At 33.0% G+C, this 144,179-nt stretch overlaps 11 protein-coding genes and 1 non-coding gene across 16 annotated transcripts in view; 6 read left to right on the top strand and 6 right to left on the bottom strand.

The window, feature by feature from the left end:
• The window catches only part of LOC145575112 (uncharacterized), a 17,016-nt gene extending 14,080 nt beyond the window's left edge, over positions 1 to 2,936 (top strand). The window contains exon 16 of the mRNA XM_081633028.1: positions 1,242 to 2,936. Coding sequence (XP_081489154.1) covers positions 1,242 to 2,731 — 1,490 coding nt within the window. The 3' untranslated portion in view covers positions 2,732 to 2,936. The remainder of the gene's footprint in view (positions 1 to 1,241) is intronic.
• An 18,139-nt stretch (positions 2,937 to 21,075) lies between these two features.
• LOC145576143 (ammonium transporter 1 member 2-like) lies at positions 21,076 to 22,985 on the top strand. Its single transcript, XM_081633931.1, has one exon. It carries the CDS (start codon positions 21,218 to 21,220, stop codon positions 22,715 to 22,717), a length of 1,500 nt encoding a protein of 499 aa, XP_081490057.1. The 5' UTR covers positions 21,076 to 21,217; the 3' UTR covers positions 22,718 to 22,985.
• Positions 22,986 to 27,099: 4,114 nt separating this feature from the next.
• Positions 27,100 to 32,641, bottom strand: LOC145574426 (uncharacterized). The gene is made up of 2 exons (XM_081632212.1): positions 32,291 to 32,641; positions 27,100 to 27,755 (listed from the first exon to the last, which is right to left on the bottom strand). The coding sequence occupies exons 1-2, from the start codon at positions 32,588 to 32,590 to the stop codon at positions 27,231 to 27,233; spliced, it is 825 nt and encodes a 274-aa protein (XP_081488338.1). The 5' UTR covers positions 32,591 to 32,641; the 3' UTR covers positions 27,100 to 27,230.
• Positions 32,642 to 38,963: 6,322 nt separating this feature from the next.
• Positions 38,964 to 45,869, top strand: LOC145574425 (bifunctional TH2 protein, mitochondrial-like). Its single transcript, XM_081632211.1, has 6 exons — positions 38,964 to 39,502; positions 39,628 to 39,736; positions 42,804 to 43,097; positions 43,212 to 43,626; positions 43,758 to 44,024; positions 44,909 to 45,869. Exons 1-6 carry the CDS (start codon positions 39,081 to 39,083, stop codon positions 45,319 to 45,321), a joined length of 1,920 nt encoding a protein of 639 aa, XP_081488337.1. The 5' UTR covers positions 38,964 to 39,080; the 3' UTR covers positions 45,322 to 45,869.
• An 8,989-nt stretch (positions 45,870 to 54,858) lies between these two features.
• LOC145576142 (uncharacterized) lies at positions 54,859 to 57,407 on the bottom strand. Of its 3 annotated transcripts, none has more exons than XM_081633929.1 (2): positions 55,647 to 56,363; positions 54,859 to 55,366 (listed from the first exon to the last, which is right to left on the bottom strand). In XM_081633929.1, exons 1-2 carry the CDS (start codon positions 56,041 to 56,043, stop codon positions 55,332 to 55,334), a joined length of 432 nt encoding a protein of 143 aa, XP_081490055.1. In that variant the 5' UTR covers positions 56,044 to 56,363; the 3' UTR covers positions 54,859 to 55,331. The 3 variants fall into 3 exon arrangements, with proteins under 3 accessions (XP_081490055.1, XP_081490054.1, XP_081490056.1); XM_081633928.1 differs by lacking the exon at positions 55,647 to 56,363 and adding an exon at positions 56,378 to 57,407 and having other exon boundaries at positions 54,860 to 55,366; XM_081633930.1 differs by lacking the exon at positions 55,647 to 56,363 and adding an exon at positions 56,474 to 57,405 and having other exon boundaries at positions 54,865 to 55,366.
• Positions 57,408 to 81,734: 24,327 nt separating this feature from the next.
• Positions 81,735 to 85,448, top strand: LOC145576141 (uncharacterized). Its single transcript, XM_081633927.1, has 2 exons — positions 81,735 to 84,429; positions 84,950 to 85,448. The coding sequence occupies exons 1-2, from the start codon at positions 81,786 to 81,788 to the stop codon at positions 85,366 to 85,368; spliced, it is 3,063 nt and encodes a 1,020-aa protein (XP_081490053.1). The 5' UTR covers positions 81,735 to 81,785; the 3' UTR covers positions 85,369 to 85,448.
• Positions 85,449 to 86,250: 802 nt separating this feature from the next.
• LOC145574424 (putative inactive ATP-dependent zinc metalloprotease FTSHI 5, chloroplastic) lies at positions 86,251 to 102,563 on the bottom strand. 2 transcript variants are annotated; one of them, XM_081632210.1, is made up of 20 exons: positions 101,362 to 102,563; positions 99,253 to 99,727; positions 98,835 to 99,038; positions 98,465 to 98,758; positions 98,102 to 98,371; positions 97,264 to 97,353; positions 97,054 to 97,185; positions 92,538 to 92,711; positions 90,883 to 91,004; positions 90,589 to 90,790; positions 89,990 to 90,118; positions 89,664 to 89,846; positions 89,323 to 89,442; positions 88,244 to 88,429; positions 88,017 to 88,091; positions 87,392 to 87,451; positions 87,170 to 87,277; positions 86,773 to 86,853; positions 86,627 to 86,684; positions 86,251 to 86,549 (listed from the first exon to the last, which is right to left on the bottom strand). In XM_081632210.1, exons 1-20 carry the CDS (start codon positions 102,336 to 102,338, stop codon positions 86,542 to 86,544), a joined length of 3,948 nt encoding a protein of 1,315 aa, XP_081488336.1. In that variant the 5' UTR covers positions 102,339 to 102,563; the 3' UTR covers positions 86,251 to 86,541. The 2 variants fall into 2 exon arrangements, with proteins under 2 accessions (XP_081488336.1, XP_081488335.1); XM_081632209.1 differs by having other exon boundaries at positions 86,251 to 86,684; positions 101,362 to 102,562.
• Positions 102,564 to 108,456: 5,893 nt separating this feature from the next.
• LOC145574423 (protein CHROMATIN REMODELING 20-like) lies at positions 108,457 to 127,302 on the top strand. 2 transcript variants are annotated; one of them, XM_081632207.1, is made up of 26 exons: positions 108,457 to 108,743; positions 109,394 to 109,617; positions 109,702 to 109,764; positions 109,864 to 109,959; positions 110,047 to 110,139; positions 110,810 to 111,000; positions 111,090 to 111,336; positions 111,897 to 112,010; positions 112,468 to 112,548; positions 113,000 to 113,437; positions 114,233 to 114,513; positions 115,771 to 115,861; positions 115,993 to 116,205; positions 117,214 to 117,333; positions 117,531 to 117,697; positions 120,674 to 120,818; positions 121,784 to 121,933; positions 122,012 to 122,067; positions 122,143 to 122,443; positions 122,888 to 123,005; positions 124,402 to 124,442; positions 124,798 to 125,024; positions 125,450 to 125,653; positions 125,742 to 125,820; positions 125,903 to 126,159; positions 126,594 to 127,302. In XM_081632207.1, exons 2-26 carry the CDS (start codon positions 109,417 to 109,419, stop codon positions 127,012 to 127,014), a joined length of 4,395 nt encoding a protein of 1,464 aa, XP_081488333.1. In that variant the 5' UTR covers positions 108,457 to 108,743; positions 109,394 to 109,416; the 3' UTR covers positions 127,015 to 127,302. The 2 variants fall into 2 exon arrangements, with proteins under 2 accessions (XP_081488333.1, XP_081488334.1); XM_081632208.1 differs by lacking the exons at positions 108,457 to 108,743; positions 109,394 to 109,617; positions 109,702 to 109,764 and having other exon boundaries at positions 109,862 to 109,959; positions 110,051 to 110,139.
• Positions 127,303 to 129,862: 2,560 nt separating this feature from the next.
• LOC145574422 (hypothetical protein At1g04090-like) lies at positions 129,863 to 133,377 on the bottom strand. The gene is made up of 2 exons (XM_081632206.1): positions 133,030 to 133,377; positions 129,863 to 131,817 (listed from the first exon to the last, which is right to left on the bottom strand). The coding sequence occupies exons 1-2, from the start codon at positions 133,136 to 133,138 to the stop codon at positions 130,280 to 130,282; spliced, it is 1,647 nt and encodes a 548-aa protein (XP_081488332.1). The 5' UTR covers positions 133,139 to 133,377; the 3' UTR covers positions 129,863 to 130,279.
• A 3,449-nt stretch (positions 133,378 to 136,826) lies between these two features.
• On the bottom strand, positions 136,827 to 136,898 carry TRNAE-UUC (transfer RNA glutamic acid (anticodon UUC)). The gene has a single exon. It is a non-coding gene; the product is annotated as a tRNA-Glu (tRNA).
• Positions 136,899 to 139,605: 2,707 nt separating this feature from the next.
• Positions 139,606 to 140,742, bottom strand: LOC145576140 (uncharacterized). The gene is made up of 2 exons (XM_081633925.1): positions 140,335 to 140,742; positions 139,606 to 140,217 (listed from the first exon to the last, which is right to left on the bottom strand). Exons 1-2 carry the CDS (start codon positions 140,740 to 140,742, stop codon positions 139,606 to 139,608), a joined length of 1,020 nt encoding a protein of 339 aa, XP_081490051.1.
• A 1,161-nt stretch (positions 140,743 to 141,903) lies between these two features.
• LOC145576139 (plasmodesmata-located protein 2-like) lies at positions 141,904 to 143,562 on the top strand. The gene is made up of 3 exons (XM_081633924.1): positions 141,904 to 142,253; positions 142,574 to 142,993; positions 143,141 to 143,562. The coding sequence occupies exons 1-3, from the start codon at positions 141,908 to 141,910 to the stop codon at positions 143,293 to 143,295; spliced, it is 921 nt and encodes a 306-aa protein (XP_081490050.1). The 5' UTR covers positions 141,904 to 141,907; the 3' UTR covers positions 143,296 to 143,562.
• Positions 143,563 to 144,179: the final 617 nt, after the last annotated feature.

Here is a 144,179-nt window from a genome sequence, read left to right as displayed (position 1 = left end):
TGGGTTTATTACAATTTCGCATGAGAAGAGAGTTTGATCACGTACACATAAATTGGGTATTAAAAATCCTTTTGTATCAGCCGAGTTTTCACAATTAGTCCATCAAACTCATACATCTTTTGGTTCTCCTTTCATATCGATTTAAGATTTTTAGTCTCAATTCACATGTGAATTCTGAAATAACAAATTTAGTTTATAAAAATTGAAAATTTAATCATGTGTTATTGCCCAAAAGAGAAAAGAAAAAAAAATTTAAAATATGATGCAAGCTATAATTATAACACCTGAAATATTGAATTTTTAATACCAAAAATAATGTATTTTTTTAAGTTGGCGTATCTTTTATTAACATAAATAATTATTGCGGTTAAAAAGTTGACCATTAGATGTTTGACTTCAAAATAAGGTGAGGTGTGAAATATTGATAGTCTACAGCTTCTAGAGCAAGACTCCTAGAAATGTACAAGCAACTTCGTTGAAAAGTAAAACAATTTACAGCCAATATTTTCTATTTACAAGTTGCATGCAAAAAGATAATGTTGTGTAATTTTAATTAACGTACATATTTACATACTCGATCCCATTATTTAATTACCTTACCATGCATTGAATAACCTCTTAAATAATTTACCATACCATTCATAATTTCATAATATTTACTTTTTTATTTTATCCTTTAAATCTGTGTTTTATTCAACTAATTTTTACTTATTTAAACTGAACTGAACTGAACTTATCCTTAACTTATTCCATATTACGGAGTACATATTTAAGTTGTAATTTGCACTTGAATAGCTCTAATCTAATCAAAATTTATTTTTCCTAAACTTAACTTATATGAATTTATCATACCTGAAATAAATGAAAATAAAAAGTAAAGAACTTCCCTTAAAAATTAAAGTAGTATACTGTTAAAAGTTAAGGGTTTACGTTCAAAAATAGAAATAAAACAACCCACTCACAAAAATATCTAAGAAGACCATCTCTTCCCTTACTAATTACAGTTGTACTCATCGTTGACACTGTACTAGTAGTACTATACTACTATATACTTAAATTTAAACTCCACAAATTAAAAATAAATGCAACTCATAAATTAGACTCTTACCTTGCTTATTATAATCCTCAAATATAAATATATATGAATACATTTACATGACCTATAACACAATATCATCTTCCTTTCCTACTATTACATATGCTTATCCATAATTTCTAACCTCTATTTTTTTCATTACTTCCTACAATGTCTTGTAACGCCACGGAGCTACTCCCCCTCCTAGGCGGCTCGGCTAATGCCACCGCGGCAGCCACCTACTTATGTAACCGTTTTACAACGGTGGCATATGCGGTGGACACCACGTACCTCCTTTTCTCAACCTACTTGGTTTTCGCCATGCAACTTGGTTTCGCGATGTTATGTGCCGGGTCAGTCCGGGCCAAGAGTACGATGAACATCATGCTTATCAATGTTCTTGATGCTGCTGCAGGGTCACTTTCTTACTACTTGTTTGGGTTTGCATTTGCTTTTGGTTCGCCTTCGAATCCCTTCATTGGACGACGTTTCTTTGCCCTTAATGATGTGCCTGAAGCTGGTGTTGACTATAGTTTGTTCTTGTACCAATGGGCTTTTGCTATCGCGGCCGCTGGGATCACCAGCGGCTCGATAGCAGAACGTACAAAGTTTGTAGCCTATTTAATATACTCTTCGTTTTTGACCGGGTTTGTATACCCGGTCGTGTCTCATTGGTTCTGGTCCGCGGATGGATGGGCTAGCCCATTTAATGCGGATAACTTATTGTTCGGGACGGGAGCCATTGACTTTGCTGGGTCAGGGGTTGTTCATATGGTTGGTGGGGTGGCGGGGTTGTGGGGTGCTTTTATTGAAGGCCCGAGGATCGGCCGTTTTGATCGTAACGGCCGGTCCGCGGTCCTAAGAGGGCATAGTGGCTCATTGGTTGTGTTAGGGACTTTTTTGCTTTGGTTTGGATGGTATGGGTTTAATGCTGGTTCTTTTTTGACTATTCTTAAGCCTTATGGTGAGCCTGGGGGATTTTATGGTCAATGGAGTGCGGTCGCGAGGACAGCTGTCACAACGACATTGGCTGGGTCGACCGCAGCATTGACTACTTTGTTTGGTAAGAGGATGTTGGTGGGTCATTGGAATGTAATTGATGTGTGTAATGGGTTATTGGGTGGGTTTGCGGCTATTACTTCCGGGTGCTCCGTTGTTGAGCCATGGGCGGCCATAATCTGTGGATTTGTGGCCGCTTGGGTTTTAATTGGGTTTAATAAGTTAGCCGAAAAAGTCAAATATGATGACCCACTCGAGGCTGCCCAATTGCACGCCGGGTGTGGCATGTGGGGTCTAATTTTTACCGGTCTATTCGCTACAAAGAAGTTCGTACAAGAAGTCTACGGGTCGGATAGGACCCATTATGGACTATTCATGGGTGGAGGGGGAAGGTTACTAGGTGCTCAAATTATTCAAATCCTCGTTATTTTCGGGTGGGTCAGCGCCTTAATGGGTCCGCTTTTCTTTACCCTAAAACAACTTGGGCTCTTAAGAATTTCGAGCAAAGATGAGATGGCGGGTATGGATCTAACCAAACATGGTGGATTTGCTTACATGTACTATGATGAAGATGACCCGTCACAAAAACCCGCCTTTGCAATGACAAGGGTGGAGCCTGGTAGCATGACTCCTGACGGTAGACAAGCGAATGTATGATCATATTATGCAAAATCATGTAAGAATTTCTAATATTAATTGTGCAATTAAGTTGAATATGAGTAGTTTAAATTAGGTTGGACAATTTTAAGTTGTTCTGCTTGCTAAATCCTTGCTTGTATATTTTGAAACTCTTTTGTTCAGTGTTAATGAATGTATTGATGATCTTGTGTGGATGAAAAAAAGTGGTATTTTGATTTCTAAACATTATGTTTTAAATGTGAGCTACTCTGTTAAATTTTGATCTTAAACTTCTTTTATACGAAATGTGCAATTATTATCATTGTAACATGCAATACAAAGTAAACTAGTACTAAGCTAATGTATGGACGTATGGCCTGGTATGATGAAGATAACATGTTAATATGTTATACAACACTATTCAAAGTGTCTATTATACACCCGAATACGAAAAACATGTTTTGAAGCATTTGCCCATGCTTGGGTGTATACGTAACACCCTAGATTATTTTCGATCTGCTGCTTGAACTATTTGGAACTCTATTTTATTCATTAGGTTCGTTTAGCAATGAAACGTTTTTTCTCATCCAAAGAAAAGTGGACTTTTATGTTTTATTCCGTAGCTTCCTAATAATCTTCCTTCCCCAAGGAAAAAAAATGGTCAAACTATAAATAATTAAATATTGATGAAAGCAACAATAATACTTTTGTATAAGAAAACTACTTTATTCTTATTGACAAAGAAACCTTAGATTTAGGGAAGAAAAATAATTATCTAAGGAAATTAAATAATGACACAATCTCCTATAGGATGTAACATCTATCACCCATTAAAAATACAATTAATCAATTATTGTACTTACTTAATTGAGTCCTTAATACTTGGATCATAAAATTGTAGAAAGTGGGAACTAATTAATCTTGGGTTGATTAGTTGATATCCGGCAGGCGATGATCACTGACCAAATACATGCATTACTCCCTAGCATAACACTTCCTATGTTCGGCATTAATAGTCATGTATCTTAATTTTATTTAACATGTTTAGACAAAGTTGTCGGACCTATCACCTATTCAGCTATTCACCTTTTTTAAAATATTTTGGTTTATAATAAAAGTATTAAATATAATGTCCTTACTAAAACAAATGCTCCGTGACAAAGTAGAATATTGATGAAACAAATAAAATTGAATGTAAATTATTTTTACTGAATTTTTTTTTTTATTATTGAAATTGTGTTTAAACAAATCAAACCAAATTTGAGCTGAATTTTTAAAATTGACATGATTTTAACTTAAAAGACAATAAGATAAGTTTTATAAGGGCAATATAATAGTTACTTCACTCTCTGAACATCTGAGAATAAGTTTATGTCAACAAAAAAATTGAGAAATTTATCGATAAAACATAGATTGCTTTTATTTATACCTTAGTAACTATTATTTTGTCACGGTAATTATTAATTCATCCGTTTTATTTACTTACAACACACTACTTTGACACACACTTCAATGAAAATATTAATTTAGGTAAACGAACAAATTAATTGACAAAATTTTACCACATATAACACTACAAGAAATAGGCCAATTTCCGAGGGAAGTGTTCCGACGGACACGAAAATCTGTCGCAAATCGCATAATTTCCAACAGAATAAAATTCGGTCGAAAATTTCCGACCAAATTTTATTCCGTTGGAACTTTACGACGGAATTCATACAACACCGACGGAAATTTCGTAGGAAAGTCTATTCCGACGGAAAATTCCGTCAGAAAATATTTAATTTCCGTCGAAAAGGCATCTGACTATTTTTTTTTTAAAAAAAAAGAAAACGGCATATAAATACCTAATCCTAAAGCAGCCCCCTCATGCCTAACGTTCCCCTTTTTCTTTTCTCTTTCACTTACACGTCGCACTCCCTCTTTCTCTCTTCATCTATCTTCTCTCTTTATCTCTCCTCTCTCGTTACTCCCTCTCTTCTCTTTATCTCTCCTCTCTTGTTACTCCTTCTCTTCTCTCGCTATACTCCCTATCTTCTGTTGATTTCCGGCCTAGCTAGCCCATGAAGCATCCCTGGCGTGTTTTTTTTTATATCTAATTTATGGTTTTAAGGTCAATTTAGACCATGGAAACGCTAGATCTAGCGTTTTCATGGTCGAATTTGGCCTTATATAACCAAATTCAAGACTAAATTTGGTTGATTGTGGTTGAATTGTTGTGGTAAGTGCAGTAGATTTACAATTTTTTTTATAATTTGTTTTCAAATTTTTTTGTTCTGAATTTTTTTATTCAATTTTCAGTTTTTTTTTTAATTTATTTTTGGGTTTTTGGTTTCTGGTTATTGAATTTATTTGTTCTGAATATAATTTTTTTTATTTGTTTTCGGGTTTGGGTTTTGGGTTGGGATTTTATTTTATTTTTTCTTTTCTTTTTGTTAATTTCTGGGTTGTAATGGTTAGTTTCGGCGGTGGAGGTGGTGGTTTTAGGTGGGTGGTGGGGTGGTTCGCTTAGGTGGGGTGGTAGATCTGGGCTCCTTTGTGTTGGTTAGGGACTTAATTAGGGTTAGGTGGGTAGGGGTTCTAGTGGGTGTGGGTGGTGGATCGGGTTAGGGGGGCTGGTGATACGGGTTAAGGGTGGGCTGGTGATATGGGCTGGTAGCTGGTGGTGTAGGCTGGTGATACGGGTTAGGGGGGCTGGTGGTGGGGGGTGGTAGCTGGTGGTCTGGGCTGGTGGTGGGGGTGGTGGGATGCTTTTTTTTTTTAATAATTTTTCGACAGATTTTCTGTAACACCCCCAAATCTCCCTCTACGGAAATACTAGTATAATACGTATAATTATACTGTAGAGATAGACTTTGGAGTGTTACCGCCGCGTGATTACGCAAGGCTACTCAAAATACTTAACTCAATAACAAAACTTGCAGCGGAAACTCAACTTTCTTTTATTAATACTTATAAAAATAGTAACATTGTTATGAGTACTCAAATAAAGACGTAACCAACATTCCTAAACTAGGCAAAGCAAATCCCAGGACTCCCATATGCTCATTCATGACTCCACCTGAAAATAGTCAACACTGCTTACCATTACGGTAAACAAGGCGAACCAAAACAAATAGGAAATACGGATTAGCAAAATATGCTAAGTACGATAAGTGCAAGATAATGTAAACTCAATTTATTTGCAAACATGCTTTAAAAAATCAATTCCAATAATTAATCCAATAAATTCCAAACTCATTATTCCAAAACCGATTCCAATGATTCAATATTCAAAATAATAGTTAATAAAACCAATTCCTTTATTAAGAACCAATTTCTTTTAATCCAATTCCTCACCCAAGTGTGCACACCCCCCAAGCTAGTCTCCTTATATTACAAGGCTATTCTTGAGGAAATACCCGGTCATACAAAGTCCAAGGCCTTATAAATATACCAAATCCGCATAGTGGGATTACCAACATGCTTATAAAGCATTAATAATAATAATTCAATGGTTCAATAAATCCTTTTACTATCCAATAGTTCCAATATAATTCAAAATCCTTTTTATTAATTCCACATGCTTTCAAAATCAAACCTTGTAAATAAATACTTGAAAATAAAATCTCATATTAATAACTTTTCCAAAATCAATAACTCTTCCTTGAAAAACCTTTTAAAATCAAATCCTTTATTTAAACATGATAAGTAATCCAAACCATTCAAAACATGATTTAAAAATCAATCATTCAAAATACTTTTATTAAAATCAATACCTTCATACATAATTTATTTCAAAATCATAATTCAAATCAATTTAATTCAATCACCAATCAAATCATGTAAAACATGTTATTCAAACTAATCACTTTGAAAGGTATCTAGCCACCTAAACGTACCTTGATCCTTGCTAGAAAAACCACACAAAAAGAACCTCAAGAACCTTGATTCCGAATATTAATCAATAATTCGCACTTTCAAAGTTCAACCACGAATACACCTTGCAAATAACATAACCATAAGGTTATCACAACATAAACTCAAATCTAATGCGCATGGACTATAAAACTCTTTTAAAATAATACTTTATATAAAATTATAGCTTTGAAATAGGTATTTGTATTTTAGAAAACTAACCATGAAGAAGATAAAGAATAGGATTAAAGATAATTGAATTTTCGTTGGAAAGAATAGGCAGAACTTGCAGAGGTCATAACTCCTTCAATATAACTCTGAATTGGGTGATTCTTCAGCCTAACCTCAAGGATTTTTTGAGAGGAACAATCTTCAGTGAAACATCAATACCCCAAAAACTGACCAGAAGTGCCCGAAAACTGGCTTCAAAGGTATACGGGATAATATTTGTATGAAAAGAGGAGAAGAAAAGTATGAAAAGGTTTAGGGAAAAGAAGAATAAGAGAGAAGAAGAGAATTGAGTTTTAGTATGAAGAATATGAGAGGATATGAAGGGGTATTTATAGGCTAGCTCATGCAAGAATTATGGCAAGAGAATGTGGGAAGAATTATGGTAAAAAGAATTAAGGAAATTACTTGGAGAAGTGAATGAAAGAATTAAGGAAAGTTTGGATATTAAGGTGATTGTGTATACTTGAATATGGAAGGTATGTATGTCATGAAAAATAATAAGGAAATTAGAATTACTTAGGGAATAATTAAGAAGAATGAATGACAAGAAAATATGATGATTAGATATTAAAAAGATGGAGAATTAGAATTAAGGGAAATAAAAGATTTTGAGAAGATAATTAAAAATATAATTTACCAAAATAAGTCACCCAAAAATCCATCATGGTGGCTTTAGATATTTAGGGAATTAATTTGCTAGTTTTAAGGAATTAAAAATAATTGTGTAAATAATATTTATTGTATCAAATAATTAATTAATAAAATTCCAATTATTCACTAAATAAAATAACTAAGAAAATCAGATTTTCTATACATAGAAAATCCGAAAATCATAGTCATTAAATTAGGAATTTTCGGCCATTTTAAATAAATAATAAAATATAATTTTATTTAATTAAAATATCCGGAATATATATAAATAATCCGGTTTTTAAATAAAATAAATGGATAATAAATCTTATCCAAAATCCAAAAATAATAATTGAGTTTTAAAATACTTTTGGCGCCAAAATTCAATTACCATTTTGGCTTCAAAATCCAAATAGTAAAATAAATTACTAAAATACCCTTTTTAAGAGAATACTAATTAATTAATTAATTAGAAATACGTTTCAAAAATACGGGGTACTACATTTTCCCTCGCAACTTTTCGAGGGAATTGTGTCCGTCGAAGATTTACGAGGGATTTATCCAATGCCGGAAAATCTCTTCCGACGAATGAATTCCGTCGGAATTTCCGTTGGAACAGTGTTTCCGATGGAATTTTCCTTCGAAAGGGTCCGTTTTCCTACAAACCCTTTTCCGACAACCCGTTCCGACGGAAATTCCGTCGGAAACGGGTTTTTCGACAGAATTTTTCGTCGGAAACAAGCTGTTTTTTAGTAGTGTAAGAAGAAAGTGATATATAAGTTGCTATGGTTTAAATGTTATATTTATTTAGTCTAATCACTTTCTCAAATAACAGGTGTATTGCAAGTATTAAAAAAAAAGTATTTATTCTAGGAGATATTTTCTTTTTATCATTTTAGAACAACTTATAACGGATGTATAATATATTTGTTGTACACCTAATCTTTTAAATGTTTGTGATATGTAAATCAAAGTAAAACAACCACAAGAACATCTAATTCAACACTACGTTTTGTGTGCGGTTGGCCTCAAATAACAAAATAAACCCTATAACACTAACCGAGTAATTCATGTAAGACTGACCAAGTACTATCTATAAGACTATAACCCTAATTGAGTAACCCCTACAACACTGACAAAGTAACCCCTATAACACTAATCGAGTAATCTTTATAACAATAACGAAGTAACTCCTATAATGATTGACCGTACTATGTGGCCAACCACACATGTATAAACGTTGGTGCTAGTTCAAATTGTCTACCACCCCTCCCCTCAAAAAAAAAAAAAAAAAATCTAGTTCAATATAGCCGAGATTAGAGCCATAACAAATGGGGCCAATAATTTTGAAGTTGGGCCTTCATTCTGGCCAAATCTCTAACCAAAGATTTTTAAAAGTAGTACTTACCTCGCAAATGGAATACAAATACTATTTTCGATTTTTTTTTAGTTGCAATTTTGAAATATTTATATTTCAAAAATAATACCCCAAAGTTGCAACTAAAAAAAATCGGAGGTAGTATTTCAAATCAGACAAATATATATTATGTGCTTTCTCTATTTTTTAATATTTATAAATTCAACGTTTCTTTAAAGGGTAATGATATTTGTAGCCCTTAGGGCTATATTTAAGCATTAAATATACTTCCTAAAATGGAATTAAGTTGGACTTCATGACAAAATCACGCACATACGGTGAAATTAATGTTACTTTATCCTCATTTCCTTTTTTGGCTTTTTATTCATAGCCCTTAGGACTATGTTTATCATTTTCCTTCTTTAAATTGAAAATGTCACGCTATTTGCAGCACATTATGATTGATTTTTTTTTTTTTTTTGCAATATTACTCTTATTTACAACTTATGACCTACTTAGGGAGTTAGGACCTATTCTGACTGACTGAATTGAGCTGAACTGAACTGAAAATAATATGAAAAGAACAAACCCTTTACACTCCAAACAATCTCTCAACCCCGTTTTTTAAAAAATCATGAAAAAAATGTGTGTTGTAAATATTAAAAATTGAAGGAAGTATAAAAGATCAAAGAGATCATATTCCTAAATATGGGTTTTTGCTGCCTGCAAAACATCTTGGAGTTCATTTTCAACAAAAAATTTCAATGGAATTATTGACTTTATTTTTAAACAAAAGAGACAAAAACTAGTAGCAAAAATTATTTTTTTACTCAAATCTTGCCATTTTAAAATAATATTGAATCTTATGACGTTTGTATTTCTTATTGGCTAATTGCAGCTAATAAATATACCATCTCATTATCACCAAATCATTTACAAGTAAAATATATTTGACTACAAAATTTGAAAAATTAGTGAAATTAAGTAGTGTTACATCCTGAAGCCGCATGGGTTGATGACGTAAAACATTACCAATCATATATTTTAAAATGATTAATTAAAAATTAAATTTATTTTAACAAATAAAAATTGGTTAATGAAGTTTCTAATCGTCTAATAAAACCTATAATTATATTGATTAATTATTATTAGTATGGTATAATGATCAAGACAGAATCTCATGTTAGGAGACGCAAGCATGTTCTGTTATTGATTATGAATGCAGAAAGTTAATTAATTTTTTTTAATGGAAATAACAATCTAAAATCCAAGAGCCATAATTTGTCAACTAATTTGACCTCTCGAATAAGCTAAGCTAAGTATTTGATGATGATTATGTTAAATTATTATGGATTACAAGTGAAAGGGAAATTTGGATACTCTATTCCCTTTTTATTACAACGTATAAAGTTAAATCAATAAAATGACGTTCCAACAAAAAGATGCAGTTGAGGGGAAAAAGTCCGATTCTAGAATTGTGATTTGATCAAGTATAGGACTTGCACAAAGTTTTTGTATTAACTCATTAGAGCAAGACAACAAATGATATGTAAAGAGAAAATTGGAATAACCATTTAGAGATGAAGATGCATCATGCATGTTAACGTTGTAATTGACATTATAATTCACCTATATACATCATTTTTTTCCTAATTAATTAGAATTAATAAATTTGACTAGAATACAAATTTAATAGGGAAATTGAAAGATAGAAACACTTGAAATAACTAGCATGAATATTCTTGGATTTGGAAGTTTTGACGAGGAATCTTGATACAAACGCAATAAATTATTATATATTGCCCATATATATACTTTTAATTATATATTTTTATGTAGCAAAGAACAAACCAAAGTGATTAATGACTGAGCATGACAGTGCACGATCATGAAATTAAGGAAAATGATACATGGATTTTTATTTTTTTTTATTTTTATTTTTTATTTTTTTGAAGGAAACCTGCTACTAGTAAAAATATCAATTGATGAATGATTTTGTCACGAATATCGTATTTTGTCGTATGTAGGCCATGTTCTGTTTACCTTATATAGTTATATACACTAAGGGTCTGTTCTCTTCAGCTTAATTTCATTTCAGTTTAGTTTAGTTTAGTTCAGTTCCGTTCCTAATTTCATTCTCTCATAAACAATTCAGTTCAGCTTAGTTCAGCAAATCAGAAAAATCCCTTATTAATTATTATAGGTCTCATAAGTTTTGATAGACCTATCTAATTAGTTCATGTTACAACCAAACTGTTACGTTGTTGTTGTTGTTTTAAAAAAAAATGAAAAAATGAAGGCTTGAAGCTGTAAACATTTTTTTTTTTTTTTTTTTTTTGAAAAAGCTGTAAACATTTGACTATATGCTGCTATGCACTCACATTGCTACATATAGCGCGCCTTACCAAGAATGGGTATACTGTTCCCACCAAAAAAAATATTAGAAAAAAGAATGGTTGTTTATGATAAATTAGATAATGACCCTCTATTGCAATTAAGATTCTGTTTGGTATTGTTTGGCTAGAAATAATTCCTTATGGTATTTTAACACTGGAAAATTGGAAATTATAATTTTCTTATTTCATACTAGTATGGTTTTTCTGAGTTTGAGTTTAAAACACTAGTATAAACGCTGATTACCAAGTATTGAAATGCAAATTCTTGTTTATGTAAATTATGTTGTGATATTGAAGTGATCACTCTTTTATTTTTTAAATTTTTTTTTTAATGATTCAAGTGGTCTTGGCCTAATGGTTATAATTAAGGGTCTTTACATATAAATTAGGAGTTTAAGACGTAGATTCATGGCTTTCATGCCCACTTCTATTTATGATCTGTATTGTCATTATTGTAGACCCTGCGACTCAGTCCACCACCACCAACAACAACAACAACTCCACTTCTGATAAGTTTTCGCGTATCTTGGTCTTCATAAATTTTTAAAAAATTACTGAAATGTATACAAAAAATTAAAGTAGATCTACATTGCTATAAATAATAATTTTTTTTAAAAAAAAATACACCTACTCGTACTGCTTTTCATCCACAAAAAACAAAATGTTAGAAATAATTGAAGGTTGATAATCAAAGGCAGTGATATATATGCAAGAGAGGCTATATATCTTGGATACTGCTTCAATGTTGGAAATATATGCACAACACGTACTGTTACACAACTTTTTCATCATCTCTCTCATACTTTTGGTCCATTATTAACTTTGTTTTATTATTTACGTATTTTAAAGTTTAGGCTGTGAAATTTGACTTCAGTTATATATTTTTAAAAAAATGATTAGTTTTACGGCAAAGTGGCAATGATTATTGACTATACCTCCCCCACCATTTATATTCCATCAGCTCAATTTTGATATAAAAAAATGAAAAGAAAAAAAAAAAAAAAAAAAAAAAAAAAAAAAAAAAGGTAAGAAATATAAATCAATCACCTTGTTATTTATATTCTACTATATTAATGTTTTTGTACAAGATTCAACGTATGGTATCCTCCATATAAATAGGTTATTTTATTTCTTTATCATATCTATCTATCTAGATAGGCAAGATAGCATGTGTTATGATTCAATGGAATTATGGAAGTATAATTTCATTTAATTTTACACATAGTTTTTTCACGTGATGTCCGTATTAGGATTTTACCAAGATTACACAATAATGTATATCCACTACGTACAATTAGCTTGTCAATATATACCACAGATCCTACAATTATTGATAATTATGTATTTATATGTAGTCGCAGATAATTCAAATATGTACGTAGAGATATGTATGTTACTATTTAGGGTTGGTTTACTAAATTTATTGAATAAATCAAATTATTCGATAAAAAACCAAGTTATACTGAAAGAACACCAATCTCAATACAAAGAGAGTATGTGTGTGTGTGTGTGTGTATATATATATATATATATATATATATATATATATATAGAGGGAGAGAGAGAGAGAGAGAGAGATACTTGCAATTTTGTAAATCAATCAAATATATATAAATAAAGTAGGCATTTTTGCATGTCTAATATATATATAAATAAAGTAGGCATTTTTCGGGAGCATATGGCGCGCCACATAAGAAAATGTATTATTTTGTCCAATGAAAAATTAGATTAATAATTTGTTTTAGAATTAAAAAATTTACTCGCCACCTAAGCAAAAGTGACGAATAAGATTTAAGAATTTTTACACATAGGTAAAAACAACGAACAGAGAATAATTAAAATTTAAATTACTTTTAAAAACCAATAATTATCTTCTCTAAAAAATAAACAAAAAAAAAAACTAAGTAATAATTATCTTTTTTACATATATGGATGCAAATTTTTAATCGCTAATATCTTTAATCTCTCCCTAGAAAATATTGTAAAAGTTTGATTTTAATAATGTACTCATCGAGACGAATAAAACTAAATCTCATTTGACTAATTTTCCATAATATTTTATAGTGAAACAATTATAAATGAGACTAACATTTTAAACCGAACGACTATATTAAATAAAAGCATAGGCAAAAGACTTATTTTGATCAATAAAAAAACGAGATTTATCATTTCTTTTTTGAATTAAAAATTTAAATTATCACATAAGCAAAATTAGTTAATAAGGTTAGGGATTTTAAATTCAAGCGTCACATAAAATAAATAAAACAACAAAAGATAACTTTAGTTTTAAAATTAAAAAATTATCTTATGGTATTAGGAATTTTATCCATTTATTTAATGAATGATCTTCCTAAATATATACAAATTTAAATTAAATAAAATGATTACTAGAATCGTGCATCGCACGGGCTTACATCTAGTATATATAAATAAAGTAGGCATTTTTGCATAGCATTTGGAGTGCCACGTAAGAAATACAATTATTTAGACCAATAAGAAAAAAGAATTATATTTTATTTTTGAATTAAAAAATTATATCACCACCCAGATAAAAGTAATGAATTAGATTTGATAAATCTAAAATTTTAATGCCACGTAGATTAAAACCCACGAATAAAATTATTTTATAAATTAATGGTAAAAAAAATAAAAAAAATATATATATATAGAAAAATAGAAATTTATTAGATCAATAATACTAATATGACAAGTCCAAACAAAATATATGAAAAAGATAAATCTCAAGAAAGATTAATTAATTAATAAAAATCATATCTGAAATAATATTATATTTAAATGATAAACGTTTATAATAAAATTTGATACCTGCTATTATAAGATAAATTTTGATAGTAATTATGATAAGAAATAAAAATTATTTCTTAATCATAATTAAATTAAAATTTATGATACCTACCCTCATAAATTGACGCATTATACGATACCAAAAAAAATTCGTCTCAATACAAAACTAATTAAAGCGAATTTTGTGTTAGTAATTTTGGGTAAATGGCTGGGTATTTTAAAAATTATGTTAATATCTTAGCTTAATTTTGAAATTCATGTAATTCGTGTTCAAAAGTATAGTTGTAATTATTGCTTACATTGGGTTTATTTGGGATATATGTTTATGTTTTGTTTACTTATTGCTTACATTGTATTTATTTGGGATATATGTTTATGTTTTGTTTACTCAATTTTGTTTTGTTTTTATATGCAAATCTAATTTAATCAGAGTTAAATATGAGCAAAATGATTAGATAATCAAAGTACGAGTTATAGTTTATGAATTAGTACGAGTCATAATCTCACTTTCTCTTAAAAATAATATGTATGTTGTCTTTATTTTTCCAAAAGTTTTAGCCTTTGACAATTATTATTTTAAAATATTAACTTGACTAAAATTAATCGTATAAAATTCAAATTTTAAAAACTCTACCAATCTTAGAAAACTCATATGTTATGAGATAATAACATATGAAAAGGGTTATAATGAAATATATATATTAAAAATAAAATAAAATAAATATTAAAATTACAAAATAAAAATTACGTTCAATTAAACCATGTTTTAAAAAAACATGTTCAAGATTAAAAAAATAATAATAATGAAATATGAAATTACAAAACCTGATAAAAAAAACAATGTACAATAATTGATAATAAAAAATAATTCAATTTAGGATTAAATAAAAATATAATATAAAAATATTTATAATAAAAGAAATATCCTTCTTATTATCTCCTACAAAAAATATCCGCTCATTTATTATTTATTCTACTAAAAAGATTAAGTATCATATTACAAAGTTTATCATATTCATTGACAAAAATTTATCACCACTCTAATTTCATAATTTTTATTAAAATTATATGTATATGAAAAGACTTATTGTATTTTATTTTAAAATTTTAATGCCACATAAATTAAACAACACAAATTAAATTATTTTATAAATTAATGGAAAAAAAATAAAGAAAAAAATATAAGAAAAGATAAATTTATTAAATCATTACTACCAGTATAAAAAAAATCAAAAAAAATATTGGAAAAGATAAATCTCAAAAAAAATATTTTTTATTAATTAATTTGTAATGAGATATTAAATGTTTTTATTTATAGTCTAACTAAGAATATACAGAATATTTTTTTTATTTATGTATTGAACCGCCACGTAAACAAAGGTATTATTTAGACCAATTAAAAATTAAATTTATATTTTATTTTAAAATTAAAAAATCCACTCGCCACATAAGCAAAAGTGACGAATGAGATTTAAAATTTTTAAGATTTAAATTACTTCAAAAAAATTTTTTTTTTTTTTTTTGAAAGATGATCTTTTGATATTAGGATTTAAATATTAAAAAAAAACTATAAATTATACAAGTATTATATGCAAACAGTTTAAAAAAATATTTGAAAAAAGAAAAAATATGTTCAATTTATTTATTTTTGTAAGTAAACGTTCAATCAAAATTCCTTTGTTTTAAAAAAAACATTTTAAAAGAAAAATAAAATTATTAATAATTAACCAATATTCTTCAAAATAAATAAATAAATAATAATAACATTCAATATTTTTTTTTTGAAGACAACAATAACGTTCAATTCATATCAATATTCTTCAAAAAAAAAATAAAAAACCCAATAATGTTCAATTTTTATCTTATCTATCAACCCATATCATGATTAGATTAAAAAATTTATAAGAGATTTATTTGCTACTCCACATATATATATATATATATATATATATAAAAGATAGGATGATATTAAAGAATTGTATACATCCTCTCAAAAATATAGTTTTTTTTTCTATTGTAAATACTACACACGCACAACTATTCCACTACACTATATTGGAGCTTCAATTCATTAAAACTATATGATACCAAAATACAAACATGTGAATAATATTCATCTACTCTTTTTTCATGATGTGATTTATTATTTATTTATTTATTTTTTAGGTCTAATTCGTTGATTAACAAAAAATATTGGAAAAAAATGTAAGTATATCAATGAATTGTTATTCATTATTTTCTAAGATGTATGTTTTGTTTTATTTTATCTGATCTAATTATGTTACTTATCGTATTAAATTTTGTTAAACAACAACTTAATTATAATTTTATACGTAGTATTATTTATTCTGAATTTGAAGGGATTATCTCCCTGCGCCAATTGAAGGAAATTTCGTCAAGCGCTTATAAATCCAAAAGAGGAATGTGTGGATTGGAAAAGTAAGTCTGCAACTATAATGTTACAATAGAAGGAAAAAAAATAAAGATTGTAAGAGATGTATCTAATTGTTTTGATTTGTATATTATAGTTTTTGGTAGAATATATGTATTATTATTTTAAAAATCATTTTAGTAGTGTATACCTCTATTATTCAAGACTTATGAAAATGAAATTTCATTATAAGGATTTAATTTTATTCAATTCTATTAATTTCACTAATGCAATATATTTTTCATTTAACTTTAAAAATTTATAAAGTCATATCAGACAAAAAAACTAAAAAACTACGAATAGTTATTAGAATTTAAATTTTATTATAAAAATATATTTTAACATTATATTAAATATTATATTCTAATATCTATCATATTATAATTTTTCTTTATTATACATTCAATTTTCAAGATTATCTAAATCAACAAACAAAAAGAGAATCATAAAAAAAATAAAAATAAAGATATAAAAATTACTACTACAAACAAATACCACGTATTAAAAAAATCAAAAAGTTTTGTTTTTTAATCGTATATATGATATTGATAATCATTTTTTTACGGGGGTCATCTGGTTTATATTGTGATTGGATGTTGCTAAATCTTAACCCAAATTAAAACACTCAATATAGTCGTATTACATATGGAGTGCTTATTTTAACAAAATTTTCATATCCTTCTGTCCTATTCTCCTAAATGTGTATACATTGGATTTAGAATTTGTATATTTAATGATTAACAACTTAGTTTGAAAATAAAATTATATTATATTTAGATTAGGTAAATAAAACAAAACATACATGTTAGAAATTAATGAATAATAATCAATTTTTTTTCTTACCATAAGAAAGCTTTGATATTTTAAGGTACCAAGAAAGATAAATTATGAGTTTATATGAATAACTCTTGCAAAATAATACGCGTATATTAATAAGGTTTTAACCATATGCTTTGAATGATATATCAACAATAATATCTTTCAAAAAAAAAAATATATATATATATATATATATATCAACAATAATTTATAAAATAACATAGCAAATTTTGATGAATAGCTCCTGCAAAATAATACAAGTATATTAATAAGGTTTTAACCATATGCTTTGAATGATATATCAACAATATTATCTTTTAAAAAAAATATATCAACAATAATTTATAAAATAACATAGCAAATTTTGAGTGATCTATCTGCATTAATTTATAAGATATATTTTGAGTGATATATTAACATTATGTTATTATAAGATAACTATTCTTGAAAAAAAAAAGTATAAGATAATATATAGAGTATTATGACAATTAATTATTACAAATAATAATTATAACACAAATTTTTGTATGTGGCTGGTCACACGATGTGGCCAGCCACAATTTTTTTTTTTTTTTTTAAAAGATACCACAACTCTTCTCTCTCCTTTTTATTTAGCTTCTTCTCCAAATCAAACCACACATCACCAACAACCATATCTCTATTCCACCCATTTTCTCTCTCCTCTTTTTTTTAGCTTCCTCTTCAAGCCAAACCACACATCGCCAACAACCATATCTCTACTCCACCTATTTTCTCTCTCCTCTTTGCCAAATTGATGCAATTAAAACCCTAAATTGTAGAAATTGGGTGTCAAATTGCTGTGAAAAATTGTGATTAACTATCCTTAAGATCATCAACAACATTTGAAGCAGTGAATCGATGAGAACCAAAGAAATTTGAGCTCGTTTTCTTCGTGGAGTCTTAGATCGAACATTCTACGTCAAAAATTGTAAGGTGTTACTGATTTGGTCAGGGGTTACTTGTAGGGTGTTACTAGTTTGGTCAGGGGGTTACATGTAGGGTATTACTGGTTTGGTCAAGGGTTACTTGTAAGGTGTTACTGGTTTTGGTCAGGGGTTACTTATAGGGTGTTACTGGTTTGGTCAGGGGGTTACATGTAGGTTGTTACTGGTTTGGTCAGGGGTTACATATAGGGTATTACTAGTTTGGTCAGGGGTTACTTGTAGGGTGTTACTGGTTTGGTCAGGGGTTACTTGGTCAAAGGTTACTTGTAGGGTGTTACTGGTTTTGGTCAGGGGTTACTTGTAGGGTGTTACTGGTCAGGGGTTACTTGTAGGGTGTTATTGGTTTTGGTCAAGGGTTACTTGTAGGGTGTTACTGATTTGGTCATGGGTTACTTGTAGGGTGTTACTGGTTTTGGTCAAGGGTTACTTGTGGGTGTTACTGGTTTGGTATGGGGCCTACAAGCAACCCTTGAATAAGTAACAAGTAACCATTGAATAAGTAATTCATACAAGTAACCTTTGAATTAACTTATATAAGTAACCCCTGAATAAGTAACTTATACAAGTAACCCTTAAATAAGTAACTCATACAAGTAACCCTTGAAATAACCCTTGAATTAACCCATACAAGTAACCCCTGAAAAAAAAATTACAAGTAACCCCTGAAAAAAATACAAGTAACCCTTGAAAAAAAAAAATACAAATAACTCCTAAAAAAAAAATACAACCCCTGAAAATACAAGTAACCCCTAAATAAGTAATCCATACAAGTAACCCCTAAAAAAAATACAAATAACCCCTGAAAAAAAAATACAAGTAATCTCTGAAAAATACAAGTAACCATGACAAAACCAGTAATCTCGTTATGCGTGTGAATAGTAACCCTATTATACGCGCGTCTGAATCCCTTATTTTTACTGACTTGGCAGCAGGCCACACGGTGTGGCCTGCTACACCAAAAAGACTCTGTAATTATAAAACATTCAATATTAATTTGATTATTAATAAGACCCGTGCGATATGGGCTTCTACCTAGTATTCTATATATCATACCCAATTTGGAAAAGTTATTCTGTTAATTTGATTTTGAAAGTCACCTCTTTCATCAAAACAAGCATATTAAAAGCTCAAATGGTCCAGGATTGTCCTATTGTACAAAAGAGACATATGATAGATAGTTGATTAGTTGTGTTTAAATTTTCAACAAAGCGAAAGTAATACAATCATTTTTGCACAATCAAAGACTTGACTGAGTACAATACAAGTACACAATTACAGAAATCAGCTGTGTATGGAAAATCTAATTTACGATAGGTCCGTCCTACTATTGTAGTATTGTTGTAATTAAAATTTATGTCATAGGATATAAATTTTAAACTAATATTTGATCAATCTATATGTATATGAATTGGAAATATTTTCAAATATGTTTGTTTCGATATATTTGATTGGTGTATAAATAGTTACAGAGAATAATAATGTATATGTAAACTAAATTTAATCTCACATTTTTCAGTTTCGCCCCACATTTTAAAGTCTTTTACTAAATTAAACTACTCCCTTTGTTTGTATATAAATATCATGACTTTGATACTTAATTGCTCTTATATAAGTTAGATATAGGTACAATTAAATTACACACTATTAGCATTGCTAAGCGATATATTTTCCTAATATCTCAAATTTTTAACACGGTGATTTCTACGAATAAAAAAATTATGAAAAAAATAATACTTTTATTTAGAGACGATAGATGACTACCATCCATATATTATTCCTTTAAGACAATTAGCAATGATGATTTAAAAATTTCATGTCCTACTTTTTGCTTACAATATCATCCTTTGTGACATCCACTTTTAATATCAGCCAATATAATTTTGATGTATTTCTAAAAAAATGTGATAGAAAAGGCTATATAGTTTAATAGTAGTGCTAATTCATAAATTTTATTTGCGGCATACATATTCTGCAAATACTCAAGAAGTGGGACAAACAATGTCCATTCAACGATGACAAGCAATGAGGACTAAAGAGAATTATTTTAAGTTCACACAAAATCCAATAAATGATTCTTTCATTAAATCTATAGCCTCAAAAATTAAAGAATGATACATGTTCCCTCTTTCCTTTTTTTATTAATTATTTTTATGAACCCATTTTGATTTTATCTTTAAAAATGTTTTATTTGAGTATCCACTTCTAGTTTACTTAATAGTTACATCATTCATAGTTTTCAATGTACTAGTTTTAATTTGACCATGCATATAATTATGATTCGAGGTAGATTAGTAAGACTTATAAGTAGTTAATACTGTGATAATACAAATTTAACTAACAAGATTTCACTTTACTATATTTTCTCATACAGAAGTTTTCGTAATATTTTATTTTTTCACGAACACGTTTTTATTTTCATCTTATGCTATTTAATACAATAGTATATTTAAAGTTTTAAACTTTTTCTGGTTACTCTTTCTAACTTTATGGACATTTTTTTCATACACCCATCCGTCCTTTTACTAAGGAATTCATGTGATCTCTAACTTTATTTATTTGAACGAATTAATACGTGCAACTTTGCGAGTTGTTACAAAAGTAGATTCATCATATCATTGATGATATATGCAAGAAAGATGTAGCCAACTTTGAAAAATTCCTTCTTATTAGCTAGCTAGAAATTAGCTACTAAGATCCAAAAAAAATATAAAGAAAATTAAAATAAAGAAAAGAAAATAAATAGGCAAAGTAGAATTATTGACATCCAAGATTCTAAGTGTAGAATAATATAAGTATACACTTGACTTAGTTACAACTACAACGACAACTTCCTTTATATTGGGGAAAAAAAAAAAAAAAAAAAAAAAAAAAGACAACTTCCTTTATATATACATACACTTCTCCCAATCTCCCATCCCATGCCATTATAACACTGCTTACAACATCATCTCTTATCTCTACTTCTCTTTGATTGTTTTTTATCTACCTACAATAATGTCGTGCAACGCTGCGGAACTACTTCCTCTCCTCGGCGGCACGGCTAATGCTAGCGCCGCTGCTTCGTACCTATGTGACCGTTTTACAACGGTGACATACGCCGTGGACAACACGTACTTGTTGTTCTCGGCGTACTTGGTTTTTGCCATGCAACTTGGGTTCGCCATGTTGTGTGCGGGTTCGGTTCGGGCTAAGAATACGATGAATATCATGCTTACGAATGTTCTTGATGCGGCTGCTGGCTCGCTTTCGTATTACCTCTTTGGATTTGCTCTTGCTTTTGGTGCCCCTTCTAATGGTTTTGTTGGGCGTCATTTCTTTGGTCTTAAGAACATTCCCGAGTCTACTGACTCAGGAACGTTTGACTATAGTTTTTTCTTATACCAATGGGCCTTTGCGATCGCGGCCGCTGGGATTACCAGCGGCTCGATTGCAGAGAGGACCCAATTTGTAGCGTATCTTATTTATTCCACTTTTTTAACTGGGTTTGTATACCCGATTGTTTCTCATTGGTTTTGGTCAGTAGATGGTTGGGCTAGCCCAACCAATACTGACAATTTATTATTTGGGTCGGGTGTGATTGATTTTGCTGGGTCTGGTGTTGTCCACATGGTTGGTGGGGTGGCAGGACTATGGGGAGCCTTTATTGAGGGTCCAAGGATCGGTCGTTTTGATCGGTCGGGCCGCTCCGTTGTTCTAAGGGGCCATAGTGCTTCTTTGGTAGTACTAGGGACATTCTTGCTTTGGTTTGGATGGTATGGGTTTAACCCGGGTTCATTTTTGACTATTCTAAAGGCATATGGGTCCCCCGGAGGGTATTATGGTCAATGGAGTGGGGTTGGGAGGACAGCTGTCACCACAACATTGGCGGGATCGACTGCGGCCTTGACTACCTTATTTGGTAAGAGGTCGTTGGCTGGGCATTGGAATGTGATAGATGTGTGCAATGGGCTATTGGGTGGGTTTGCAGCAATTACTGCTGGATGTTCTGTTGTTGAGCCTTGGGCTGCTATTGTTTGTGGGTTTGTGGCTGCTTGGGTTTTAATTGGGCTAAACAAGTTAGCTGAAAAGGTCAAGTATGATGACCCACTTGAGGCTGCCCAATTGCATGCTGGTTGTGGCGCGTGGGGCCTACTCTTTACCGGTCTATTCGCTAGCAAGCACTATGTCGGGGAGGTCTACGGGTTGGATCGGCCTTACGGACTATTTATGGGTGGTGGGGGAAGACTACTCGCGGCCCAAGTGATCCAAATCCTTGTTGTGTTCGGGTGGGTTACCGCCACAATGGCTCCACTTTTCCTAATCCTTAAGAAGCTCAAATTGTTACGGATCTCAAGTGAAGATGAAACCGCGGGTATGGATATGACCCGACATGGCGGGTTTGCCTACGCGTACCATGACGAAGATGACCCGTCGCAAAGACCCTCCTTCATGATGAGGAAAATAGAGCCAACTAGCACTACTCCTAGTCCTCAAAACGGTGGAAGAAATGTATGATCTTGTGCAAAATAAGCATGACTAAAGAAATTCATCATTTATAGGTTGAATTCAACTTTTAAGGGTAGTTTTTTATACTTGAAATGTTTTTACCATATTTTTGCTTTCGTATGATTTCTAACGTTATTGCTCGTGTATAAGTGTGTACATTAATTATTTAGTTGGTAAAATTGCATATTTTTCCACCATTTAAGCATGATTTGAGTCTGGTCATCATATTGTAAATCCCATCTGGCATAATTATTTTTCTTGTGACTTCCATTGTAAATCAAAGGCTATTACCATTTTATTCTGGATCCACGAGTCAAGTATCATTAGCTCCTAAAGATTTCTACAATTATACGTGAAAGAATTATTAGCTAGAAGTTGAACTTAAAATCTAGATAATCTAAGCAAACACACACATTTAAATTTTACCAAATTGAATAACGATTAACAATAATAGACTTAAATGACCAAATTATATGCGTATAATCCAACACGAACCAAACTACTCCAGTCAGATGTGACCAAAACTCAGTACTAACAACTTATTGACACTTTTACACATAATTAATTGCAATAAGCCTTTCTATAGTCATCCTAAATACTTCCCTTTTTTTTTTTTTTTTTTTTTTTTTTTTAAAGGAAGTCATCCTACCTTTTTCTAATCCCTCTTTAATTATCCATGTCAAGACATTTAAACTACCAGAGTACGAGTTTCAAATTTTCAATAAGCTTATCTAAGCATGTGACTTTGGAAGTCATTTTTCTTAGCCTCACAATTCATTTTGAAATTACTACATTAATATGTAGTATGTAATACGTTCTTTTATATAATAATAATACAAAATAGGGTAGGAATTTTTTTTTGTCCACCCAAGTTAAAGATGTCATAGTAGAGGACAAATACACACAACACAAGGTTTCAAACGTGTAAGAATAGTTTGCAAAGAATCTGGTTTATAATTTATCCATGTCCAGATTCCAGAATTATTATTTACTTCTTTTTTTTCGTACAAAAAATGTCACTTCATCAAATTATAGTTGTGATTCTTGTGGTACTTTCTTTTCTTTTCAAATTCTTTTGGCAACCACAATTAATCAGAAAATTGCGTAAATTATTCTAAAATATGCTTGTTTTAGTTTATGCATTGTGTTTGAAAAGTATTTATTAATGATGTGGTTAACCAATAATTAATAATGCATGGATTGATGGATATTCTAGATGATGAAATGATAATTTGAAATAAATAGATTAATTAAGTAGTCATCAGATAAATATGTTTCGAGTGGAAAATGATTTTGGCCACACCAAAAAATTGACTTTGATGCACCTGGCTTGGATGGAGAAGCACGTTGAAAACTGGGATCTTAGCTTACAATGGGTGTGCCAAAATCCATGTTGATGAGCTTAAATCAGTTTCTAATTAAATCGAGTATACTACTTACAGATGTTGCATGCAGTTGTAAGCTAGTAACTTATAATCATTCATAACAAATAATGACTAGCAACAAGATACTCTACTGATATTATGGAGCTTCTATCATCAATTTCATCAATTAATATTCCTCCGTTTTTTTAGTTGACACCGTTTGACTTTTACACTATTCACACAACACGCTTTGACTCGCTTTTGTGGTTTATAGATACGATAAAACATATTCATGTGAGGTCTTGTTTGAATCATTTCAATGCACTTCCTCTATTTTTTTTACTTGCAACACACCTTTTATCACGCTTATCGATAAAGTAATTAAATTAGGTAAACGAATGAATTAAGGTATGAAATCTAAACCGTAGAAACTTATCTCTTTCTTCTTATAGGTGTTAAAATTTTGTAAATTAATTTATCCGTTTACTTAGTCTAATATCTTCCTTAACATGCGTGCCAAAGGGGTGTGTTGCAACTAAATAAAAACGGAGGAAGTATATTTTATTAATATCCACTTTTTACAATTTTATAATATTGATAATTAGAGATACTAATCGTTAAAAACATATGTTGGCAATCATGATAATAGAAAGGTGTCAACTAAAAAAACAGAGGAAATATAATAAAAATGAAACGAACTATTGGCAATCATTAACTATATATATATATATATATATATATATATATATATATATATATATATATATATATATATATATATATATATATATATATTTCAGATGTTGTTCGGTGTACATTGAGATTAGTTGTTCTACAACGTAGAAGAAGAAGACGAGGAAGAGTGGTCGATTACTCCATTTATTTTTACCAAATTGTATGATGAAAATCTCTACTACGTTATTATGTGATCAATCTTTCCTCCTCATGAGCTTGTACTTAACCAATCAAGATTTATCATTACCAAACCTTCACTTCATTTGTGAATTTAACTACGAAAAGCTAAAATAATGCAGTCATTAGTCATGCAAAGAGTAAATTTCTTCACTTTTCTTTGATTGAAAAAATAGGTATGAAGTAATCCTTGATTATTGATTGACCTTTGGCTATCTCTTCCTTCAAAGTGTATTTTCTTTCTTTAGGTAGCAATTAATTTTGAATAGAAAGAACTATTGTCAAATTACTTAATTTCGCTATTATGAAATACATGTCACCAACCTTAAAGGTAATTGGATTCAGGGTCTGTTCACTTTAGCTTAATTTCAGTTCAGTTCAGTTCAGTTCAACTCCAATCATTTTATTTCAGCTCCTAATTTTCTTCTCTCATAAAATATTCATTTCAACTCTATTCAATTCAGTTTAGTTCAACTCAATTCTGTAAATATAAACAAACCCTAATATAAGTAACTTTTAAACTAATAATAGTTCATCCATTGTTCTCATGTCTAAGTAACTTTAATAAGTTGTCCAATCACTAAATTTCTTATATTATACGTTGTATTATGTGTCAGAAATTCTGGCTACAAAATAAGGAGATATTGCATTATTTGATGATATTGTAAGCTAAATACCAACCAACCCAACAAATCGGGCATTTAAGTGTTTGGTTCCTCTTTGTCCATGAAAACTTACAAACAAAACGTCTTTTTCAAAACAAAATTGTTGCAAAAAAGACATAAACGCTCCATCTATCAACATATTAATGGTGCTTTCTAATGTTTATTTTTTCTTCCCCTTTAAAGAGAGGAGAGAAAAAAAAAAAAACATATTAATGGTATCAATAATATTAATATATAAGTATATACTCCATCAGGGTTTTTTTAGGTTACATGACACATTTTAATTGATCTTGATATAACAAGATGTCATTTATACAATTTTGCTAATAGACAATTAATATTTTCAAAACAAAGTTATGCGACATTACAATGGCTCGTGTGCCAATTAAACCAATGCACTTATTCCAGGGAGTATTATACAACTCGTATTGTTCTTAATTATTTGCCCCCAAGACCCCAAGTCATTTTTTAGTTTATTAAGTCATATTTCGTAATTGAGTAGAGCTGATAAGAGAGAAAATTGGTCGGATCAAAGCAATATGTGAGAGTAATACTGTAATATTGTGATCCTTCATGAGCAATCTTTTTAAAACGGTTTAAATAGAAAAACGGGGCAAACTCCATGAATGAGGAGTATCAAATAATTGGACCATCTTTGTTTATGAGCAAGTTGATGACTACTTTAAAATGAAGTTGAAACACAAAGTTTATTGACGCAACGGTCTTTGCTGAATATTATGAGTTGCAGACAAAAGTGTAATGTTTGAGCACAAGTCAATACAATTTAGGCGAACCACCCAAAATGCAAATTTGCTGGAAAAGGATAGTTTATACTGCTTATAAATTATATCAATATTGAACGGTGGAGGTAATTATACGTCAATATAAAAGAACTTTCAAACAATTAAACAAAAGTGTAGGACCATTTGTAATGACAATAAGTTTGTGGAGTATCATACGTTCTTAACTTGTGGTTTTACTTTGTGCTTTTTATCTTTGTTTGCCTTTGTTTACAGTTTGTTGTTTAACAGAAAAATATCTGCCCTGAGTTATACAGTGGTTCAATGGTAATTCGAAAAAGCTCGGATCAAGTTCGGTGTAAATTCAATTTTAGTCATGTTCGAATGATGAGTCCTTCTGTTCGAGTTTATTTGGATTTAGATAAACTTGATTCATTTGTATTTGGATATACTTGTACTCTGTAGTTCAGTTCAATGGAGGTAAAGTTCCTGTAATGTACTCTTTGGTTAATGATGAATATTTGTGTTATACTTATACATAGACCAGACAAGTAATTGTACTTGTTAAGTACAATTTCCTGATCAGATTCTCTTTAGAGCTATTTAGCTAGTTTGAACAATAGCGAAAACAGTAACCGAAAACAGATATCACGCCAACTTCTCATGCCATTTCAAGAACATTGTAGTCTGTCACGGACATCTTGAGCTACAGTAACTGAGACAAAAAGAAGCTAATATTCATATCTTACATTAGTTACATAATTCAGATAATAATCACATATCTAAAGCAAAATATGTACTGTATAATCCCTCGTGTCACTGATTGTTATTCACATTCAATTCAGAAAAGGAACCTGGTCCATGAGCCCAAAATTGGAAACACAGCAATCAGCAACCTTATGAACAATGGTTTATCTTTGTTTAGTGTCCTACTCAATTTACCAGTATCAGAGTATTCCCTTGGGGGCGCATCAACCTTTGGCTTTTGCTCGTCAGCAAAGCTTTTGCTTCTCGCTACTTCTTGATCCAGCTCATCCCATCCACCAAATTTCGAATCAGGTCTTCCATCTTTCTTAGCTGCCTCCCATGACTTGTAGTCACCATCTACAGGACGTGGACGGGATCTTGGCTTTCGTACATATCCCTTGGACCTGGACCTTCTTCTGGTCTTAGACTTTGACCTTGGCCTGTCTTGGGGCCTTAAATTTTGGCTAGAGCTTGGGTCTTCCCACAGTTTATCCATTACTAGGGAAAGGGCTGTTTGTCCCAAGGGAAGCACCAATGCCATCATTAGTGAATTTGATCCTGTGTCTAATACTGTTGATAACAGAACTATTGGAACCATCCAACCAAAGGCTTTGGCTATCTGTGTTCATCAAAATAATTGAGTCACAAACTATCATATCTCAAAAATGATTAAAATTTAATAGGGAGGGAAGAAAATTTCAGGCTCTGAGTCAACTAAGTTATCAATAAGGATAGGGAAATAAAAGAAATCTCCTCTTCCACAATCAGACAACAAAAACAAAAAATAGTAAAAAAAACTCAAGACTAAAGATCTTATACAGAGTAGCATGCAGAGTAATAACAAAGAGCAACCCAAACAAGAAGGGTTGCACAATTTATTGTTCACAAAATATTCAACTTAGGATGCAATTTTTAAGGAAGATTCAAGATGTGCTAACTGAAACCACTGACCTCCTAATGAGTATTTGAGAGCTCTTGGTGTCTTGGACTTCTCATCTTTATAGTTTAAGTTGGGTGTTCATGATCTCCACGCTTCTACTTGAGGGGAAAAAAAGAGTATTTGGTTAATTTGGGAGTCAAGGTAGTATTAGGAAACATTTTTTTATTTTTTGTTACCTATATTAGTTTATCGTTTACAAGCCTCTCTAATTAGGATTCTGGTTATTTGCTTAAACTCCGAGTCTCAGAGCATGTAAGTATTGACCCTGAACCTAGGTGTCCTTAGTAGTGTTGATAGATATGGTAATTGCTTGAACCATCCAATCAAAAGCTTTGAATATCTGTTTTGTTCACCTAAATACTGGTTTAATGCAATCATTTCTCCAGAATGTGAAACCAAGTGGAACAGGACAGCTCAACAAGACAAGAAAATGAGCTACCAATCATTAATAGGGAAGAAAAGGAGACCTCACATTCCATAGGAATACTAAAAATACAAAATACAGTACTATACACACTCAAGGACTTTAAATCTAAAATTAGTGACAATTAGCAATCCAAATAGAAAACGGTTGCAGAATTTCTAGCTAGCAATAGTTTCAACTTGAAGGCGACTCTGAAGGGAAGGCATGTTAACTGAGGGCCAAATGAACTCCACACTAATCAGACAAAATATGGACTTAATGAACTAAACACCATAAAGATACTTCTATCATACATTTATACTAGGTGCAATAATGTAGATACAGCAAATTAATCACCAGGCAGTTTAGGTGGAATTGTCTTATACATACTTCTAAGCCTTTCTGACAGCTAGCACATAGCCACTGTCTGACATAGATGATGAAATTTTTTAAACTAGGTCATCCAAAAATATAATTCAACAATCTCACATTGTTAATATTGCATTGGGATTATACATATTAGAGGATATACAAAGGAAACAATCTCCATTTCTCTCCCACTCCAAAAGTACATAGGACATTTAGGGTGGAGCACATAACATTGTAATGGCTTCTACACAAGAGATTCCTATCTGGCTTTAATAGAGAATAATTCATGTAGCCAATACTGACTAATAAGTTAAGATATTTTGTTGGGACTAAATTTATTTTGCAAACTGAGGCACCATGAATAAACAAATCCCATCCTTTGAATTTTCTACAATCTTATACAACCAAATCTAATATTGCCTCAGTCTTCAAAGTTTCCCTCAGCCAAAACTAGTCCAAACAATCCAGGCTAACATCCATATGTGTTTTCCTAAACTGGTATATACACATTACCAAAGATACGCCAGGTACATTTACTTCCAGGTCAATGGAGAAGGATCCATATAACCACTGCTATTCAGTGAGTAAAGACATTTCTGTACTTGTATATACATAGCCAAAGCTTCACACTTTCAGCAGATACATTTCTATACTTGGCTTGACCCACCAACGCTCCCCCCCCCCCCCCCCCCCCCAAAAAAAAAAAAAAAAAAAAAAAAAGAACATCCAGCTGTTTTATTTTCACTTTCATGCTTCCTCCTTATACTGCCTCTTCAAAGCTTCACATCAATACCATCCAAAGATATCCTCACATTACATAATATATAATGAAGTACGATGCATATTTAGAGTTTCAAGATTTTGTTTATGATAATATATAAGCCAAGGAAAGAAATATTTTCATGAGTATAAACCATTCAACTATTCAAGGTGATGGAAGAAGGAAGGAATAGAAGATAGTAACAGTGTAACACTAGTTGTTCTAGATTGCAGCAGTAATGGCAGAGAGAGAAGATGATGGAAAATTCTAGTATTGAGCATCTTTGATGGACAAAGTTTTGTTGAAGGTAAATTGATAGGCATAGTAAAACCTCAACAGAACTGAATTGTAATATTGTGACTGGTAAGTACTGTATAATAATTTTCAATGAGTATATAGGCAATATAGCACTTGCGCATTCTAGTTTTGACTACAACTGACTGAAAAAACAAGTATCAAAGTGATAAAGAGGTACTAATAGTTCATTGAAATTGTCTTATATGAAAGCAGGGTGTTAACTTGAATATGAGGACATAATAAAGAGTTTCTAGGAACACTGGGAAAGCAGCTTTCCACATTTGCATTCCCGTGCCACGAATTATCGTATCATGTACCAAGCAACATTGGTTGAGGTGAGGTTGGTGGTCAAGTTTTCGATGAGATACTGGGCAGGCAAACAATTTCACCAATCTACTAAGCTTGCTTGGTACACAGCATAAGGATACTACTCCAACCGAAACAATCATTATTTGGATTATGAAATGCAAGCCACAAGGATGACAAGAACAAGCCAATTTGATCACCATTTAATTTTTATATAAAGTCAGTAAGTACTCTGTATCTACTCTATCTAGACACAAGAAAAAGATAACATGTTGCATCAAAGAAAGTCACTTGTGAATTGTGATACACCCTTGCCAGCAAATAAAAATCACATAGTTTCATCACCTAAAAATAAGAATTGGATATGAATCACACTAATATCCTTTCTCCTTGCATTTTCCCAATCTAATCAAGCCCTCTCAATTCCAGCTCCCCTTTTTCACTAAACTTCATCTGAGAGTTCAATCAAAAAAAAAAAAAAAAATTCAGGCTCCATGTTTAAAATCAATGAATTTAAATGATGACTAGTTGACTACTAGGCTATTAGCTGTAGCTGATAAAAAGTACTTTTATGGTGCTCATCATCTGCCATATTAGTTATTTTAAACATTTTGTTTCTCTCCCAACTTCACAAGCACCCAACTCTATTCGGAAGATAATAGTTCTACAGTGAGCCTTGAGCAAACACTAAGCTTTAATTATGCTCAGCCTTCAACTATCATCAGCATCAAATGAGTAGAATGGAGGTATACCACACTTGGGTTCTTCAATTGGAGACTTAGGGTTATAATCAGAAGAGCACGGACATTTTGCCAAAAATTAAATAAATAGCTAAAAAATGGTAATTATAAGCTATAAGTCCATCTCTTATAGAGTCGGATTACTCGGATAGTCACTATACTTTGGCTTTGGGTTTTGATGAACTAATTCCAAAGGTTCATTAAACTCTATACTTAATTACTATGAATCAGCAAATGATTGTTTCCCTTAAAATCAAGGGTTGAATACAAAATAATCTTTCGATGTCAGAGGGCTTAAGATTGTATACAATAAACATCCAAACCAAAACCCTACTATAAGTGGAAGCCTCTTACTGTGAACCGGCAAATTATTGTTTCCCTTCAAATCAAGGGTCGATTACAAAGAATCTTTCGATATCAGAGGACTTAAGATTGTACACATCCAAACCACAACCCTACTATAAGTGGAAGCCTCTCTACAGATATGGAAAGTAATAGCAACAATAGAGGCATTACTCATTATGATACTGCTAATGTTGATCTGTAATCCCATGTCATTGCTCCTTCCATCTAAATATGGGCATATGGCAGTCATTTTGACATTATTGTATATCCAGAAGATGACTAGATATTATATTCATTATTATTAATCTTGCCTCATTACGAAAGATAGGCCATTTTTTAATGATCAAAGTGTGCTAGCATTATGACACAATTTAAACTTGCTAAATTCACCTTCAAAAGTACTTTGACTACGTCCACGTTGTTATCTTTTATAGTATTGCCTAATATATTCATGTAATAGCCATGATCAAAGTTAACATGCTTTGATTACATACATCACATGTAGCCAAATTATTTAAAATTAACAGTGTATTAAATAAGATTGATTTCTCAACTTATTCACACTTAGACCAAGTGATGGAGAAAGGATGCCGCTAACACAATTAGTCGACAAAATCATCAATTTGCCTCTAAAGAAAAGACTACCACCTTTTCCTCTTATAATCATAATTAGATCCTTTCTCAACAACTTCAACACAATACACAACCCCAACAGTACTAACAATCATTAAAGATAATCCCTCTGTCTCGAAACAAAAGTCGCATTGATAGTATAATTTAAATTAGTAATACGACAACTAAATCTGAACAGAGGTCGGACTAAGTAAACTAAGTCCAATTTTCAATTGTGAAGAAATTTGAAGTAAAAAATCAACATTCATTAACATAACAGTGCGTAATTGATTAATAATGCAATAAAAATGGAATGAATTTTAGCAGCAAAACAATGCAATTATCAAGAAAATTTTGAACACAATTGAGGCATTAATTATACCTTGAAGAACCAGTCAATAGCAGGAGAAGACTCTTCCCAAAATCCAGACTCTTCTTCGTCGTCGTCGTCATCATCGTCATCGTCTGACCACCAATTCTTCCTCCGTTTCTCTCTCCTCCCAAATTCATCTTCAAATTCGAATTTCCGGCGCTGAGATGTGTCGAAATTGGAACCCCAATTATGTCTAGAGGATGAAGAGCAGCAAAATTTTGATGGAAAATTAGGGTTTTGGAGAGGTTTATTAGGGTTTGAGAAGAGGTGATAGAGAGAGTTTGGGGATAAGAAGTGTGTGCTCCCCATTGATACCAGGTCACCCCTCCCATATCTGGGGACTCCCGATTGTTGGTAACCCAAAAGAGTAATAAAAGAATGCTAAGTATGAGATTATCGACCATCATTTTAAGTATTTCCTAATTTTCCTTCATCCCGATCAATTAGGGTTGAAAAACGTTGCAATTAATTTGAAACAGAGAGGGAGATTAAACTAGTCACGAGTGTTGAATGATGCATGAATGGTTTTGTTTTACTCGCATGAACAATCATAGTGACTTTAGCTCAAGCTTAAAGCTTTAACTTATTGGCCGTTGACATGCATTGATTGGTTGAATTATTTTTATAGATTGCTAAACACCGCCATTAGAAATGATCACCACCGCCAACATTCGGTGTGAATGGACAACCATGCTCTTACTATTTCACCACCCTTTATTCTCCCTGATGACCCACCACCCCTTCCGGTCGACGACCCACCACACCCCCCTCAATTACAACCCACCATCTTCCCTCGTCGGTAGAAAGATGGTGGGTGTTTTTATTTTTGACAACTGCACCAACTGGAGCTAGAAACCAGTTGCCACGGAAACCGAAGCCCAAAATCAGTTACCATGCCCGATAACCAGTTTCCAGCTTCAGTTGGTGTAGTTGTCAGAAATGAGATAAAATAAAATAAACCACCACCTTCCCGCTGGCAAGGGAAGGTGGTGGGTCGTCATTGAGGGAGATTTGGTGGGTTGCCGGTCGGGGTGGTGGTAATGGTGGTCGCCATCGGTTAGGGTGTTGGTGGTGGTGGTTTTCGTAGATCAGGGTGGTGGTGGTTTTCGTCGATTAGGGTGGTGGTGGTCGTCAATCAAGGTGGTGGTGTCAAGGTGTTAGTGATTTGTGGCAAGAAGGAAGGTAATGATGAAGTAATAATAAGGATATGATTGTCCGTTTACACTAAATATTGGCGGTTTTGATCATTTTTTATGACGGCATTTAACACCTTTTTTGTTTCACTTATGATGTGAAAGTAGATCAGATAGCCATAAAAAACAATTATGCTGATAATTTTAGCTAGAGCTCTAACTTATTGGCATTTGATGCTTAATTCAACTTATTTAGGTTGTAAATCAAATTTGAATAGCCCCTTGAGGCTTTAATGTTTAATTTTAAATTTGTTTTTTCTTGTAGGTAACATTTGAACATCAAAACTTGATAGGAGAAAGTAGAAGGTGGCCCAAATCAGCCCACAAAAGTCACAATACCAAAACAAAAATAAAATGCCAAAGAAAGAAAAATCAGTTTTTTTTTTTTTTTTTTTTTTTTTTTTTTTTTTTTTTGACAAAAGAAAGAAAAATCAGTTAAAACATGCCGTTTTTGTTTTCGTCATGATGCATGCTTTAGGATACTATTAGTAGCACAAGAATTGGAATTTGATAATGCAACACCTTTCACCTGTCGCACTTTCAATGCTTTAGTTTTTCGTCACATTCACTTCAGATGTAATGCCAATTTTACATTTCTATAACAAATGAAATCGGTGACTAATTTACACGTATGAATGACATCTATATCTATACTTAGTATTTAAAAATTATAACCAAGAAACTAAGAAAGACACATGTCCTCATCCATTCTATTACACTTCTCTAACCATAGTGCCACATGTCATCTTACACTATTAATTTTTTTTATACCATTTTTTTTAATTCTTTCATTAAACTTATACTTAATCTTTCATACACACTTCATCTCTTCATCTTCATCTCTCCCCTTTAATTCAACCTTTTCCTATTCTCTCTTTAATTTTAGCCCTTCCACCTTCTATTTAAGCCTTTTTTTCGATTAAAGTTCCATAATTCTTATTTCTTTAATCATGTTTCCGATTACATATTATACCCTATAATGACTTACTGATATTTCTTCACTTATCTCTCAATACAATTTTATATGAATAACCCGTGCATTGCACGGGCCAGAAGGCTAGTTAACCGTAATAAAGTTTACAAAGATGAATGTTTTAATCGAGTTTAATTTGTAATATTGCTTTCTTTTAGTGCTGATTTGTGGTGGCTTACCTTAGTCTTCACTCTTCACCTAACAAAAGTTGTTTTGTGGGTGTAACTAAAGGAGGTTGAATTTATAGTATCTACATTCAAAATTGAGTCACCAATTTGGGGTTTGCGTCTTTGTGAAATTGTGACTTCTAAACTTCTAATAATCCTCCTCTAGTTTTTATTTTTTATTTTTTATAATTGTAACATTTTTCTTTTCACTCTTGCTAATACATTATTTCAATCGTGAATATCTTTAATTCAAGACGAATATAACAAAATTTCACATGACTATATATATTTTTGCTTAGCTATTAAGTCATCAAATCTAGTCAAAGTGGAACATATAAATAGTGTAAAAGTCAAACCATTACAAGTATTTAAAAAAAAAAAAACGAAGGTAATATATTGAGGAACAAATATTTATCAATATAGTACGAAATCTACATATCAGTGCACGTATCTAAACAGTAATTTAAGTTTTGGAAACATCTGTTGAAGTAAATAGAATTTTGCATGTGTAATGTGCGTAATACTTTATGTAATGTGATAATTTAACCTTTGTTCTTGGACCTTCTTTCACGAGAAAGTTCACCAAGGGCAGTAATATGAAATGAAAACAATTCTTACATTTGTAAATAAAAAATAAAAAAAATAAAAACAATTATTACACAATAATATCATTGGTGAATTTGTCTGATTTTTATTATAAGCCCAAAATAATCTAAACATAAATTGTTTTCATCAACAACAATGATATTAATAAAGCCTTAAAAGATTGAGCTTGGTCATAGATGGATGACAAAAAATAAATCAACTCTCAATAGTCTTGTCACCAAAATATATGCCAATGACCATAACAATTCAAGACAATCACAAATACTACCTCTGATTTTTTTAGTTGTAACTTTAGGGTATTATTTGAGAGATATAAAATATTCCAAAGTTACAACTAAAAAAAATCAGAGATAGTACATGTAATCACCCAAATAACTTTAATCACATTATTCACATCTGAAATTGTTGTTGAAAAAACTCTCTTTAAATGATAATAGAAGAAAAATAAGCAGAGATTTAATATTCAATACACAATTTTTTCAAGTTTAGACTATTTTACACTTTTTTAGGATAAGAATAAGTGATTTTATCTATTATACTAAAATCTCGCACTATGGTCAACTCAATCTAACATAGGGGCTTAGCACCAATAGAGCGGAGGAGAGGGAAGGTAAGACCACAAGTCCATGGAGAGGTTTTAATGGTTTGATCAATTGATCCTACCACTACATTTTATATTTTGCAATTGCAAGTTATTTAGTGCAATACGGTCTTACTTCATTAATTAGTCGTTATCAAATTTTTATAGTGGGGGTCATACATTGCCTCTTCCCCTTTCCTTCAATGTTTAATCAACTTTATTTTCCTATGGGCCGGCAAGAGAAAGCGAAAAGTGTTATTTATTAAAGAATAAAAACATCATTACCTCATTAAGTAAGCGTCACCAAATATTAAAAAAAATATATATATATATACTTCGTATATAATAACTTTAATCATACTAAGTAAAGTACTCTTCATTCCATTAACTAATTAATTAACTATGATAATACTTGTAATAATACTTATTTCATCTTACAAATAACATTTACTTATGTACTTATATTGACTAATCAGTAAAGATTATGATTTTAAAGACAAGTGTTATTATGAAAAATATTGTTGAATTAGTTTTAAATTTATAATGTATATCTTTAAAATACTAAAATCTAGTCATTTGAGAGAGAAAATCCTCAAATAAGCCTCATAAAATTTGATTTATAGACCACAGAAATTTGAAGCAAGAATGATAACGATCATATAAGGGTCTGTTCTCATTGACTGAACTGAGCTAAACTGAACTGAATTGAACTGAATGTTTTATGAGATAAGGAAATTAGAAACTGAACTAAAAATAAGCTGAAGAGAACAAGCCCTAACTACTCCACCACCCTTTTTTTTTTTTTTTTTTTTTGAACTAACATTACTTCACCACCCAAAATAATACTACAAAGATTAGGACGAAATTAATACGTAATAATACATTAATACGGTTGTTGTTATTAAAAAGAGTAAGCGTTAATTTCGATGATGAATCTTCTAAACCCCAAGCAATCCATAGTGTATGCAATCTCAAATCCTTTTTTAGTTCTTGTATTAGTTGTTCAAGGGGGTCATGTATTCTTCATATAATCTTGAGTTAGTTGAAAGTTGTCCTTCTTTTTAACTGTTATAATAAATAAATAAATAAATATGAAGTAAAAAGAGTAAACTCGCTAGAAAGTCTAAATCACGGAGTTTAAAGGCCGAGTAAGGTCCAAATACGGCAACTAACTTTAAATAGTTAAAGCCCATCAACTACGAGTATTATTATCCCAACATGCTTTTATTTAGTCAAAGCCCAAAATCATACGATTCCACCGTATATCCTTGATTTAATGTACGCCTCTACCTCAACTGTATTTTCAACCTTTTTCTAAGGTATTTTGAGGTGTGTAAAAAGCACTATAATTTCACGTCAATTACGTATTTGATTGGCCAATCTTTTGGACAAGTTGGATGAAATATAGAACAAGTGTCTTTGTTTCGCTAATACTGTAGACGTCTACAAATAGATAATGATGTAGAATAATTGTCAACCTCGATTTATATTTAATACTCCTTCCATTCATAATTGATTGTTTTATTTGAATTTTTTAGGAATTAAATTACATATAAAATCTAAAACTTGACAAGATAATATAATTAAAAACAATTATTTGAATATTGTTAAAATTCGTCTCAATTTAATTTTTAAAATATGTAATTTTTATATAATTTTTTTATGCATAACTAGTATTTGATCACAATAATATTATTCCATTAAAAATTGTAAATTAAAAAAAAAAACAAAAAACAAATATGACAATCAATTAGAAACAAAGGGACTATACAATACATACTTGTTAGAGTATAATTCATTTTTTTTTTTTTGGTTTGGAATTCGCCCAGGTATGATTAGAACTAAATTCAATTTTTGAGTATTAATCTAATCTAAGACTTCGTATGAATTTTCCATTAAGGCAACACATACCAAATTATAATAATTTCACTAACTTTATTTCACATCTCATAGATAAAAATGTTGATACATGTATTTCCCCTTTTTTTAGAGTAATAATTTCATTTGGTTGATTTTTAATTCATGGATCAAAAAGGCTAAAAGTACAGAGTTTGAGCATTAGTGTAACATAGGCATCTTAATGCTTCAGGACAAGGTCTGTTCATATTTCAATGTGTGACGTCGCATCATGTCGTTTTAAGTTGATAGTATCACATGGCAAACGTTTTCTGAAGATTATGCCTTTGAAAGTTTTAAATGAGAGTTTTGATTTGATGCAATTACTTCAATTGAAACGCCTTAACAATTAATTTAATTAACATTAATAGAAAGTGATTTTACTATACTTAGCAATTAAGTCTTTTAATGTAAGCAGACAATAAGTAATATGGAGTACTTTGTATCTTTTCATTGTATCTCTCAACCCTCCTTTTTAAAAAGTTTTTTCATGAGAATGTTTCGAAATCTCCGGTACGCACTTTTAAGCGTTTTACAAGGAATGCGGTAGCAAACTTATTCGTAGTGGTACGAATAGATTCAATGTGTAAAATTTTCTAATACAGCCAACATAAAGAAAAATATTTGTGTTATAAAATTGCACTTACATACCCATGTTGAAACGTAATACAAGCACATGGCAATTGACAAAACTTAATTTACACCAACATATGACACCACACAAGACTAAAATTTAAATCCTCCAAAGCATAAAACAAATCAACACTTGTTGACGAGGGTTGGTACAAAATGAATCGTATTGATTGTGATTCATGGGAGCCAAAAACATGTGATTCATAGTCCAGTTTACCTAAACTCCTAAGGACTTAGCTTGCCCATAACATTAGACTAAAAGGTGATACGAAGTTCCAAAACATCGTATAACCTTTCTAGAAAATCAACAAAAACCAAAGCGAAATACCAATGAGTACTCAATGAAACCGCATCCGTTAAGAGGAAAAAACGTGAAATTCACTTAACAACCCATGTTCCCAATCCTTAAAAACTAAAGATAAGACGACTTCATAAAAAATTCAGAATATTATAGGATAACCAAAACCATTCTTCATATCTCGTATATAAAAATTATATTCCGTAATATACCCATATACCCCGTATGAAAATGGCCAACATATATTGATTCATGAAAAAAGTCCATCGCTCTCACAACCTTTACTTTATATCCAAAAAGTTTTGGGATAGTTTTCTTCTCTTCTTCTTTCCTTCATCCTCCTTAAATTTCCAAACTCCAATTCCACCACCACCATTCTAAATCCCCCAACCTCATTTTTTCTCTCTCTAAAAAATAAAAATAAAAATAAAATAAAAATAAAAAACCTGTTTGATGCGCCCTTTATTCATCTCTCCTATAAAAACCTCCTTCCCTCTTTCACTTTCTCTCTCCTCCTATAAATCCACCACCTTCCTCCGATCTTCTCCTTTGCTTCTTCTCTCTTCTTCTTCACTTCCACCTTCATTCTCTCTCCTCCGATTTCTGCGCTCTTTTTCCGGCGATTCGAGATCTTCCTCAATGGCGACGGCTCCTCCGCCGAGGTCCACCACACCGTCGATCGGAGTTCCTGCTGTCGGAGCCGTCGCTAACGACGTCGGCATCTCTCGAAGGTCCTGGAACAAGTTTAAGCGCGACTCCATTTTCTCTCTCTTCACTCCTTTCGTTCTCTCTCTTGCTGCTGGTAACCTTCGTCTTGAATCTTTCCGCCATTACATCTCTCAGGATGTTCATTTCCTCCAGGCCTTCGCTCACGCGTTAGTAAATTCTTGACCTATTTTTTATTTTTGCATTTTTCTGGAATTGAAGTTGTTTGATTGTTGAATGAGGATGAGAAATTGATTTTTGTTTGTGTTGATTTTTTTTTTTTTTTTTTTTTTAGGTATGAATTATCGGAAGAATGTGCGGATGATGATGACGATAAAATTGCGATTTCGGGGTTGAGGAAGAACATTCTTAAAGAATTGCATATGCACGATTCTTATGTTCAGGTATCGGATCGTATATTCGTATATTTTTTAATTTCAGCGTAGTAGATTAAATGTGCGGAATCTCTGAAGAAATGTGAGGGAATAGAGATTATTTCTTGACGAAAATTCGTATTATGCTATATTTTCGACTGTAGTGTAATTGTAGTTTTGAGTGTGTAGAATCTTTGATATAGTGTAATTGTAGTTTGAGTGTGCGGAATCTTTGATAAATTGCACAATATAAGTTATATGAAATTTTCAATGGATTTCTGCATTTCTTTTATGTTTAGCTTAAACCTAGACTTTTCGGATAGTCAACACTTACGTGTACTCCGGTATAGTGAAATTCGACTTCTCCGGTATAGTGACATTAGACATCGTTAACTTGTGTGTTCAATATATATTTTGTTCACCATGACAACGAACTATTAATTGAACTTTGCTTTGAATAATGAGATGCACACCTTAATTTACTCACTGATAAGTGGCCCGTGTTTAGGGATGAAAGTCACCTATCTGAGATTGTTTTTTCCCTCAAGGGTTGGAGAGATATGGGTGGAGAAGAGATTGTACTACAGGCTTAGTGGTTATTTTTAATATGCCTAGGTGAATTAGCCTGCTGCTTTCTACTTAATATTGTAAGACCTGTATAAGACTATAAACCAGTAGCTCGTTTTCTCTCTCTGTAGTGTTTCAATTTTGTGCGGTTAACTTTTATGTCTGCAACCGAAGTAGTATTTGTTAGAATCACTGGGCATCTTATGAGGTGATATCTCACAAGTGTCAATTTTTTATTATGATTTTGCATGTAAGCATTGATGCATAGGTCTTTAATTTTGTTTGAGGAATGTTGAATTTAGACTTAATTAGAATGGTTCATGCAATGTTAACTAATCTGGTATGCATGAATGATTTGGTTTAGCACAGCAATTGATTATGTGGAATGTGAAATGTTGGGGAAGTATAGAAAATGTGTGAGAGGTTAGCATAGGGTTCCAGTATAGGAGGAAACTAAAATTGAAAGCACCTGTATCATGTTTATTTGACTCCATACAGTGATACAATTACTGATGCTGTTTATGATTTGTACTATGATTCTCTGTATTGCACTATATTTTCACATCTATCTTGAGAAATATTTCTTCCCAAATTGCTAGAGTGAGAACATGGGATGGCTACTAATTGTTTGTCCACAGCCATATTGTACTTTATTAAGTTTTGGTGAGTCGGATTGATATGAGAGAGAAGTGTTAAGTAAATTATTGTGAGAATAAAGTTGTAGTCCCCCATGTATATTTATGGTGTGGAGCAATCTTTTAGTGACAATTTAAAAATGAAAATGGGGCAAACTTTAAGGAACGGAGGAAGTATGAATGTATGATTATGAGGTGGTAACATTGTGAAGTAAATTTAAATAAAACTAGTTGTACTAGCTTATAAAGGCCATTTTTCCTCCAAATTTGAATTATATTCCAGTTATCAGTTAGATGATATATACAGGCTAGTGTAGGTATTACCGGTTACCATTTCAGAAATGACAAGGATGGACTAGTAAGTGGCCAATGTGGTACCTGAGAACACATTGTATTGCTTTGAATGCTTTCTTGTGGATAATTATAGATCATCCTTATGGATGCGATAGGTTAATGATAAGATTGATAAGGTTTATGAAAGATGGAACTGTCAGGAATTGATGATTTGTTTCATTTTAGGATCTGCCTACTTCTTTGTTAGCTTATCTATTAGTTGGATAAGAATCAGAAGATGGAGGATGCTTGCTTCACAAAATAGTTAGGAAGTAAAGGTACTACTTTTCACTTAAAATAAACTTAATTCTAACTTTGTTTATATATTGTTATCAAGAATATATAAACTAAATGTTTTGGGGCAGATGGCAGAGGTTTACAATAGAAAAGATCAATGAGATATGTCATAATATTGAGAAAATAAGGGGTAACTAGGGGCACAGGATAGGGAAAGGGATAAAAGAGAGAAATAGTGGTGATGTGATGGAGAGATAATAAGGGTAATTATATAGAAGCTGTTGACCATTATTCAAATGAAAAACATGAAGTTATGGATTTCTATCTTGGAGCAGAGGTAGTCGCTAATTTGCGCTTAGTATTTTTCTAAGACATGGGGATATATGATTAACAAAGGGGAGTTGCCATTCAAGAGCAATGAATCCACATCTATTATCTTAAATGATTTCCTCATGCTGGCTATTAGTTTGCTACAGTGGGTGGTTAAATTGGTAAAGGTGTTTTAGGACTCAAATTTTGAATGGAAAGAATATCATGGTGCCAATTTTAAGTGTAATTTTTTTTTCTCCCTGGGGAATATTGAGTGTAATTTGTCTGCTACTTAGTTAGTTTCCTCCTAGAGCAAGGGTGAAGTTTCATAAAATATTTGGAGGCTGTATATGAATTATGAGTTTATGACCCCATGAATTAATAGCAGATCAATATATTTTTTTTCGTTTGCCTGTCAATCATACTAAATGCACAACTTAGTTACCGAAGGTATTAATCTTTGTAAACTGATATCCTTGTAGAGGAGTTAAATTGGGAATCTCGGTAGATTAATTGATTATAGAAATTTTTGGCACTTTATATGCAGAGGTAGATTAATTGATTTTAAAAAGTGATGGCTTATGCATTTCCCCTTGAGTTAAGTGTCCTGTTACTTTCGATTTTATCTTCTTTGTGTGTGTGTGTGTGTGTGGCGTGGGTTGGGGGGGGGGGGGGGGAGCACTGGTCTTCTAAAATATTAAACTGTGCTTATTATTGATGTATGTTGTCAAACAAGTGTGTGGTGATATTGCTTTCTGGCGCTGCTTTCGTCTAAACATCAAGTTTTCCATTTAAGATTTAATCTTTCTTTCTTTTAAACAAATTCATAGCTTACTGGTGGCTCCCTATGATATTATATTATTATGTTCATGCTTACAACCATTGAATTTAACCTACTTCCCAAACAATGATAAAATTGCCACTCAAGAGTTCTGTGACATTTTATTTAAAATCTGTGTGTATTTTGTCATGGGAATTTCTGCAGATATTAATGTGAACTTATTACAACTTTGCAGGAATGGGGAATTGACCTTGGTAAAGAAGAAAGCTCTGTTAACTCTGCAACTCAAAAGTACGTAGATTTTCTTTTAGCAACAGCTTCAGGAAAAGTTGAAGGAGTAAAAGGTCTTGGTAAGCTTGCAACGCCATTTGAAAAGACAAAGATAGCAGCTTACACTTTGGGTGCAATGACACCTTGTATGAGGCTGTATGCTTTTCTTGGCAAGGAGCTTAAGGCTTTGGCAGATCCAGATCTCAATACTCACCCCTACAAGAAGTGGATTGACAATTATTCGTCTGAAGGCTTCCAGGTTTGTCATGGTATTGAGCTGTTATCGTAGTTATCTAATTTTTATGGCTACAGGTAGTAGTGGTAAAGTGTAATATAATTTGAGCAGGCAGTAAGATATTTCAAATGAATGTAGGCATGCACTTTGCAAATCGAAGAATTGCTGGATAAATTGAGTGCTTCTCTAACTGGTGAAGAACTTGATGTTATTGAAAAGCTTTATAAACAGGCCATGAAACTTGAGACAGAATTCTTTGGGGCACAAACACTATCACAAAAGACCGTCGCTCCGTTGTGGAAAGAGCTTAATCCTGAAGAATCACGTCTCATGCTGTTTTCAGATTTTGACTTGACTTGTACAGTTGTTGATTCATCTGCAATATTAGCTGAGATCGCAATTGTAACAGTTCCGAAGTCTGATCAATGTCCAACTGACGGTCAAATTACTCGGATGTCATCTGCTGATTTGAGGAACACATGGGGTGTTCTCTCGAGGCAGTACACAGAGGAGTATGAACAATGCATCGAGAATGTTTTATCAACAGATAAAGGTATCTAGATCATATTAAAGTTGGTTTATTTGGAGCAGGGCTGGGTGGTGGAGGGTTGAGCCTTCTGTATTTTGGTTTGTTTAATTTTTGTCATTGTTTTAGAAAAAGTTGCTTATTGGAGTTATTGCTAGGAGGGGAGTTCAACTTTGAAGCTCTGCAAACGGCTCTTGAGTTACTTGCTGATTTTGAGAAAAAGGCCAATGCAAGGGTGATTGATTCTGGAGTCCTTAAAGGTGTGAACCTTGAAGATATTCGGAAGGCTGGTGAACGTATAATCCTTCAAGATGGCTGTACTAGTTTCTTCCAGAATGCTGTACATAAAGAAAATCTGGATGTGACTGTCCATGTACTTTCATATTGTTGGTGCGGTGATTTAATCAGATCAGCTTTTTCATCAGGTAAACTGCATCTTCCATTCTTCTCAACTAATTTTTTATATTGTTATAAAATTTTCATATTGTGATGATAATATGGTTTGTTTTATTGGGAGTTCAAAGAGTGTTTGGTTTGGTGAGCTTAATTCTGATGTTGTGTTGTAATGTTTGATTACTTACCCCCCTCTATGGTATAAGGTAAAATACTAAAGGGAAGTTAATGAAGCTTTCGATATAACCTTTAAATGTTCCTTTTGATTGTCCGAGATAATGCACCTTCACTTCTAAACACGTGTTTTCTTTATTAATATTGATTTTAACTCATTACCACCTAGAGATGCGAGTGTAGATGAACTTAATTTCAAATAAACCTTACATTGAACAAGTCGCTAACACTATTTATTGCAAACATTAGATCAAGTGATTTGCAGGGAGACTAATACTTATCCTTAGTATGATTTACATGTTAATACCATGGAATCCTTCCTCTCTGTCTTTGCTGGATATCTATTGTATTTTATCTGGCCAATTGTTTGTTATTCTAGTGTCCTGAACTGAAAGCAGTTTTACGGAAAATAGAAAGGAAATTAGTATGTTTAAAACTTTTCGTTGCCTCATAATTGTGCCAGTGGTAAGCTAATGGTATGTGTACTGCTGTCTTGTTGTAATGCATAGCTTTGGGCTTGGCCCTGAAACCAGGTTCTAGGTTCAAACAGGAAGGAAAAGTTACAATTTGCCAGAAACATCTTTTTGTCTCCTGTGCTGCTACCCGAAATAGCATATCTAATGTTTCAAATATGTATTTAATTTATCTGTTTTTACTGTTCACCAAGTTTTGGCATTTATGTGGTTTACCTGCAATATTATTTCAAATGAATGAGAAGTTGCTAAATATATTTGTATACCAGGTGGTTTGGATGCATTAAACATACATGCAAATGAGTTCAACTATGAAGAATCCATTTCCACCGGTGAAATCATCCGGAAGGTTGAATCTCCCATTGACAAACTTCAAGCATTCGATGAGATCTTGGTCAGTTGTGGTGACGACAAGAAGAATTTAAGTGTATATATAGGGGATTCTGTTGGTGACTTGCTTTGCTTACTCAAGGCGGACATAGGAATTGTTGTTGGATCGAGTTCAAGTTTGAGGAGACTTGGGAGTCACTTTGGGGTTTCATTTGTCCCATTGTTTGAAGGTTTGGTGAAGAAACAAAGGGAGTGTGTTGAAGGAGATTCTTTTAATTGGAAGGCCAAGCCTGGTGTTCTTTACACAGCCTCTAGCTGGTCCGAGTTACATGCATTCATTTTTGGGTGTTAGGATAGATTTCTTGCCTTTGATGAGCCAATTTTCATTTTAGTTTAGGATTGAAGCAACTGCCATATATCATAGGATATCCATGCAAAATTGGTGGCTAGTTTTATTATGGGCCACAGATGAGCTATTGTTTTTTTTGCCTTTTTTGTCTATAGGCGTAGCGTCATCGTTATTTTGAAGACTTAGTTTGCTACCATTTTCAGCTGGCATGCTATTAAAAAGTGATACCTACAAAAGCTGCTATCTAGACCTCCCCATTCAACTCCTTGACATTGGTAATGCAATTTCTGAACTGTCGTATACTCGTATGGTGTGGTTAAGTATTCTTTCTGCAGGAGCAACAAGATCCTTGGTGGTTTCAGAGTACGAGTTACTGCAGCCACATCATGTTATGATCTCTTTGTTCTGTCATTGCATTCTTGTTCAATATTTGGGGTTATATAGGAACTAGGAACATAATATTGGAACCTGGAAGTTCAAATAGAACATATAATTGTTGTATTCCCATTACTGTTTTGCTGATATTCAAAACTTTGATTCTACTTCTGATATATTCTTGGAACAACTTTTGTGGATAAGAAGCAGGTTTTGGGCATTTAGAATGTGTGTATTTTTTTAATTGTTGCTTTGAGTTGGTGTTGCTTGATTCAGGTCCAAGTTTTTCGTACGTCTTTATTCAGTATTATGCATTGCTACTGCTTGATTTTAGGTCCCGGTTTTTTGAACGTCTTCGTGTAGTATTATGCTTTGCTAATGCTTTGCATATATGTTGCTATTACTATGTGGAGTTGAGGAGCATCCTCGTCATCTCCAATCTAGTTTTCTACAACTGCTATTTTTTGTCAGCAGAACTTGGTAAGTTAACCATCAGTACTTCAGTTTACTTACTATTTTCCTGTTTGGTGAGTTCAAGTACCAATTTCTGCTGTTGTCGGAATTAATCAGCATGTTAATCTATTAGTTGCTAATAGTTGCACATTGGTCATCATCTTTGAACACCTTAGTTTTCAGAGAACAAAATCTTGGTCAATGACTTAGTCACCCCTAGTCCCCTATATGAAGTTGACTTTCATGTGATTTGATTTCTCTTTATATAAAGTTGACTTTTTTGTTTATTCTTTTTCTTTAGTGTATGTACATGATTCAATCCTACATTCTAAGCACCACATTTTAAAACCTTAACTAATTTAAATTCACCTCTTCAAAAAGTTTACATCTCTTTTGTTTATTCTTTTTCTTTTATATGTATGTACATGATTCAATCTTATATTTTGATTACTGCGTTTTAAGACTTAAACCAAATAAATTAGTTGAAATTCACCTCCTCATGAATTGACTTGCATACACTTAGAATAGGTTTACGATGCTAACTTTATTGTGATTTGAAGTGAATTTTATAAAATTTAGAATAATATACGGGTATTAAATTTGATATGTTTAACCTCATTGATTATATATATATACTCATTATATAAAATATTATATATAATTCATATTCAATATCCAATTATCTATCATCCTCAAACGATAATGCAATAAGATTTGCAAACCTTGTAAAGTTTAGTTTAGATGAAACCAAAGATTGTTTATTAAAATAAGGTTGAGAGAGGGGGGATTGTTAAAAGTTGAATGCACTTGGTCCATTCATTAAAAACCATCAACTTTTTGTCTTTTTATATTGCATCCAACAATTAGGTAACGCTATAATAATTGAGCTTACGCATAGCTTTATTTGTTTTTTTTTTTTTTTGTTTTTTTTTTTTTTAAACATTACTTCTACGGAGTATTAAACAAATTAAATTAATTAATTTCACTTTTCTCTTATTTGTTTTTTATTTGAAACAAGAACTAGTGACTAGGTTGGCACGACTCATGAATTGTTATGGGCCACCACAATAAAGTTTTTTCTCAAAGATTCATGTAAAAAATAAAGGAAAAGGAAGTTAGGTTTGTCGAATGAAGATTTATGCTTGGTGGATGTCATGATATTGTGGGGACTCTTGTAGTTAGTAGTTCAATTGTACGGACACAGTGATTTTTTTTTTTTTTTTTTTAAAAAACTAACGTTATTTAATTACGAAAATAATATTCTCACTTACATTTTTCAATCGCTTTTGACTGCAATATTTTCCTTTTGAGCTTTAAAATTTTACAAGAAATTTCTTATATATTTATTATTTTATTATATCATCTTGTTAGATGAATTGGATTCGACTACTATTTACTGCATACGGAGGCTTTATTATCTTAATATTATTAATTGTTTAAAATTTACTCAAGTAGATATTCGTTCGTCTTCCTATGGCCTATAATGGAGTGTCTTTTCACGGTGAAGTCGTTAGTTTTTGTTAATTTAGTTGTTTGTTTATGTTTAGGGTTTGTTTGTATGCTAGGGTTTATCAAAAAGGTAATCATCTTTTGCCTTATTGTCAGTTCGTTGGTAAAAATTTGTTCGGGATTGTAACGATTGTCAAGTTTTCAAATGCGTTCAAGCGAATCAGATGAAAATCATGCTAATAACTACAACAAATCGTTAGGTCGTCTCTTTGAAAAAGGCTGTATATTTCAGCGATAAAATGTGCGAGAGATGTACCATAGTGCAAGATTTTTTCAACGATTGCAGCTGTGATGAAGGAAACCCTAATTTGATTCAATTTTATGTATTGTTAATTTAGATTTCATTTGTAGATGCCGAATGACTATTTATTAATGAATGATTTGTTTCAAAAAAAAAAATTGTTTAAAATCATACAAAAAATCATAACTAAATTAGGTTTTATTTCCGTATGCATATTTTCATATTAAGATAAATTTAATAAAATTTAATTTGATGATATTTTTACTTATGCACTATTGTATTAATGTACAATTAATTAACGTCAAATTTTAATTAAATCAATAATCAAATCAGCCTAGACTTTAATTATCCAAATTAAATCACAATTTAGATAATTCAAATCAGAACATCTTATTTCAGATGAAGTGAACAACGTCAAAGTACTATGTATATAAATAAATATTTTTTCTAAATTGTAGGGATATTTTATGGCAAAAGCTAACGAATGCCCTAGGGGCGTTGGATAAGCTAGCTTAAAGTAGAAACATTAAATTAAAAATTAACATTACCTATCGATGCGTAATTTTGTCATGTTTTTCCAAATTAATACCACTTTAGATGATATTTTAAATGATTATCCAACGTCCCGGGTGCGTTTGTTAGCAAGATCCATATTTTATTTTAGATTTATTAATGGTTAAAAGCTTAAAAATTAGAGGCGAAAGAAAGCATATGTTTCCCCAACAAAAAGGAAGGGATAAAGGATTAAAGATTTTTTTTTTATTTTTAAATAATAATAATAATAATAATAATAATAATAATAATAATAATAATAATAATAATAATAATAATAATTTGAGCAGTAGGCAACTGGCTAGCCGCCGGTAGTCGGTCCATTTGCACTTGGCAACAAATTGTCATTTTCTTCTTGTCTTCACTTATCATTTTCAAGATCATTATATTTCTAATAGTAGTATTATTTTTATATTAAAATTTTTTTGATTATTTGAAGGTGGTGATATTTGATAGCCATTACACAAATGGTAATGTAAATTGGACCACCTTTCTTTAAATAGCTTACTTTCAAATTTTAGGGTTACAAGAAAAATATCAAAATGCTCTTGAAAGTGAAATTTTGTTCACAATTAGATTATTGGTTCCTAAGTACTTCTTCATTCTTGTAAATTTGTGATTGCTATTTGCTAGATCACGATTGTGTTGAAATGAGCTTTTTGTTTGTAGATTATATAGGTATCTATCATTTATGATCTTTGGGTCAAGTCATACGTAGTTCGTATAAATTAAACTTCTACTCGTGTTGTATTGTGTGCGTATTAAATTTAACTTAAACCCCAGATGGTTTATTTGAATTTTATTCTTGGTTCTCTTTTAAAACTTTCTTACGGAGTAATATTTCTTGAATGCTATTCATTTGTTCACTTTACTCACCTTTTTTCAACTCTTCAAATGATTATTTTGTTATGTTCTTTCTTTATATCGTACGATTTTTATAAAGATTCATGCTATCCGACCTCAAATCATTTTGGGATTAAGGCTTTATTTTTGTTTTATAAGAACATTAAAGAGATAATAATAGCAAAAAGAAGTAGTGTCTACTGTGTAGTAATTTCTTGGAGACTTATAGTTGTATTGATTGATTCACTTGATAATGAATTGATACTCGTTTTAAGTCTTTTATCTTCAAAGAATGACAATCACAAGCTTAGTCAACTCTTGGTGGACCAAATTCTGTAGTAATGTTGATTTTGTCATTAATCTATCTTATGTTATTGAGTACTAGTTTGAAAATTTAAGGTTTTAATTTCAACTTTGTATCTTGTATAGTTTTCTTGTAAAGTTGTAAACTTGGCTACTTTGTATTGGTCATGAATTTCTAATATTTAATTTCTCAAAAATTAAAATCAACTTTTGGTTTGAGCTCAATTTACAAATGAAAAACAGTTGTTTAGAGGAAATTTCATGTATTGTTCATAGAACAACAATTAAGGAGATAAAATTGTGAAAATGAAGTTTTTAAATAGTTGTGTCTCATTGACTCATTCTCTTAGGATTTACGTACAAGTATTGAAGAAATAGTATGTATAATGGATTTTTAGTTGTATATTCTAAATATACATGTATATATATATACTAACTACATAATTTAGGAAAGCTTGGAAGGTCAAAATTAATGTAATGTAAGTTAAGGATGAATAGTTGGTTCGTGGAGGCGGATGCACGATCCACATGGTGCATCCGCTCCAAAATACAAAAATGCGGAAAGAACATTCAGATATATACTAATGAACATGGTCATATAAAAGAACATAGTAGTCATTTATAATGTACATGGACATATACATAAAAGAACATAGTGTTCATTTATAATGTACATCAGTTTTTTATGCAACAATTTTGTATATTTTTTTTTAAAATGAAATTTTGTATAATGAAATAGATAAATAGTACTATAATTATTATTTTTTACCATACATTAATTACAAATCATTTTAATTTTTTTTTACCAAAATTTCACTTTCTCTCTCCAAACAAAACTTCAAACCAATTTAAATTCCTCAAACCTCAAACAAAATTCAAGAAATTCGAAATTTTGAGCCCAAAATTTTTCAAGATGACAAATAAAAACCAAAGGTAAGACCAAATTTGACATTTATGCTTGTTTATTTGACATTTATACTTGTTTATTTTGAGTTTGAGTGTTTGTTTTTTATAAATTTGATTGAAAATTGTAATATTTGATTTTATTGAAAATTAATTGCGATTTTGATATAATTTTGTTGTTGCAATGAGAAGTAAAATGAAATTCTTGAAGAAGATCAACCAATTAATATATTTTGGAAGAAGAAAACAAGCAAATAGACAAATTTAGAAAAAGTTGTAGATCCAAATAATACAATGTACATTAAAATACAGTAAAATGTTCTTTTTTCATATACTTATATGATGCAAATAATACAATGTATATAAAACATGTAACCAACATTATAACATATATGTTCATTAGAATATAATACAATGTACATTATACAGTAAAATGTACATTTTTCATATACATACATGATCATTTATACTAAATGTACATTTACTATATGAATAATGTTCTTTAATATTATCATGTTCTTTACTAAAATTACAGATGTTCTTTAGATTTACAAAAAAACATATAAAATTGAATGTTCTTTATAAAATAGCTATATGTTCTTTACAAAACAACTATATGTTCTTTACTGAATAGCTAAATGTTCATTCCGTCTTTTTTTAAAGAACATTGGATGCACCAAGCATGGTGCATCCGCCTCCATAGAAAAAATTTCAGTTAAGGATTTAATTTTAATTTTTTTGGATAAGATAACCGCAATTCAATTTTGAAGATTTCCATTGCATGGGGCCAAAAGGTAATCAAGCATGTGACTATATTTATAATATGAGACATGTGAAGTCCCATTCCCTTTATATCTTCCTTCTCCAAAAGAGTTAGGGTCTGTTCACTTTACATTATTTTCAATTCAATTCAATTCAGTTTTTAATTTCATTCTCTCATAAAATATTCAGTTCATTTCAGTTCAACTCATTTCAGTCAATCAGAATAGGTCCTTAAGGTGATAATGATTTTCTAGGATTTTAATTTTATTTCATTTTATTTTATTTTTTTAATTTCAATGTTGAATTTTCATTGTTTTTATTTTGATATTTAAATGTACAACAAAGACGTTGTACCATTATTATTAGATGATGACCCTTAGATCAGAAGAAACTTATCCCACGTTTTATTGCTGTTCGCTTATAGTTTCTTTTGCGTATACAATATTCTCCGTACATTGATTAATTTTGAGATTGATAGTTGTCCCTTGTACTTGTAAAATGGACGATAATGTAACATTCTAAATAGAATAGAGAGATACCCAAACATATTTCGAAGTATTTAACGGGTAATTAAATAGATCATGCATAGTTTTATGTTATTTCTTTAGAAATCTCTACCCAAGTCTTACATATTTTCACTTTCATGGTCCCCACATACTTTAAACTTCACTCAAATTATTTATCCACATACATTATTATGTTATACAAGTAACAAATTCATTCTCCTAAAACTCTAGGCATTTACAAGTAATGAAAAAAAAAAAATGAGTATTGCGATAAAGAAAAAAATTATAGAAATATACGAGTATATACCAATTACCAAAGAAGATACTTGTTAAATCAGAGGAAAATTATGTAAATATTCTCTGTAACTTCTCATTCATATTTACGGCCAATACAAATATATATATAGCATTAGGGTAACAAACCCCTAAGCCTAGTCAAAATTCTACCATATCTTTTCACAAGATAAGTTTCCTAAATTATATCACAATAATATCTCCAATACCCCCCCTCAAGTTGGAGCATACGGATCATAAATGCCCAACTTGCGGAGTAAAAAGTCAAACTTGACCTTTCCCAAAGCCTTTGTGAAAATGTCAGCCAACTGAAGCGTCATAGGCACATATGACGGTTTTATGAGACCTTCTGTAATAGCATCCCTGACAAAATGACAATCCGCTTCAATATGTTTCGTTCTCTCATGAAACACCGGATTCTTCGCAATATATAATGCCGACTGGCTGTCACAATAGAGGTGCATGCCATTCTCATGGCGCACACCTAGATCTCTCAAGATCCGCTTTAGCCACTTTAACTCTCGAGAGCAAGCAGACATAGACCTGTACTCTGCCTCTGCAGAGCTCATAGCTACTGTGGGTTGTTTCTTGGTCTTCCATGACACAGGAGATAAGCCCAGAAACACGAACCAACCTGTCAACGAACGCCGTGACAATGGACAACTTGCCCAATCCGAATCACACCACCCTTCCAACTTAGAGCGCTATCAGACCGTAGCAAGATACCCTGACCTGGACTCTTCTTCAAATATCTCACAACTCGCAGGGCAGCATCCCAGTGCTCTACCCTCGGACTCTGCATAAATTGAGATAAAATATGCACAGAATAGGCCAAGTCCGGCCTAGTGACTGCTAAATAAATCAAACGCCCTATAAGACTTCTATACCTCTCAACATCATTAAAGAGCTCCCCATCTGCCAGAGCTAACCTGTGGTTTTGCTCCATGGGAAAATCTGCTGGTTTTGCGTCAAGCAACCCTGTTTCAGTAATTATGTCTAAGGCATACTTTTTCTGGCACATGAAAATTCCCTGCTTGTTTCTAGCTATCTCTAGCCCCAAAAAATATTTCAACACACCCAAGTCCTTCATCTTGAAACAGTCACCTAGATATGATTTGAATGATAACAAGGCAGTTTTATCATTCCCTGCAACAATTAAATCGTCAACATAAACTAGCACATTAAGTTGCATTTTCCCTCTTGTCAGAGTAAAAAGAGAATAATCATAGTATGATTGTTTAAAGCCATAATTCTTCAAAGCCGTCGTCAATTTTGCAAACCAACATCGAGGAGCTTGTTTCAAGCCATACAACGACTTCAACATCCTGCACACTTTCCCTGAATTATTTTTGTCAAAACCAGGGGGAATCTTCATGTATACCTCTTCCTCCAAGTCACCGTGTAAGAATGCATTATGAACATCCATCTGATGGACTTCCCAATTCTTCACTGCTGCAACTGCAAGAAAAGTACGAACAGTCACCATTTTTGCAACCGGAGCAAATGTCTCGTTGTAATCTAGACCTTCAACTTGATGATTGCCAAAGATCACTAGGCGAGCCTTCAATCGTTGCAAGTTGCCATGTTCGTCATACTTCTCTTTATACACCCATTTACTCCCGAGTGCCTTTTTGCCAGGTGGAAGAGATTGTAGAACCCACGTGCCCTGTTCTTCTAGTGCCCGTATTTCATCGGCCATTGCTTGTCTCCATCCTTCATGCTTCATGGCTTCCTTGAAATTTTTCGGTTCATTGCTACCTGTAATTGCAGCAATATATGTTCTATGCGTCACAGAAAAACGGTGAGAATCAACAAAATGTGTTATTGGATAAACAGTACCTGAGGAAGATGTTGCAGATGAACGATTTGATGTGAGTGGACTATTATTCCGAATGGTGTGAGTCACAAAATCCTTGAACTTAACCGAAGGAATCTTCACTCGTTTGCCTTTACCCATAGCCGAAGCATCTTCACCTTGCTCAATGTCAGTCATGTGGGGTTGTATTTGATGCTGCTGCTCGGAGTGGGAAGCTGCTCTGCTACTGTCGGGCTGCTCCTCCCCACCAGCAGGCGCTGATGACCCAGCTAGCACATCAGTGCTGCTGGCAGCCCCTGCCACGGGCTGGTCGTGGCTGGGAGGAGTGTGCCACGGGCTGCCCGTGGTGTTTGCTGCCTGGGTACAATTTTCAGCATTTTCTGCACAAATTTCAGCTCTCTCCTCCATATTCTCACGGCCCCCAACTCCCTCATCACCAATACTACAAAATTCATCCTCACTTGCACACATATCATCAAAGTTCACACTTGGGGCTGTTTTAATTTCATTGGCAGAAGACATGAGAAAAGGAAATTCATGCTCCAAAAATTGTACATCCCGGGAAATAAAAATTTCTTTTGTCTCCAAGTCAAACAATTTCCACCCTTTTTTTCCAAAAGGATACCCCAAGAACACACATTTGCGGCTCCTACTAGCAAACTTGTCTCCTTTGCTTCGTTGATTGTGAGCATAACACAAGCACCCAAAGACTTTAATATACTCATATGACGGTGTCTTATCAAATAAAATTTCATACGGAGTCTTAAACTCAAGCAATCTAGATGGAGTACGATTTATCAAATGACAAGCCGCTTGCACACACTCCCCCCAAAATCGAATAGGCAAATTTGCTTGAAATCTCAAAGCCCGAGCCACATTAAGAATATGTTGATGTTTACGCTCAACACGGCCATTTTGTTGAGGCGTCCCCACACAAGAAGTTTCAAATATAATCCCATTAGCATTAAAATAAGGTCGCAAGGAAGTAAATTCCGTTCCATTATCACTACGCACAAATTTAATCTCATGTTCAAATTGACGTCTAACTAACGCAATAAAATTAAGAAACATCAATTCAACCTCAGTTTTATTGCGTAATAAATACGTCCACACACCTCTTGAAAAATCATCCACAATTGTTAAAAAATAATGTGAGCCACAAGATGATGGAGTCTTGTATGGCCCCCATAAATCAACATGAACAAGTTCAAAAGAACGACTCGCTTTATTTGTGCTAACAGGAAAACTACTTCTATGTTGTTTTGCCCTAGGGCATACATCACATGATTTATTCTTAAGGCTCGTACTAGAACTACTCATAAAAGGAAGATGTTGTAGAACCTTTCCCGAAGGATGCCCCAAACGTTGATGCCACAACTCTGTTGATTGACCCTTGTCTAGCTTCAAAGCCTTCACCGTTGGTACACCTCGGAAATAATATAGTCCATCCACTCGTTCACCCGCTCCAATCACCTTCCTCGTCGTTAGGTCCTGTATAACACAAATTTTGTTAGTAAATTGCAGAGTGCAATTAGATTCATCACATAACTGTGTTGCAGAAATTAAATTGCAATTTAATTGAGGCACATAAAGAACATTATGAATCTTCAAACCCCCTTGCAAAGTCACAGAACCAATTTTAGAGGCATTAGCACTTTTCCCATCCGGTAATCCTACCGGACAATGTTGTACATCACAAATATTCGTCAAAAGGGATAAGTCACGTGATTGGATGCGCCGGTGTCAACAATCCAACCTATTTGATCCTTACCATGAAGCTTAGGTTTCATAGAGGAAAGATGATCTAAGAGCTGCTGTAGTTGGGTCGGAGTGACCCTCGAAAGCGCTGCACCATCAGCAGCCGAAACACCACCTTGCTGCGTGGTGTGAGAAGCAGTTTGCGTGGCTGCTTTGTTAGCACGCACAGGGGCAGCAGGAGCGTTGCCACGCCCTCCCCCTCGTCCTCCTCCATTATGCCCACTGGAATCACCACGACCCCGGCCTCGACCTCCACGCCCACGGTTGCCCCACCATGAAGGATAGCCATGAATTTGAAAGCAACCTGTCTCATCATGCCCAACCCGATTACAGTGATTGCAAAATTTCTCTGAATTTTCACCTGATCGCTGCGGTTTGGAGGTAGGTTCATGTTGTAGCTTGAAGGCCATAGGAGTGTCACGAGCCACTGCCGAGTCACCACTGCCGCCACGGAGCCGTTCTGCTTGAACAAGCTGCTGGTACGCCTTATCCACTGAAGGCAGGGGATCTTGGGCTAGAAGTTGGCCCCTAAGAGAGGCATATGCATCATCAAGACCGTACCGATCAAAAAATGGTGAATTAAATCTTCTTGACGCAATCGTTCCACTTGAGCAACAATGTTACAATTACACAAACCACAAGAACAGCGAGGCACGGTAATATAGGTATGCAATTCATCAAAATTTTTTGAAATTCTACCAAAGTATGCTGCAATACTTTCGGAGGCAGATTGTTTGCACTCACCCAATGATAATTTGAGTTGGCATATGCGAGTCCCACTAACAACACATAAACGATTTTTAAGATTCGTCCACAATAATTGAGCATCATCATACTCACCAATTGTAGCTCTCACCGATGAGTCCAAGGTATTTGTAATCCAAGCAACCAACATCGCGTGAACAGCCACCCAATCATCCAATTTATCATCATCCGTCGGTTTCTTGACGGATCCGTCAATGAAGCCATACTTGCGCTTTGCCTTCAACGAGGTTCGAATTGCCCTCGCCCACTCATCATAATTCTCACCCCGTAGTTGAATCGGAGTAATTATGTTCCCGGGTCCATCACTTGAACCTAGGTGATAAGTCATGTCCACCTTGACTTTTCCTCCATCACCACCTGAGTCGTCACCGCCTGAGCCACTTGCACCTCTGGCCATCACTCACAACTCAATGAAAGAAGAAAAAAAAAATTTGGCAAAGAAGCAGACTCACAAATTCTGGAAAATCGTGTACCAATTATGAAAATTGAACACTAAAAAAAAAAATTAGACCTTTACTAGGCTCTTGATACCATGTTAAATCAGAGGAAAATTATGTAAATATTCTCTGTAACTTCTCATTCATATTTACGGCCAATACAAATATATATATATAGCATTAGGGTAACAAACCCCTAAGCCTAGTCAAAATTCTACCATATCTTTTCACAAGATAAGTTTCCTAAATTATATCACAATAATATCTCCAATAATTATATCACAATAATATCTCCAATAATACTCTAATGAAATATGTGGTAAAAAAAAAAATTGTGGTCAAAACTCACAAGTGTATGAATCATTAAATCATTGTTTATCCTCCTTGTCTACTTCCTTCCATGGTTGATTCTCAGTTTATCACAATCAATATAATGATGAAAACCATTTTAAGCCCTAATAATTTCCACCATCTTTTTTCCTCTTTTAATCTTTTCCAACTAACATTTTTCTTTTTGACAGTTTTCATATTTTTTATTTTATTTTTGTTTTATAGGGTAAACTACTAGTCTACCACTGGCTATTCCCTTTATAGTATAGTCGATCGTAGGGCATGCAATTTCGTACGGATAATGGTCCCCTTTTTGGGAAATTCCAGCTGTTCTTCCCTCATTGGTGCCCTATAATAATTTTTTTTTCCTTGATGAAAACTGTTTTCTGTTTATTGTTAAACTGTTTATAAATTAATGTTTTTTTTTCTTTTTTTCTTGCATATGATGTGATTCAGCTTGGAATTAACGTACATGGGTTAGCATTATTGGACCATCTTGGCGTATTACTATATACTTGTACTTGGTATTAATCGTATGTAATGACGTCATGCATATTATTATTTGTAATGATTTTAATTATTATAATTTTCTTTGCAAAATAGTACTCCCAAATTAATGGTCTTTTTTTTTTTTCAATCTTTTTGGTATGGTGGTGGTGGGGAAGAACTGAAGAAGCATCAAGATGACTCTATGTTGAAAGTTGGTGATTATGTGGGATGAGGTGATTTTAGTACCCAAAAAAAAAAAAAAAAAAAAAAAAAAAAAAAAAAAATCCTCACCCGTTAGTTTCTTTGAAGTTAAGTTTTCTACTCTAGCATAAATTTCTATCAGTATGATCATAAAAGAGAAAGCTAATGAATGGTGGTATTTATAATGGTTAATTTGTGATTTTGGTATGAAAGTATCATCACCATACTTTGTGTGTTATTGGAAATCTTAAGTATAAATTAAAGTATATGATAGCCCAAGAGTAGGGATCTCTTAAAACATAATTTTGGCAAAATTGACTCAAACCTATAAAACCTGGTTAACCAACTCAAACTTCAATTTCACCAAACTTACATCACCTACAAGGGCCACAACCCCACTCGAAAATTAATTTGATTTACACACTATCACGAGGTATGCGTTGATTTTCATATGACTTAACAAAATATATTGTCTCAAGATATCATGTTCGACATATTTTTTAGCTAAGTTGTGTGGATTCAATAAAATACAACTACAACTTCTCTTTCAACCACCTCCACTCCCCTCCCCCCACGGCCCCACCAAAAAAAAAAAGAAGGTGATTATTTCACCTTTAATTTACTTCTAATTATACTACTCTTAGTTTTAATTTTATTACCTTAAAATTTCTTCTAATAAGGCGAATAGAATACGCCCCTAATGAATTAAATTTGACCGGCTATTCCTAAATTTGAGCACTATTGTAATGGGTAGTTGATCAAATCATTGAACAAGTTCCCATTGGGCCATTAGTTGAGTCAATTTAAGGAATTCTTTCCCTTTTCTCATCCGCAAGAACCGCCATTTCATTGTAGTGAGCTTTTGGACCAATGCAAAAGCCTCTTTCTATTTATTCACCTTTCACCAATGGTTTTATAGTTTTGTGGATAAGAATAAGAGAGATGCATGTACGTTTGTAGTATTTATGCTTAGTACGAATTTAGGTCACGTGAGTTCTGTTATTGGATGGAGTTACTTCTCTTTTTTCCACAAAAGTCACCTATGAAAGAAGAAAGAAACCAAATTATTATTATTTTGCAAAAAGTTTCACTTAAGGTACCAAAGTTTTAAAATTTTCACTGATATTACTCAACCCATAAGTAACCTACTACAACAGGTAATAAACGTTTGCAAAAAAAAAAAAAAAAAAAATGGCAAAATAAAAATACTGACATAAACTCCTAATCTAACTTATAACATTAATTTTCACCTAATTTAACTCATATCTAAAAAGATAAATTAAAACAATTTAATCCAAAAAATTCATTCAACATTGTTATCGTCGCCGCACCATCAATGTTGCCGCTGCATCTACCACCACCGTCAACGTCGTCACTGCTTATCACTATATTAAATGTCGTCGCCTGAGTGTTCCTTTCTCTCTCGCTCTCTTCTTCTTCTTCTTTTTTAATTGTTTAGATCTGATGGTTTGAGGGGTGAATGGGCTAGTTTGGGGTGGTTTTGGTGTAGTTCAAGGTGAGTACGGGTAGTTTTGGGTTGGTTTAGGGTGAGTGTTAGTGATTTTGGGGGCTGAGTGAGGGGTGGTTGTTTTGGGGTGGTTTATGGTGAGTGTTGGTGGTTTTGGGTGGTTCAGCTGAGAGGGGTTTGGTTACAGTGTGATTCGAGTTGAGAGGAGGTGGTTTCAGTGTCATTGGGGTTGAGAGAGGGTGATTTTGGGGTTGTTCGGGCTAAGAGGGGGTGGTTTTAGGGTTGTTCAAGGTGCGTGTGGGTGGCTTCTGGGTGGTTCAAGCTAAGAAGGGGTGGTTTTAGGCAGCCGTTGGGAGGTTTTGGTGTAGATGATGTTGGGCGACGGTTGTAGGATGGTTGTTGTTGGTAGTGCGAGAGTGGTGATCGAAGATAATCAAACATTAGTACCTTCTCCATTTATGTCAGTATTTTTATTTTCCTTTTTTTTTTTTTGTGCAAATGTTTACCTATTATAGTAGGTCACTTATGGGTTGAGTAGTCTAAGTGAAATTTTTAAAACTTCAATACCTTAAGCGAAACTTTTTACAAACTTTAGTATTCTTTAGTAATATTAACTCCTTTTTCACACAATCGAGAGGATAAATCTTTTCCTTATGGGTTATGAGCAATTCATCAATTATAATCATACTTTTAGGTAGATTATATTTTTGACTATTGTTGTATTTTTTTTTTTAAAATAATAATAATAATAATTTGAGCTTTCCACTCGACTATTGTTGTACATCCACACAATTTATTGGAGTAGTTATCTAGGTTGAGGTACCCTGGATGAAATTAAACGCTTTATCAAATTTATTGGATTCATAACGCGGATACGCCCAAACTAAAGATTACTAAATGAGATTTTGCATGAAAAAGACATTTAATTCACCTTATTTTGTTTTTTTACTTCTTTTATGGTTAACTAGGGCAGCTTAGCGCGAAATGCAAGTGCAATAGTTAGCCATATTCATAATCTCTTTCGATTTAACCTTAAATTACAAATTTAGTTCTTGACAATTTTTTAATAAGAAAAATATATAAACAAATATATTAAGGGGTATAAATTCCATGCACTATTCTTAATAATTTTTTTTTTTTTTTTTTTTTTTTTTTTTTTTTTTTTTTTTTACAAGTGATCATTATTAATGAGAGTGAATAAATAGTCTAAATGGTATAATTGTCCAAACACTATTCATTAAAAAAACTTATACACATTAATGAGGATATCTATGTAATACACATTTTGAAGGGCATAATTGGCATAATATTATTCATAAGAGTAATCTTGTACTTTTTATAAGGTAGGGATAAAATAAATAACAAATTCAGAAGAACTAAGGTTTAAATAAATTTAAATTAATTTAGATAAGTAAAAAAAACATATAATTAGAACAACCGATTGAAGTAGGAGAAGTATTATTTTTTTAAATTATTATTCTAATAGATCAAAGTAGGAAATATAATATGAAATAAATAAAACCCTTAATTTTAGTGAGCTGCTAAACATCGCTCCCATTTTACATACTAACGCTCCCTTTTTGACATGGAAGGACGATATTGCCCTTTGTGTAAGTTGTAGTGTATAATGGTATAATATCATTCCGACCCCTCCACTTACTACCATGTGGTAAAAAAAAATCCCGACACTACCACATCCGATCTCGGTCCACCACATCCGACCCCATCACATTCGATCTACCACCAAAAATCCGAGTTTTTTTATTAAAAAAAATTATTAAGCATTAGCGACGGGTTTAGGACGATGGATGACGACAACGTTCGGACACCGGAAGTTTCGTCGGAGGATTCTGTAAGTCGTCGTACTTTTTTAAAAAAAAATTTGAAATTAAACATCCGCCTAAAAATTAGGATCCATCTAGGTGGATCCAAAATTTTTGGGCGGATGTATGTGGTTTTTTTTTAATTGATTAATTAATCAAATTTATTATTGTAATATTTGTATTATTATTATTATTTTATTATGATTATTATTAATTTTGTGATTAATTGAGTAATTAGTATTAGTACTTTTATTGTTGTTGTGATCAATGTTGTGGCTTTTTTTTTTCTTCCTGATTTTACTTATTTTTTTTTAGAGAGATAAAATGAGAGTATGAGAGTGAAGTATGAGAGTTGTGAGTGCCGTGGAGTGAGTCGTGGGTATTTATTTTATAGGGGTAAAAATAAAAAATCTTAAAAAAAAAGGAGAGCGAATAACCCCTAATTTTAACAAATGAACTCTTTATTTAGGCCTAGTTTAATCATCAGGCCATGAACTTTTGTCTGTTTCAACATAGTAATTAATCTAGTACACAAGAAAAGGCAACCCAATAAGACTTAGCATTGGTAGTAATAATTTACCCTAATTTTAATTTAAAATATTATATTGTTAATACTATTCTAATTATACTTTTCAAGTTGTTCTACCGACAAATTAAGACTAACAGCTAAACTAATGCAAGTATGTGTGGCTTATATCTATGTTCCTTTATCGAAATAGAATGTATGTGGGTCTTGATTTTGATGAAAGCAATTCCTTCAAATGATGTTAGTTTATGGAATTAAGAATATAGGTTGGATTAATTGTGTAATATATGTATTGTTATAGTAGCAATGTAAAATGGTATGGAGTACTCAGTAATATATAACTTTCGCATAAACTTATATTTTAAAACTAAAATTCTCATTAATCTATAAGAAATTTATATATGATTTCAAAAAAAAAAAAATAAATAAATAAAAAATAAAATTATATATAGTTATGTGAAATTTTATGTTGAATCCAATTCAACATCTATGATCATTTGAGTATTGAATTTTTATAACTTGTACGTTTATAAAATTAGAGATAATTATGATTTAAAATGTATTTTGAAAATTATAAAAAGCTAAATAGGACAATATACTGTTTAAGGGACATACAAAGGATTCCGTACTCTTTAGCTAGCTAAATGTTAGCCATTCGAGCTAATCTTGGAGCGATACGACTACCTTTATACATTTGGGTTTATATAATAATAATAATAATAATAATAATAATAATAATTATACAAGAGCTAATAATTGTTTTGTCCATAATATGTTTAGTAATTAGTATTCGTTTAATTAATAACGTTGGACCCTACATACGTGGCATGCATAGATCCAAATACTCCAACTAAAGTGATGTAACAAATGTGTCAATAATGTCAAAAAGTATGATTAAACAACATACTAATAGTGTACTATTACAAACAATAAGAAATAATAATGCAAATGCATATATTTTAGACTATTAAGCTTTCTTTTGTAGCTTTAACTTGTTTACAGTGCAATTAGTAGGTTACAAATTGACCTTTCAACTCATCTTTTGTCACCCAAACATTGTACGCGTGTCTAATATCCACTTTCTCATCTTTTAGTATTTTTGCTCAAGAGTAATTTTCTTATAACCGAGGTTAAGTGACTACAATTAAATCTTGTTGAGTAAAAATGAATACAAATTTATAAATTTTCAATACTCTTTTCATTACTGGTAAATTTAAGATGAGATTGAGGCGGTGAAAAGGTGGAGCGAGTAGAGGGTGTCGCTCTGTGTCTAATGTTCGTAGTTGTAGATTGAGGTATAAAAAGGGCATATTTGAGGACTTTCCTTTTACGAGTATTTTGTTTTCAACCCTTTGGTGGATCTAACATTCTTCCACGATTTAACCTTACCACCTTAATAAATTTAATTAGCTAACAAATTATAAACTTATATTTCAAGTCTTGAACCTTCATTATTTCAACTTTTTTTTTAGTAACAACTTTCTAGATTAATGTCCAAATTTGGTGAACTTTGTTGTACAAAATAATTATTGTATGTACCTTTGAGATTTTAATTTTATTTTTAATTCTTCCAAATTACCGTAAATGATTAAATAAGTCAAGATATAACCCAAATTGCATCATGTTATTGTTGTATGTACTGTAACTATATATGTATGTCTGTATGGTATGACCAATTATTATAACATAAATTTGAATTCACTAATTGGTTCATCTTAGATTCCCACTTTGATCCCATGCCAACCTCAAAATTTAGAGAGATATTCTTCATTTCATCTCCCATCTCTATTCATGTACTGCAAAAACATGTGAAAGTAGGCCCTTTATTAATGTAGTAGTCTCATAACATAATTCTTTCATTTTTTTAAGGCAAGGAGCTTTTATTCTTTCTTGTTTTTAATAACCCCACCTTCTTTGGAGATTTTAAATTATAGGAACATACTATTATTTTATTAATTTATTTAGCATTAACCAATACATGAATGCTACTATATTTATAACCCTCCTACTCGGTTAGTTCTAAACTTCTACATCTCTCATTTTTCTCATCTCTAAGCTACCTTGTAATTACAATTTAATCTCTTCTTTATCATCTTAATCATCCATTGCTACATCTTAATAATCGACCAAGGTAAAGAACAAGAACAAGAAGAAGAAAGATGGTGTACAAGCTAAGTTCAAGTTTAGAAAAAAGGTTACGAGTTCAAATCTCATCCATATATTATAGCAAGATGAAGCGAAAAGCTATGGGTGTTGATGATCATGTGATGTACAATGATGATGATGTGAAGAAGAAATTTCATCAAAGGATAAAGCTTTAAAAGCATGTTATGTATGATGATGATGATGATGACGATGATGGTAAATGCATGATCTTGGAGGGAATGTTGACCTCTAGGCAAGTCTGATGCTTGGCTTTCTCTCTACATCTTTTCTCTCTTTTGATCAATTCCTTCTTGTTTTTAATCTCTTTTTTTGTTTGATTGTTGTGAGAAATTGAGAGAATTGATAAAAATGGGAATTTTTGATCTTATAATTATAGTATGTTAGTTTGTAAGATTTTAGACTCTTTAATTTCTCTCTTCTTCTTTGATTGATTAATTAAGCGTGTTCTGATTACATAAACTTGGCAATTAATTAATTAATTAATTTTTACTTTAATTTTTATATTTTGATTGTTTTTATCTAGTTTGTGGATTTATTATGTAAAGGTAACGAAAAAGTAAACATTGTATCAGAAGACTCTTCTTCTGAAGAAAACTTCTAATGCAATATCGAAAGTTAACTAGATCCTCCCAAAAGATACATCTCTTTGACTCGGTGTTTATGTCTTCAACTTTGATTCTTGTAGCCTTCTTCATACGTACCAAGTAATTTACTTTTTTTTTTTTTTTTTTGAACGGAAGTAATTTACTTATATAAAGTGATTTCTCATTGGTTATTTCTAGGAGCATGATTCCTTAAATTTTGGTTTGATTTTATTGTACCCATCAAATGGGGGAATCCCGTAAACTATGCCCCTAATCAAAAGTCAATGGTTTGATTTTAATTCTAGCTAGCATGTAATTTTAACTTGGAATCTATGCCCCGTTCACTCCACCTTATTTTTGCTGAACTGAAATTATTTTTACTAAATTGAAATTAATTTTATTAAACTGAAATTATTTTTGCTGAACTGAAATTATTTTTTACTGATTTTCTATTATATTTCTTCTTTATAGTTACTTATTTTTATTGAACTGAAATTATTTTTATTGAACTGAACTTATTTTTACTGATCTGAAATTATTTTTATTGAATTGAAATCATTTTTACTTAATATTATTTTTTTAAGGTGAAGTGAACAAGGCCTAAATCCAAAATCGTATGAAATAAAGGGGAAAAAAAACTTTTTAAATATAGAGTATCTTTGTTTGCAAAACAATTTAATTATTTTTTGATCCATTCTATATAGTACATAAATATGTGATAAACAAAATACATACATGTGGGAAAGTTGAAGATTCCATTGAAAATATCTTTTAATTTATGTAGTATAGTAGTGTAATTTTGTGTTGTATATAATTTTTTTTTTTTTTTTTTTTTTTTTTTTTTTTTTTTTTTTTTTTGTTGTAAGTGGCAAGGTGATTAATTGGAGGAGAAGGAGGTTTAACAAGGAAGAAAAGTCTGGTGGATGAGGACTCAAGTTTGCATTCTAGAAGAAAAAATAGTAAAGGAAAAGACACATAATTTATGAGTAAATTAAGGAAATTACCAAAATACCCTTATAATCTTGTTATATGCAAAATTTGAATTTCTCCGATACACCTAGCTTAGCACCTAATTAATTGTGCATTTGTGCACAATCATTGTTACCCCTAGGCCCCTAGTTGTTTCATACAAATAGTAGGGCTTTTAACCTTTTCCGACAACTTGGATCACTTAAAAAAATATATTTGCTTTTTATATGACTATACGTTGTACTACATACACGAATATGGTCAAAGTTACATTTGTTGTTCCGAGAATAAAATTAAATTCCGTATTTCTTGTTACTTCCTCCGTCTCTTATTAATAGTTTCTTATAATTAATTTTAATTCCTAAAATGATAGTCTCATTTGCTTTTTTCAAGTACTATTAATATTAAATTTTTTTACCAAAATTCCCTCTAATTTACAATATTATTTGTGCAAATTAACTTTCCCATATAAATTTTGCTTTTCCAAGTACTTTTATTACTTTCACTCTCTACTTTTTTACTTAGGACCTATTTAGTTCACCTTATTTTTACTTATTTCAGGAAAAAAAAAAGTTCAGATCAGATCATAATAGAAAAAATAAGTTAAAATCAGACCAGATCATCGTTTTATGTGCAGTATTTTATCGTTAAATAAAATCACATATTAATAAAATACACATTATTACGAATCTAACAAGACCCCACTTGATATATTTTTTCCGTATAGATTATCGTATATTTAAGGTCAAAGTTTGGTCAAATCTGACATTCAGATCAGATCAGATCATACCAGAATAGATCAGGTCAGACCAGACCAAATCAGATAAGCAAAAATAAGGTGAACCGAACAAGCCCTTACCAAATGTAAATTTACTTTTTCAATGTACTGTTAATACTTTTTATTTATTATTATTAATTTTCGTAAAAATTGCTCATAAATGATTATTATTAAGGAACGGAGGAAGTAAAATGTACGAAATCCTTTAAAAAATTACTACGTACTTTTTAATCCAACAGTAATGACTATTCTTAGTAAAATCAATCCTTGAAATTGTAGGATGTGGGGAGAGGATGGTCAGAGCACTTTATCTACAAATAATTAGTTTATTTATCGTAATACATTTAGGGTATTGGTTTAAAGTGGGAAATGAATAATAAGTTCCACCTGAAAAACCTAAATTTAATTACTGTTTAATAAGTACTTCGATTTATTTGGCCGACAAGTGATGAATAAAGTTTTGGCAGCACAAAGATTAAGACTTGAATGGGTTGTCTCATGTCACTCGTCATATCTAAAGTAAAAGGGAAAAAAAAAATAAATAAAAAAAAATGAAAATACTACTAGAATTTATCAAAAAAATATAGCAAAAAAAAGAAGAAAAGAATCTAGAAATTCAAATAATTGAAGTATTTGTCACTTCTTACTTGTATTAGTTGCCCTAGTCAATTTAGTCGAAAGAGTATGTTGAAATAATATGCCTGTGTCAAAAAAAAAAATAAATAAATAAAAATGAAAAAGCCTTGAATTGGTATTCTAAAGTAACGAGAGAAGGAGTAGTGCGTAGGCAAGAAATTGAAGTTGCGATGAAGGGTTAGCTATAGCTCTAGATGAGTGAGCTTCATCAACATAGAAGCATCCAGCTACAGCTCTAGGCGAGTGAGCTATAGCTTAGCTTGGCCTTATGGAGTTTTCGGTAGGTTGGATCTAGCTTCTGAGCTATAGATCGATAGTTTCGATCAAAGTGTTATAACTTATGATATTATTTCCTAATCAACTTTCATCATATGACGATTAAATTAGAATTTACTTTTTTTTTTTGAGGGAAAATTAGAATTTACTTGGGGAATACTCTTAAGGTTTTTATTAGGATTTCTTTAATTATGTTATAAAAGGACATATTAGGTGATTAATAAAGATGGGCATCGTGCCGTACCGGGCCGTCACGGGCCGTGCCTGGGTGAGGCTCATGCCGTGCCGTGCCAAGTTTTGGCACACCCCGACCCACGGCACGGCCCATGTGCTTGGCGGGCCGTACCGTGCCGGGCTGCGGGCCAACCCGATTTTTATTTATTTTATTTTTTTTTAAAATACATATGTATATTAAAAAAAATCGATATATAATTTTTTTTTTGAACAACTTAAGTTTATATAAATAATTTTATTAATTTATGTTTATGTTAATGTTAATATATATTTTTTTAACAACCTTAATTTAATTAAGTTTATATAAATAATTTATGTTTAAGTTGATATAAATAATTTTATTAATTTAGCAAAAAACAATAATGCTTTGCTAATAATAATAATAATAAATACGTGTCTGACGGGCCGCGTGTCGTGTCGGGCCGTGCCACGTGCCGATCTGGTGGCCGTGCCGGCGTGCTGACCCACGGGTCGACAACCGTGCCGCCCGTCGTGCCCATGCCAATTTTCCAAAATTTTGTTCACGGCACGGCCCACGGCCCACAAGTGGGCGGCCGTGCCGTGCCGAGCCCGTGTCGCCCACGTGCCGGCACTGCCCATGGCCATATTTAGTGACCAATTAGATCACACCTTTTAAGCCATTAAGATTTAAGACTCCTTGTATTATTCTCTCGTTCTTTCTCCATAATAGTGAAGAAGCTCTTAAATTCCTTACATGTGACCGTGGAAGTATGTCTAATTTGACTGAACCATGTGAATCCTTGTGTTCTTAGCTTTGTTTATATTCTTTGCTGCTTTTTCTCATTTTTAATTAATTTTCATTGACTTGTTCCGCATTAATCAACACAACACCACTTGATTTCCTAACAGAGTATTTTGAGTATGCTCACGTACATCCTTAATTATGAAAGAGTGCACGAGATAACCAAACATATAATTAGTTTCTGATGAAATTAAAGCAATAAGGAAATTGATGTTATGAATATGACATTATGCCCCTATTGCCAACAACGGATTATGTCTTAAGTCTTCTAATAGTAGTTCCATATATATAGTAGAATATGTACGCCTTTTTTTTTTTTTTTTTTTTTTTTTTTCTGGGGTGACAGTGAAATCGAGACTGCAATGATCCACACTATAATGACATACAAAATTAAATGTCAATTATAGAAGTATCAAATTACCAATTATTTTATAGCTTGGCAATAATGTTACAAATCTTACAATATACAGCGTATGCACAAGTATAAGCATAGGATGGAGGTAGGACTAGTATCAAAAACTTAACTGACAAACACAAACTGGTTTGACTCGAAAAATACCCAGTTCAGATTCTCGTATGAACACAACCCCAACTGACTTTGCCAAACCTAACCCAAGTTCAATTCCCGAATTATTGACACCTCTATGGTAGGAGTGTCATTTGACAATCCAATAAAAGAATGTTTTTATTTGATTCAATTGCTATGTAGTTATTAAAATATAAATCTCTTTATAAATGTCGAATGACTTATTATTTATAAATTAAATCAATCTTTACTCAAAAAAAAAAAGTCTGCGGAGTATTCCTCTAGCAATAAATGTCGTATAAATTGATGGAAGTTGTCATTGTTTTGCAAATATCCTCATTTTATTAAAAATGACCATTTTTCCCATTTAATTTGCGTGAGTGTAATTTTTACATGAAAATGAGATTCTTCTTTCCTTTTCTTTCTCTAATCATGCTTTTCCTAGTTCATAAGGGATACGTAATAGTATATCATTGTTACTCGTCATAATTGACATGTTGCGCACATAACACGTTTGTTATATGATGGACCATTCATACACATATAGTAATTGCACTGAGTTATGACTTATACTATGTATATGCAATTTATGCATTTCTAATAATCTCTGAGTTAATTCCTACAATGGTGTTAATCCATGATAAGTCTCTTAAACACCCTAAATGAAATAACCTAAAATTTAAGATGTTTGGTATTTGTAGATAGATTTCAGTCATTAAGTAATCGATCAATTGCAAAAGTATACAAAATGGATCATCAATGAAATGAGAGTTTGAGGTGATTCATCCTACTAAAATTTAATTTATTAATTAGGAAATCTTCCTCACTAGCGGCACGCAATTAAGTTTTTTTAAACATAAAATCGGAAGGAGGAAACTAAAAATGTTATTTAACACATACTTAAGGTCTGTTCTGATTTACTGAACTGAACTAATTAAAGCTAAATTAAACTGAATAGAGATGAAATGAATTATTTATGAGAGAAGAAAATTAGAAACTGAACTAATTAAAGCTGAAGTGAACTGAACTGAAAATTAAGATGAAGTGAATAGGCTGACCTTAGCAGTTAGGACATAGTATTTGGAACATCCGACAGTACCCCTAATCTGAGGAAGTATGAAGTTGCATTCCGGGAAACACTCTAAAGTCATTGACAAATTATATTAAGTACTAATTGTAGACCTTGTAATGTAGTTTTGTGAGAATTGGTCCACCTAATGGCTAGTATATATATATATATAAAGTATGTATTAATCCATAATTAAGCAACGCATTTGTCTGTATTCATCATTACCATCCAATTACTGTATTAATTAGTTTTGGCACGTAATATTAGAGATTTTTTAAGTGATAATTAATCGTTCTTTCTAATGAGTGCCTATAGACACTTGTTAAGATAAAATGATATAGTATAAACTATATTTTTGGGCCTCAACCATCAAGTTAAGCTTTGGTTGAAATGGTCCATTAACATAAAAAATATATCACATATATTTTCCGATATATCATATCTCTAACATAAAAAATAAAAACTTACTCATATACCATTATGTACAGTACTCCGTATAATTTGAGATTTTTTTTAAGGTAAGATAAAAGACCCTACTGAATCGCCACCCTCACAAATTTAGCCAGCGCAGCTCCGCATGTCGATGCTTGAGAGTAGAGGGGGGAAGTAAGGGAATCCCCCTACTCCCAAACATTTTGTAGTAAAGTCACAATTCGAGGCCCACCAATAAAAAATAATAATAATAAAAAAATAATTTGAGATATTGATGATCAAAATTGAATATTAGCAATAAATTATACTCCGTAGTGTACAAAAAATCAAAGTACAGGTGTAGTGTACAACTGTACATAGACATTTCTTTCTTTAATAATAATAATAATAATAATAATAATAATGAGATTCAGATTCTTGCCATTTCCTTGGTAAAGATGGAATCTTCATAGCCAATTGTCACGATTATAAAGGTTGCAGTCCGATTAGAAAGTATATTAAACAACTAATCGGATCTTTTCTTCATTGATTTGGATTAGAATATACTCATATATGAAGACTTAGGCCATCTATCACTTAAATTATAAGCCATTAAAGATATTACTTGATGGTTCAAAAGAAAATTGACAAGCAATCAACATAAAAGAAAAAAAAGTTACTCTTTCATGATCAATTAATTTCAATTGAGCAGTTCTTTTGTTATTTTATTATTTCAACATTGAGAATGTTTTGCGTAGAACGGATTCACGTGAGATCGGACTCAACAATAAAAAGGCGAGGGTTTGAGAAACCCGATCAAAGCCCGCGCACCAACATTTTGTAAAATCGATAATATTGTCTTATTCCTAAAAAAAATTATCTTATTTCTAATAAAAACTATCTTATTCTTGACTAAAATCTTTATTTTCGTGCACAAAATAACCTTGTGATTTCGAATAAAATATCATAATATTGCTTTGTTTATGATATTTATGATAAAAATAATCTTATTTCTGACTAAAATTTTCTAATTCCGGACAAATATTAAACCAATTAATATTAATCTAATACATAACAATAAACATTTAATACCAAACAATAACAATCAAATACCAAACAATAAACATCTAATACCTGACATTATTTTCACCTTCACCACGACCCTCTTCTTCTTCCATGACTACAATATTTTCTCTCTCCTCAACCCTCAGGTTTAATATCATCTCTAATAAACTCCTACATTTCATCATCAATTAACAATTCCACAATCAAATTTCCCAAAATCAAATTAATCAAATTCACCCAAAACCGCCGCGACAAAGCCACCTCACCAAAATCCTCCTTATCTCGACCATTGTCAATAGAATTCAACCTCCCCAAACTCAACAGAGTAGCAGCACGGATCTGGTCATTCTCCACATCATCTCGAAACTCGGAATTCGAAATACTGATCGCCAAAGCAAGTTGTATCTGATCATTCTTCATCACCGACAAGTTGGGAGGTGCGGGAGAGGAGGCGGAGAGTGGTGGAGGATCTGGCCGCCATTGATGGGTGGGAGGAGAGAGAAAGGGGAAGAAGGAGAATGAAGATGGTGGACTTACGTGAGTCGTCTCACCCAAAACTTTACCTTCAAGATTTTGGACAACACACACCAAAATAATAAAAATAATAAACAAAAATGGCATAGGTTACAAAAGTTGATGCAAAACAAATGACATTCAAATCGATGGTGAATTATTGAAGTACAAAAAGTAATTACAAGACTACGTATTTCTATCTCAACTCGACACAATCAACAAAAAATGTACCACGCTCAAGCATATTCGATCTACTAGCAGTAAAATAAAAGACATAGCTATATTCGATTTTATGACAGTAATAAATTACTCCTTCCATGTAAGGATATATTAATTTAATTGAGATCAAACCCTACATACTAGATACCTACTCCAAATCTTTAACCTTACCAACTAATTTAGCTGACATTCTACTCATTTCATTTGATTATGTGTAACACCTTAGAAATTCCTTTCTTTTAAAATACCAGTTTTGCCCTGTTTAAAACTTTAAATAATAATATCTAAGACATTATTGCCACCGTAAAAACGGCTAAGATAACTATCAAAGACACACAGCGGAAGACTAATTTCAAAACCATTTAAAACAAGTCGGAGGAATTCCTGCGCATAATAATAATAAAAGGAATGTACAGCGTCCTGTACTCCAGTAGAAGTTATGATCAAATATAAAGTCACATAACTCCCCCCATATGTTCATATTCAAGGTATATACGTTCCAAGAGTTTTGGTGCGTAATCTCTTTCACTTTACGTTATTTACAAATTATTAAACTTGGTGATGACTCTCAAACCATAACCATTCAATCAAGAATAATTATTCAATCAATCAAATATACCAATTTAACTCTTGAATAATTAGTGACCACATAATATGTTGAATCCTTTTTAATTTTACCTCGGTGCCAATGACACCTTAAACGCGTAAAGCGCCACAAATCCTATCCTCGGTGTTAAAACAACTTAAGTGCACTAAGGCACCAACATACCATTTATTCCTCGTGTACATAGACACTTATACAGCTCTTTCCTCATGCTTATACCATCAATAAAAATCATATGAACCATAATAAAATTCCTTTTCAATATTCCAAACCAAATTAAACATTTAGTTTAATTAAACATGTCTAACATGCCACAAATAAATATATGGTTCATAAATAATATTCCAAACTATTATTTTCCATTCAATAGTCCATCACAAATAAATCATGCATCATAATCCAATTACCAATAACACCTAAATCATAAATTTCCAATCCAAACCTAGCATGATACTACTTGTAATCAATCAAACACATTTAGCATGCCACTACATTTATATAATTATGTTAAGTACGCGAACGTACCTTGAATATGATCTTAATATCGCCACAATTAATAGAAATCACTCACTTTGAAATCTCCTACAATTTAAAATCATAGAAGAGTATTAAAATCCTCTCTACACAAATTTCCAACAATATATACTATTATAAAACCCCTCATAATTTATTTAAAATAAGCTGAAATTATATTTAAAACATCATACTTTAATCTCAATTAATGGGTAATTAAAATTCCTTAAAGAAACTTGATTTTAACTGCTCTACCAAAAATTACAGCACTATATTTTAATTAAAACTTGCTGTAATTAAGCCTTAAAACACTTTAATCAAAAGTCTAAACCATTGTACAACTTAACCCTTCAATAATTTACAAATCACGAACCTAGGGTTTCAAAAATTGGGGCTTTTTAATTAAAAACATAATTTGAAAATTAATTAACATAATACTTATAATCAAACATCAAAAATCAAATCCCAAAACTCATAATTAACAATTAGATTTAGGAATAAATTAGTTTTTAACAATAAAGATTCAATTTTTTTTTTTTTTAAAATATTCGGACCATGGCAGCCGACAGCCACCAGGCTGCTGCCTGTTGCTGGCGGCCACCGCTGCATTTGTTCGGCCAGTGGTGTTGAAGGGGAGCCGAAAAGAAGAAAATAGGGGAAGGGGAAAAAGAGAAAGAAAAAGAAAGAAAAATAAGGAGAAAGGAGAGAGTTGTTCACCTTGGGCTTTCTCCACTCTGGGCAAAGTTTGATTTGCCTCATATGTTGGATATTTATACCCCTTTTCTACAAACCCTTTTTCCCTAACTTTCCTCTTTTAATTTTCCTAATCCCATCCCTAATAAAACTTTACTAAAATAAAACTTTTCTTAAATTAAATTCCAACTTAATTAATATAATTAATTAAATAAACTTTCCTTTTATAAAATATTTCCAAAATTATTAAAATAAATAATTAAAATACTTTAAATAAAACATTTCACTTTAATTAAATACTTCTCAAAATACTTATTTTAAATAAAATACGTAGAAAAATACGAGGTATTACATTATGTGTAAAATATTTAATTAGTTATCTAATCTAATATATATAAATAAAGTAGACATTTTTTGGGAGCATTCGGCGCGTCACATAAGAAAAGGTAATATTTTGTCCAATGAAAAATTAGATTAATAATTTATTTTAGAATTTTACTCGCCACCTAAGCAAAAGTGACGAATAAGATTTAAGAATTTTGACACATAGGTAAAAACAACGAATAGAGAATAATTAAAATTTAAATTACTTTTAAAAATCAATAATTATCTTCTCTAAAAAAAAAACAAAATAAAAATAAACTAAGTAAAAATTATCTTTTTTTACATATATGGATGCAAATTTTTAATCGCAAATATTTTTAATCTCTCCCTAGAAAATATTGTAAAAGTTTGATTTTAATAATGTACTCATCGAGACGAATAAAACTAAATCTCATATGACTAATTTCCGGTAATATTTTATAGTTAAACGATTATAAATGAGACTAACATTTTAAACCGACCGAGTAAATTAAATAAACGAATAGGTAAAAGACTTATTTTGATCAATAAAAAAACGAGATTTGTCATTTCTTTTTTGAATTAAAAATTTAAATTGTCACATAAGCAAAATTAGCGAATAAGGTTTGGGATTTTAAATTCAAGCGTTACATAAAATAAATAAAACAACAAAAGATAACTTCAGTGTTAAAATTAAAAAATTATCTTATGATATTAGGAATTTTATCCATATATTTAATGAATGATCTTCATAAATATACACAATTTAAAATTAAATAAAATGATTACTAGAACCGTGTGTCGCACGGGCTTACATCTAGTTAATAATATTTTTGAAGCCTAAAGCACGTAGAAGATGATTAGCCGTTATATCATAGTCATCCATGTGAACTTGTAATGCATACATGTATTCTCATTCTTATATACGTAGTATATATACGGAGTATTCAAGTTTTTATGTGTCCAATTGTCCATTGAATTTCTTAACCCTACTAGATGAACTAATAAGCTAGGTCCACGGACCACCATCTACACAGCTACACTTACAAGTCTTGCTTGTACCAACTTTCGTACAGAGTACACAACACTAATAACTACTAAGGAGCACTATACGACAACACTCTTTAGTTAGCTACACCAATAATCTTGTTATTAACACTAGTTCAAAGTCTTCAAACCACACATAAGCCACACGCCCAACGACACACAACACCCTCTTCACTTACTCCGATCCAACGGTTCAACGATAATATATATACTTTGTACATTGTAACATAGACGACGTATAAGTTATAACACTTTACTATGAAAATAAATAGATTTAAGTCGTATTATTTGCCAAAGGGGATTGGTTTTCTTTGAATAAGTAGTGTACAATTGAATAGTTTAAGCTGAATGGATTTTGATAAGTGTAATTAAAGCGCAATATTGCACAAAGCTAACCTGATCTCACGATTAAGGTCCCGTTCACTTCACGTAAAAGAAATAAATAATAATAATAATAATACTTCGTATTCAGTAAAAATAATTTCAGTCAGTAAAATTAATTTCAGTTTAGTAAAAATAAATTCAGTTCAGCAAAAATAATTTTAGTTCAGTAAAATTAATTTTAGTTTAGTAAAATTAATTTAAGTTCAGCAAAAATAGTTTCCGTTCAACAAAAATAAGGTGAAATGAACGGGGCCTAACTTGGACACCATATTCATGTCTCCTCTTGCATTGGATGCTAAAATGCCAAAATGCACACGTGAACTTATACTAATTTTGGCAGGAAAATAATGGTCTTAAATCAACCTAGCTATTATTTTAGGCAAGTATTACTTCCTAATTTGTATAAAATACAATTGTAGAACAAAAACTTTTAGCATCGAACTTATTTGAACTTGTTAGTCGATCTAAATCTAATCTGATTATACTCAAAATATAATAAGTTCAAACAAAATAATAGGCGAATGGACCCTAAACATGATCTTAAAACCTTGAAAGCTCCAACAAAAAATGTCAAGGTTAATTATGCATTTATGGTCCTTTAGCTTACCCTACCATGCCACACATATTTTTTTTTTATCCCACATAAAACACATGATAATGCAAGTTGATGAGTTGCATAATTAGCCAATTGAACTTTGGTTATTTGATCCTTATTTCAGATAAATGATGAGAACATTTCTTTTTATTTTTCTTTCATATACAAGTAATTAGAAAATTAATAGCATGAACTAGCTCGTATATATGTTGCTACATTAATTCTTTCCCCTTAACAACCTTCATTAACGCATGGCAATGCAACTTGTTCAACCGCAATCATTATGAGCATATACGAGTAGTTTCCAATAAAGTGGGTACAAATTAAATTAATACAACGTATTACGGAGTATATAATTATAAGGTACGAGTAGTATGCATGAAAAAAAATATACATAGCTGCCCTCTCTTGCCTTCAAAAAAAAAAAAAAAAAAAAAATCAAGATTCATCAAGCTCACAAATTAAAGATTATGATTACTCCTTCACTTTATTGCTAAAATAAATCTATTATTTTTTCTTTTTTCATAACAATAACCAATATTTTGTAAGAGTGTAAGATTATCTATAGATTAAACAAGTTCCATTATGAGTCAATGGGTTAGCTTTAATTGGTTGGGTCTAATTAAGTGCGGTTTTGATCAAGTTTGAGACATGTTAAATCCTTATGCTCATGTAAATTGAAATATGAATCAAGTTATTTTTAGATCATATCAAATTAAATATAGTCAGATTAGAGTTTGACACCTTTAAATATTAAAATGCGTTCATAATATATATATTTTTTATTATTTATATTTTTCGGTGTGGGGTGAGGGTGGGGGAAGATTAGTGCCTTAATTAATCGAAAAATAATGAGTATTTATCACCCACTAACACTAAAGTCATAAGTTGCTCATTAGTCATTATCCATGAAAAAATTGACTAACTGAGGATTACACGAATTGGGCCAAACATGAAATAAAGAAATTGTTGTGTTAGACTATTATTTTCCACTCATTGATTATAACAATAAATATTTTGACTAAAATTTAGCTTTGTGGTTTTGGACAAGGCATTAGAGATCGTAGGATTTAATTTTTCACTTGCATTTCATACCTGGCAATTAGATCTGAAATTCTAACTTAAAATTGCACATAAATCTATCCAACTTAATCCCCATGGACCACAAGTCAACAACTACACCAAATTCAAGTGAACTTAACCCAAATTGTTCTAAATTTCAATTTACTCAATCCAAATTTGATTTTAATGACCCTTTTTTTTTTTTGGTCACTTTCACACAAAAAAAAAAAAAAAACTTGACGACTTGATACTGACTTGAATCGAATAGGCATGAGATTCAAAAATTGATAGGGACTAAAATTTATCTACAATTAGTTTATCACCTTAACATGGCAACATGAACATGACTGACTACATCCATCATCTGTGGTATAACTAATCAACTAATATTTGGGCCCAAATAATGCCCCGCATCATTACATAAAATTTGCAATTATACGCCTAATTACATGATGGTGAACATCACATAACATGTAGACTTTCTTTAAAACTCCATTAAATATAGAAGTATAATGCTTCTTATTTAGTGGATTACATGATTGTATAGTAAGTGGCCGAACGTTGCGAGAAGAATACTAATTATTAGGCCCAACTTGATAAGCCCATAAATTTCGGTCCATGCATAAAGCTCGGTCCATGTTTAGATAGCTCAACCGTAAGGCTGGGTTCAAGCCCAAGACCATATGTTCGTTACCCAATGGACCTGATTTCTAACATTTCATTGAAATCTCTCAGCCTAGAAGGCTTTTTGGCCCAATGTTAAAAAGAAATGTACCTAATTGACGAGTACATTTCTTTTTAACATTGGGCCAAAAGACCTTGTTAACTTGTTGTCTGCCACAAATTCGTTGTTGATAAAAGTTTAATTTACTCATCCAAAACTTTTTTTAAGGGAAACACCAAGCTTTTCAATTAATTTAGGGATAAATTGTCCGAGAGTATAAATGGAAATTTTTTTTACAGAGCATGATTCATTAACTTAAATAAACTTATTATAGTCCCTCAGTTAAAAATAATTTACTTATTTTAGTTACATAACACTTATTTTCATGAATTTTTCAAAAATTTAATTTTTCTATCACGAAATAAAGTGAGCATAACAAAGACCTAAAATATTATTCCCTCAATAAATTTGATTTCTACTCTAAAATTTATAGTAATTAGTTAACTTAAGTGATTTTTTTTTAAAATCATATTAATATCATATCCTACCCTAGCTTAGGGTACTCTAATATCTTTTTAAAAAAATTTACTCCATTGTTCTCTCATCCTAAAAGTGAATAAATAAATGCGGGATTCCCTTCTCGAGCTCTCCTTAATTTACATTGCTTTAGTAATTGAGTAGAAATTAGAAAAATAAAAGAAATGCTGATAAATGATACTTGTTTTTGTACCTATAATCCTATGCTTAAAATTGATGAATGTACAATTTCATTTTTCTTTAATTTTTCCCTTCTCTAATTTTCATTAAAATATCTATATTTTCTTAAAAAGAAATATATGCGAGTTAGTAAGTTACTTCCTAAAAATAATCATGATTAAGTGCATGGAGAAAAGTACACAAAGACAAAGATAATAAAAATAAAAAAGAGTGAGTGGAATCTAAAATAGATAATTTAGCATAATAGAGGAAGTTAATCATCTTATAAATGATGAAAAAAGGAAGGTGGTGTAGCATAATCCCATGTGGGGCAACTAATTCTCACAAGCTTGGATTCTCAAAACATGGGCACAATTACAATTTTACACAAATCACAAAGATTTCATAAAGTTTAATGCCAAAATCAAATAATCATACAATTAATTGAATAATTATTGTAACAAATAAATAATTAAGAAGAAAAGGGTAAAAAGGTAATTTAAAGGGTGTCCCACAAATAATGGACAGTACAATAGTCCTTTTATCTTTGCAATGTTGCCTGGGAAGCTGCCCTTCTTCACATGGTCTCCAGCAATTTCCAACTTTTTCATTCAAGTCCCTTAAATGATTGCCCTGATAATTATATATTGAATCTTTTTATTTATTTATTTATTTATTTATTAATTATATTTTTATTTATTTGGAAATGCACCGTTTAAATTATTTTTGGAATTTCTCTTGTATAGAAAATAATTATATGTACTGAAGTTGATTAAAGACAGAGAAGTGCATGTGAGCTATCAGTGAAAAGGTATTGGGGGTTCAATGGGCAAAGAATGGAACTCCACAGTAGAACATACCATGAATCTATGATTGAGAAAAAATTTATTCATTGTTTTTGATTAATTTCATTTTATTTAGCAAAGTATGCTGATAAATTAAAATGTTGTGATTATCTTGGGTATTATGTTAGCCCCGATATATCTATAAATGATTAAATGTTGAGTTAAATCACTTTCTATGATTCTTATTGATATACCTTTTAATTTATGCTCAATTATTTACGGTATGTATTATGTATGAAAATTAGTTATTTTAACTGGTTTAGATTTTGAGGGTGACACACTGACACATACGATCTATAGATAAAATCTCATCTGATACCAAAAAAACAAAAAAAATATTTGTTTGGATTGTTCCATAAACTATCCAATCAAATGAAAAGATGCAAAATAATTGCAATATATCTCCAAATTTACACAACATTTTAACCCCCCCAAAAAAAAGGAATTTAACTTGCATTGCCAATCTCTTTTCATTAAATATGGTTTAACTCAGTTGGACATCATGATTATTTTATTTTGTGCCTAAAATAAGTAAATAGTATGAATTTTTGTGCAAAAATCATAAAACCAACTTAAAATTCAGAAGTAATTCCTATTCTTATCAAATTAGAGAATTGGCACAGGTAAAATTATAGATGTCGGACGTTAAGGCAACTTTTTGCCACCTGATAAGGTGCAAAGATTCTTGATTTAGCATTGCAATTTTCTTCAGGCAAAATTAAGGTCAGACGACAAATTTGGGAATAAATACAATTTTAAACCAAGTGTTATTCATTTTTTGCAAACCAAATATTACAAAAAGACCATATTTTGTGCATATCCTTATACCAAACTTTATAGTGGGGTTATCAAATTTTGTGGGGCTTTTAGTTGCATAATAGCAAACATCCATATCAAAAATTCTATTAGAAAATGACATTTCTGATCTTAAATCAAATTGAAAATGATTTTTCATTCAATTTCAATAGTCAGGACTTGTCTAGTATGGGATCGGAGTTGTTGATGATGATAGGTCATTGGTCTAGGATAGATACCGGTGAACTCGTAAGGTGAACTTCAAGTCTTGAAAGGGTCCTTAAGATGGAGCCTCCGAAATTCAAGTTACTTGTCATATACCGACATACCGTAAAAGAAATAGAGAGGAATCATCCATATTTGTGACTCTTGAGCCTGTAGATAGTGACCTAATGTAAGAACTATTGAAAATCTAATGCATCTGTAAATAATGCAATGTCATTAGTGCATAACTATAGAAGGCTTAAAGGTGTTACTTGCCGAAATTTTAGGATAAGACGAGTATTGTACAATAAGTCGGTAAGATAAGAGTGACATTATAAGAAATATAAGATAATTTTTATGTGTGACCTTTATGACTATATAGAGGTCACATAGGGCAGAAACTCTTGCGTGGACTTGGTCCTCAATAATATTATTGTGGACCCAAGGTTTATATACACATAACTGGCATTATATTCAACATAGTGACTCCTAATTTTAATATAGTAACCTTATTTTTAACATAGTATCCTTTTTTAAAAACTTGTGTGACCTTTAATGTTATTATGAACTTAAAATACGACATTATATTGAATAGTGACCTTATTTTAACATAGGGGTCTTTATTATTCATATTGACCATTATATTAAAAATTTCATTAAAAAAATTAACCCCTTATAACTTTTAATGTCACACTAACTTTTATTTCAACATAATAACATTTATTTTAGTATGGTAACCTTTTTTTTTTTTATTAATAAAAAAATTATATTGTCTCTAATGTTGGTGGTCCACAATAAATTAGTGTGAACCAGGTCCATTTAAGAATTTGTATACATAGGGATAAAAAAATAATTGTAATTTATCATATAAATTAAAATAAAATGATAATTAGCATGTTATATTTCTCTAATTCTCTGACCTATGTGCAACAACTATCAAGTACAAAACTTACAGCTTTTAATCAGAAAAAATTGCACAAAAACAGATAACATCTATTAAAAAAAAAGTTAATCCATGTATTTAATCAATTAGAGGCAAAGGCTATAATTAATATCATAATTGTAATTAGAAAAATAATTTGGGTTGACCATGATCCTAATCATGCAAACTAGAAGCATGTCAGTAAATGACCACAAAACACATTCTCTCCATGTTTTAATGTCGGAATATAACTCCAAAAAACTTTTACATTCATAACATTACTTAGCTGTTTTAGATTCCCAAGACCTCACGAATTAACTTAATTTAATCATCTCACTAATCAATTAATTTACTCACTAATCAATCATTTTAATCTAACTTTATTTCTTTCTTATAGAATAAGAACCTGCCACTTTTCTTCCATAATCTCTGATCATCATAACCTCCAAAAACACCCCCCATTTTATCCAAAAAAATCACACAAAAATGTCTTCATAACAAGAAAAATTTAAAGGGAAGAAAGATTTGATTGAGCAAAATGCAAATGAAAAACAAAGTTTTCATCTTTTTGTGTTTTTGTTCATTTTGTGTTTCTCTTGTTTTAGCAACACCAAATGATGAACTCTTAACTTTGTTATCAATGAAGGACTCCTTCATTGATCCCTTGAATCAGCTCAAAGATTGGAATAACAACACTAAAAACCCAGCTTCGCATTGCGAATGGAAGGGTGTTTGGTGCAACTCTCAAGGTTTTGTAGATAAACTTGATCTTTCCAACATGAACATAAGTGGAAAGATACCAGATAACATACAAAACCTTAAGAGTTTGACAGTTCTTAATCTTTGTTGCAATGCATTTGCTTCGTCTTTGCCTAAATCCCTTTCTAATCTCACCTCATTAGTAAGCCTTGATCTTAGCCAAAATGACTTCATTGGTAGGTTTCCTGCAGGTTTCAGCGAAGCAAAAGGGCTAGTTACACTCAATGCTTCTAGTAACAACTTTGAGGGTAACCTACCTGATGATCTAGGCTTTTGTAACTCCCTCGAAGTGCTAGACTTTCGAGGGAGTTTCTTTGAGGGATCGATCCCTACTTCCTTTCGAAACCTTCAGAATCTGAAGTTTTTAGGTCTGTCAGGAAATAATCTTACAGGGGAGATTCCTCCTGAACTTGGTTTTCTGTCATCTTTAGAGACTATGATTCTTGGGTATAATGAGTTTAATGGGTCTATACCTTCTGAATTCGGAAACTTGAGTAATCTGCAGTACTTGGACTTAGCTGTTGGAAGTTTAAGTGGGAAAATTCCTGCACAACTTGGGATGTTACAGAAGCTTGACACAGTTTATCTGTACATGAACGAGTTTGAGGGGGCTCTTCCATGGGAATTGGGAAACATTTCGTCGTTGCTGTTCTTGGATGTTTCGGATAATCGAATTTCAGGGGAAATTCCAAAGAGTTTTGGGAGGTTAAAGAATTTGCAGCTTCTGAACTTGATGTGCAATAAGCTGACAGGTGAAGTACCAAGTGAGATTGGTAATTTAACCAACTTACAAGCTCTTTCATTGTGGAAAAACTCTCTGACAGGTCATTTGCCTGTGAATTTAGGTAAAAATTCCCCTATGAAATTTCTTGATGTTTCATCAAATTCTTTGTCAGGTGAAATTCCTCCCAATCTTTGTGATTCTGGCAATCTCACAAAACTTATACTCTTTAACAATTCTTTCTCTGGTCCTATACCTTTAAGCCTTTCGAAATGTGCTTCATTAGTCAGAGTCAGAATACAGAACAACCAGTTTTCTGGTAGTATTCCTGCTGGTTTAGGTACCTTACCTAACCTTGAGAGGCTAGAATTAGGAAACAACAATCTAACCGGAGCAATCCCGGATGATCTTTCCCTCTCATTGTCGCTTTCCTTCATCGACGTGTCATACAACAATCTCTATTCATCTCTTCCTTCAGGGATTCTCTCCATTCAAAACTTACAGAATTTTATAGCTTCTAAGAACAACTTAGATGGTCATATTCCTAACCAGTTGCAAAATTGCCCTTCCCTTGCTGTCCTTGATCTTTCCTACAATCATATCTCCGGCATAATCCCAAAGAGTATTGCTTCATGTGAAAAGCTAGTCATTTTGAACCTTAAGGAAAACCAACTCTCAGGTGAAATTCCTCACTCAGTTGCAGGAATGCCCACTTTATCAAAACTTGACCTTTCTAACAATTCTTTAACTGGTCAAATACCTGAAAACTTTGGGAACTCACCTGCTTTGGAAATGCTCAATTTGTCCTACAACAAACTTGTAGGTCCTGTACCCACAAATGGCATGTTTTCTGTTATAAACCCGAATGAAGTCAGAGGCAATGCCGGTCTTTGTGGTGGCGTACTTCCCCCATGTTCTAGGAGCAATGAAAAATATTCAGGTCGGCCTAAACATAAGCACATTAATCATGTAATAATAGGATTTGCAGTAGGAATATCGGCCATTCTAGCAGTCGGGCTAGCATTTTTTGCAGGAAGGATGGTGTATAGAAGATGGTATTTGTATAGCAGTAGAGTAGAAGAGTGGTTTACAAGCAGCAACAAAGAATGGCCTTGGAGACTAGTAGCATTCCAAAGGCTGAACTTCACTTCTCCTGACATTTTAGCATGCTTGAAGGAATCAAATGTGATCGGAATGGGTGGAACCGGGATAGTTTACAAGGCCGAGATCCAAAGGCCACACTCAATCATAGCAGTGAAGAAGTTGTGGAGATCAGCAGGTGACCCTGAAGCAGGAGAAAACTTGCTAGCTGAGGTTGAACTACTAGGAAGATTGAGGCATAGGAACATAGTTAGATTGATAGGATACTTGCATAATGAGAATGATGTGATGATGGTTTACGAGTATATGCCTAATGGGAACTTGGGAACAGCATTGCACGGTAGTAAACAAAGTCCGAAGAACAACATGCTAGTCGATTGGGTGTCTAGGTATAATATAGCACTAGGAGTAGCTCAAGGCCTGTCCTATCTCCACCATGATTGTCATCCTTCAGTGATCCATCGCGATGTCAAGTCAAACAACATCTTGCTAGATGAGAACTTTGATGCTCGAATTGCTGATTTTGGGCTTGCAAAGATGATGCTTCACAAGGATGAGACAATCTCCATGGTTGCGGGATCTTATGGATATATAGCACCTGGTGAGTATTCATATCCATTTTCTGCTTGCCTATTTAATCTTGCTTATATTGGTCAGTTTCATTTTGATTTTTACACATAGTTACTATTTATATCATGAACATCCACATAAAAACTTAGGCACTTGAAAACCAAAAGCCAGGAAATTCAGAAGTGACGATGCCTAAATACTGTTCTGAGTAACTTTGCAAAATTTGTCCCAAACTTATTAAAAAATGTGAAATGATAATTGTGCAAAGATGGTTCTAACATTATAACCCCTCTCAACCAGATCATTTGATTTAAATGGACATTATAGAATTCGATCATAAACGGTTACAGTTTTAGAAAATGTGACAACTTTTTCTGGACATCCTATAATAGTGTTGTAACCCTTCCAAATTCAAATAGAAGAAGTAAACAGATACAAATATGGAGTGCATTAATTGATCATTTACATCTATAGTTGAACATAAATTCTTGAGATGCTTTGAACATATTTTCCTCAGCTAGAAACTGAGCCTATGAAATTTTCTGTCACAGAATATGGTTACAGCTTAAAAGTTGATGAGAAGAGCGACATCTACAGTTATGGAGTCGTGCTCCTAGAGCTCGTTACAGGGAAAAAGCCATTAGATCCAATTTTTGGAGAATCAATCGACTCAGTTGGGTGGGTGCGGGAAAAGATTAGAAAGAACGGAGGGTTAGAGGAAGTACTTGATCCCGAAGTATCAGGCCAATGCAAGTACATACAGGAAGAGATGTTGTTGGTCTTGAGGATCGCCCTTCTTTGCACTGCTAAACTTCCAAAGGAGAGGCCTTCCATGAGAGATGTTATATCAATGCTCAAAGAAGCAAAGCCTCGGAGAAAGAGCATTTGCAACAATAATGGATATCAAGAGTATCAACCTAACATTGACAAACCAGTCTTTAGCACATCCCCAGTTACAGGCCTGTTGTAGAGAATTTCATGTATTTACCAGCATTGCCTGTAATTCTTCCACCCCCCTTTATTTTTCTCGTGTAGATTCCCACTTTTCTATTTCTGCTTCCATTTTTTTTTCTTAATATAAACTTCTAGCACAGATATAGTTGAAAAGATTATTAGACTACACTTGGTAGTCGTTTATAACTTATGTATATTGAGATCTGTATTATAAGATTAGGCAGGAGCTTCTTTATCAAGCTCCACCATTTCTTACTTCATCACGGATCAACACTATGTTTAGATAACACTAGTGAAGGGAAAGGGAGGGGAAGGAAAAAAAGAGAGGGGAAAGAGAGGTGAGGAGAGGGAGGAGGTGACCTTCCATTTGCCTTCCAAATCTCTCTAACAATGGAAGAATTTGGTTTATTAAAAGAGGAAGGAAAATGGATCCTCCCAATTCCCTTCCCTTCCCTTCCCTTCCCTTCCCTCCTTTCATTAGGTATCCAAACAAAGGATGATGCATCTTTTCTTTTCTCTTCTCCTTTTTCCTCCATCTCTCTATTTAAACATAGAGTAAAAGAGAAAGCCAGACTTACACTCTGTTTGGATAAAGAAGGAGGAAGGAAAAGAAGGAGAGGGAGGAGAAGAGGAGGGGAGGGAAAGGGAGGGAAGGGAAGAATGTTGAATTTTCCTTCCAAATCTCTCCATTGTTGGAGGGATCAATTTCCTACAACTTAATCCCTCCATTTCTCTCCCCTCCAATTCCCTTCCTTCCTCATTTGTTATCCAAATGAAAGATATTCCATCTCTTCATTTCCCTTCCCTTCCTTTCCCTCCATTTCCTTCAATCCAAACACACCGTTAAAGAATAACAAGTCAAAGGGACAACAATCGATCATCAATGCAGACGAGAGAATAATATTAAGAACAAAAAAAGAGAACATACTCATTTTCCCTTGCATTTTACCTTTTTACTTTCAAGATCAAAATTTTACAAGCATGAGCTTAACTGCTTACAAAATCTCGAGTTCAAAACAGCTCAGGCTAATTTCTGTACACAATTGTGGGGTGAAGAAAAAAGAAAAACCGGCAGCTTCTTACATTTTATGCTCTGTATGTACAAATGATCTCCAGTCATGTGCAAAAAACATGTTGTATAAGCGAGTGTAGCGGACTTCCAGCAATTTCTCTTTCCCACTCAAAATCATCATCCTCCTGGATGAAAGAGAGGCATTCAGCTGTGTCCTAAAGTGGTAAACTGCATACCTTTGACAATCTCTAAGTTGCTGCACCTAGAAGAGCAGTTTCTGATGCACTGCCATCATCATCGAGATACCTAACAGACAAGGACTGCAGAAACAAATAGAGCACCAAACTATCAATTCTAAGAATAGGTAGGCTAATATGAGGAAATTATTCATAGTTGTAACAGTATTACCTCACTCTCATAAACTCTTGACAGGGAGAAAGGCTCAATCACTTGAAGTCCACCATTACTTTCAAGAATTCTGTCCAAATCCTATTCAGGGAAACAGAAAATAAGAAAACCGTCAAGAAATCTTGATTAAATAGTGAAGAGAGATAGTGTCACTTCTAAAATATAGGGGTAGCTAAAAACGCAGCCAATTTTCCTAATTCATCCAACTAAGTTAACTAAATTCTTTAAATCTAGTACAGGGTGATAAAAAAAAAAAAGTACTCCCTCCATTTCGGAACAATTGGTAAGCTCCCTAGGGCAAATAGTTTAAGAAAATAATAACTATATTTTGGTTTTCTTTTTCTCTGCGAGTTCTTAGTGAAACAAGCTATCATTTCAATAGCAGAACAGGTCATACCTTTCCTGTCAAGATTTCAAAATCAAGCAATTCATCAACAATTTTTTCCAGCACCGATCGATTTTTCAGTAGCATATCTTTAGCTTTGTCATATGCAAGATAGTACACCTGCCAAAGAAAGGCAAGGTTTCAGTTTCTGAATCATAGATGATGCCTCAACAAATTTATGAAAACCTTAGTAGAAGTGCCTAATATATTTGAAAAACTGAATTGTGTATAAACCTTCTCAACTTTAGCTGCCATCTCAAATTCATGCTTGTTTCCCATGCTTAGAGCGGTAGCCTGTAAAAGATTTGAAATAGAGGATAACAGAAAGAAGTAGAATTAAAGATAATAGATTTTACAGAATTCAAAGTAAAATTTAAAATTACATATAAAAAGGGATCCTAATAAATGAGCCAGATGGGTGAAGCATCAGTGCTGCTTATAATTTTACTCTTCTTTTCATGCATCGGCTGATGTAAATCTAGTTAAATCCCACAATGGTAAATCATATCTAAATTCTTCTACAAGTGCCCACAGTTTCACCCTAATGCTAAATGAGGGCCATACGAGTTTTCTTAATTGACCAATAATCAAATGGGAATTTTATATATGGACAAAGGTAGTAAAAAAAAAAAAAAAAAAAAAAAAGAGGGGGGGGGGGGGGGGGGGAGTAGAAAAAAGAAAGTGGACACTTGTCAAATGATCAAGAATGCAATTGGCACTGTCAAGTGAGGTACCTACCAGTTCTCCCACCCGATTTCCCACTAATGATATTTAAGGATCAAACAAGTATCAGTTTAGCTTTCCTGCCCGTAATAATGACACAATAATAGAGATCAAAGATTGAGTATAAGAACAATACCGCATTTCCATGATAGTAAACTGTAGGACTGTCATCAGGCCCCCATCCATACTGAATCACCATCCTAGTAGCTATCTGTGGCAAATAACAATATACAAGGTTCACATCAAAGCTTTACTATCTAATTGATTTGAGGTTTGAGAAAAGATGAAAGAGAAGCAAAAGTGCAACGATGCAGTATTTAGTCATACACAAGATCTAGCATGAAGTCCCAACATATAACCCACCTCCTGAGCCTGCTTCAATTCTGAAGCAGACAGCAAATTTTCTTCCCCAAAAGGAAGTAGTAATTGTGCTGCAACATGTGATCCAAAGCAAAACACCAGCCTTTTTTCCAGATATGATATAGTTTCTACATTTTCGTTCATAGAGCCTTCATTTTTTGCTTTAGTGATCTTGGTACATCCAATTCCCTGCACAGGTATCACAAAAAATTACACTGCTTGACCATAAAACTATTACTAGTACAGTCAGACAAGTTATTGGCCTGCCACTGTTAAGATGCAATCACTAATCACTAACAACTACAGAAAGGGATCCCAATAAATGAGACAGATGGGTGAAGCAGACCCAACAGCCAATCTAACTACATATAGAGCTGCCTTCCTGAGCTTGGGCATGAAGAAGAAGAAAAAAAACTACCAATTACAAGATTACTTCACATGGTGATATCAATCCAGTACTAATTTTTTTTTTTTTTCTTTTGAGTAGATTTATAGCTCAGATTGTATAACACAAGTGACAAATCTCAACAAAAGAACTGCCATTTATCATGATTATCTCACATGGTCAGATCAATCCAATTTTTCTCTCTTTTATTAATACTCCAAGTAGGAACATGACAAATATATCAGAAGATAAATCAGATTCTCAACGAAAAAGAGAGGAGAAGAATGGATATGAGAAGGATAGCAAGACGAAGATAACCAAAGGGCATAAAATCTCTCCTTTTTAGCAAATTTCACATCCAATATGGCCAATTGACCTAGAAAAATAACAAAGCTCCGCTATCAAACTCAACCTTTCAATAGGATTAAAGAATGTAAGAATAAGCATCATTTAAAAGCGTGCAGTTATATGGTAGGCTGATGGACAGATTACTGAGATGAGAAAATTTTGAAAAGCAAACTCAATAGTATAATAAGAGAGCTCATTAGTTTTATTCATAGAGACAAATGTGTCAAGGTTCTAATTTTCACCTTTGCTTAGAATATTCTTCCAACAGATTGCAGTTTGGCAAGCTTTCTCATATTTTATGAACAAAAATAAATCAACGAAAAAAGGCAAAAGGTTACAAATTACTAACCTCCCAGGCTAGAGGCTCAAGCCATATATTATCAACAACGTCAAAATTCGGCAAAAGAAGAGCAATTAGACCACGACCAGCAGCCCATACAGCATGTGGAAACTTTGTCTCCCTTGTCCACTGTCAATTATGTAAGGCTTATATGATTGATCTAGAGCATGTATATCTTTAGAAAAACAAGGTTGGATCACTGGATCAATTAGCAATACTAAGATCAACAAAACAAAGACACTATTTAAGTGCCAAATTATACCAAAGCATACAATCAAAACTTGCCAGACATACGTAATGGACAAATGGCTCAAAAAAACAAAATAAGTTGATAGACGGAAAAATCTTACATCAAGTGGAGGAGTATATAATTCAATTCCATTGCTAATTTGACCATATGGTTCCATTTGATCAACAACATTCTTTAGATCCTCTCTTGTCAATGTCAGTCCCAGATGGTTCACAACCACACTGCTTATCTTTCTTGCGACTTTTGTTTTCCTTAACCAGTTAGGGATAGAAGCACTGAAAGTCTACATGTAAACCGCAGGATCATAAACTATATGGTTATTATCATGAAAAGAGATAGAGTAGGCCTAAGGCTGAAATCCCATGTTAAGGATTTGACCTAAGTAAAAGCAGTGTAGTTGAGAAATTAGTAAAATTGGCCACTAACCGCAAACCAACTACAGTAGCTCATCAGCTCATCAGTGTCAAGAAATTTACTCCTGAAAGCACTACCTTCCAGAGCCACAGGGACGAGTTTCAACTCAATAGGGCGCAGAAGGGATGTTTTTTCAGCTACCTAAAACAAGTTAGAACCAACTGTTTCAGAATTGACATAAGTATATAATAGAACTAGATATATGATCACTGAAAGTACAATTTCCAACTCAAAACCATAAATCAATAGTTATAGAAGCTAGGCTGCACTGACTGCACAACTTGTTCAGTTGTGAAGCTAGGCTGCACTGATTGCACAACTTGTTCAGTTGTTCGGCAATTTATCCACCAGGGAGGTAGATGAATGCAAGAGTATTAGAGTAGTCAGTAGACAAAGAATACATGCCTCTTTTAGTTCTTAACTGTTTTCCGGATAAAAAATAAATATATAAAAACCAAGGAAAACAACTAGAGATGGGTTCAAATCATAATATATAATCACATATGCACTAATAAAAATAATAACAGCACCAGAACAAGATATATTGGTCTTCAGTATCCAACTGGAGATGGGTTCCAATTAGAACACGTTTATTTAGTGTTTCAAATCACCTTTTTCCAATCCACAAAATCAATAACATCAGGATCCATAGTTCCTTTTGCTGCAACGCGCAATATCTTCTCTCTTTCTGCTTGAGTTGGACGCTGCAGATTAAATATTCTATCCATTCGACCAGGACGACATAAAGCTTGATCAATTTGCTTTAAATTTCTTGTAGTAGCCATCACAACCACACCATCTTGTTTTTCAAACCTGCAAGTGTGTGGTTTATATCATATATTCAATTGGCTAATACGAGTGATTTAATATAATAAACACGCACTAAGAAATTGGTCATAGGATACCCATCAAGTTCCACAAGCATTTGATTGATAAAAGCCTCATGATCCTGCTTTTTTGTATGGATGAACTTTCCACGGACACCAGCAAACAGATCAAAATCTTCCACAAATATTATCACAGGTGCCTAAGGATAGAATCATATAATATTATTAGTAAACCATAAAGACTTCCCAACTTTTGGAGTGAAATAAAAACATACAAAAGAGACAAATTAACTATGGAGTATATGATGATTTTCTTTTTAAAGGGTACAATAAGATATAATTGAGAAGATATATATCATGTATAGCCATGCCTTAACATGCTAGGGAATTTTTTTCTTTCACCATCAGCTTTCATGAGGAATACATAAAAAAAAAAAAAAAAAAGCATCAAGATACTTCATAGCAATAAAACCAAATTTAGCAAAAAAAAAAAAAACTACTCCCTCCGACCCCGAAAGAATGACCCTTAGAGCATCTCCAATGGTTCAATTATAAGGACTTGCTTGCAATTTAAATAAAGTTCCTAGCTACATGCTTACCATTGGAGAATAAAAAATTGAGCAACATGCTAGCAATTGTAGCCCAACCAAGCTACATACTTGATTGAAAAAGAGACAAATAATCTCCATTCATATTGGAACATGTGTATAATTATCTATTTTTTTTTAAACTTTATTTTTTTGCAAACTACAATATATTGTGGCTTACCATTGAAACAAGTTGTTGCTTAAAAAGTGTTGTAGCCCAGAAATTTATGTGGAAAAGCAAGCTACAAAGCATTGTAGCTTGCCATTGGAGATGCTCTTATGGCCTAAATCTAGTCCCAAAATGATCATCCCATATGCATTAAAATACTCTCCAATTTGCAACAATATTTGTGCAAAGTTAGCTTCCCCATGTAAATTTTGCTTTTCCATGTACTTTTATTACTTTCTCTCTCTCTACTTTTTTGCAAACCCCATGTGAAATTCACTTTCCAATGTACTTTTACTACTATCTTTTTCACTTTCTTAATACCCGTGAAATCAACCCAAAAGGGTCGTTCTTTCGGGGACGAAGGAAGTACTTAGGTATACAATTAAAGTTTACGGTTAACCATGTTTTTTCATTTACAGCTGATATTTTTAACAGATATGATACTTTCCCTTGGAAAGCCATTATAAAATTAGGAAGGATAAAAGAATATCCATCTACTTCTTCAGACCAAGGCCTCCAAGACTTGCTCTTATCCCCCATAATGATTTCTGAACAGAACTGACTGAGATTACTCTGAATATTTGCAACAAAGTTGATTGAGCCTCTAATGAGCAATTTACCAACCTTGGATTAAAATGATCTAAACCAAAATGTCTGAGTAACCTATACTTTGCTACTTATTTGGCATGAAAAAAGAAGACAGGTAAGTTGTCTCTCACATCAGCAATTAGATGAAATTTTTTCTTCACAATTGTACAGCTAAGCCTGAATTCATCAGAACCCCCTTCTAAACCAAAGAATTGGGGATGATGGTAAGCAACAAAGACTACAAAACATACTCCTCTATTTGCCAAAATTAACACCACAGCTTAAGACCTTGAACTCGGATTCTCCATCACTTTTTTTTTTTGAAAAGAGATTCTTCATTACTTGAGCATACAGATAAAGAAAACAAAGTTATGTCTATAGAGATCTACCAAGTCTCTTGCTGTCTGGAACAATTCTCTGACATTGGACGCACTTTGCCCAACCCAGAGTCCAGCTTCCAATTGCTGTGCTTTGACCTCAACAAGAGGCACCCTGGCTTCAGCAGCAATAGCTAGTGCCAGGGAGGTTTTTCCAGTCCCCCTCTCACCAACTATAAGAACACCCTGCAAGTACAAGACATCAGTTCAATAGCTAATAAACTTGCCAAAGCTGGTAAATCATGAAAAAACGAATAGCACAAATTATACTGAAAATTATTCAGAATCAGAAAGCTCGTTTGCTGTCGGAAAGCTATGTGCCCAAGAGGCCAAGAGAAATGAAAAGTTTTAAGTGGGACAGAGGAAATACAGAATATCATTCTCTTAGTAAATGTTTAGAAGAAATAAAATTAAATTATGTTGATGTCATCATTAAAACTTTTTGCTTCATAATTTCATAAATCAAAAATAATATCCAGATCTTGAAAAACTAAAATCTAAATTTAATCAGACCCAATATGGAACAGACCCTACCCGAATTAGACCAAATTGGAACTAAATTTAATCAGACCCAATATGGAACAGACCCTACCTGAATTAGACCAAATTTGAACCAGATCCAACTCGAAAGTGGGTGTAATACCCCGTATTTTTAATGTATTTTATATATTATTTATTTAATTATAAAATATATTTTTGGGTCAAATGATTTTAATTATGGGATTTAAATAAAATAAGATTTAATTTTTGTAGTCAGTAAGCATTCTATCCAATGTAGTCGATGTTCATAATAAGCCAATCACTCTATTTTCATATTCGGGTTAACCACTACCTCATTCAAGCCCAAAATTTTTATGAAGCCCAAACATACTCAAATTTACCCTACATTATAAATAGCTCTTGAATCCCAAAAAATTTACCACACAAGGTCAAAGAGGTAAATTCTATTCTTCTCTTCTATTTTCTTTTCCTTTTCTTTTTCCTATTACTCTTTCCTTTTCCTTTGTTCTTATTTCACGAGGAGCAGCAAACCAAGAAGCCTCCTTGCCACTGCCGCTGCTTACCGTCGGACGCCACCAATAGGTCAAGCACCACCTCTCCATTGACGGATGGCTGGTCAAGCCTTGTGTGAGACCACTTCTCACGATGCCTGGTTCCTGCGTGGCTGCTCCTGCCGCTGCTCTTCCACGTCCCATCGTCATCATCGTCATCACCCTATTACTCTCCCTTCTTTTGGTTTTATTTCTTTAATTTGTATAATTATGTATATTAGTCTTGGTTTTGGGTTTTTATTATTGAAACTTGTTTATTTAGTATCAAATCATATTATAAATGATTCAAAACTAATTTTCAGATTATAATTGGGTTTGAATTTCAGATTTTGGGTTATGGTTTATACGTTGGGGTTTTAATTCATCAAAGATGTGATTTTAAGGTTCTATGATAATTTGACTGGGGTTTTTTTATATGTTTCATATTTCCAATTATTATTGGGCATAAATTGTATAATTTAATGGAGTTTTAAAGAGGTTTTTGATTAGTTTTAATGCTGGAAATCGACCCTAGTGTTGGTTTTGATGATTTTATAAAAAAAGGGTTTAATTACCCATTAAAAGAGAAGTTAATTAGGGGTTTTATAGTAATTTTCAGATTATTATAAGTTGTTTAAATTGAGTTTAAGTTGCTTGAAATTGTGTATACAAGGTTAATTAATATAGTATTATTATCCCTTTATGTAGGAGATTTGGTTCGGGATTTGTTGTACTGTACTCGGCTATTTTAAGAGCTTATTTGAGGTACGTACGCGTACTCGGAAATTTATTAAGCGTATAGAAACATGCTAGGATTTGTTTAAATGATTCTAAGTTAGTGTCATGCTAGGAATTGATTGGAATGGTTGAATTGAAATGAGATTGGTAATATGAATTGAATTAATTGAATTGAGAATGGTTTTGGTGACTTATTTGTGAAGCATGATTGGTTGAAATAAATTATTTATTGAATTGGTGATTGGAAATAGTTAATTTGGCATGTTGTATATGAACCACATTTTTATTATTGGCATGATAATGAGCATGTTTAATTAAACTAAATATTTAATTTGGTTTGGAATATTGAAAAGGAATTTTGTTATGATTCATATAATTTTTATTGATGCTATAAACATGAGAAATGAGCTATTTAAGTGTCTTTATACACGAGGAATAAATTATATTTTGGTGCCTTAGTGCACTTAAGGTGTTTCTAACACTGAGGGATAGGAATTGTGGCGCATTATGCATTTAAGGAGGTAGATTAAAAAGGGTTCAACATTAAATATTATGTGGTCATTAATTATTCAATAATTAAATTGGTATGTTTAATTGTTTGAATAATTATAATGATTGATTGTGTTATGGTTTGAGAGTCATCACTAAGTCTAAAAATATGTAAAACAACATAAAGTGAAAGAGATTACGCACCAAAACTCTTGGAACGTATATACCTTGAGTATGAACACATGGGAAGAGTTATGGGGTTTTATATTTAACCATAACTTCTACTGGGAGTACAAGACGCTGTATATTCCTTTTTATTATTATGCGTAGGAATTCCGCCACTTACGAGTGGTTCTTTTATACTGGCACGGTTAGCTCCCGTGTTAGTACCCCTTTATTGGGGCAGGTTAGGGGGGAAACCCGTTCGATGCGTAATCAAGCTAAATAAATAAATTAGCTATGTATTAGTTGGTCATTGAATATGTTGTATGCTTGTAAACGAGTGCAACGAGTTAAGTTATGTGATGATAGGATGAAAGCATGTTAGTACCCCTTTATTGTGTGATTGTGTGTTTTGTTGGCCTTGTCTTTATCTTGGCCCTACGAGTAGTGGGGACAAGTAAAGAGGAGTTTTTCAGGTGATGAGGCATATTCATGATGGGCCTGAGTGAAGAGTGAATCATGCTTATAGTTTCTATAAGATTATGATGTGGTTTATTGCTTGAATTATTATATTATATTATATTATGCTTGTGAAACTAACGCAAAAGGTTTTTAAGTATTTGTTCGGTTTTAATAAGAGTCTGCAATGGTTCCAAATTGTAGGTTGACTTTGTTTGACTTGGTTCGACTTTACTTTTGTTTGGTTGACTTTTTAAGTTGACTTGTTTTGAATGTATTTAAAGAGATAGTCTTCCGCTGTGTGTCTTTGATAATTGTCTTAGCCGTTTTCACGGTGGTGGTAATCCCTTAGAATTTCCTATCTCATGTTTTAAAAAGAATAAAACGGGTATTTTAAAGGAAAGGAATTTCTAGGGTGTTACAGTGGGACTGACCCAAAATGGTCCCGATTCATACCTAATTCAAACAAATTGTTTTGGTGACTGATGCTTGCCGATTGGTCTCATGTCGTGGTGTGGCAGTAACGAAATGAATTTTTGGTTAGTGGTGACTTGGAGGGTTTGTATTTAAAGGAGATGTTGTAGACATTGGAACTGTGGAAAAGGTTGTGGAGGTGGAGATTTATGTAATGAGGTTGGGAGTTAGTGGCTGTTTGCGGCTCTTGTGGGTGTGGTGTGGCGGCACGTGCAATGGTGGTGTCGTCATGGGTTTTTGGTCAATGATGGTCGTAGTGTATATGACTATATGTGGTTCAATTAATACATGGTTGGATTATATTTATGCATGACATGAAATGATTTACTTAGTCAAGTGGAATTATCAATATGTAACATGCCTTTTTTGGATTACGTATGTTAAAATTTAAATTTTCTATCTTATCTTTAAATCTTTAATCTTGATATTTGGATGGAAATTTTTTAATATGGTGTTACACGTGTAATCTTAGAATTATTTTGGGAATTACTTTAGAAGGTGTTTGTTTGGAGGGATAAAAAGAGGATAGGGATAAGAGAAAGGGGATTTAAATAATCTATTAGTATATTAGTATAGATGGGTCCCAAGGGAGGATAAAAAATCATGACAGAGGGCTTTTAGGGAACTCCAAAGATGAAAAGGGGAAAAAGGGAAATTAGAAATAAGAGAATGGCCAGCCGCCAGCCAAACATCATTTTAGAGAATTAGGAGTGTTGCTTTCAATTTTAACCCTTGACCAAACAGCCCCCAAGAGCTTTTCATGGAGCTGATAGGTCCCCAAAGTTATTTACAACTTTTTGGAATTAGTAATATTTGCTGATTCAGGAAAAAGTAACTATCAGCTTATTGCTGTGGTTTGAATGTGATACCATCTGTTATAAACATGATGTGGTTCTCAACAGAAACCCTTCCCAGATAGCAATCTAATGATATTTTGGATAAAAACTTCTAAATGCTGGGTTAGTTACACCATCTCGAGCCACATAAGAGAGCACAGTTCGTTCAGAAAATTTCTAATTATCTGTTCTATTATGTTTCTCCAATCGTAGTTTGGTTTCTGAGTTATTGACAAAACAGAACTATTACTTAGTTTTGTGTATAGCAAAGACCTTAATATAACAATCACCAAAAACAATAAACTTTTTTGTAAAGTCAATTCTCAAAAATGAACGTACCCGAGGTGCACGAGCTCCAAGCTTCTGGAATGCACTTGGATTTTGTAAAAAAGCCACAACTTCATTAATCTCCTCCCTCATAGAATCCACACTTGCAAAATCTCTCAGTGGTATTGGTGGATTTTTCACTCTCTGAAGAAAAGAGAACAATCAGTATCCAACAAGAAGTAATTTGAAAATAAACCCAGCAATCAGCATACAAGCTTTTACCTTCATATTATCAAACACTGTTCTGATTGGATCAACCCCAGCTCTCCTTTTTCTTAATATTCTCCGCCTCTTATATCTCACATACCTTTGCTGCAATAAACGCCCAATACATCACATTATTTATGTATCAAAAAACAGCTGAAAAGAGGGCAGTTAAAAACACAGAAGATAATTGCTTTAAGGCATTCAAATCAGAGAGACAGGTTACAATTGCTTTAAGGCATTCAAATCAGAAAGAGAGAGACAAAAATGCAGAAGACAATTGCTTTAAGGCATTCAAATCAGAGAGAGAGAGAGAGAGAGAGAGAGAGAGATTGGGGGAGGGGAATGAAAAGATAAGACTAACCCACCAGCTCACTGAATGTGAATGATATTATACAATAAGTGAAGGGTCTAAAAAGCAAGAGGTGTTGAAATTAGTCCACATACTACTTTCAGCACATAAGCAAGAAACAAATATCTGTTAAAATATTTTTAATCTAGATTAGTATAGGAAATTAAAGTAGTAAAGTGTATCAAAACTAAATCTTCTTGCAATATATGTACAAAGACTAACCATGACACTGCAAATTATTGGTTTAAAGGAAAGCCAAAATGTTGGGAGTGCCAAATGTTTAGTCATGTAGAAAAGAATTGCAAATTCAAGAAGAATAAAATGTTGGGAGCACTTGAAATTTCTATTGCAAGCAAACAGGATTATGTGATAACAATCATAACATCCTGTTATATCATTTATTAGTGATTAAGAAGTAAAGAACTAACATCTTAAGTTGTATATTGGGTGGCAGTTACAATAACTGTAACTAGAGGATAGATCATTACAAAGCTGAAGACATACCAATCTCCCAAGCTTCCGAAAATTTGGATCTCGACGGTAAGGCCCATAACCAAGTATTCGGGGGAGCTTTTTCCTCATAAACTGGAATGTATGATACAACACAAATCCATATATAGCACTTCTGATGAGAAAGAAAAAGTAATAACGGAGCGTATTTGATTTTCTTGATTTGAAACTATACTCTGCTTCAGATTGCAATTCCAAATACCATGTTGATCCAATAGTCTCATCGTATTCCTCAGGCCAAGCCATTCCCAACCTTATCCTCAACTACAGAGTGGAAACAATCTGGAATGACTATCAACGAATAAATAAATAAAATAATAACTTGAACGGACAAAAAAAAAATGCAAAAGCAAGTACCGGATAAGGTATTAGGAACTCCACAATTGGAAACACAAACACCATTAGCACGTCATCATTAATATATTTTATTTCGTCCAACAACAACTCTCTCCCACGAGAGACATATTGGTTGTTCCATATGCCATTATATAATTGATGAGACAGTCTTGCCACCACAAGAGCTTGCTGATAGATATTCAACTCTGACAGTGGAATCCACATAACATGTACAGCAGTCGGGACACCAGATGCAAGCATTTTGAGATATAATTCATCAAACCCTCCAAGATCTTCGAAAATAAGTTCATATTCCTGTAATAAAAAGTTCTTGTAAGAAACACCAAAAATCATACCCACAAAAGATTAACTATTGTTTACAAAGTATGACCTTTAAGTCGACATAATATTCCTTATCTTCCTCCCCCTTTAGTCCAATGTACATGGCACCCCAATCATGCCTTATTCGAGCATACTGCACAAGGTTCTTGGAGACAGCACATGGAACTGCAATAGACTCCATTTCCCACCGATTCTTCTCCTCATTGTAAAATGTCTTCGACACCACTCTATCACGATCCAATATAATGCGCTCCTGGGAAATATATGTAAGCAAAACCTTCAGCAGACTATAATTCTAAGAATCACAAAATATTTGTTTCCAAGTCCGTGATATTTCTCTCCTGCCTAAAATGCACAACCTTATACACATTCATGCATGAATTACTCAAATATGTCAATTACTTGACAGGTGTGTGTGTGGACTCAGAAAGCATGCTTTACAACAAAGAGTACGCACGGGAAATTACCTGTCTCTTAGACACATATTGTTTACCAAGATCAACATCCTCCAATACACTTTGTTTTAACTTTGCTTTTGCATCTTCACGCCATCTCTTCCATCCATGGTATAAGTTGATGCTTACAGCCTTAGGGACCGTGACCTCTTTATTGCCAAACATCCATTTCAATTCAGCTTCTGGAAAACCTTTCACGATCTCATCCTCTGGTGTATTCACTAGAATACGCTTTTCCTCCCCGTGTTTTCTCATATCTTTTCGAATACGAGCCTCTAGTTCTCTTTGCAGATTCTTGGATTCTTCAAGGGCTTGCTTTACACGCTGAGCAAAGTTTGTTAGCTCCCCTTCAAAGAGTGGCCCAAGTGCATCATCAAAATCCACCACGCCGGGCAATACCATCTGTTTTAAGTGTTCTCTTTGAGCAGCTTCTAAGCCTTTCTGTATATCATTCCTAGAATATGCTAAAGAAGGCATTTCACGTGGACTGCAATGATACAGCCATAATAGTGTAAGATAAAACAAAGTTGCTTAAAAAAATTCTGATGGCTTCATAATTACAGGAATGACTGCAACAGAGAAATAAAAATACAAGCACAAGCAGCCAGGTATTAACATCAATAATCAGCAAATGAGGCGCATTGGTTGTGTCCTTACCCATGAATTTAAATAGAAAAAAGACTCATGTAGCACAAAATTGAACTAGCATTAGCTTTAATAGGAAAGCCATGGATGACCACACTACTTTAAATTTATTACTCCTTTGCTAGATGTAAGATTTAGAAACTATATAATATGAATTAAAAGGATCAGCAGTCTACTGAGAAGGGAATTTATGGGCAACATCCGGGTGCATTTGTCAAAAGCAAGGCACAAAATTACTTAATCACGTAAAATATTACTATGTTCTTTTCCAACTACAAAATCCGCAAAATTGCTTTGCACTCAACATAAACAACAATCAAGAAGCCGCCGCTCAATGGGAAAATAGATGACTTACACTTTGTTTAGATGAGAAGATATGGAGAGAAAGGGGGGGGGGGGGGGGGGGGGGGAAGGGAACAACCGAGGGGGAGGGGGGGTGGTTGAGCAGAACATAGCAGTGAAAGCTTCTCCATTAGACATCCGGGTTTGCAATCAGTCACTACTCACTATAATCAGTTCTATCCATACATCGAAGGCTTCCAAACAAAAGATTTTTCTGTAGGACAAACCTACGCATGAGGTTAAATAATACTTGGCTATGAATAGTAACAAGATTAGATGCCCACAGAATCTTCTGAACACTCTTACACCCAAATGAACCCCCCCCCCCCCCCCAACCACCCAAAAAATAAAGAAAAAGAAAGAACAATGTGAAGCAGGCCAAGAAAACTAGTGACTTAAACTGATTCCAATCTCAATAATTTCTCTGAAAGTAACAATTAAGAAAGCAACGAATTAAAAATAACCTCCCCCCCCCCCCCCAAACCACCACCACCCCCAAAAAAAGGGAGAAGAGGCAGCGTCATAAATAGTAGATAATTTGTAAGGTCAAGGGAAAAAAAAAAAAAACGAAGATTGGTTGCTCCCATACATAATACACTTCTCTCTGATTTGCTTATGAACCATTTTTTTCCCTTATGAAACGTCTGTACAGGGAATCACTTGTTTGCCCCATATGCAACAGTATATGCAGTATGTAATCAAATAAAGCCTCTTCTGTGACGTAGTTACAGACCATTATGTTACCACCATTATAATAATTTATTAAGGACTTATACATGCTGATATGATTGCAAATCTCACATACAAGAGGACTAGCACTAGGCTCATATTTAAGCTACATTGAATGTTCAAAACCTCTAATTTCTTCAAAAAAAAATACCAAGAGAGGTGTTAAAGAACACATCTTCAAACATTATCTACAAGAATTTGTTCCAAAAATCTTGGAATTGCAATGATGAACGGAATTCTCCAAATTGTCAATTCACACAGTTATTGACGTCCAATGTAACTGAAAACTGATCCATCTCATGGTACTAATCAATAATAATATACAGTTTATATATCATTGAAACTTATAATTAGCATACATTAACTGTAAAAAGCAATAACCAATAGCAAAATTCACCAATTTACCTTGCATTTCGCCTAACCTCTAGAATAAATTTCTTCACCAAGAGCTCACATTCCTTCTCAACAAACGAAAGCTCCCTCACGCCGATACTAAACACCATCGTTTCCCTTCTTGATATCTTATCCTCAATCTCCCCAATCCTCTTCTGCAGCTCATTGTACTTCTTCTCACCCCTATCCAACTCCTCCACCAACTTATCTATCCTCTCTCTCACCTCCTCATCGTCGCGACTCTCCTTCAACTCAATCAATAATTTATCCTGCTCCCTTTTAGCCCTCAACACCTTAATAAGTATCTTGTCAGCCCTATTAACCAACCCTTCCTTCTCACTCTTAAGAACTCTCAAATCGGCGTAAAGTGCACTCATTATCTCACCTTGCAGCTCATTTTTCTTTGATTTAACCCCCTTCAAAGCAACCTCTAAATCCTCTATTCTACTCTCCCCTTCCCTAACCTCCTTCATCACCTTCAACACACCTGAAACACTCTCTAACAACCTCTGTGTATAACCCGAAAACTCGTGCTCCTTCCATGAAACCAATGCAGGCTCTTCCTTCACAATCTTCCCCTTCTTCCCCCACAACAAACTACTAATCACAGGCAAAGCAATAGCATTAGGTTGATGCCCACGAATTGGGCACATCCCAATCACAATCCAAAACAATGTAAACACAATTGACTTTGAAATACAGCTAAACAAACCATCTTTCACCTCAATTTTATCACAATTACTCGAACTTACACTAGAATTAACCACTTGGGAAGCTTCAAAATTACTGGAGAAGCAAACCCCAGATGAATTCTTCCTAAAAAAGAGGATTGAACGACATGGGTATTGATTTTTTGCTAAAATTTTGGTGGAAGAAGTTCGAAATTTTCGTTTATGGGGGTGGTGAGTGAAATGGGGGAGAGTGTGATGTGGGATTGAATGAAGAGGAGTAAGAATGGAGTTTGAAGAAGGTGGGCATGTTGAAAACATGTGGAAATGGAGAATTCTAGTGGGTAAATGGGAGAATGAGAGAGAAAGTGAGAGAAAGGTCAAGATTTCATGGAGATTATTGAGGTTTTGAGGGGATTTTGCAGTGTTTGTGAAAGAGTGAAGAAGTGTAGAGTAATTTGGGGAAGGATGACAGATACTGGGGTTTATCGGAAAAGGGTCTGGGGGTTGGGTTCAAAGTGATTGTGGTCGTGCCGAGGATAGGTTCGCAAACTTGGCCGGTGGGTTCTACGATATAGGTCAGGTTGATTTGTATTCGGGTTGCGATTAACTTGAGAGGTGAATTGTTGTGTTCAAGACCCACTATCAAAATTAGAAGGATAGCTTATAGAATAAGACAAGCAATTAGTTGGTGTAGAATAAGGCAAGAAATAGCTAGTGTGTAGAATAAGCCAAAAAAAGTGGTGCATAGAATAAGCCAAGCAAGGTGGTGTGTAGAATAAGACAAGTTATATGTATGTGTTATAAATCATAGCATACTATTTGTATAAATAGCACAAATAAAAGTGAGAGGATATACTCTTAAGGTTTTGAGAGAAAATACAAAAGAGTGACTAGTTGTATTTAATAAGTAGTTTGTGAGTGCAAATACCAAAGAACTTGTGAGCTCATTAAAAAAGGTTTGTATATGTGGTTTAGAAGCTTAAATACAATTTTTAATTTGTTTGTTTTTAATCTCGAATTTCTAACATGAATAGGTTGAAATATTTTGACATTGCTCGTTCTCACAATGTAAATACATAAGTACATCATCACAATATCTATACAAGGTATTGAACACGTAATATTTGAAAATAAAAAGTGAAAAGTTAAACTCCATTCTAATATAAACTCTTGAAATTGTAGTAACAATAACATCTTCTCTTACCTAAATTTATTGTTAAAATTATACGGAGTATTAATATAAGCTGTTTTTTCGATGTCATGGCTGGCAAATTTTTCTCTTCTAGATAAATATTACAAACAATTACTTGGGGCATCGCCCAAGACACTCACTAGTTACTAGTTAGTGCCTAAATCAATATTGTACTACAAAGTATTTGCAAAAATGATTCTTGTCTACTACCTTGATTACTTTATTCAAATCAATTAGGGGAATAAAAAAAATCTATGTATTTATATAGCTTAATCACTTCGGGAAAGGAAGCAGCAAAAAGAATATGTTTTCACCCCCTCCCATCTCTAATATAAGATTTAAAAATTAATCAGCTAACACAATTGACTAGACAATGAAAAGTGAAACGCTGATTTCATATGTCTTACATGTTACATAGAGGCATATAACTTCAAATGAAAATTAAAATATAAGGAGTAATTGTTTCAATTAACTTCAGCTTTTTTAATTCACTCTTAACACTACTTTTAATAAAATAATAATCGTATAGTTTAACAATACCCTTAATTAGTATATATACCATTTCATATTTATTTTCTTCTTATTTCATATATTTACTAAAATCAATCAAAGATTATCATGAAGGAGTCAATTATCCAAATTAGTAATTATAAACTACGCAATTTTAACAATCTAAGGGGATATTTGGTTCGCAGAATATAAGTATGAAGTATGGGTTTAGAATGATTAAACACATACCATATGTTTGGTTGTCAAAAGTATGAATTTTAAGCTCATACCTCAAACCCATAAGGTATGAAGTTTAAAAACCTTGAGGGGGAGGTGGGGTTTGGCTAATTACATTCCCTTAGGTATCAAATAAAAGGAGATAATAATGAGACATTCTGTTTTGGGTATTTTATACCCTGCCAAGTGGCCCAACCAGAGTCTGACATGTGTCACTGGAAGGGGCGCCAGCTTGGACCTTCCAGATGATGACACGTGTCAGGCAAATATAGCTCCTGATTTGGTGTATTTAATAATCCAAGTGGATCAATGAGAGAGCGACACGTGTTGCCCTGGGAGGCGTCCCAAAGCGCCTCTCCAGATGTGTGACACGTGTCACTCAGATATCCCCTCTGAAAAGACGGCCTTCAAGGCCCAAACTTTGAGGCACCGCAAAACGGCGTGCCCAAATCCCTAGGTCATCAAACCCTAGGGAGGGCACACTTCCCAACGACCCTATAAATAGGGACACTTCCCTCATTTATGGGAGGAGGTTACATTGGCATTAATTACAGAGCTGTTGTTTTCAAGAAACAGACAGCACCTGAGCTTGGAATCCGAGCAGATAACTTAATTTCCGCACGCTTTACTCCGAATACCGTACTAACTTAATATTTGGAGGCGGACCACCGACCATTCGGTGCTCCGTTTGCTTTGTAGGTACAGGCGTCCTTGCGGAATTCAGTCTAGAGCTATAACTCTCCCGAGGGACATAAAAAACCCCAAAACACATTCCATTCCAGAATTAAACCAAACATATAGTATTAAGTATCAAGTTCCAACTCGATACCACCTTAACCCCATTCCTGATTCCAACCCCACACCACTTTGCGAACCAAACGCCCCCTAATTATTTTTATATACGCCAATGACAAATGGGTACCCTTTTTTTATGTAGTAACCAGATGATATATACAAATTCACTATGATTAACTTAGGGCTCGTTGGTAATTAGCTATGGTAGTTGGTTGTATCAATCAAATTGCATTAGAGAGATGGTTTGACTAAATATTTAAATTGTCTATTTTTCTAAAGACGAAAAATATCTTAATTGATCAAACTCTTCTTACAAAAAGTTAGTTGAATAAAATTTTCAAATTAGATTATTGAATTCCATAATTCTACAAATCATTTATCTTTCAAAAGAGCTACTTATATGGTCAAATTATTGTTTTATTTTGGTTTACTTAGCCGCATGTCAAATGGGATGATAATGTCATTGTCCATCATCTTAATAAGCCAATTCCAATTGGAGTAGAACAAATATAAGAACATCATTGTTCGACGGAGATAACTTTATATCTACCGTGATTAGTAAACTACGAGTAATATGCTTTTTGAAAAAAAGAAAATCTCTTTATTAAAAAGGTAATTCTATACATAGCTCTTGGGTTGTACTAAACATGGGCACGGGCCGTGCCCGTGCCGCCGCGGGCCGTGCCGGGGTGGTGACCGTGCCGTGCCGCGGGCCAAACCGTGCCTCTTGATATTTTTTTTTTTTTTTTTAAAAAAAAAATGTTAAAAAAAAACGAATTAAAAATAAAAATGCATATAATAAAAAAAAAAACACGAGTGCGATAATCCGAAAACATAAAAAATTGAAGAATAACTTATTTTATTATATGACGGTATCCGGTACGAATGTACGATAATTCAATAATACAAAATTACAAAATAAGTAATGATAATTAAAAATCGTACAATAGTGTATGAATATTGAATAACTTCATTTATTATACGGAATACGAAGTTCGATAATACAAAAAGAATACAATATTGTATAATGTAAATATGTAATCATGTAATTATTATTGGTCGTCTTCGTCTTCGCCTTCGTCTTCATCTTCGTCTTCGTCTCCTAGAGGTTCAAGGTCATCCGCCAATTGAGTGGATTGAGAAGTATGAGAACTAAAAGAAGTCGACGTTCCTTCATCGTCGTCGTTTTGTGCATAAGTACGATCTTGAGAACGTGTTTCGGCATCCAACCAATCCTTGAAGCAAACACACATTTCAAGTGTTTTGGGTTTTAGTCTTGTTCTTCTATCGTCTAGAACTCTTCCCGACGCACTAAAAGCTCTTTCGGAAGCAACGGAGGAGACTTGGATAGCAAAAATATCACGAGCCATTGCCGACAAAATTGGATGTTTCACGGCTTGTGATTTCCACCAATCGAGGATGTCGAGGCCAAACTTCTCTTCGTCGTCCATGCCTTTCATGAAGTCGTAACTTAAGTACATTTGCAACTCCGAAACATCGCTTTGTGTTCTCCTAGATGATGATGATTCTGTACCTGAATACTTAGACATCAAGTTAGCAGCTTGTGCAAATAAACCTTTGGCCCGTTTACTTACATTTTTGGATGTTTGAGAAGGGGCAAATCGAGACACGGTTCCATATTTACTTTCATAAACATTATATAAATTAAAAAACTCATCCGTCACCTTATTTTTAAAAGTTTCAACATCATCTTCAAAATTCATGTTACTATAATAAATATCAATTAATAAAAAGGTGCCATCATATTTTTGTCTAGGATCTAAAATAGAAGCAAAAATATAAATCTTAGGAATATCGGTGTAATATTTACGCCATTTATCCTCCATGGATGGAAGATATCCACGATAAACGTGTTGTGATCGGTGTTCCGCAAAAAGTTGTGCAAGTAAACATGCATTGCTAAGAAAAGAATGAGCACAAGGATTATATACAGAAGAAAAACAATGTGTCATACCATATAGTAATTGTAAAAACTGCATATATTTTTCACAATTAGCCCAATCATCTTCAAGTAAAGCATTTTGTGGATATTTCATATTATAAAAAAGTGTTAAATGAACCTTGTACTCGATTGCCCGACTCAACATTTCATAGGTGGAGTTCCACCTAGTTGGACAATCCGGTGCCGGGCCGTGCCTGGCCGTGCCGGGCCGTGCCACGTGCCGTGCCGGCCCACGTGCCGGCCACCGTGCCGCCCGCCGTGCCACGGGCCGTGCCCGTGCCGGTCCCAAAAAAGTTGTTCACGGCACGCCGGCGTGCCGCCGTGCCGTGCCGTGCCGGCCACCGTGCCCGTGCCGGGCCGTGCCGGAGTCGTGCCGGGGCCGTGCCGGAGTCGTGCCGGGCCCGTGCCGCCCGCGTGCCGGCACGGCCCGTGCCCATCTTTAGGTTGTACCTTCCAACCTTGAGGTTAAGGGTTCAATCCTTACTAGAGGCACTTGGGGTGGGGATTCCCTTATCCTTTCCCCCACTCTGTGTCTAGCCCACTAACCCGAGCGGGGAGGACCTGTGAGAGGTTTCGGTCCGTTATGACCCTTCTCCTTACCAACGTTAAAAAAAAAAACCGTAATCTTTGCGGCTACATATAAACATTAAATACACTCTTGAAAATTGTATAAAATTAGGAATTTATGACAAAACACATGCGTAAATCAGTGTGATTAGTGTGTTTTGGTCGTGATTTCCTAAATTCAAACAATTTTCTAAAGTACATTTATTGTTTATATGTAGCCCCTAAGGGCTAAATAAGCTAGTAAAAGGTAAGGAGTACAAGAAATTGTAACAAAATTGACCAGATTAATCTCGAGTCTAATTGAATTTGACCAACTTATTATTTTTTTTTTGCTAGATTAGATTTTTTTTTTTTGAAGAGCTCCAAGAGCTTAAATTAGATAAATAAATCAGCCAACATCAAGTTCGACAAGGGAAGCAACACCTTGCGGGAAGCTATCAACATACAAATGCTCAAAACCATCAGGTGGGAGTTGCCTAACCAAAAGGTGAGCAACGCAGTTTCTCACTCTCTTAACATGAAAACAAGCAAAGCTTTCAAAATCCATACTCATAGAGCGAATATCATCAACAACGAGGTCCACAGGTGCTTTGCCAGTCTTCTCTGATCCGATGAGGTTGGTCATAGTGAGGGCATCCGATTCCAGCTCCATTCTTCTATACCCAAGCTCACGAGCGATTTGCACACTCATTCTTGCTGCCATTGCTTTAAGAACTTTCACAGATGGTTTCCCCATAAATCGTTTTACTTTTGCAGCCATAATGACCCCTTGATCGTTCCTTAAAACCGCACCAATACTCGAAGAAGTTTAAGATAGCACAACAACATATGGGTTTACTCTAATCAGGTCAGCAGCAGGAGCCTTTCACACCGATTTGGACACAGCAGTAGGGGGGTAGACATTGACAGCCTTGACATAGCACTTATAGTCCTTTACTAAGCGAAGAAAACCCAACACACCAACTTCCCTACACTGCCACAGATTCTCAAACACCACAAAATTTCGGTATGACAGCCCAGATTTCTAGTTAACTCTTAGATTTACCGTCCACAAATTCAAATTTAAACCTAGATAACTTAGATAACTCTCAGATTAGATAACTTAAATAACTCTCAGACTCCTAGTCCACAAATTTAAATTTTAAATCTAATACTTTGTAAATCCATAATACAGTACATGAATACATGATCAATTTCAAGTCGAATTAATTTTACCCGATCTCTCAGGTAAAGCTACGCAAAACTGGATTTGAATTTAGGAAGACTGACTAATACGGAGTACAAGAAAGTGAGAAATTATCTCGAAAGTCGAAACCCAATAAAAAGTTCACTGATCACACGTCCTGACTACATAAAATTCGAATTTCCTCCATTTTCTTTGTCTTTCCACCTTCTTTTACACCTGTATTTTTCCCCCCAAAATCCTCCCTCTCTCTCCTCCTCCTTCTCAATTTTTCCTCTAAACCCTAACAATTTCAAAGTAAGTTATTCATCCAATTTAAATTGCAACAATGTCTACTGTATTATATTTGTGTTTGAATGTGGTATTATGCATATTTTAGCTGAATTGATGATCGAACTCTGATTATGCTTTACCAGTTTGAATCGAAACTTTGTTGTTGTTATTCAATTATTCATTGTTTTTTTTTTTTTTTTTTTACTTTTGTTCAATGTTTAATTATTTTGAATTTACTTACGTTAATTATTTTTTCATAGGGCAGCTCAAATGTTTTTCAAATTATACGTAAATACGTTACTGGATAAACCTAAGAATTATTATTAAATTGTGTGATGTTTTTAAGATTATGAGGAATTTGTTAGAAAATTATGGTGGTTTTGAACATTGCTCTATCATTGAATGTTGATGTGAATTATATTTGTTATGACTACTGTGTAAAATTTTGTGAATGTCGGAGCATATAAGTTTTAGGGAAATTGCTCTCTTCTTTCAATTATTTGTTGAAACTCGGAATTCGAAACCTTGTGTTATAATGGTCAATTTTGTATTGTAATTCATATCTTTGCTGAATGCCATTTATTATGTTCATTTTGACTTTCTTACATCTGTTCATTTAATGTCTTTGATAATATGGAGTAATAAAGTTTGCTTGGGGATGCTTAATTTCTCAGTTAATATTAAAGCATATGTACTAATGGAGGACAAACCTAATGGAATGGAAGATGATAATGAGAAAGTGGACGAGGATGTGGACAAGAAAGTGGACGAGGATGTAGATGAGAAAGTGGCCGAGGATGTAGATGAGGATGCCGGGGTTTATGAGGAATTTTCTTCGGAGGAATTCAGTGAGGAGGATGGTGAAGTGGCATTGGAAGGAAGTGTATCACAACCTGAGGTTACCCTAACTTCACTATAAAGATTTGATGAGATGCTGACTATATTTATTATCTCTCATTTTAGTATCGATGATCTTTTGCAGGGCCCTCTGACAGAAGCCGAGATACAAGATTTGGTTGATGAATTACTTGAAGTAGAGAGTAAGGTATCAATTGTATCAATAGTGCTAGTGTCCTCAGAGATTTGATTCAACTACTGGCCACCTTAACCACATTTCCTATGGCTTTGTGATTCCCATTTTTAGGCAGCAGAGGCACAAGAAGCGCTTGAAGAAGAGTCTTTGTTGAATGTTGAGAAGGATGTGAGAGAAGAGTTGGCTGTAAATCTAAAAGGCAATGATGTCAGTAACTTGCTGTTGTCTTAAAGGTTTTATTACCTATCTTTCACTCGTCAAATGTCTTCTTATGGTCCTTTTTTGATATGGTAGTTAGACAAGGCTGTGGCAGAGGAAATGGCAGCATTAAGAGAACAGTGGGAGGAAACGCTTGATGAGCTTGAGACAGAGAGTGCTCACTTACTGGTTTGCACCTATCTTCTTTGCAAGTAAACTAATAGTTTGCGCACATTTAAATTTTTTAAGCTTTAATTGTCTAAGTTATTAGTAGATGCTGTAGTTAATTTTGCATTAATCTTTTGCAAAATTATGGGATTTGATTTTTTGATGAATTTGTTGCTACATAAAAGATTTTGAATAACCATTGACTTACTGGATACTTGGCTACTTGCATAACCATATCTAACTTTTTATTTTTTATTTTTTTTATAATGATGTAGTATTTCATTGTAATACAATCAATGTAACGTAATTCACTTATACTCCCCATGAACCACGACCCAAATTGTGTTAAGGTCGTGTAACTCGTGTTATGGTCGTGTAACTCGTGTTACATGGTACACTTTTAGATTAATTTGTCAAAATAGGAAGCGAATTTTGCTCTTGTACCCACCCGTGTACCAAAGCGTACCACAACTTAGGTAGCACTAGGCAAAGAAAATTTTGTTTGCTAGTGACCTGTTTAATGTTATTATTATAGCTTTGTGTTAATAATTATTACCTTAAAAATATCGTTTCATGATGTCAATAATTAACAATAGGAAAACATGCTTTCCTCTCTATTCTGTAGATTTGAAATGATGCTGTTGCATTTTGTATTCACCAGACTGCTTTTCGTCATTGGTTTTTTCTATAGGAGCAACTGGATGGTGCTGATATTGATCTACCAAGCATCTATAAATGGATTGAGAGCAATGCTCCAAATGGTTGTCGTACTGAAGCTTGGAAGAAAAGGACTCATTGGGTTGGAACTGAGGTTGGCAGTGATGCTGTAGAATCCATTAAGGATGCTGAAAAGCATCTTCAAGCCCTTAGGCCCGTAAAGAGGTATATGCATGTCTATGTCTTGAATTCTTACATATCAAGGGTGACAATTTTTTTTGTTGGTAAGTAGCTGATCTATTAATGAATCTCAGTCGACATGGTAAAACTCTGGAGGAGGGTGCTAGTGGATTTCTTGCCAAAAAAATGTGTGCTAACAGTGTTGGTGAGAGTTCGACTGAAAACCCTGGAGTGGAATGGAGCTCTTTTAACAAATTATTCTCAGAAAAACCATCCAAGGAGGATACGGCCTTTGGTAGCGAGCAGTGGGCTTCAGTATACTTGGCAAGTACTCCTCAGCAAGCTGCAGCTATGGGGCTTACATTTCCTGGGGTGGATGAGGTATTTTTTTTTCTTCTATGAATCCCTCATTTCTTATCAACTATAGATTGCTCTACAACTTCAATTATTCAGAGTAATATATCTAATGGACTATTCCATCAATTCCTAATGTTTCAAATCACTTATCTTCCAATTTTCTTTTCTTTTCTCACCTATTCGCTATCTAGACTTGAATACCAGTTATTGAATGAATTTTCTTTCCTTAACTCAACATAAATAGGCCATCTATTAGAGCTCTAAGTTTTCGGTGACCTCTTTTTTGAGTTGCATTGTTGATGGCCTGATTGCAATAATTGACATCTCTTATGGAATATAAGGCGAGTATAATTTTATTTTTGACATGTATTGAACTGCTAGGCTCTCGAGGAGTGAAAATATGTTCATTAAAAAATTAAATGAAAAGGATTCATTGTATATTGGTTGGGGAAAGGGAAGATTAAATCCGTTTCCTTGGTAAACTTCTATGATTGATGGTTATTGGCTTGAAAAGAGCCTGTATTTCATCTGTATTTTTTATTGCTTGGCATTCTACCAGCTTCTGATATATCGGGCTCTGTTAGGTTGAGGAAATTGATGACATTGATGATGATCCAAATGATCCATTTGTTGCTGATGCTGTAGCAAATGAAAAGGAGCTGTATCTCTCAGAGGAGCAAAGGAAAAACTACAAAAAGGTTGGCTCAGCTTTTTATATTGCTGTATTTTGCAGCTGATTTAATTATTAGCGTACCATATGTCATATGATCTTACAGAGGAAGGTCCGTATCGTTCGCTTTGCTTAAGTTTTGCTGTGCTTAATTACTTAGACTAGTATGGTTATGAAATGTAAGAAGGATATTTTAATCTAATGATGTTTGTGCTTGTGAAAAAAAAAAAAAATGAAGTTATCATTAGTTCAAGTGTGCAAGCAGAGAAACCAAATTATATTTATTTTGTTTGAAATGATCACAATGGTTTTTACTTCAAGGATGTTTTAGGGGGATGACAAGGACTGAAAAGAATCAAGAAACGGCAAATTGAGTAGTGTAATAGTGTTAGTAAAATAAATACGAAGAATATTAAGCAAATGCTGTAATTTAGGGATATATGGTGTATTCTTTTTGATGTTATGGTATTAACTGTGGTTGGCAGATCAAAGAGGAAGATGATTTGAGTTATGATCAAAAGCTTCAGCTTCATTTGAAGCAAAGGAGAAACAGAAAAAGAAAACAGGTGAAGTTGGCTTGCTTCCTTTTTAGAAGTTTGAATACCAGTTTTGTGGTTTGTGTCTGTAAATTGTGTAGGAAAGCTTTTTTTTTTTTGAGGTAAATGTTTGTCTTACTTTTGAATTGTTGAGTAAACTGTGGCCTTTTCTGCTAGTCTACTTTTAGTGAGTAAATTGTAGATTATGCTGTTTGTGTTTTATTATGAATTTATTAGTATCCATATTCTTCTAAAAAAACTAATATCATGGTTCATCAGCTATTAGATTCTTTGATGTGACCTGTGATCTTAATATTTGATTGATAGCTCTTCTTGATGAGTATATTCTGGCAACCCTGGTATAGCTGCTTGCTTTCGTTCCAATAGTGGAGTTTCAAACTTAACCTGCATTTGAGAGCCTGTAGTGCTTGTCTAATACTGTTTTGTCCAGCTGATTTTATTTTTTAATTTCTTTTTATAGAACTCCAGCCTTGCTGAAGGCTTTTTGAGTGATAATGAGGTGGTCATCTGCCAAGATCGGAAAGTTGCAAAGCTCGATAATTGTGGACTTTCGGCTGATGCTGTAGAGGAAGAAAAAACTTCTAACAGTGATTCTTCTGAGCTTTCAATGGCTAAGTCAGTCGAACCTTCTTGTGGCTCCAAGCGTTCATGTGACGATGAGGCTCTGGATCATGAAGCTAAGAGAAGTCGGACTGGTGTTCTGGAGAGTGATAATGAAGCTCAATTTATTGGTTGCCGTGAGGCATTAGAAGATCCCGTTGCTCAAGAAATTGCTGATGAGTTTGGAAAAGTTTGCTGCACTGCCTGTGGTAATGTTACAAAGGAGATCCATGAACATCCTCTTCTGAAAGTAATTGTCTGTGGGATTTGCAAATCTGTCATTGAAGCAAAAACGAAGGTAGGTCCTAGATCTAAATTGCTTTCTTTTTCTTCGTCTTCTTTATTTTTTTTATTCTTTATTCGTATGGGAATTCAAGCTGGGCCAGTTGAGTATTTTTTAAAGTTTATTTCATGTATGTGGCCTTATATACAGGTTCATGTGTCCACAGTCCATTATAAAAACTTTTCTCAGAACCTTTTTTTTGTATTAATGGCTTTTTATAGACTTTAGATGATAGGTGTTCCTGCTGTCTAGGCAAGAGTCAAGAGTCAAAGGTGTGCCTAGGTAAAGTGAGGTGCACATCTTCATAATTAAAATTATAGTCATTCATTCATTCAATTATAAAAAGTTACATTCAAAATTGTTGCATACTCTGTATGTGACTAAGTACTATTGAACTTGTGCACTAACACACCATGACATCATATTGTACAAAAACTGCAATAAGATTCATTGTTTAATCTTATGAGAGAGGTAACATTGCTTAACTTAGAACCCAGGGGCTTGTTTGAGGCATCTTTAAGCTTTAGGCCACCTCATCTGGGCCATTGTAGAGCCATGTGGGCAAGCTGCCTGGCCTGTCTCTGCTCCTTAAGCGTGCAGTGTGTACTTTTATGCGTTGTTCTAAATCTAAGGAGAAATGCCTGTCTATTCTTTTGCTTTCCTAATGAATTTAGTCTTAAAACTTAATCACTGCCCTTTACAGTTTTTTATTCTCTTAATTCCTCAGATATGTTTAGCCCTTTTTTCTTTTTGGTGGATGAAGGATATGGGAGGCTCTTTCTAATGCTTGATAGCTTTTTATATTGGTAGGATCTCCAGTGCTCGGAGCGCTATTGTGTATGGTGTGGAAGAAGTAATGACTTACTGAGCTGTACATCATGTAAACTTTTATTTTGTTTATCATGTATAAAGAGGAATGTCAGAGTAGAATGCTTTCCAGAAGGTACATGGAAATGCTGTTCCTGTTCTCCAGAGCTACTGCAGCAATTAACTTTGGAACTTGAGAAAGCTGTTGGGTCAAAAGAATCAACAGGTTCTAGTTCTGATAGTGATACAGATAATTCAGATGATGAGATTGATGACTCTATCAGGTATTCAGAGCTGTTAGTGAGTTTTTGAACATATTTTGACAACCGGAAATTTACGTAATTTCATTGGTTCGTTTAATTAACCTCTGTTCTCCGTAGCTTATTTAAATAAGTTTTAGCAAATAATTTTTTTTTTTTAAAAAAAAAAAATAGTAAGTTTTAAATTAAAAAAATTAATTCAGCAAAAATGAGTTAAAGTCAGTACAAAAAATGAGCTGCAAAATTAAGTTATTTTCAGTAAATAAAGGCGAGGACAACAGTGCCTTAATCTTCTTGTTGAATGCAAAATGAGTCTTTGTACTAGTTAATCATCTGTCCCAGCAGCTACCAAAATTTTAGTCTCAGCATATCAAAATAGTTTATTTTTTGTGAAGCTTAATAAACTTTTTAGGTTTTGAAACTTACTAAAGAATGTCTAATGTTGTGTACACATGGGTTCACGTCTTGGTTAATATGGGAGGGAATTAATGAGTACATGCATATCAGGTTTAGGTGTTTTGAACTATCGGTACATCATTTTTAAGGTGCATCGCATACTTTTTGTTAAGTTGGCAATACAAAATTCCAAATCAAGTAAAAAAGATTGTATGTCTATTTTGCAAAAAATTCTAGTTATGATTTATGTAGTTTAAAAAAATATGCACTTTGAGGTTTAAGCAGAGGAATATTCTTCTTGTACTGCTGGGACACTATAGTGGCTTTGGTGCTGCAGAAGCAACATCTTGCAGGTGTTAATGTGTTGCGGCTATCACAATGAATTGACGATTCGAAAAAGATCCACTTAATGATCGTGGTTCAAGAGTTTTGATAAGAATTTCGCAGAATATAATAAATATGCTTTTACAACCTTATCATATTATAGTATTTAGAATGTAATCACTTAAATTTTATAGTGATCATCATATGACTATAATTTATCTTATACGTGGATCCAACTGTATAATTATGCTTCAGGGTTTTAACAATGGATTATAATGGCTAATATGGTATTTTAGCGGATGTTGTGGACTAGTAATAATTATAAAACTCATAAAGAGTAACGAAATGTCAAGTTCATATGCTGCTGCAGAACAACCCTTCTGTAATGGAAGTATGGAACAATGCTATTTCAGAACAACCCTTGTGTCAAGTTCTATGGTGTTTCAGCATTTTTGTTTTCTATTCTAATAAATTTTTTACTTGGCAATCTCAATGCTGTTTTTGTTAATTGTTATTTTTAATGTTGTCTTTAATAAAGTTTTATACTTTTATACCACTCAGCAAAAACAAGTCTGGGAAAAAGAAAATTCGAAGGATTTTGGATGATACTGAGCTAGGAGAGGAGACAAAGAGAAAAATTGCTATGGAAAAGGTACTATTGGCATTGAATATGCACTTTGCATTCTATGTATAATTACTCGTATATGTTGAATAGATAAAAATCAGATTGTGGGAACTTAATTTGGTGCTACATTCTTTTTTATATGTGCCGGATGAATACAGGAACGTCAAGAACGGCTCAAGTCTCTCAAAGCACAGTTCTCAGCCATGCCCATGATGATGAATACTTCTACCTGTAATGATTTACCTGAAGGTGCTAGCTCTGAAGTTCTTGGTGATCCCTCAACTGGTTATATAGTGAATGTTGTGAGGGAGGAAGGTGAGGGTGCTGTCAGGATTCCTCCAAGCATTTCTACCAAGTTAAAAACTCACCAGGTATATACTTTATGTATAGCTGTTTTTTTTTAAATTTTTTTTTTTTTTTTAAAATTATTGCCAAATTTTTATATTCCTAGTTGCTATTTTTTTGTCAGTCCTGCTCATATAACTCCATTTTTGATATACCTAGTGCTGCATTAAAAAGAACCTTTGATAAGTGTTGCTATGAAGGTTAAATAAAAAATTGTAGGGAGTACCCATAGGGTTTGGTAGATACTGTCATTTGGTATCTCCACTTTGTATTGAAATGCATACAAGGTTGTTTAATGTATTTTTTGGGCCGCTATCATCACAGAAGTGGAGGTTTGTCCCTTTGTGTTGTGCCTTGGAGGAACGCTTGTCTTGAGGTTTGTGCCTTTGTGTTGTGTCATGGAGAAATATTTCTAATTCCTATCACACTGTATCACCTAAAACTTTATGCACTGATGAGTGTTTAAACTAATGTTGGATGGAGGGAGGCTCCTATAAAAGCGTCCAGGTTCAGTGTCTGAGACAGGTGTTGTTCCAATATGGGGAATAAGACCACTTGTCTGTAGAGGCTTTCTAGGTTCTCTTTTACATCCAAACTTGAGAGTAGAGAAAACAAAGGGCAGATGCCCCAAACTTGGGATTTATCAGTTGAGTTTTCCTTCATCAAATTAGTTTTTGGGTTGTAAGAAAATTGAGTTATCTAATTTGAGGTACTTCTCGATTCTGATTAGGCTTACAGTTCGGTCGATTTTGCAAGTTATAGTGTTAAGTGATGTGAGGGCTAGGGAGCTTAATTTGAGCTTGTCTGTATTAAAGCTTTAAAAATTTAGATTGCATTTCTTTGTAACTTCTCTCCTTCCTACTTATCTACATGGTTATTTTTTCGAAGAATTGCGCTCATTGATCTCTGTTAGCTTGTCCTTTTCCATGTCACTGCTTATAGCATTGAAAGCTAGTCACAGTGTTGCCATTCTGAAACTTAGTTTTTCAATTGCATTATGCTTCTGTAGCATTAATATAAAGCTATTGTTGCAGGTTGCAGGGATTCGTTTTATGTGGGAAAACATAATTCAGTCTATCAGAAATGTGAAAGCTGGGGATAAAGGTCTTGGTTGCATCTTAGCTCATACCATGGGTCTTGGTAAAACGTTCCAGGTAGATTCCTTTTCTCAATTTTACTTCAATTCTTGAGGTGTTCTAGCTTGTAGTTTATTCATCACTTTTTCTTGGGCATTTATTCCTTTTCAAGTGCCTCAATGTTGGTTAGTCAATGCCCAATTTAGTGAGTAATTGGCATAACCTGTCTCCATGCTGTTTTGGTCGCTTATTCTTTGACTTTCCTGTTCTCTCAGGTTATAGCCTTCTTATACACTGCTATGCGAAGTGTTGATTTAGGTCTAAAAACAGCATTGGTTGTCACACCAGTGAATGTGCTGCACAATTGGCGGCAGGAGTTTAAAAAGTGGGAGCCTGAAGAATTCAAGCCTCTTCGTGTTTACATGCTGGAAGATAAATCAAGGTTTTTCATTTACTAACTTTCAGTTGCAGTTGGAGTGTTATTTATATTTTTAATCTGCTGTTTATTTTTTGCTAGCTGGAAGGTAATCTTAATTTCACCCAAAATGAGTAGTTTTTGATTGTGCACCTTCAATAATTTAAGTCAGTAATACTCCCTTTATTCTTATCAAAAAAAAAAAAAAAGGTACTCCCTTTGTATCAATTCACTTGCACCATTTCCCGTTTTGGAATTTCCCAAATTACTTGCTCCATTGTCTTTATCGATAATTTCATCTTTTAAGTTGGATACCAAACTAACCCACCTACTTTCCTTACTACTTTTTCCTCTTTATAAAGCTTTATTAATAACCAATACGCAAGTAAATTGAAAACTTTCTTATTTTTTTAATTTTTTGTTTCTAACATTGTAACTTAATTTTGTAGCTAACAAGAATGTTTCATCATCAATTTTTTTTAGACTTTTATGGGAATAGACTTGTGATATTATAGAGATGCTGATACGAAGTGAATCACTTGAACATGTTATCAGCTATGGATTTCATGCATTCCTTTGACAATAAGTGGGGGATCATAAAGATTGTCATGATTTCTTGGATATATGGAGCTAAAAATGAGATTAAGAAAGTGGTTTGGCAAATGCTAGTTGCGATTGATAAAAGCAAATAGAGGAAGAGGATCCATGTAGATGACCATAGGATTCTTGGTTCGTTTTGTAGCAGCCCAAAATTTGTGCCTTTATAAATAAATAAAAACTCACCTTTAGTTAAGAAAACCACTCTTAACTAGGTGTTTATTTTCTTGAGGTAGTTGAGAGTAAGTGATTAATTTCCTTTGTGTGGATAAATTTCCACATTTGGAATTGGAAAGGTACACAAAAGAATGTGTGGATACCTCTTTGAGTGTTACTATTGTAATAGTATTGATTTAGGTGTTCACTTTCGATGGCCACACTTTGATGATGGGCATAAGCTCAATCATTCTCTTTGTATTCCCTACTGATATTTTTGTACAAAATGGGAGAAGGGATAGCGTTTTTTCTTGCTGTACTTATTATTGATTTGCAGTACTTGCATTTGGTGACATTTCTCCTATAAATCCTTTCCTTTGATCCCCACCATCATGACTTTTTTAAATTTTGTCCTTGATTTGCTTGTACTCATTTATGAGTTTCAAGCCACTTATGGCTTTTTTTTTTTTTTTTTTTTTTTAATTAGAGGAAAGCCACTGATGGTTATTAGTTCTTAATTCTTTTTAATTTAATTTCCTAAACTAAATTTTTAGAAGATATCCTTAGGCTATGATTATTAATTTTTCTGATATAATCCTGCATGAGATACATAGAAGATATCCTAGCTTATGGTTATTGTCTATTTTGTGGCATCAAAAACTATTATGTTAATCAACTTTTCAAAGGTTTCGATTGGACACACTGGCGAGGCAAAAACACATTCTTGTGCGCACTCCTACGGTCCTACCAATGTTGGAAGATTTTAAGAGAAAGTATAGTGACATAACGACTAATAAGTAAGCTAGGCTCACGGTAAAGAATGATTCTCTAATCTCAAACACCTTCGAGAAAATGAATGTTGCTGTAATGAAGGGTGGTTTTCTAAATCAAAGAGTGGTTCACTTATTTTTGAAAAGGTTGGAAGTTCAAGGGTTTTACACATGTAACCAACCCCATCCATATGGATATAAGGGATTTGGTTATGTTGCTGTTTAAAGTACATATAATTGTAGAATTAGGAATTCATTACAATAGCAGAATGAAATCATAATAAATCAGCCAAGAAGAAATTTTAAATGCTTGTTCTGTCTTGAAAAGTTGTTAGGTTTTCTCAGTGGCTTACGGTTAAGGGATACGACATAATTTTACTTAGAGACAACATGATTCACTAAGATATCTTTTGTAGAAGTTTGTCCATTCCTTCAACCTTTCTGTTACAGCCAATATTGTACAGTTTACTGTTCTTTTTTGGAAGGAGGGACTTATAGTAAGCAAATGTATCAAAAACATTACTATACTTCATAGGTTGAGAAACTACAATGTCTTTAATTAAATAGTGGTGCTACATCATTTGCTTTGTTTAAAAGGTGAAGAAAAAGATGTATTGCATCTATCTTTATTTATGTATATTCTATCTTAGGCCCTGTTTACTTCACCTTAAAAAAAATATTCTGTATAAATAATTTCATTTCAGTTAATTAGTAAAAATAATTTCAGTTCAGCAAAAATGATTTCATTTGAGTATAAATAATTTCATTTCAGTAAAAATAAGTTCGATTCAGTAAAAACAATTTCAGTTCAGTTAAAATAATTTAAGTTTAGCAAAAATAATTTCAGTTTAGCAAAAATAAGGTGAAGTGAACAGGGCCTTAGTCAATTGAATTTCAAATGGAGGTTCTAATTCAACAATATTATCTGTGTTCATTTGGGTAACATAGTGCACTCTTTCCCTTCTCTCCAAGCTCTTGGTGGGTGCCTACCTCATTTGATTTAATGATGGTATCGTAGCACCATATGGTGAGGGTAACTAGAAAGTTATGGATGAAATACTTATGCCATTCTATCTTGAAACTTCGGCTAAAATTTATGTTGAATAAAAAGCTGTGCTGTTTAGTAGTCTCGGCACAAAACCTGCTGGAAAGTGGAAGTGAGCTCATTTTTATGAACTTGTGTTTAGTTTGCTTTTATGAAATGTTTCTGGGCTGCATCAAAGTTCGACGGCTCTAAAGCTTTAGTTTAAAAGCATGACTGGAACAAGTCATAACCCCCAATACCCGCTTCTCTATAGCAAAAGGGGGAAAAAAAAGAACTGTGGTTGAATAAAGTTATGCTGATTAACTAGTGGGAGTATGGGACACACTGCATTGTTCTTACTGCTTAAGAGATAATAACTGACCTTGGTTCAATATTGATTATTTTATACTCACTATGTCTTTTAATTATACAAGTTCTGATATGTGCAATGGTCAGGGAGCAACAAAGAGCTGAGTTACTAATGAAGTGGAGAAGAAAAGGTGGGGTATTCTTGATTGGCTATTCGTCATTTAGAAACTTATCCCTTGGAAAGAACATGAAAGATCGTCAGTCAGCCAAAGAAATATGCCACGCACTTCAGGTCAGCTGCCCCTTTTTCATTATCTCTTTGTGCAATTAGTGTTTTTTTTTTTTTTTTTTTTTTTTTTTCTCTCTCTAGTATAAAAATTTGATATTTACGCCAACATCATAATATCATATGATGTGACATTTTTTTTCAACTAATAAGAGTATGCTCGTTATTGTTAAATTTAATCAGGTTTTAAACCTTTGGTGTCATCATTTGTGGCTCTATTAAGGCTAGGTATTCTTTGTAAGGGGTACAACAAAACAATGCAATCTAATTTTAAGGCGAATTACTCATGCTTTACCTTATTTACATGGTAGTTGGTTGACAAAATAATTTGTCTCTCCTTAACATCATGCACTAATCAGTTATTATGAATTTATGGTTTTTTTTTTTTTTTTTTTTTTTTTTTTTTTTTTTTTTTTTTTTGCGTTAATTTTATTTTAATGTTTTGAGTTCTACATAAACATCGCTCCTAGTTTTGTTATATCCTCTCGTTTGAAAATTTTCAATCATCTTTCTATTGATGCTGTTATGTATTGGTTACTTTCCTGTTTTTCCCTTAATTATCCGACTGATTAAATACTTGCTAGTTATGGAAATGTAGTTAGAACATGTAGAAACTCATATAGGCTGTGACAATTTTCTCTTTCTGTCATGCAATATTAATTTGGGCTACTTGTTGCGATATTTACATCAACCATTATGTCAAAACATGAAATTGAAAATTATTGGCAGGTATATAACATGTAAGCCCTTTATCCTTAACATATGGTCTGATCTGATTTGGAGTGTCCTGATGCCTTCATAGATTTGTTATGACCCTGTGCTTCCTGGTATAGTCTCTGATAGTGACAATTAGCCGAAGCAATTATGGACAGTTGGAGACTGGTTATCTGCCATTTATTGCATCACATTAATATATTTTTCTCATGACTTCTCTTTGTCACTGTAACTCACCTTTCCTTTGTCCATTTCAGGTAGGGCCTGACATACTTGTTTGCGATGAAGCTCATATCATCAAGAACACCAAGGCCGAAATCACTCAAGCTTTAAAGCTAGTTAAATGCCAGAGAAGGATTGCTTTGACAGGGTCCCCTCTTCAGAATAATCTTATGGAATATTACTGTGTCAGTGTTCTAGCTTGTACTAATATTCTGTCTGGATGCCTTAGTATCTTTGAAGTAATGGTATATATCTTGTAACAGATGGTTGATTTTGTGAGAGAAGGATTTCTTGGAAGCATGCATGAATTTCGCAATCGGTGGGTCTCTGCTGTTCTTGTTTGTTCTTTTTAAATGTTTTTTCATGGTTCTTGTGACTTACATTGCCTATACAGGTTTCAGAATCCTATAGAGTATGGTCAACATGCAAATTCTACTGCTGAAGATGTGAGAATCATGAATCAGAGGTCACACATACTATATGAACAACTAAAAGGGTTTGTCCAAAGAATGGACATGAGTGTGGTGAAAAAGGACTTGCCTCCTAAGACTGTGTTTGTTGTAGCTGTGAAGGCTTCTTCACTGCAGAAAAAATTATACAAAAGGTTTCTTGATGTTCATGGATTAACTGGTAACAAGGCTTCTTCTGAAGGAATAAGGAAGAATTTTTTTGCTGCTTACCAAACCTTAGCCCAGGTACACTATTACTTTTTCAACAAAATAAAACAGCCAACTATTGAGTAAAGGTGTTACTACTATATGATTCCTCATTGTTGGACAAAGAAGAGGACTGAAAAATGTTTCTCAGAGGAGGCAACATGGACAGCTAACATTTAAAATTTTAGAATTTAGCCACTTTTCCTGCTGAATAATTTTTTCTCCAATTTGCAATTTGCATTAATATAAGAATGTTTATAAGTGGTGTACATAAGAGTGTTGTTAGTGTTCTTTGCTCCCGCTCCCCTTAAGAGAAAGATTAATTGCTGTCCTGAAATAATGTGCAAGTGCTGAATGTTTTCAAAACGTGACCAACTTGAAGGTATTATATAACTGTGGAATATTTTACTTGTGCTAGTGGGCTGGAATATTTATCTTTATGCTTGTTCTCTTAAATTCTCATAACTGCCTTAAAATTGATAGATATGCAATCATCCCTGTATTCTGCAAATGATGAAAGACAGAAGGTATGCAAAACGAGAAGACAATCCAGATGATAGCTCTAGTGATGAAAATATGGATGCCAATTTGGTGATTGGAGGTACTTATCCGAGACTTTAATTTTTAAAACATTGTCTCATATATGGTGACCTTCCTTTTAACTCTCAACTGTCTAGCCATTTCTGCAAAGATATGGTCATAATATGTGTTGGTGATGCCCTCTCAACTTTGGATTTAAATAGCTGAATAGCAAACATAGTTGTGTTGTGTATTGCACATGGTTGTTTATACTTTATAGTTCCTTGTTGGATTGTGAATCGTCTTTAAAAAGTTTTTTTATCCTTATCAAAGTGTACTCGTCAGTCGTCACCTGTTAGGCTGTTAATAGCAGAGATTTTCCCTTGACTAGCTTGCAGAAATATGTTATTCATTTCTCATTCAATGTTTCACAAAAGGTGAACAATTAATTTTATGGGGATTGTCTCCATCTAAATAAATCTAGCTGGTGGATGAGATTGCAGAAGATGATATCTACACTTGCCCAGATTAATAGGACATTAGAAATGTTTATAGCAGGCAATTTGGGAAGGGTCAGTGCAGTTGTCATGCGCCAAATTATAATTAGAGATGTTAGATTCTCATGTTTATTAGATGCATGTATTATTTATCAAAACTCTGGACTTTTAAATCTTACCAAGAAGCAAGTAAAGGTGTAAAGCATTGTCTTTGTTAGCAAGCTATGGCCAATATACTGCTCATAGATTTATGTATCGAAGCTGATTATATTAGATTCTTGCATTGTGGAGGTGTTCCTTTAGCAAAGAACTGCAAGCTGAACGCACTGTTTCCTTTATGGGTGAAGCACTTTGGTTTATTTATTGGTTTTGCTATAAACAGCCAAAATTGCGACATTTCCTTAATAGAAGCTCCATTATTGGCAATGTGTTATCTCTATCCCTCTCTTCATCACGTGCTTTGTCTTTCTATCTCTCTCTATTTCTCTTCTATTCCTTAATATCTGTGACACCAAGTATGTATCGGTAATCGGTATACAGAGAACGGGGGAAGTAATTGTTTGTGAATTTATGACAATTTCTCACTTTTGATTAAAAAAAAAAAATCACTGTTATTATAGAAAATTAATCATAGTTATACTCTGTGATTAGACTCATCTGTTTACAATATGATTTAATCGAGCCTGCTTCCATAAATATATATACAGAGAGTAATTGGATTTGGTAAGCATGTCAAAGAATAATCAATTGACAACATTCTGCCAAATTTAGCATGGGCCACTTTTAAATTTATTGCTTCTCTGGAAACCCTATTGCATCACATGTAATCTCTGGCCAGTTATGTTATCAGACTTCATATTTTCATATCCATTCCTATGCTCGTTAGTAGATATAAATATGTAGGCTGAATCATTTTATAATTCTTTTGACTTTTTGCTGACATTTTTTCCCTTTATCTGGTATACTTGAACTTCTTGACAGAAAAAGCAAAGACAAAAGCTGATAAAGGCTTCCTTCATGAGGTAAGTATTGGTTCTGTATGGTGATGGGAAGGGAATGGGAAAGAAAAGACAAAGGATTACAGAAAGGAAAGGGTTGGTCTTTCTGTTTTTTGTTTTACTTAGAGTCACAGAGGAATTTTTTGCTTGGCTAATTAACAAATGATGACACTTTTTTTTTGTGTCCAAATTCCACCAAGGTGTCTAGGAAGTAAAAATGTTATTTTTTTCTTTCCTCCAGAAAATAATACGAAGTGTAACTTAAGGTGAATAAACAATGGATTAATAAGCCAAAGAACACGTTCGTTTGAGAAAGAGAGGGGGGGGTCCACTTAATTTTATTTAGATATCTATTTTAAGGCTTTTTCTTTCTTTGCAGGGTTGGTGGAACAATATTCTTAATCAGTATAATTACCAAGAGATTGACTATAGTGGCAAAATGGTTTTGTTGCTGGATATTCTGACCGTGTGCACCGAAATTGGTGATAAAGCATTAGTTTTTAGCCAGAGTATAGCAACTCTGGATCTGATCGAATCCTATTTATCAAAATTGCCCCGGCTGGGTAAGAAGGGGAAACATTGGAAACGAGGAAAGGACTGGTATAGGTGTGTATCTACTAAAAGAATTTTCCCTAATTTTGTATAGCTGATTTTATGTTACAATTCCAACTAATTATGTTTAAAAATGAGTTAATTGCTTATGGCTCAGCATTTCTTTGGAATAGTTCACTGTTGCACTTCATTTTCCATTCAGGAAATGTTCTGCTAAAATCTCAGACCCTATGTTGTGGGTAGTGAGTGATGCTTTTGAAAGTGTTTGGCTGATGTTTTTATGTGTAATTTATATCTATCTGACCTGTAAGATGGCCCTTACGGAATCATGCCAAACTTGTCCCTTCTGCCCAAAAGAGCATGCTTTCCAATGACTATCTGGATCTGATCGAATGACTATCTGATGTTTCTTGTGTCTGTCTTAGTTGCCAAGTTGAGTTAGCATTTCAGTGGTATTTCTGATGTCCTGTATGCGCCAGGATTGATGGGAAGACAGAAGGTTCTGAAAGACAGAAGCTTGTTGATGCATTTAACAATCCTCAGAATGGAAGAGTGAAATGTACTCTTATATCAACAAGGGCTGGAGCTTTGGGGATCAATCTTTTTGCTGCCAATCGCGTAATCATTATCGATGGTTCCTGGAATCCAACACATGATCTCCAGGCTATATACCGTGCATGGAGGTGATGTTATTTTTATTGCTGCTTCTGACTGATTAATTTTTCTGAAGACTCCTTATCTTATGCTCCGCTCTCCTCCAAACACTCGCAGATATGGCCAGAAAAAGCCTGTATATGCTTATCGGTTGGTGGCACATGGGACTTTGGAAGAAAAGATCTACAAACGCCAGGTATTACTTAAAGATTTTAGCTTCAAGAGATTTCTTGCCTCTCTTTTATGAGTTAGTCTCCTAAAGAGTGCAAGTTTTGCAGGTGAAAAAGGAGGGTCTTGCTGCAAGGGTGGTTGATAGACAACAAGTCTTGAGGAGCATGTCTAAAGAAGAGATTTCAGATCTCTTTGACTTTGGTGATGATGAGAACCTTGATGTGCTACCTGATTTGGAAGTGAATAATGAGCGTATGAACTACAGAAAGGCTGAGGATTCGTTGAAACTGAATTCATCTGCATGTCCCAGTAGCTGCTCTTCTGATAAGCTAATGGAAAAGCTACTTGATCGGCATCGTCTAAGGTATTCCTCAACACAACTATTTTTCTTATATATAAGGGAATTTAGTTTTTTTTTTTTTTTTTTTTTTTTTTTTAAATAACTTTTGTGATTTATAATTATGATACTACATAGTCATGCGAGATCTTGTTTGAATTGTATCAAACTATCAACGCATATTTCCATAATATCAAATTTTTATATTTTTTACTTATTGATAATTAAAGATATTAATCTTTGAAATTTTGTGTTGGCAAACGAGTCAAAGAAACGTGTCAACTAAAAAAGAACGGAACTTAGTTCATAACCACTTAAAGTCTACAACAGTCTACACTGTCTAGATCTGATTAGCTCTCTCCTTGTGCATCATGTATGGATTGAATTCATCTCCAGCTGTCTGGTTCTACCCTCTCCTATTTGTTAAATCTATTACATGCTAATTCGCTTTCTTTGTTCAGATGGATAATGAATTTCCATGAGCATGAGACGCTGCTGCAGGAAAATGAAGAGGAAAAGCTTACAAAAGAAGAACAAGATTTAGCGTGGGAAGTATTCAGAAGAAGCATGGAGTGGCAGGGAGTGCAAAGAGCTCCAGTTGACATCGAGTGGCAGGAAGTGAGCAGAGTTCCAGCTGATGTGTCAACATTTGAGCAAAATCAGAGCACCCTCATTACATCATGTAGTTCACAGAAGAAAACCTACGATTCCAACCCTTTGGCTAATATTCCTACAAAGTACAGTATGCAGGTACGGAAATGCACCAATATTTCCCATTTGTATACTCTGAGGTTCCAAGGAACAAAAGTGGGTTGCAGTACTGTTTGTGGGGAATGTGGCCAGCATATAAGTTGGGAAAAAGTCAATAGGGATAGCAAGTGAAAAGGTTAGTGGTCAAGGATCTCGTTAGGGCGATAGCCCATTTTGCATATAGCTTGATCCTTGTTAGTACTTTTAATTTTTTTGTATAGTATCTTGCTAACTATGCCCCTATAGATGCCATGATGATTCTTTCCATATACTACACTTTTGACATTGGTAGGCAGCCGTAGGCCTCTAACCCCTGATCCTGCTCCGAATTAGGATCAAATAGTTACAACTTACAATGTACAGCAAACAGCCAATTTTTGGGATCAAATATTCATGATATAAAATCGTCATTTTGTTCAAGCTTGAAATTTGTGATTTGTTTTTTGAATTTCAGTTCATTCTATGTCATTAGTGGGGTATGGTGATGAAAATTGTTATATACTACGTATGTGGTAAACAGCCATTTATAAGTATAAGATAAATATTATCATATTATGAGACAGTTTCTTCTAGGAATTGTTATGCACACGAGTCAGTGCCAACTCTGTAAGCACTAGATTATTTTCTAAAGTTCTATAATGCTTCATGCCTTGAAATAATAATCGTCAAACATGTGAATTGTGATGCATCTAAGAACATTTGTTTCGGGGCAATTGTGCATATATTTTTGGCCTGTAACGTGCACTTTTTTCATTGTTCTACCTCTTTCTACTTATCACACAAGGTTTTTTTATTTATTTATTTATTTATTTTTTTAATTTTTATTATTTATTTATTTATAATACACCGTATCTTTATGTTGTGTTTTTATGAGAACAGATACGTAGTATGTTGTGTTTATATGAGAACAAATATGTTTGAATTTAGTGATTAGTATTCTTGTACGAGTTAAATCTGTTTGATTAACCTTACTACTATTAATTTAAGTTCAGATTAGATAACAAGTTCAGATAATTTAGAATGAAACCCATCCTAAGAGATCGAAAGTTTGATTAGTCCCCTCAAATCTTCTAAGATATGCCCACTTCCTGCAGCACTGTAAGAGTACATATTCTGCTAGAATTTCTATAATCAAACTCACTTATTATATATCCAATCAATTAAGGGTGCATCAGAATAACATAAAATACATGCCCACGTATCTAGAATAAATATATTCGTTCCCTCCTTTTTCTTATCTTATTTACTCATTTTCAAAACCTTGCAATTCACTCTTTTCGTAAGTCTAAAAGCTTGATAAACAAGCTGGTGTGCATATTTATCATGCATGTCAAAATTTTAACAATTTAATATTTGTATTACTATACCACTTCACCACTACTTAAGGCTTCAGCTATTTCTCCTCTACACATAACACATCCTTCTTCAAAAAACACAAGTAATCCTCTCCATTATTCTTCTATTCGTCTTATAACGAAAGCAGTAATGATGGAAAACGGAGGAATCACAACTCTGCCACCAAGGCGAGGGCAGGTTAAGACCAAGATCATTGGTAAAATTGCTGAAATGGTTAAACCCGAACCCCCTGCACCTTCTATTAGCTACTGTCCTAGGAATGTGCACAACTCCGGGGCGAACTCTGGTCATGGCATCAGGACTCGCTAAGATTAGAGTGATGTACAATACATAGTTTTTCGGGCAGTGGTTTCTTCACCTAGTTTTCTGATGTTATGCTTATAATATGAAGTGATGTGTTTTTGTTTGGTTTTTAACTTTCTTAATTTTCTGTGTTTTCTTCTTTCCCTTGTTTGGTTCTGTAATTGTAGTCCTTGTGTTAATGGTGAAGGGTGGTTCTTAAGTAGTTAAGTCTACTAGTTGTATAGACTGAAGTATTCAGTGTGCCCACTCTGCTCAGTGGTTCTATTGTTGTGGAATGAATATAGTACAGTATAATTTTAATACCTTTTTTTTTTCTTTTTTTTGACAAAGCATAATTTTAATACTTGAACTTGTGTTTAATATGAAAAAAATACATGTAGATGATGTAGTATGTTGTATATTATTGCTATAATAAATGATCAAATGGCAGGCCTAATTTTTACTTGTAAAATTATGGTTAAGTTGTTAACAAGCTGAGCTTTGCACAAGAACTAATTGAGGCTAAGGTAGGTCAAAACTCGGATCGAACAAGCTTAACTTGAGATCTAAGCGAGCGAAGTCTGAGCTATCTAGACTCTAGTTCTTAACATAATTTTATTCCCCCTAATTATAAATAAATTACTCAATAAAAAAAATATATAATTGTGGCTTGGGATTAAATAAATTGAGCAAATTTTAGTGCAAGCAAGGTCAACAGGACAACACCCCTTGTTATTGGGAACCTTAAGATATTATGAAGGATTGTTCAATACTTTTTTCTGTTTCTAAAAATTCTTTATATTTTGACTTTTTTACAAGAGAAATAGGAATAACTTTAGAAATAGAGGGAATATATTTGTAAAATGTTTTATGTTGGGTATAAATAAGTCAAACAGATTCATATTAATTCGGGAAGTTAGCCCCATGACTTGGGGGTTTCTTTAAGTAAATTATATTTCTAGGTGTGGAACAATTATGTCTTTATTTTCTTCAAAGAAAAGATTGCATATGATTGTTAAAGAATTTGTATGCCAAAGGAAGTAAGGGTCTACAATAATGGAATACTACTGTTGTCCATAAAGCTTTCATATACAAAGTAATGGGATATCACTTGGTAAGACTCTTACCTTAGATCCTTGAGGTCTACGTGAGGGTCGAGGTTTGGTTCACTTTGGTCATAGTCCCCTTACCAATTAAAAAAAATTAGGGCAATTTTAACCTAAATTTCTGTGTAATAGAACTTTTTCTGTAAGAACCTCTTTTACTCTTTCATACAATTAAATTGCTATAAATTAAAATTTAATCGACTATTCTAGAGTTCTAAACACCATTCTGTAAAACATTGAAGCAGGAATACTGTACTTTCGTGTATCACATGTACATTGAGAAATTCTGAATCAATAAACTATACTGGATCAACAATTGAATGAACTGAAAAACGAAAATATGGGCAAGTTATAATACAACATTCAAGTATACGAATTTTGGGTAATCCCACACAATTAACCATTTCACAGTTAATGTAAAGAGTTTAGCCTCTGCAACACCCATGGCCCTTCTCGGAAGCTACTTTAGAAAGGATATCAGGGTGACCGAGAGACAAATATGTACACACTCAACTAACTCAATTTTCGTCACACCACTCATACTGATGTAAATATTCAGGGGCGGAGCTAAATCCATCTAACTGGTATTGAAGGAAAACGATTGTTTTTCCAGTTTCCACGAATTGAAGTGCCTAAGCCTTCTTTGAAGGTGATCACCATCTTTCATCGCCAAACCAGTTATCCTTCTCTTTGGGTCCTGTTGGCCCTTCCTCGCCATAAAGCTCAGTTGGGAATATATCCAGCAAGTTTTCCATTGAGAATCGTACAAATATGGGAAGATGATTCATTAGTTTGTCTATCTCAGAACGTGCATCGTACATCAATGTTGGCCCCCACTCTCTCATGTACTGAAGCCAACACGGTTCTTCAACGGTGTCTCCAAGATACTCGGCAGCAACAATCTTGTATTTGGTACTCGAGTCCACATAATATTTGCTTTTAGCAACATCATTTCTCACCCCTATCCCAAGCTTAGAAGGCCCTAAGAGATAAGTTCCGGAATGTGCATAACTAGCATGACCACATTTGGATGAATAAACAATCGCCTTGTTTCCATTTATGTACTCCAAATTAGTAGCATCAACCCACTTACCGCCGCTGTGTTCTGAGAAGTATATGCTCCATAGCTCCCCTGTGAAATTGCTAACACGAAGAGTATAATGCTCCCAATCACCTACATGCTCTCCTACTCTAGCCAGTGGGATATTGGCCAATCCAACTTTAAGGGTCGCAGGCCCGTTGAAGGGGCAAAAGACCCACATTACAATGTCAGTGAATGTACCACCAAAAGCTGGTTTAACATGAACATACAATTCTGCACTCTCTAAGTTCCCGCGCTTGACATAATCCCGTTTCACTTCATCCTTTGGCAAATCTATCCAAAATTCTCCATCATTACAGCCATCCTTAGGCAATTGTGTACCTTTTGAATCAATTCTCTCGCCATCACTTTTACCACTCTTGTACAAGAGTGCCCCATTGTCGAAAAACCACTGCACTGATGAGGGCATATAGATCTCGTCAGGGTGGAAATACACTGTGGGTCCATAGTGCTTGATAAGGGCATGGATTTGCTCCAAATTAGGCATTGCGTGTAGGGTAGGATCCCGGTTCTTCAGACATGCCGTGGTTACCATATCTTCATTGATTATCCCATACGTACTGCTGAAGAATGTACCTACACAGACTCCTCTTTCATACAAACCCCTTTTGCAAGGTCTCGTCTCCCAAATTGTAAAATCATCATTAAGTATCATTTCACAAGCTTCACAATTTTCTGTCAAATCTAGTCGAACACAACGAATGCTGTCAACCGAAGGCTCAACTGGTGTATCTGTAACCAGAAGACCCAGCGCTCTATAGCCTGTAGGAGCATTAGGCAACCAAATGAAACCATGCTCTGAGCTCCAAATCAACGAATAGTTAAGTGGTCTTCGTAAAGCAGGAAGATCTGATGATTCTTTAATCTCCCTAGCAACCAGGACAAAACCCCACAAAGGATGGTCATTTGATTGGCAATAGTGACCGAGACAAAAAAATCCATCCGGAATTCCCACAGGCCTATAAAATGTTACACCTTTTGCATTTTTATTTCTACGAGATGGGTAGCAACTCCATACACTTTCAAACTTGGTGATCTTGGCAACCTCCAACTCCCCGAGGCGTATCCTTCCCGAGGCAAAACCTTCACCTAAGACCAATATGTCATCAAGATCATTAGTATCCCAAAAACAATATATGACCAAATCATGATCCCAGCAAAAAATTGCCATTACAAAATTATGAAACCAGCAAAAAATGGCGTTTCGTGGGATAAGTTATCAAGTCAGCATCACTTTACACCAAATCTTTTTCTTCTTAATTTGAGGGAAAGGTTGGACAATTAAACAAACAGAGTTTTACCTCTTCAAAACAATATATATAGCATCCTAAGAACATGAGCAGAAACAAAAACAAAAACAAAAAAAAACAATCTTTTAACTTCCAAATTTGTTAATTTATACTACGAAACAAACGTACATTAAGTTGGCTTATTTGTGTCTAATAATTAACATAGGAAGAAAAACAAACAACTTCTTGAAAGACAAAGATTTCCCTTTCACCTTGGGGAAAAAAAGACAAATTCTTTAATCTTGAAATTGTGGATGACAAGATAAAACAATCATCAATCAAACTGATAAAGGGAGTGATGTACAAACAACAGATTTTACTTTTATGTGAACGTTTGCTAGCTTAATCGTGCAAGTTAGTACCCAAAAATCCCATCTACCTAACTGCATCAACAATTTCAATTAAATGGTAACAAGAAGTAATCAACCCTTTAAATTCATTATCAGTTCAATTTTCTAGCATCCAGCAATTGATCACAAGTTACTAAATTACAATTTCTTAACAATCATCCAATTTATGGAGATAAAAAAAATAGAAATTACTCCAATTAATGGACCATTAATGATTTATGCTATAAGACTCATCATTTAATGGCAATTTATGAAGTACTTTATGGTATAATACTCATCAATTATCCAGAATAATCTTTATTGGAAAGAAAAACTACTAAAATTAGCTTTTACTCCGTTTTTTTTTTTTAATTAATTACAAAACTTCGGTTTTGAGTAATTGCCCAAATTCAAAGAGACAAGAACACATGCAGCAAAACACACTCAAACATTATCATCAATTTTTATTTTTTTAACAGTAATACAGTAGCAAATTTTCACTAATTTCAAATCAAACAGGAACCCCAAAAATAAAAAAACTTATTAAAAAACTTATTAAAAAAATGAAAGAAAATCAATAAAGATCAAGTCTTTAATCAAATTCCAGTGATCACACATTCACACACTTAAAATAATTCCAAAAAAGAAAAAAAAAATAGAATTATAAATTTAGAAACACATACCTTGAGGCCACTGAGGCAGAGGAGCAGGCAAAGAAAAGGGGTTAGGTGATTGTTCAACTTCAAAATACTCTAATCTTCTGTTCCAATGAAAACAATCACACCCAAACATCTTTTTACTTTCCCAATTTGCAAATTTTCAATTTTTTTTCCTTATTAATCCTCAATCTTTTTGTAAATTTTCAATCTTTTTTGAAAATTTGCAAGAAATTACACTCTTTTTCTAAGAATATTGAAAAAAATTGCAATCTTTAATAGAAAAATCGCAAAAAATAGACTACCATTGTTGACCTTCTGCTCTCCTCAAGTGGGTGAGGAAGGAGAGCTAGAGTCCTAAAGAGAGAAGGAAAAAAAAAACCACCTAAATTTTCAAATAAAGTTGGAAAATATCTTTATTTATAATAGTGGATTGATATTTGGTTAGGTTTGATTACAAGAATTGTAAACAACTAGTAGAAAAATCAAATGTTTTCAAAAAAAAAAAAAAAAAAAGTAGAAAAATCAAATTTTATCAAAAAAAAAAAAAAAAAAAAAAAAAAGGCAAGAAAAGAAAAAAGAAAAAGGAAGGTCTTGGTAACTTTCGTTGCTTGAGTTTTGGATAATCTATTTTGCCATTTTTTATTTATCAAATTATTTAATTTTGAAGTGGAGATTACTTTAATTAAGTATCAAGACTATCCAAATAAAAAATTAAATTTTAAAATATTAAAATTTTTATCAAGAGGGTCCCAGATTATGGTAAGATTGATGTGTTACGATTGATTCGATTTGATTTTTAATCAAGTTTCTTAATCCGGAGGTTAAGAAATCATATAAGAGTGGTTTGGTTCTATTTATTACTCGGATGGATAATTAGTGCTAGTTGAGTCCTATACCATTTTGGGTACATTTATGATAATTTTTGTTATAGTAGCCAGGATTAGCAAATTTTCTTTTACAAGATAGTTTAGGTATCGATCTTGTAAAAAGACGTTTTTAAACTCCTCACCTGTATCTTACCTTTAAAAAAAAAAAAAAAATCAGTTAGCCTAGTTTGTGGCCACAATCTTATTTGTTCATTCGAGTAACTTCTATTCTTTTGTTTTGACTAATAAAGAATAACCTCACTAAATTATCATAAGAGTAACCCTACTTCCATCTAGGTAGTTAAACCTATTTGATCGTTGTCGTGACACCATTACTCAATTAATTATCTCATATGTGATTTATGTGATCGAATTAATCACACCATCAACTGATGGTGTGGCTAACTACATATTAAAATTTGTGATGAGCATAATATATATATGCATTTATATTTGTTAGAAATATCGAGAATGTTTACACGAAAGAAAGATATAACTAGGAATAAAAAGGTTTCGTATTATATTTTGTATTAAGAAAACTTGTTGAAAAGTACACACTTTGATTCAAAGTAACAAGCAACTTGGTTGAAAAAGTAAAGGGTTTATCAGCAATTAAATCGATATTATTTAAAACATATCTTAAAACCCAATTATATATATATATTTCGTTTTTGTAAAAATAATGATGTACATAGCTCAGGTTCTTATAGTATGAGAGTTGATATATTTAATACACTTTCTTTTACCAATAGATCAAAGCTATTCGATATTAATATTTTTTTTATTTTTTTTATTTTTTGGTGTTTAAAGAGGCATAAGGGCAAGGGTGAGTTGAGAATCGATCCCTGAATCTCCTGAAATCGGAAGAGAAACTCTAACTAATTGAGCTATCCCTCACTCTCAACTACCCAATATTAATATGCGAGGATAGCAAAGTTTCCCGGAATTAAATTGAGAAATTGTAGACACAAGCAGCCTTGATGTTGGAATAATAGTAGAATATGCTTTTTAAAATTGCATATGCTCTGTTAATTTAACTTAAAAGGCTTTTACAGAACCAAATTAAATCCAGTCATTATCATATTAATTAAGGTCACTTTTACCTGAAAAAAAATCATAATTTTTGTAATTCAATATGTTTTTGCAAAGTGATTTATGAAAGTACGGAACTATGAAGAATAGAAGATTAGCTTGGACGATACATGCTGCTTAAAAATTTATTAAAGTTTGCCTAGAAAATGAGAAAAAAATTATTAAATTGTATTTGTAGTTTTGAGTTTTGACAACGTTTTTGCTACGGAGTAAATTTTATTGCAAGCTGCTTATATTGTTTGCACTCGGATTTTTATTTAAAAGAAATACTCTAAAAGTATTACAAAGTATTGGACTAGTCAATTTTACCGAGTCTAATAACTTATACAAATGAAATTTTTAAAAGTGTATATTTTCTTTAATATTGTAAGTGTTATATTTTAACCGGTACATAAGTTTACTTAATTTAATTGACTTTAATAAGATGTAAGTGTAGCAGTTGGACATTAAAAAAGTTGAATGCATGAAAAGCCTTCAAACCCCAAGTGCTCATCTATCAATGCACCACATCAATAGCCCACTTAAAACGGAAAACTTCTCTCTCAATGGTAGGCATGTCATATCCCTATAAAAACTTTATATCTCACAAATAATATTCTTATGTTGCAAATAATAAGAAATAGTAATATAACATTCTCAAAATCTCAATACAGGATAACAAGCATGCTCAACATTGACTTTTGACAACATGTCAACACACTAAACATAGTTTGGTCTAGTAGTAAGGTTCGCATCTAACAACCATGAGGTTGTGGGATCAAACCCCACTAGAGACACTTTGGGGTGGAGATTCCCTTTTCCATCCCCTCCACTTCTAAAATACCTAGGCCGCTAACCCGTATCAGGAGGACCTGTGAGAGGTTTCGGACCGGTAGGACCCTTCTCTTTACAAAAAAAAAAAATTGACATTTGACAACATGTACAGTTGTAGACTTGTAGTAAATATCGTTGGTCAATTCAATTTGTTGAAATTGAATGGTACATGCTAACATGCATCATGCATGTACTCAAATAATCAAAATCGCCCAACTTGGAAGTAGGAGGCCCATTTCCTAAACAAATCAATCTTATGTCATTGAGCAATTACCCCACGCATTTAATTTTATCGTATAAGATAGTCATAAAGACATTAACGTTGAAACAAGATGAAACCATATACGTCTAAGCCCTAGCAGAGGTAGATAAGATCGATCAGAGTACCATTGTACTTTATTTAAATAAACTCTGAACTATAATTGAGGTCAAATTTTAGCTCTTTTAAAAGGTTGTATGAGTAATCTTTATGAACGCTTTGTTAAAGTTTTGAGTCTTTTATAAATGAGATTTTCTTGTACACAGGCTTCAAGTTTTGGTATTAATCAATTTTTTTTTAATAAAAAATAATATTTATAAACAACGAGTAATTGTTTATGAGTTACTCCTTATTATGCACAAGCATATACGTATTTATATTCAAACTTATTTAGTAAATGAGTTTTAAAATTATTCAAATTCACTTATTATACTTTATGACTAAACTTTCACTTATTAAACTAGACAACTAGTCACACGCTAATATTCAATTTAGGAAATGTGACAAATATTTTATTTGGAACATTTTGTTTTTTATTTGAACATTATTAAACACTTTTTTTTACTAGGAATTTTTTTTTTTTTTTTTTTTCCTTTGACTAGAAACATAATCAAACACTTGAAAATTATGGTTGAATCGATTAGTACTAAAACCCAAAAAAGTTTTGGTAGACCAGTTGTGGGTTGTGTAGCTTGGTAGGTATGCGGGTAGGAATATTGCTAGCCAGTAAATTTATTGGCCCACTTAAGCCCAATTTTTAGCGATATAAAAAAGGTTGAAAGCGAAAAAAATTCCGATGCCGGGAATCGAACCCGGGTCTCCTGGGTGAAAGCCAGACATCCTAACCGCTGGACGACATCGGATTTGAATGGTCATTAATCCTTTAAATTTTATATACTCCTATTTAATTTTAATATTTATGTATAAAATTGGTTTTATTTTCTTTTTTTTTTTGACAAAAATTGGTTTTATTTTCAACTCTTCTATTCTCGTTTATTTTTTCGAATGGCCAAAAGGTCCAAAGTCATCAAATCTATATTATAATAAAGATCTAATCTTATTATAAAATTAACAATTCACACATCACAACAAGATAATGCACGTTTTTTTTTAATTATTTTTTTTAAAAAATTTATAGTGGAAGCTTAAATTATCAACTGCATAACCAGTTGGTCGTTGATAATGTTTTTTTGCTTGAATATTTTATTCTGGGATAGATAGAGCTTTTATTCAAAAAATTAAGTCAAGTCCAGTTCTAGATTGATTAAACAATGGCTTGAAATTAAATTTTTATTTATCTGCTTCTTCATGGTTTTGAGTTATTGGTTACTAATATATCAATTCACATGATTTGATTGTTTGTATCAGCTTATTGAAATTAAAATTCTATTCTTCTCCTGACTTGAAGCCTTTACAAATTAATTAAAATATCAAACTCAGCTCCATTTTCATATAGGGGTGAAGACAAGGGGGTTTTTGACAAGGGCAGCCCAATAAAGTAATAACTACTAACCTTGGCCCTAGCAATTTTTATTTCTAGCTTCGCCTCTAATTTCATATGCTAATTAGTCTTTTACAATGTCATGTATGTCTTTTCTTCTCCGTCGAATCCAGGTATATCTATAGAGAGGGCAAATGGGCAAAACATTAGCTTATGTTGCTTCTTTAGGGCATTTTACGCAAACGCATTAAGATATTGACCCTTTTTTAGATAGTATTTTTTTTTTTAATTACTTCTGATAGATTGGGTTATAGTTTGAGAGAAGACTGACCTAACTTCTTATATCTTTCCTTATTAAAAAAAAAAAAATTAAAAAACTATGTCATGTATATGTGACACTTTTTTTTTATTCTTGAAAAGTTATCTTAATCTAGAACTTCTCTTTATACAGTATATACTTTGCAAGTTTGCTTATAGTAAAAATTGATTTAGTACAATGAGATAGTTCAGTCAAATTCTTCAAGTTGATAATACTTAGGTCCTGTTCTTTTGAGCTTCTGGGCAGAGCAGAACAGAGGTTAGCAAAGCAGAGCAGATTTCAGGATAGCAGAGCAGATTTGATTTGAGCAGAGCAGAGCAGGGCTCAGTAGAGCAGCTCTAAAGAACGGGGCCTTAGTACTCCGTACTATGCAAGTGAATAAAATACTACTAGTATATATATATTAAATAAAAATTTAATTTCATGATTGAGAGGAAATACTTGTTGGAAATATATTAACTTATTTTAGAATCCGCCATTGCAAAAGTGCTATGGGGATGAGTTTGTACACATCAACTCAAAATAAATAACGCGAGTTATCTTTCCTAGCTACAATATATGCTACAATATTTCCCCATTGTTAGATTTACTAACATCAAAAAAGAAGCCAATCAGATTGAAATTTTCAAATATCCACTGATAAGTATAGGAAAAAAGGAGCATAATCCTTAGCCTCAATCACCTACACAACATTTAATCTCGATCTAAGACATTATAACGTTGCGCCTAGCAAGATTGGCCTCGGCATACTCAACTACCCAATGCACATTCATCTTCTTTGTTGCCAAAACAACGAGCTGCCCGTGCATCATCATTTCTTAATGCCACCCCTAAACTCACATATATAAGACCTATTTCACACGTAAGCATCACAATTGATCTTAACACAATTTGACAAAATATTTTGTTACAAAAACTAAAACGAACTTTCTCACGGGATTAAAAAAAAAAAAGAAGCAATGAACAGTAAATTGTAACATCTCTCACCTTTCACTCATATTAGTTTTAGCAACGATTCAAGTTGGCTAGGGGTTATGGCCTTCTAATGTTGACGAGTTGAACTTGTTTACCTGATTAGATAAGTGTGTTCAACCAAGACCTGTGTGTACCTCGACCGAAACAAAAATATAATACTAATAAATAAAGGAAAGTAAAATAATATTTTCTTGAACTACATGTATTTTTATAATATTTTTCCAATGATGCTATGTAAAAACCACTTGTTTATTAACTATCTATTTCATTTCATTTCTTTTTTCCCACCATTTCTTCTTCCACTCTGGCTATTACTACAAGTGCAAATCAAACACAAAACAGATTGAAGAGAATAAATGGAAAAATAAATGACATTCAACATGATTACAATTTTCATAAACGTAAAAATCTCAAAACATGATGTGTCAATAATGTGAAAATAAATTGTGATTAATATATTAAACAGAAAAAATAAATTAAAAGGTAATAATGTATGTACCCAAAAAAAAAAAAGAATTTACACAAAGTAATTACATGGAAAAAGTGAAGGGCGGAAAAAAAAAAATCAACCATTTATACAAAAGACGATGAGAGGTTAACATGTCAATGAAGTCAAAACAAGTAATGACTAAGCTGAAAAATTAAGATAGTATTTAACTATTTACCCAAAAAAAAACATGAATTTACACAGGAAAAAGTGAAGTAAAAAAATCAAAAATTTATACAAAAGAATTCTTAGGGGTGGGGGAGAAAATTAAAGGAGAGTTTAAAAAATCATATACACTCTACCTTTATAATAACCACACTTGACGGCCATTAATCCGATGAAAATAAATCATACGATAATGTAGGATTGACTGTTACTCTCATCGTCCGATGTGTTGTTAATATGATGTACCTTTTTCTTACCACTTTTGATATTTTGTTTATCACTCCCATTGTTGGACCCACAAACAATTGTAAATTCAAAACCATACGCCTTACCAAAGCACCTAAATAATCTCCCGCCTTCTGTTTTCGATCGTCGATGCTTATGTTTGTTCCTTACACCATCACCTTGGCCACCACCGCCTTTTCTTCCTCCGCCGCCACCGTGCAACGACTTTTGCATCTCCATTTTCCATCTCTCAATCTTTGTCACTATTCCGTCCTCACTTTGCTCATCTGCCCATTGCAAAATAGAGCTCCCATCATCATCATTATTAGTAGTTATTATCTCCTTACCACGACCACGACCACGTCCACGGCCTCGTTGCGTTGGCGGCATGTACAACCCTTTCGCCACAGCCGCCGCCACCACCGATGCTGATGGTCCCACATCAGAGTTACAGATGGATGACCCCCCGCCTATACTTGAACGCGGCCCCGGGCCTGGGCCCGGGTCATGACCCTTAAATGGGGACTTAGCAGTACGAGGCTCCTGGTCGGCCATTGCCGCCCAGGAGCGCTCACTCTTTGCACGACGTAAGATGATACTATCTTCTGGATTTGGTTTGTGTGAGATTGTGTAATTCCCCTTGTTGTCCGTGGTCCCGATCCCGGACAATGGCATGCTTCGCCTAGCCCCGTCTAGGATCGAGACAACGACATTAAGGATACCTTGAGGCCGTCCCGAAGGACGACGAATTTGGAGAGCGACTGATCGACGGGTTAGCCCGTTTGGGCTATCTGTAGGGAGTAGGTTAGGCACGGCTACTCGAACGAAACCGACAAGAGTGTCACGTAGCCAAGTTTGGCAGTATATTTCTAACTCAACTGTTGAAGTGTTGGATTCAAGGAACTCTGGTGAGACCCGAAAGATGAACCTATCATTCCATTCGGGGGAGTTATTTCCCTTGTGGTCGACTGGGGTTGTTAGTTTTCGGTTCGGGTTAACCCACCCGACAACATAAGTGTTCATTGATCTTGCTACCGTTGCTAGGTCTCGAGCTGAAATAATATTGATTTGTAGTAATTGGATAGATTCTGTCATTGCTTCTTTATCAAATATAATTTGATTTTAACATTCAATTTGAATGATTAAAATGAATGTGACGAAGTTGAATTCTTTGATAGATTATTGATATTTTTTCCTTACTTTTTTCTTTATTTCCTTCTCGTCGTCCTATTATCAATCTTTTGATTGAAGATCAAAGGACGACGAGATAAGAAATGAAAAGAATTTTTTTAGTCGGATAAAAGAAAGAAAACAAAAAAAATCATAGGCAATAAGATGCAAGACTTTTGTTCTTTGAATTTCATCCTTATTTTTCTCATTATTAGAATTTTTGACTGGATGAAAGTGAAAGAATTTTTTTTTATCCCATAATAGGATTCAAATTCTAAAATGGGACAATTTGTACCTAATATCTTACGGATCTTAATTACTTTGGTTAAAAATATGGAATTCAACGTTGTTACATACGAAGCATATGACAATGCCTATAATTTGACACTTGTAAAAGACTAATAGGTGATATTCCTTTTTAACACATGTTATCATATTGATAATTATAGAAATTATTTTCGTCATATACTATTTACAATAGATCTTTGCTCTTTATTTATTGTTCTTGTTAATAATTTTATTTTATTTTATTTTTGCGATATTATTATTTGTTTTTGACAATTTTTCTTTATGTAGTGACGTTAATGAAATTTCTATCACATATTTCAAATATTACCCAAAACTCTACCTTAAATCAAATGTAACTTGTACTTAAATAACACAAACGTAAGCAATATGACATGCTTTTAAAAAGAGCAAAACTAGCTTACTTTGCATAAGTTAGAATTTTAGTAAATGGAAGTTTATCCAAACTTGGAAATTATTCTAGTTCTTTTGAGTTTTGACTAACATGAACTTTGCGTCACTAATGCTCCACTCAAAAGATAGTACTAGATATGGGCAGTTATTCACTTATTCTAGCTTAGTTCAATTCTATAGATTAAATACTTATAAAGGTATGTAGCTCATTAAATGTGTACCTAATTAGATTATTGTAATCCAAGATTAGTTGTGGGTAGGCAAGAAATATGCATAATTTTGTACCAATTTTCATTAAAGTCTTAAACTACCATGCCAAATCTCCTTAAGACTAATATATATACCAAATCTTGTACTTAAGAACCTATTATGACAAAACAAATGATATCCCATGTCTATAATTCTAACAAAATTTACTTTTTATTCATTGATTTTCTTTGTAGTTTTTGTATCATTTGTGAATGGGATCTTAGAAGACCATAAAACCTTGATTTTCCACCGTTGTTCATCTCAAAAGCTCGACGATCCTCATGGGATATATTTGAATGCACGAATGTCACTTTTCAAGAAGCTACAATCTCAATCTTCTCAATCTAAATTTCATAGAACTTTTGTCATGGTTGAGGATCTATCTGAAGCCTCTTTTTCGGGTCAATTTCAATGTCGTCAAGATTTAGATGATCAAGAATGCAACGAGTGCATGAAAACCTTCCAAAATGTCACAAACGGCTTATGTGGTAATATTAGAGTAAGATTTCATCTATATATTTGTCATAATAGTTTTAACATCATTTTTGGATGTCAACTACTTAATAAATTACTTTGATAATCTTTTTAAAATTTAATAAATTTAATTACTAAACATAAGTTATCATAGAAATAATGTTCTAATTTATATATGTAAAAAAAGTAATAATGTTTTAATTTACATACAAATTTATGTATGATATAATCTAAATCATTTTATAGATAAAGATGTTTAGCAATTCAAATTATTTTCATGTATATGAGGCTAATGTTATACTAACTAACATCACTATGAAAATTTCATTTGAAGGTAGTTCCATGGCAGCAAAGATCCAACTCTCAGGGTGCCATGTACAATACGAGGCGGACGGGTATACCGGCATTTTAAGCCTTGATGATGAATTGAGCCACAAGAAGTGTGGTGAAAACCAAGCTGTGGTGTCAAGTGGGTATTTTGAGCAAATGAGGAGCCAGGCATTTGAGGTGTTAGAAACCGAGGCGGCCGAAGATGAGGGTAAGAATGGGTTTTACTCCATGAATAACCATGAGGGATTCCATGCCATGGCTCAATGTGAGGTGGGGTTGAATGGATGTGATTGTGCAAAATGTATTGTTGAAGGTGTTGATGTTGTTGAGAAAGAGTGTCTGAATTCAATTTATGGACAAATTTTCTTGGGATTGTGTTACTTGAGCTATGAGTTTAATCCACATGAATTTCATGGGGATGGAGGTAAAATTCATGCAACTTTGCTAGAATTTTTTATTTTTTATTTTTTAAAAACAATATGACTGTGCAAAAGCTAAGTGAGTCGAACATTATATAGCATAAGTAATATTGTTCATCATATTGCATTTTTTTTTTTTTAATTTGTGACAGGGCGAAATGGCCGAAATGGTTTTGGGAAAATAGCAGCAATCGCAATTGGAGGAGTGGGCCTTTTGTTCATTGTGTTTACGTTATTTCGATGCCTAAAGAAGAAAGATGATGGTGAGCATCATATGGTTCACTTATTAATATATTCGGTAAACTAATAATTAACAAACTCGCCTACAGCATTTTCCTTTTTAAAATATATCTATATCGATCTATCTTACACAAATAATTAATTATAATTAGAATAACATCAAATTTATACCTAAAATTAAAATCTAGAGTAAAGTATGGTTATTGTGGATCATGGTTATTAGTCCCTATTCTTTTCACCTTAAAAAAATAATATTAAGTAAAAATAATTTCTGTCGGTAAAAATAAGTTAAAATTAATTTCAATTCAGTAAAACTAATTTCAGTTCAGTAAAAATAAATTCAGTTCAGTAAAATTCAGTTTTCTTAAAGAAGAATTATAATAGAAAATCAGTAAAAATAATTTCAGTTCAGCAAAAATAATTTCAGTTCAGTAAAATTAATTTAAGTTCAGTAAAAATAATTTAAGTTCAGCAAATATAATTTTATTTCACTAAAAATAATTTCAATTAAGCAAAAATAAGGTGAAGAGAACGGGACCTTAGTTTGGTAAAGTCTTATATTATTATTATTATATGATGATATCCTTCAAAAAGCAAAATTTTATGATCAAATAAACTTCCATATACATTATTATCCTTTGACAATACACTACCAAAACAATAAATATGTACGATAGAAACTAGCAAGCATTTTTTTTTTTTTTTTTTTTGAAACATAGGAACTAGCAAGCTAATAATAGAGATATGCACACATTTTATCATACCATTTGAAAATTAAATTAACTATGTGTTATTGTTATTTCATGCAGATATATGAAGAACTAATTCATTTCATTGCGTAAGGGGAGTGCGAGCTATGCGACTATTTTGAATTTTTTTTTTTTTTTTGTTAAGAAGTTAAGTACCTAAACCAGCAAGGATACAAGCCTTTTATGACGTTTTCTTTATTAT

Source organism: Chenopodium album, chromosome 13 (genome assembly GCF_948465745.1).
Source record: "Chenopodium album chromosome 13, dcCheAlbu1.1, whole genome shotgun sequence".
Taxonomy (NCBI): Eukaryota; Viridiplantae; Streptophyta; class Magnoliopsida; order Caryophyllales; family Amaranthaceae; genus Chenopodium; species Chenopodium album.
This window is presented reverse-complemented; position numbering and strand designations above follow the sequence as displayed.

Coding starts and splice junctions, on each gene's coding strand:
- LOC145574426 (XM_081632212.1), bottom strand. CDS start 32,590: ATGGGGAGCACACACTTCTTATCCCCAAACTCTCTCTATCACCTCTTC. Junction 27,756..32,290: donor CTATTGACTGGTTCTTCAAG/GTATAATTAATG, acceptor TGATGAACACAG/ATAGCCAAAGCCTTTGGTTG.
- LOC145574424 (XM_081632209.1), bottom strand. CDS start 102,338: ATGTTTTCAACATGCCCACCTTCTTCAAACTCCATTCTTACTCCTCTT. Junction 89,847..89,989: donor GCTACTGTAGTTGGTTTGCG/GTTAGTGGCCAA, acceptor GTTTACATGTAG/ACTTTCAGTGCTTCTATCCC. Junction 87,452..88,016: donor TTTACTATCATGGAAATGCG/GTATTGTTCTTA, acceptor AATCTTTTACAG/GCTACCGCTCTAAGCATGGG.
- LOC145574423 (XM_081632207.1), top strand. CDS start 109,417: ATGGAGGACAAACCTAATGGAATGGAAGATGATAATGAGAAAGTGGAC. Junction 111,001..111,089: donor GCCCTTAGGCCCGTAAAGAG/GTATATGCATGT, acceptor AATGAATCTCAG/TCGACATGGTAAAACTCTGG. Junction 111,337..111,896: donor CATTTCCTGGGGTGGATGAG/GTATTTTTTTTT, acceptor GGGCTCTGTTAG/GTTGAGGAAATTGATGACAT.
- LOC145576139 (XM_081633924.1), top strand. CDS start 141,908: ATGTCTATAATTCTAACAAAATTTACTTTTTATTCATTGATTTTCTTT. Junction 142,254..142,573: donor TGTCACAAACGGCTTATGTG/GTAATATTAGAG, acceptor TTTCATTTGAAG/GTAGTTCCATGGCAGCAAAG. Junction 142,994..143,140: donor TGAATTTCATGGGGATGGAG/GTAAAATTCATG, acceptor AATTTGTGACAG/GGCGAAATGGCCGAAATGGT.
- LOC145576141 (XM_081633927.1), top strand. CDS start 81,786: ATGCAAATGAAAAACAAAGTTTTCATCTTTTTGTGTTTTTGTTCATTT. Junction 84,430..84,949: donor TTATGGATATATAGCACCTG/GTGAGTATTCAT, acceptor TTTCTGTCACAG/AATATGGTTACAGCTTAAAA.
- LOC145574422 (XM_081632206.1), bottom strand. CDS start 133,138: ATGTTTGGGTGTGATTGTTTTCATTGGAACAGAAGATTAGAGTATTTT. Junction 131,818..133,029: donor TCTGCCTCAGTGGCCTCAAG/GTATGTGTTTCT, acceptor TATTGGTCTTAG/GTGAAGGTTTTGCCTCGGGA.
- LOC145576140 (XM_081633925.1), bottom strand. CDS start 140,742: ATGACAGAATCTATCCAATTACTACAAATCAATATTATTTCAGCTCGA. Junction 140,218..140,334: donor TTGTCTCGATCCTAGACGGG/GCTAGGCGAAGC, acceptor GCAAAGAGTGAG/CGCTCCTGGGCGGCAATGGC.
- LOC145576142 (XM_081633928.1), bottom strand. CDS start 56,795: ATGGCCAGAGGTGCAAGTGGCTCAGGCGGTGACGACTCAGGTGGTGAT. Junction 55,367..56,377: donor CCAACTCAAATTATCATTGG/GTGAGTGCAAAC, acceptor TGTGTTATACAG/GACCTAACGACGAGGAAGGT.
- LOC145576143 (XM_081633931.1), top strand. CDS start 21,218: ATGTCGTGCAACGCTGCGGAACTACTTCCTCTCCTCGGCGGCACGGCT.
- LOC145574425 (XM_081632211.1), top strand. CDS start 39,081: ATGCGCCCTTTATTCATCTCTCCTATAAAAACCTCCTTCCCTCTTTCA. Junction 39,503..39,627: donor CTCCAGGCCTTCGCTCACGC/GTTAGTAAATTC, acceptor TTTTTTTTTTAG/GTATGAATTATCGGAAGAAT. Junction 39,737..42,803: donor TGCACGATTCTTATGTTCAG/GTATCGGATCGT, acceptor ACAACTTTGCAG/GAATGGGGAATTGACCTTGG.